Raw genomic sequence first — 141,218 nt, 5'->3', positions numbered from 1 at the left:
ATGTACTTTCTTGGATGCGAACACGATTCATGAGAGGGCGGGATTTCCATCGCCTTCCTGATTTGTGTTCAGCACTTGATGATTGTTCCTTATTGAAAAGGTCTGAACTCTTGCTACCAGATTTAACAGGAGTATTCAGTAAATATTTTATAGGTGAAACATTTTCTTTAGAACTGAGAGGTGTTGCACCAGGGGGAAATGGGTTGACAGGCTGAGGGTTCTGTGGGGAATCCACAGGAGCTAATGTAGGTGTGCTCTCGGAGACCTTTCGCTTTGGTGAAGGTGTCTTGACATCTGCCTTTAATTCAACACCATGTAGCTTTTCAAACAAGTGATTTTTTAAGAGCTTTGTTTTCTCAGAAAGTTTATTACCATTTGTTGATCCAGCAGAAAATCCAAACAAGATGCACACAAAGGCCATATAAATGACAAGATATTTCTTCAATCCATTATTGATGAATGCTTTTTCTACATCTAAAAAAACAAGGGTTATTATTATCAGTACTATAGAACTATTCATACATCAACTCCCATCTAAAAATTATTACCCTAGTAACCTATTTTATTCATACCAGATGCAACAATTATATAATATTATTAGAATAATATTATATACAATTATATAATAATTATATAAACAATTATATAAGCCAGACCCAACAAGCTTGTTAACATATACATTTTATTATGCTTGGTCGTCTAGCTGTCGAAATACATTGCCTGAACAACTTTCCTTTCCTTACTCACTCAACATTTGCCATTGGCCGGGCATAGATTTTCACTTGTGGTTCACTAGCAAAACATGTCATTGTAAAAACTGTATTTTTATTAAAAAAATTAAAATATTTAAATACTTATTTATTAGCTAATTTGTTTGCTGGGTTTAAAATATTTGTTCTGATAAATATTGCTCATCTTGAGGAAGCTCTGGGCAGCAAGTCATGTCAGTTCATACAATTTGACACCATGGCATGATACTGAGTTACAACTGTAGAGTCTGTAGCCAGTCTGTAGCCAGTAGCAATATTTCAAACTACAGTAACTGCTAATTCTCCATCAGTCCATAACAATGTCTCGAGTGTCAGTGTTACATACATACCTTGTCCTTGATCAGAGAGAAAGCTTTCAATTTTTTTCCAACCACGATTTTTGACATGCTCGCGTATCCCTAATGGGTCTAAAGAGCTCTCTATGTCAATATATATGATATTGTTGTTGACAACATATGGTAGATCGCTTGGCCAGCCAAGACTTTTAGCAGTTGAAAAGCACTCGCCAAATCCAACTATGGTATTCATACCTCCTCTGCAAACCCTGCAAATAATATATAACAAACACGTTTAATAAACGTCATAGTGATGGTATTTTAATATCATTATTATTATAGATTTCAAAATGCCTAATGGACGAGTAATGACTAATTGTAATTGGCAATAGTATTACATACAGTGGCCATTAAACACTTACCGATCAATACTCCTGTGCTACTTTTCCTCTTCGTACAAATCCACCATACTTTATTCACTTCGAATAAACGTCAAGGCCAAATACCCACAAATGAACTTCAAATCGCTGACTGCTGAGCGTTTATAAAGTGTTCAGTGTGCGTGTGAAATTTGCGTGGGGAAGAAGCAGACAACGGATTGCATCACGGGATATCAACCGCAAATTATGCGGTTGATGCAACAGGCGCAACATTACACACTTAGTCGGGGCTAATCTTGTCATGTGATGCTAAAACCTGTCAATGAGTCAAATGTTATTACACTTTTTAAAGTGGCCTCTTAACTATATACCCAAAATTGTCCAGCCTTCTTCGTCATCCCTCCCAGAAGATTTTCAGCAAGTGTCAAGTATAACAAAGTAATAATGTAAATTTCAACTCTGCAAAACTTATTCAATATACGCCATGATTAGGAATATAAGATTCAAGTATTATTCAAAATTTTCAAAGTAACCATATAGTAAAATCTTTGATATGTTGCTTCATATCACCTTTGTGATGTTGTGATCTTTTCACTTCATCTATATCTTCGCTAAGAAGTATAAGAAATATTACACCAAGAGAAAACTGAGTTATCAGTCACGATGCTGAAACCTGTCTAGAAGTCAAATATTATTACAGCTTTTAAAGCTGCCGTTGAACTGTCTACATAAAAACTGTGCAGCCTCTATCGTCATCCCTTTCAGAACATTTTTAAAAGCAAGTGTCAAGTATAACAAAGAAATGTTTTAAATTTTAACTCCGCAAGACTTTTAAATATACGCTATGATTTGCAATATAAGATTCAAACATTATTCAAAATTTTAAAAGTAGCATTATAGTAACTTCTTTGATATGTTGTTGATTGATATCACTTTTGTGATTTAATGTTGTGATCTTTTCACTTCGTCTCAGTCTTCGCTAATAAGGACTACAAATATTAGACTAATAGAACTTAGTTATCAATTTTGATGCTAAAACCTGTCAATGAGTCAAATGTTATTACACTTTTTAAAGCGGCCTTTTAACTATTCACCCAAAATTGTCCAGCCTTCTTTGTCATCCCTCCCAGAAGATTTTCAGTAAGTGTCCAGTATCACAAAGTAATGATGTAAATTTCAACTCTGCAAAACTTATTCAATATAATGTTGTGATCTTTTCACTTCGTCTTAGTCTTCGCTAATAAGTACTACAAATATTAGACTAATGGAAATGAGTTATCAATTTTGATGCTAAAACCTGTCAATCAGTCAAATGTTATTACACTTTTTAAAACGGCCTTTTAACTATATACCCAAAATTGTGAAGCCTCCTTCGTCATCCTTCACAGAAGATTTCTGCAAGTGTCAAGTATAACAAAGTAATGATGTAAATTTCAACTCTGCAAAACTTATTGAATATATGCCATGATTAGGAGTATAAGATTCAAGTATTATTCAAAATTTTCAAAGTAACCATATAGTAAAATCTTTGATATGTTGATTCATATCACCTTTGTGATGTATGTTGATCTGATCTTCACTTCGGCTATATCTTCGCAAATAATAAAAGAAATATTACACCAAGAGAAAACTGAGTTATCAATCATGATGCTAAAACCTGTCCCGAAGTGAAATATTATTACAGCTTTTAAAGCTGCCGTTGAACTGTCTACATAAAACTGTGTAGCTCCATCGTCATCCCTCTCAAACATTTTAAAAGCAAGTGTCAAGTATAACAAAGAAATGTTTTAAATTTTAAGTCCGCAAGACTTTAAATACTATGATTCGCAAATATAAGATTACAAACATTATAAAATTTTAAAAGTAGCATTAGTAACACTTTGATATGTTGTTGATTCATATCACTTTGTGATTTAATGTTGTGATCTTTTCACTGTCTCAGTCTTCGCTAATAAGTTACTACAATATTAGACTAATAGAACTGAGTTATCAATTTTTGATGCTAAAACCTGTCAATGAGTCAAATGTAATTACCCTTTTTAAAGTGGCCTTTTAACTAATTACCCAAAATTGTCCATCCTCCTTTGTCATCCCTCCCAGAAGATTTTCAGCATGTGTCAAGTATAACAAAATAATGATGTAAATTCCAACTCTGCAAAACTTATTCAATATACGCCATGATTAGGAATATAAGATGCAAGTATTATTCAAAATTTTCAAAGTAACCATATAGTAAAATCTTTGATATGTTGATTCATATCACCTTTGTGATGTATGTTGTGATCTTTTCACTTCATCTATATCTTCGCTAAGAAGTATAAGAAATATACACCAAAGAAGAAAATGAGTAAATCACGATGCTGAAACCTGTCTAGAAGTCAAATATTATTACAGCTTTTAAAGCTGCCGTTGAACTGTCTACATAAAAACTGTGCAGCCTCTATCGTCATCCCTTTCAGAACATTTTTAAAAGCAAGTGTCAAGTATAACAAAGAAATGTTTTAAATTTTAACTCTGCAAGACTTTTAAATATAGGGTATGATTTGCAATATAAGATTCAAACAATATTCAAAATTTTAAAAGCAGCATTATAGTAACTTCTTTGATATGTTGTTGATTGACACTTCCATACGAGATGGTGGCCTATCAGGGCAACTACGACTAAAATGACCTTCGTTACCACAGATGAAACACTTCTGAACCTGACCTTTATAATAGACAGCGCACCAATGATCTGCAATGCGTAGTCTGGCCGGGATCTCAGTCGTGATATCCATTAAGACATTTCTAGTACCTGTGTATATTTTAGAATACGTCTCACTTTTAATTAATTTTATGGAACCATAAGAGGATAAAGCAATTTGAATTTTATCATCCGGGATACCATAAGACAGACAGGTAATATTCACCCATTTGTATTGCGACACAGGTTTAAATGTTACGGGAAAAACTCGAACCAAATATAAAGCTGATTCCACAGCACCCAGTTTACGAGAACTTTTGCAAGTTATGCGAAAACGGCCAGGCGCCATATAAACAATCGCCTCAAAAGTTTCAAAAAAATTTTCACATTGTCCACGGAATTCATCTATTACCTCGCCAAACATTAACGTTGCGAGCTTCGATTTCCTCGGACAAAACAATGTCAACAGTACGGTTTATGAACGGAATCATATCCAAAATACCCACTGTTTGTGGCAGACTACCAATATATAACAATAATACAAAACTTGTTCACACAGTAATAATATATTTGAGCAGAATAAAGCTCAGAAATACAATCAAATAATATACACTTAATTCACCTCAGCTCAAAGAAAAGAAGTAAACTACAGCCAAAAGACAGTAAAAGCAATGGCGAGACCCTTGCCCAAAAGAAAGACAGAGAGTCCAGCAAAGAAAAAACTTCACACTCTGAAAATACAGAAAAGATGGAGTCCAGCAAAGAGGCTAACCCTTTGCCGTCCAAAAGACAAAGAAAGGGAGTTAAGCAAAGACTGAGCTTTGCCTCCCAAAAACACACAGAAAAGGGAAAGCAAAAAGCTTTGCCGCCCGAAAAAGAGAAAGGGGAGTCCAGCAAAGGCTGAGCTTTGCCCCCCCTAAAAACACACAGAGAATAGGGAGTCCAGCAAAGACTAAGCTTTGCCCCCCCTAAAAACACACAGAGAATAGGGAGTCCAGCAAAGGCTAAGCCTTGCCCCCCCAAAAAAAGAAAAGAAGAAGAAGGGAGTCCAGCAAAGTCCCAGCTTTGCCCTCCCAAGAATAAAGAAAGAGTATAGTAAATAACACGGAGAACCAGAAAAGGCAGACTATTCCTTTTCCCTCCACTAAAAAAATAAAGAAGGACCAGCAATTAAATTGCCCCTTCACCAAAATTCTCGACCAATTGATCTTATTTCAATTTATTATACGTTTGAAATTATATACATGAGAGTGCTATATGTAATATTCCAAGAACTGGATACAATAAGATCTACAGGTATAATTACATAGTCACGATCAAATTTAAAAAGCTACACTTGACCAGCAAATGATTTGTCCTTTAAATTATCAAGAGACCAAGATAACGTTCAGCAATAAAAATGAATGATCAACATTCATAAGAGAATTCGACGTTTTTAGCAACTAGATCATAAAGTTCGCATTTGAGATCAAAGTCAATAGCATCTATATCATCGATATATTCCGGGTGCCTAAAGGCGAAAAAGTTCAGGTAACCCCTCAGGGTCTCAGAATCCAGGTCTTTTAATACTGATAAATCATTCTCCGATGGAGGGTTCAGAAGATCAGGCAGAAGCAAAGCGGCGTAGAACCAGGACATAAACAGTTCGTATTGGGCATAGGTAACGGGATGGTCAGCTTTAGCCGTAGAAGGTAATGGGGGTTCAACAAAGAAGGGATGGTGAAGGAAATCTAGATCAGGAGGCAATACAGGGGTACATATAGCAGCGAGTGCAGCTGGACGAAGGTCACTTTCTTCCGGGGATAACAGCGTTGGATGACGGAAAGCGAAAGCTTTCTTGAAACGGGGCAAGTCAACCAGAGGAATCGATTCGGTCATATCTTCAATGACTTTCTTGTAATCGGCGGTCACCTCAGAAAAAGCGACAAGTCTGACACGGGCTTGTTCATAATCGATGTACTCTACTGGAGCATCATCATCCATAGACGGAGGTGGAGACAAGTCTTTAGCTTGCTCCTCAGGAGAAGTTTGTTGCTGCGTTGTCGACTGGTCGTCTACTGGAGCATCACGATCAGGCAAAATTGGAGGCAAATCAATGACTTGCTCCTCAGGAGAAATTCGCTGCTGCTTTGTCAACTGGTCGTTTAATTCTGGACCCAAACGTTTCCCAGAATCCACATGACGCGGGGTTTCTTCAGAAACGTTTGAAAAGGTGGTATCGTCGGATGACTTTATCACTGTTACGTGTGTCGAGGGCAAATCTGGCGTAGGCAGAACCACTTCCATCGGTCCCGTAATTGGGTTTGGGAGAGTGGGACCTTTTTTGCGAGGGCAGTTTTTAGAAACATGCCCCGTCTGTTCACACCTGAAACACTGTTGAATCTGGCCGCGATAGAAAACATTCACAGGATGATGATCGATGGTTATACGAGAGGGTATTGGCCTCTTCAAATCCATCTTAACGGTGAACACCGAGATACCGATACCGTTCACCAATTCACGACGTATCTTCAGCACATTACCATAATCTGATAACCGAGATTTTATCGTATTCTCAGTCGTGCCAAACATGACACGTGTCAGCTTTACCCATTGAAGACTAGGAGCTGGAGAAAGCTTGATCGGGTGACCTCGAAAAGTCAACCCCTGAGCTCGAAGCTCGACAGCAGCCTCGGCTGTACGGCAGTGGATGAGCACTGATGCTGCGCCCGACTGCATTACATTTTCATTCCAAGATGGAATATTCTCTGATTGATGACAAAAGTCATCAACCAACTCTTGTAGCGTGATGGACTTGCCAGCGACCAGCAACAGTTCAGCCAGAACACCAACAAGCGCCTGTTCAGCATGGGGAATAAAGACCATCCTGAGACGAAGATCCAAATCGCCACAACACCAAAGGGAGCCACCAAAAGAGACCACCAGAGGAGGAGAGCCTACTGGATCCAAACACCGGTAGACCACCAGAAAGACACCAATGGACCACCAGCACACAACACCAACTTGATTTTGGACAGATTATCGAGAATTCTTTTCAATACACTTCTTTCACGAGTACGAAAACTAAATCACTTGATCTTATTTTGATTTATTATACGTTTGAAATTATGTACATGAGAGTGCTATATGTAACATTCCAAGAACTGGATACAATAAGACCTGCAGGTATAATTACATAGTCGCAATCAAATTTAAAAGCTACACTTGACCAGCAAATGATTTGTCCTCTAAATTATCAAGAGCCCGAGATAACATTCAGCAATAAAAATGAATGATCAACATTCATAATTAAAATCGAGATTTTTAGCAACTAAATCATAAAGTTCGCATTTTAGATCCAAGTCAATAGCATCTATATCATCAATGTATTCCGGGTGCCTTAAGGCGAAAAAGTTCAGGTAACCCCTCAGGGTCTCAGTGTCCAGGTCTTTTAATACTGATAAATCATTCTCCGTTGGAGGGTCCAGACGTTCCGGCAGAACCAAAGCGGCGTACAACCAGGACATAAACAGCTCGTATTGAGCATAGGTAACAGGATGGTCGGCTTTAGCCTTAGAAGGTAATGGAGGTTCAACAAAGAAGGGATCGTTAAGGAAATCTAGATCAGGAGGCAATACAGGGGTTTGTATAGCAGCGAGTGCAGCTGGACGAAGGTCACTTTCTTCCGGGGATAATAAGGTTGGATGACGGAAAGCAAAAGCTTTCTTAAAACGAGGCAGGTTTATCAAAGGAATCGATTCGGTCATATCTTCAATAGCTTTCTTGTCATCGGCAGTCACTTCTTCAAAACCGACAAGTCTGACGCGAGCTTGTTCATAATCGATATACTCCACTGGAGCATCATCAGTCATGCTGGAATCATCACGGTCAGGTGAAGGCAAGTCTTTGACTTGCTCCTCAGGAGATGACTTGTCGTCCACAGGAGCATCATCAACATCAGGCAAAATTGGAGGCAAGTCAATGCCTTGCTCCTCAGGAGAAGTTCACTGCTGTTTTGTCAACTGGTCATTTAATTCTGGACCCAAACGTTTCCCAGAATCCACATGACGTGGGGTTTCTTCAGAAACGTTCGAAAGGGTGGAATCGTCAGATGGCTTTGTCACTGTCACCTCTGTCGAGGGCAAATCTGGCGTAGGCAGAACCACTTCCATCGGTCCCGTAATTGGGTTTGGGAGAGTGGGACCTCTTTTGCGAGGGCAGTTTTTAGAAACATGCCCCGTCTGTTCACACCTAAAACACTGTTGAATCTGGCCGCGATAGAAAACATTCACAGGATGATGATCGATGGTTATACGAGAGGGTATTGGCCTCTTCAAATCCATCTTAACGGTAAACACTGAGATACCGATACCGTTCACGAGTTCACGTCGTATCTTCAGCACATTACCATAATCTGATAACCGAGATTTTATCGTATTCTCAGTCGTGCCAAACATGACACGAGTCAGCTTTACCCATTGGAGACTAGGAGCTGGAGAAAGCTTGATCGGGTGACCTCGAAACGTCAACCCCTGAGCTCGAAGCTCGACAGCAGCCTGAGCCGTACGACAGTGGATGAGCACTGATGCAGCACCTGACTGCATGACATTTTCAATCCAAGATGGAATACTCTCTGATTGATGACAAAAGTCATCAACCAACTCTTGTAACGTGATGGACCTGCCAGCGACCAGCGACAGATCAGCCAGAACACCAACAAGAGCCCGTTCAGCATGGGGAATAGAAACCATCCTGAAACACCGGTAGACCACCAGAAAGACACCAATGGACCACCAGAACACAACACCAACTTGATTTTGGACAGATTATCGAGAATTCTTTTCAATACACTTCTTTCACGAGTACGAAAACTAAATCACTTGATCTTAGCCAAAAGGCCGAGAAGCGATAACCCGTCTTCGGCTCGCCACCAAGACTTTATTGCGCGTCGGCGAGCCCGCTCGACCCGGTGGCCGCTGCTGGTGTGCGATCGAGCGAGCTGAATCAGTCGCCGGCACGAAGAAGAAGCGAAGCAATGTCGCCGCAGCTCTCGTTATTTCGTGAACGGGTTCGATGCGAGGCCGGCGGGCCGCCTACGCTTGCCGAGACGTCCTCGCGGTCACGCTTTGCTGCTGCTGCCGCCGCCGAGCCATTCTATATTGTCGAGAGTTGGTTAACAACGATGATCGTGAAGCTGTTTTTTGCGGTTTTTTTATCAGTTCCGATAGATAGTTGGTTATTCATTTATCTACGTCGATGTGTTGCCTCGCAAGAGTTGTGGTGCTGTGGTATGTGCTGATATCCGAGACGTTGTTATATATAGTGTGACGAACCTCTCGACGCTGCGGTAGCGGTGGTAGTATGTATATGTATGTAGTACCGGCACGCCATCCGTCGATCGGTAGCGAGAGCTAATCAATAGGTGTCGAATTTCAAACGATTTTCCGAGATTCGGTTACACTTAATAACTTGTGACAACCCGGCGGCGGCACCGTTGTTAAAAAATCAAGTTGTTATTAGCTTTCACACGACGCACGCTTCTGAGTTTTAGACCTGTTGTTTTTCGATTTTTTTGTTTGAATCATGAATAAGATGTGGTTGACGAAGGGGGAGAAGGGGACGAGCGCGAACGCAGGTCCCCACTACCAGAAATTATACGCTCGAGTTACCCACATTAGGGGTAATCGCAGGAGTCAACCCAGTCGAAGTGCAATGAAAGGGCCTCATCCTGAGAGGACCTCCTAGTTGATCAAGGTGCCTCTCGCGTCAGGTAAATATGCTTTTGTGGCAGCGCCGTTGACTTATAACTGTGGCGACGAAGCGTTTCGATCGCGGTCGTTAACCGCCGCCGCGTTGCAGTAGTGAATAATATTCATACAGGTACGTACGTTCGCCGTTTCGGTTATCAATGCGGCTGTTCGTAACTGGTTTTCCGATCGATCGAGGAGTCCAGCGACTGCGGCGGTTCGTCTGAAATGATGGAAAGCGGCATGAGTTGATATGTGAGGTTTAACTCTACCGAAACAGAATTCTAGAAAGAACAATGCCAATTAAGTTATTGCATTGAATAATAATATAGGGATGCATGGCTGAATATAAAAGATAGCTACTAGATCGGGGATACCATAGATGATAGAATCATATACTAAGCAAGTTTTCAGTGTTACTGAATTCGGCATCAGTATTTTTGTTTCGATTAAAATGATTTGATTCTTCCCCCGTTGAGGGGAAGAGGGCCGTACTCGGATGTAGTGCAATACCGAGACAACCCGTGGCCAGGGCGAAGCAAGCTTCAATCCCAGGGCCGAAGGCCAAAAATCAGTTTAATATATGAGTTAGGCATTGCCTAACATATCAGATATTAAGCTGATAAGAACAGATACTTTTTTTTTTTGTTTTTCAAAGACTTTATTTGCCATAATTATACTATTTACAAAAATGTTGATTCTTGGTTTCTTGATTCATGTTCTAGGTTCTAATTAAACGTTTTCATCGTGTGTTTGTCTCTTTCAGATTTTTCTATATATATTTGTTCATAATTAGACTATTTACAATATTTCTTAATTCCCTGCTCTGCCGTTAAGTTCTTAGGTTGATGGTGTCTCTTTCAGATGTAGAATATCAGCTCGTTTTCCTGGGCGCGGACAAGAACGCTTTTGTAGCTCCAGAGTTGGTCGAATCTCTGTGGGTTATTTCTGTGATCTCTTTTGATGAGTTCTTTGATGTCGTGCAAGACTTGCTTCCGTAGATTTCCGTGGGAGAATTTTGCATTCTGGACCTTTTTGTTCCGCGTTTTCCAAATATGGTATGCACTCAGTACAGCTATGGTATGACATAATTCCTTTACTTGGTCATTTGGTGGTAGGTGGCTTTGAATACCAAAAGTTCGATGGTAATTTTGATGTCGTGGCCGGCAATTTGCGTAAGTAAGGTCTGCATGTCTTTCCATAACTCTTGCGCTCGCGTGCAGCTAATTATGGCAAGGTACATGTCTTCTCCGGCATTGCAGAAGGGACAGGTTTTACTGATGTCCATTCCCCATTTTCGCAGATAGCTCTTCGTAGTCAGAACTCTGTGGGTTAGTCGCCATAGGAAGTCTTTTGCACGGTTGTGGCAAGATATGCGCCACAGGGATGTCCAAACGTCAGGGAAGGATGGGATGTTTTGTGTGTACCTTCGCCATTCTCGTTCAGCTCGGGGTTGGTGTTCACTGGAGATGAGGGTTCTCAAGTTTCTGGTTGTTAGTTCTGCTGGCTTGAGTGCTCTACGATTGTTCTGGATAAAGGAGTTTATCTCTGCATACCACGGGGGCGTTTTTCCGGGGTTTTCGTGTGGTTTTGTGTTGGATCTCAACCATTGCCATTCTGGGACGTTTCCAAGTATTTGTCCGGTCCAATAGCGTCCGTAGTTCACCCATGGGGCATTGAAGGGTCGCGTGGTGATCTCTCGTACCCACTTTATCAGGGAGGTGGTCCGGGTGTGGTGTAGATCGGGTATGCCAAGGCCGCCTTTGCTGAAGGGTAGATGGCATGTTTCTCGTGATATTAACTCGTTCTTTCCGCTCCAGAGAAAGTGGAACGTTGCTCGCTGCATCCGTGTGATGATGTTATCAGGTATGACGAAGATAGAAGCCAGGTAAACCAAGGTGGCTATGGCATATGTCTGGAGAAGGACCGATTTTCCTTTCAGAGTAAGGTGGCGTTTGGACCAACGTTCCAATGTTGTTTCGGCTGTAGACGCCGGCTTAGACCAGTCTTGTTGCATATTGTTGCCGATATTTGTTCCAAGAGCTCGGATGGAATCAATTCTCCACTGAATTGGAATGGGGCTATGGTCTCGCCCAGCTTGTGCGCCAACATAGGTGCCTTCGGTTTTCCGTAGGTTCAATCTGCTGCCGCTAACCCTTTCGTATTCCGCCAGTGTGTCAAAAGCCGCGATGACCGAACCGTCGTCTGGTAGTGTTAGGGTACCATCATCTGCGTATGCCACTATCTTGCTCTTCTCCGGTGTGCCCGGGATCTGGATTCCCCGAATGGATGGGTTGGCTCGTATGGCTGCGCACACGCTTTCGATGGTGAGTACATATAGCAGTGGCGAGAGTGGGCATCCCTGGCGTACCCCACGGTGTATTTGGATTCTGTCTGACAGATGTCCGTTGTTCGTGACGCGGCAGTTTGCCCCGGCGTAGATTGTGCGAATCCACCGGCGAAAGGATGGACCATAATTGAGTTTTGTCAGGGTTTTCTCCAGGAAAGTTCTATTTACCCGGTCGAAGGCTTTCTCTTGATCAAGGTTGATTAAAATAAGGTTAGAGGTGTTAGCGGTTGCATCGTGGGCCATGTCGCGAAGTCGGAACACGTTGTCAAAGATTGTTCGGCCTGGTATGCCGCACGTCTGGTCTTTGTGAATCACGTCCGTCAGTGTTGGTCTGAGACGGTTGGCCAGGAGGGTGGTCAGCAGCTTATAGTCCGTGTTCAGAAGGGAAATTGGTCTCCAGTTCTCGAGGCGCAGCCTGTTCCCTTTCTTGTATAAAAGTCGTAGCAGCGATTCTCTTTGTGATGGTGAGAGTTCTTCGTACTGGAAAGCCAGGTTGAATATGTTTAGCAGTTCGGGTGCAAACTCTTTCCAAAACATTCTGTAGAATTCGGTGGTGAGTCCGTCCGGGCCTGGGGATTTGTTGTTGTGCATGTGGCCCAGCGCTTGGTTGAGTTCGTTGCTGGTTACGGGGCCTTCGCAGGTTTTCTTGCTTCCGTTACTCAGCGTGTTGGGTAATTGATCTAGGAAACTATCTTGTCCTGTCTGGTCTACTGGCTCTTCGGCGTATAGGTCTTGATAGAACGACCGTGTTGCTTCTAGGATATCCCATTGGGACGTCACTTCGCCTTGATCCGTTTCTAGACTGGAGATTGTTGCATTTTGTTGTTTTGCTCGTTCTAGCTGGAAAAAGTACCGAGTTGGACGTTCTCCATCTTCGAGCCATCTCGCTCGGCTGCGTATCTTTACCCCGTCGAGTCTTTCCTGTACTAGCACGTCCAGTTTCTGTTCGAGGTCCTGGATGCTTGTTTTGTCGGGGTGGATTGCGTTCTTTTGGGCCGTTAATTCCTGCAGCAGATTGTTTTCAGCTGCTCTTCTCCCTCTGCTCTTTCTTACTCCGTGGGTAATGGCGATCTCTTTGAAATGTTCTTTGGCTGCATCCCACCACTCTAGCATATTTGGGAATTGGTCTTTTCTTGTCTGCCAATATGTAAAAAAGGCTCATATGTCTCTTTGGAACCCAGTGTCCTTTAGCAAGTTGGCATTCAATTTCCACGTTCCTCTACCCCTGTTGTTGTCATTCAAGGTGAGTGCAATTTCCGCTACGGAGTGGTCCGAGTGTGGGCAGGCTCTGATGCTTGAGTGCACTTTCAGTCCGTCCGTTGTATACCAGCGGTCGAGCCGGGATCGTATCGAGAAATCTTTGTTGCTCCAGGAGTATATCCTGTCTTGTGGATGTGTATCTCTCCACGTGTCTGTCAAATTGTTGCTGTCCACGAAGTCTCGAAGTTCCTCTACGCCGATGGTGCCGCTTAGTGGGTTTCCTCCGTATTTATCTTTCTCCAGGTCTTCTACGCAGTTGAAGTCGCCTGCCAGCATGAGGTTGTTGTCTCCTGGCTTGTATTCCCATAGTTTTGTCATGAATTCTTTCCGTTCTCGGGGTATGTTTGGTGCGTATATGTTCATTATGTTTATGTCTGTCCCCATGACAGTTGCGGTGGCCGTGATAACACGACCGTCGTTGTCTCGATTGATGTTGGTCAATACCAGATCTGAGCCAGGTTTTATTAAAATCCCTACTCCTCTGCTTCTAGTTGCTCCAGTGCTCCAGACGCATGTGCCTCCCCATTCGGTGGCCCACAGTTTTTCCTGTTCGGCGTTGTCGTTGTGTGTCTCTTGCAGGCATACAATGTCTGTATTGAAATGTTTCAAAAAATCAAAAACAATGTCTCTCTTCCTTTTTTCCGCTATACCGTTCGTATTTAAACTTATACACTTGAATGTTTACTTGGAAAAGGGGTGTCGACTCTTTCCGTTCGCCACGTTAATCGCATGTTTTTTCTTGGTTTTCCTTCCGGGGAGTTTTGTTGTTCGCGCTGAGGAGGTCGTTTGTTTGTTGCTTTCCTCCGTCGTGGTGGTCATTGGTTGCTGTGTCTCTGCCGTGTCGGTACTGGTGGTTTTCTGGGTCTTCAACGGTGGTTCCGCTTCGGAGTCCGATCCGGATTGCTCACTCGAGTCTGGGGTGATAGTGTAATCCGATTGGTCTTCTGTGGTCGTGGTGCTCTTTGGGGGGTCTAGGGTTGTGCGAGTGGGGGGGGAGATCAGGTTTTTTGAAGGACTGGCCTTCCTCATTCCCTTGTGTTTTCTCTCCTGGTCCCAGTGGGGGTTTCTCGGTTTCGGTCGTACTGGTGACACTTTCAGTTGCGGTGGAGGTGGTCGTACCACCCTCTGTCAAGGCAGGGTTTTCTGGTGCCTTGTGGACTGGCGTCGTGGAGGGTGTGTCTTTCTCGCCGTGTTTGGGCGTTTCTGTGTCCATCTCATCGGAGGTGGCGGTTTCGTTGTTTGCTTCGGTTTGGGCGGGGTGATCTGATGCTTTGTTGGTGTGGGTTTTGGGGGTTGGGTTTCCCCAGCCTGTTTCTGTCTCTTCTCCATCTGGTTCCTGGGTTTCAGTGTCCATTCGGTTGTGGGACGTTTCATCTTCATTGTTTGGGCGTCGGGAATTCGGCTTGGTATTTTGGGCAATCGATCGACTCGTGGCCTTTCTCGTGGCAGTGGAAGCACCGCCTTTCCGGGCATGACCCTTTTGTGTGGCCGGGTTTTCCGCATTCTTTACATACTTTTCCCCCTTTGCAGTCCTTCGCTTCGTGCCCTTCCTGCTGGCAGTTCCGACAGGTGCGCCTTTGCCCTGGGTATGACACTCTTACTCGGTGTTTGCCGGCGTAGATGAATGAGGGTATGTTTTCCTTGATGCTCTTGAACTGGGCAAGTTTGATGCCCGTCTTTATCTGTATTCTGCCGTCCACGTCATCGACGAGGGACACAAGATCTCCGTACAGCTCCATGGTCTGCTGCAGGAAAGAACTGTCACAGTCCAGAGGGTAGCCGAAGATCCTCACCCAGATGTGTCGAACTCTTTCCGTCTCAGTGCTCGTGAGCTGAAATTGCTGGCCACGCAGTGTGATTTTCCGGTTTTTTGCCATGTCTTTCTGTTGCCTTGTTTTAAAAACCACATACCAAGCCACTTTGCTAAAGCATTCAATGCCGTAGATACTGTTCGTATCAATTTCTGCTGTTCTAAGGCTATTAAAAATTTCCTTCCGGAGGACAGCTGGTCCATCTGCGGTGGCCTCAGCTGGCAAGCCCTCCAGATTTAAATATAGAGATCGCGGTCTTTGCATAATTGCGTAGCCGTGACCTTTGACTCGTATAATGTCCAAGCTGGAGAATTTCCGTCTCAAGTGGTAGACGCAGGTATATTATCGTTCGTAACTAGTAAAATATCCGACCTACCGTCGTCCAACATACACCAAAATAACGAGGAAGCTGCGCCGATTCCGCCGATACTAAACACGACGTCCGCGACTCAGTATTAGCGCTGTAATAGCGACGAACGCCGCCGTGCTTGCGCGTAAACAAACACGCCGGTCACGCGACGAATTACAGACGCTTGTATTTCGTTCGGATCCCAATCTTTTACGCTCCAAATACTACCAATCGATGCAGAACATCCTTGCGAGTATTTTGATATGTTTTTTACCTACAAATTGTCGAATTTTGACTACATTTGAATCGAGTTTTAACTGAGCCAAAAGGCCGAGAAGCGATAACCCGTTTTCGGCTCGCCACCAAGACTTTATTGCGCGTCGGCGAGCCCGCTCGACCCGGTGGCCGCTGCTGGTGTGCGATCGAGCGAGCTGAATCAGTCGCCGGCACGAAGAAGAAGCGAAGCAATGTCGCCGCAGCTCTCGTTATTTCGTGAACGGGTTCGATGCGAGGCCGGCGGGCCGCCTACGCTTGCCGAGACGTCCTCGCGGTCACGCTTTGCTGCTGCTGCTGCCGCCGCCGAGCCATTCTATATTGTCGAGAGTTGGTTAACAACGATGATCGTGAAGCTGTTTTTTGCGGTTTTTTTATCAGTTCCGATAGATAGTTGCTTATTCATTTATCTACGTCGATGTGTTGCCTCGCAAGAGTTGTTGTGCTGTGGTATGTGCTGATATCCGAGACGTTGTTATATATAGTCTGACGAACCTCTCGACGCTGCTGTAGCGGTGGTAGTATATGTATATGTATGTAGTACCGGCACGCCATCCGTCGATCGGTAGCGAGAGCTAATCAATAGGTGTCGAATTTCAAACGATTTTCCGAGATTCGGTTACACTTAATAACTTGTGACAACCCGGCGGCGGCACCGTTGTTAAAAAATCAAGTTGTTATTAGCTTTCACACGACGCACGCTTCTGAGTTTTAGATTTGTTTTCGATTTTTTTGTTTGAATCATGAATAAGATGTGGTTGACGAAGGGGGAGAAGGGGACGAGCGCGAACGCAGGTCCCCACTACCAGAAATTATACGCTCGAGTTACCCACATTAGGGGTAATCGCAGGAGTCAACCCAGTCGAAGTGCAATGAAAGGGCCTCATCCTGAGAGGACCTCCTAGTTGATCAAGGTGCCTCTCGCGTCAGGTAAGTATGCTTTTGTGGCAGCGCCGTTGACTTATAACTGTGGCGACGAAGCGTTTCGATCGCGGTCGTTAACCGCCGCCGCGTTGCAGTAGTGAATAATATTCATACGTACGTACGTTTCGGTTATCAATGCGGCTGTTCGTAACTGGTTTCCCGATCGATCGAGGAGTCCGGCGACTGCGGCGGTTCGTCTGAAATGATGGAAAGCGGCATGAGTTGATATGTGAGGTTTAACTCTACCGAAACAGAATTCTAGAAAGAACAATGCCAATTAAGTTATTGCATTGAATAATAATATAGGGATGCATGGCTGAATATAATAGATAGCTACTAGATCGGGGATACCATAGATGATAGAATCATATACTAAGCAAGTTTTCAGTGTTACTGAATTCGGCATCAGTATTTTTGTTTCGATTAAAATGATTTGATTCTTCCCCCGTTGAGGGGAAGAGGGCCGTACTCGGATGTAGTGCAATACCGAGACAACCCGTGGCCAGGGCGAAGCAAGCTTCAATCCCAGGACCGAAGGCCAAAAATCAGTTTAATATATGAGTTAGGCATTGCCTAACATATCAGATATTAAGCTGATAAGAACAGATACTACACTTGATCTTATTTTGAGTTGAACGACGAAGGGCTTATCGACTCCGACGGTGCAATGGAGCCTGGACCCGTGATATCGCCGCACCCAAGGGGGCCACTACTTAGTGACGCAGATCGTCAGAGGGTATGATCCTCTCCCCTGTGCCATGATGCAACCTGCGAATGGTAAGCTAATGATAACGAATAGCAAAATTCATCCAAAAGGATGGTTACCTGTGCAACCCAGCTGAACCGAAGCCCAACCAAATCACAGGCCAAAATTCATCGGACAACCACGTACAAAGTACAGGACAATCCGAAATACATGACAACACCACAACAATTTACAAGTCTCCACTGGCTGAGACCAGAAGAGACACACGGTTACATGACGATACAATTTCGAGAACAACAGCAGTACTTTCCCATTAGGCGACCCCCGTGTCCTCGAAAACAAAAATAATTACAAACAGAAATCTCTGGAGAAACGGATCCAGTTGGCGGAGGTGATGGATCCAATACGACCTTTAACCAACCACTGTTGCAAAAAAATGTCAGCTGGAGATCGACGTTTCATAATCCGCAGAAGGAATCGGAAAGTTGACTTCGCCTGCTTGAGTGTGACACGATCGTTAGGCGGAAAGTTCTCGAACCGATATTTGTTCCGATTTAACCAGATGTGATGCCGTAGAATACCCAATAATGCGGTATAGGCGTATGGGACATGAGAACACTGAGGGAAACCAAAGATAATAATGTCCGTGGTAAGTTGGATGTTGGACCGATACTGACGGATCACCTGGAGGAACCAATCCATAAGTGCAACAGCAAAGGGACATGTAGTGAAGAGATGTATCATTGTCTCCTCTTGACCACAGAAGCATTCAGCAGGCACATTCATGCCAAAGCGGATTAGACGATCAGCCGTTGGAAGAACACCATGAAATGTGAGCCAAGCTGTGTCACGTACCGAGCGAGTGAAGCGCCATAAATGGAGACTGCGCCAAACAGAAGACCTGTCTGGCAACAGACTAAACCGACGACAGCGGGAAACTACACGATGTTCGGATTGTTGTTGCTTGGACAAAATTAGGTATGCCTGACGGGACGAGAGATCATGAACAGGGAGAGGCTCTGTACCAATTTGAGGGATAATCCAAGATGAATCAACCCTTGAGCCACCAAGATCTAACCAAGACTGCAGCAAGGATCTGTAGAAAGGTGGAAATTTCTTCAGCAGATAAGCCGGAAGGGAGTCGCGGGCAAGGACATCAATGACATCATGATCAGGGAATATTTCAGAAACATAATGCATCCAGAAGCTGTACCAAGGATGGCGAGTGTTTGTGTCCAAATAACGACGAAACCAAATGACACGTAATGCGATCAATTTACGGGCAACATCAATAACACCGAGTCCTCCCAGTGACGGATGTTGAGTGAGAGATGATCTGGCGATACCTTCACGTTTCCCATTCCACACAAAGGAAAATAAAAGCTTGTTCATTGAAAAAATGACAGGTTTGGGGACATCGAAGATGGTAGCCTGATACCAAAACGTGCTTAGACCCAGGACATTGGCAACCATTGCACGACCGTGAAAGGAAAGTTGACGATGTTTTTAAGATGAAAGCTGGTTAGAAAAACGTTCCAAAAGGGAGTCCCAATCAGGACCGATGTTGTTGCCCACCCGGCACCCAAGGATATTTATACTTTCGCTCGACCAATCAAGGGATACGGGTAAATCAGAACGACCAGTCCACGAACCAAACAAGAGTCCATGCGATTTCTTGGCATTTAACTTTGCACCGGTGGCTTTCTCATATCTTGCAAAAAGGGAAAATAAGGCACGAATAGAATCATCTGACATCACTAACACACTGGTATCGTCAGCATACTGAAAAATCTTATGGGTTTCAACACTCGGGAGAGAAAAACCATCGATATCGGGATCACGACGGATGGCACAAGCTATAGTCTCTGCTACCAAGATGTACAGCAAAGGAGATAATGGACAGCCTTGACGAACACCACGAGATATTGAGAAAAGGTCACTAGTATAGTCATTGACCAAAACATGGGAAAATATATTTGTATATAGCAAACGGACCCAGCTGACAAAGGACGGACCAAAGTTCATCTTCTCTAGTACTTGAAATGTGAATGCCCAGTCCACCCGGTCAAAAGCTTTCTCTTGATCTAGGGATATAATGGCACCACCAATGTTAGATGCATTAGCATAATTGACAGCATCATGCAGGAACCGTACATTTTCGCTTGAGAAGCGACCAGGAACACCACATGACTGGGCAACATTAATAACTGAAGAAAGCACAGGCTTCAACCTGTTAGTTAAAATCTTGGATAAGATTTTATAATCGCAGCATAAAAGTGTAATGGGTCGCCGGTTTTTAGTATCCAGCTTATCATTTTTCTTGTAAAGGAGCGAGATTAAACCTGTCCGCTGGGAAAAGGATAAGCGACCAGCATGAAAACTTGAGTTAAAAACATCGACAAGGTCATTACCAATAATGTCCCAAAAGGTATTGTAGAACTCATAAGGCAATCCATCAATCCCAGGAGACTTGTTTATTTTCATACTGTTGAGAGCACGTTTACATTCATGAAGAGTAATGAGGCCTTCACAGGAATCTGCATCCTCTTGTGATAAAGTAAGTTCCAGTGAGTTGAGGAAGAAGGATTGATCAGAGACAGCTAAAGCAGAGGCAGTGAACAGTTGAACATAAAACATACACCACACCCGCAGCATAGCACTGATGGAGTGAACGACGATACCATGAGCGTTACGAATGCCGGAGAACATACGCTTTACACCTTTTGCTTTTTCTTGTCGAAGGAAATAACGAGAGGAAGTTTCACCTTCCTCAGCCCATTGTTCTTTAGCCCGAATGCGAGCTCCGGTAGCTTTATGAATATGTTCTAGTTCCAAGTCAGATTTAGTCTCATTTACCAAAGCCGCGACATCCTCACCATTGCGTTGACGCCTATCAAGATGTATTAAAGTATTCTCCAGAGATCGAAGACGAGATCGACGTTCCCGAGCTTGCTTTCGTGAAAATTGACGGGATAAACGTTTAATCAGCTTTTTGCCGACATCCCACCAAGCGGTAGCAGAGTAAAAAGAGTCACGCTCCAATTTCCAGTCTTTCCAGAAATCACGAATCATTGCTACGTACTCATCTTGTTTCAACAAAGAGGTGTTGAGTTTCCAAATACCAGGACCACGAACAGGAATGGAGGGTATTGAGACACGTAAAAAAACATAGGAATGATCAGAGCGGAAATAGGGTAAGATCTCAACTTGTTTAACTGAATCAACAAGGCGGGAGGGCACAAAGAACATATCCAAACGAGAAGCCTGTTCTCCATTCGGACGACACCAAGTAAAGGCAACTTCATTAGGGTGATGTACGCGCCAAATGTCAACGAGAGAAAGTTCTGTTGTTAAAAATTCCAAGGACTGAGGCCAATTATTAGCCCAATGGGATGAAGGGTTACAACCCCGTCTATCAATCGATGGATCTACAACCGTATTGAAATCTCCACATACGATGATGGGAATAGATGGATCAAGTTGAGGAAGGAGAGATTCAAAAAATTCTCCACTCTCTCGCTTAGAATTCGGGGCATAGATGTTCATAATCTGTATCGGAGAGGATTCGCTAGCAGACTCGGAAAGGCAAGCAGTCACCATCCGACCATTCTTATCATGAACAAGGTGATCTAGATGAAATGAAGGTTTATACAGTATCGCAACGCCAGCGCTACGATTCGAACCAGGAGATGACACAACAGAATAATTATGTATATTATTTCCAACTTCTGTTTCCTCTCGAACCCACTCAACAAACTCTTCTTGGGAAATAGAATGTGTCTCCTGAAGACAAATAACGTCTGCTTTAACACAATTAAGCCATGAAAACAAAGTAGTTCGGTTAACAGACGTTCGAAGACCTTGAATATTTAATGTTAGCATTGACAAGGCCATATAAAGGGTAAAAAAATATAGTTCCATTCTTATAATCGTTTTTTTGTAGACCCAACTACTGGACGGGGATGAGTTTTCTTAGATACGAAAGCCAGAGATACCAAATCCAACTCTTGAGAGGATTTCACAGATTTTGTTTGGGAACGAGGGAGATTCGGGGGAAATTGTGATAAAGGAGAGTCAATCGTAGTTGAAACTTTTCGTGGCGGGTCAACAGGGTCCAAAGAGGGGTCTGATTCATCATCGTTTTCATCATTATCACTATCCACTTGTTCATCTTCACCATCATAGGCTTCTATAGTATCTTTCGGCTTAGAAGACTTCCGATTTACATCCTGCAAACGTGAAGAATCATCACCCTCCGACATTGCAGATTCCACATCACTATCCGACGGAAGAGGTGGTAAGGTGGCAGTAGAAGGGACTTTAGGGATCACTTCCTCGAGGGATTTGCCTTTCTTGGGCTCACGATCAGGTAAGCTCGTTGAAGAGTCACCATCAGAGTGAACACGTTTTTCAGCTATATTCTCAGGAACAGCTGCGTTTTCTTCTGAAGAGGCTAGACCTCTTGAAGCAACAGTTGAAAAGGAGACTCCAGGTACTACAATGGGTGATTTGGCAGACGTAGACTCTTCCTCGTGGGGGAGAGATTCTTTTACGGTTTCATTGACAACTGGAGGAGGAAGATCTTCCACAACCGGAACATCTTCCGCAGGAGGAAGGACATCATCCATAACAGCAGGCTGCTTCCGTGGACAATCCTTCACGGTATGCCCAGATTTATTACAATGAAAACAGGTTTGAACTTGCCCATGATAGAAGATACCACACCAATGACCAGCTATATTGATTCGAGATGGTATTGGGGCATCAATTTCCATTAGAACCCTTCGCACCCCGGTATAGACCCCGTGAAAGGAATCCATCTTAATGTTCAAAATAGTTCCAAATGGTCTTAAAGCAGCATTGACAATCTCTTCTGATATTCCATAGCTCAGACGAGTTACTTGTACATATTTTGCAGTACGACAAGGGGAACACGTTATAGGTAATCCCCTAAATGTTATGCCCAAATTGCAAAATTCCTCCATATTAATGGCGGAACGACATGTTATACGAACTTTTTGCTGGGATAACAACACAAAAGCTTCTAGACAGGTATTGAAATTTTCAGGCATTTGCCGATGAAAGTCCTCGATTATCTCTAACAGTTACACGAGCACCATCCACATGCGGTAAGTCAACGTTGACAGTACGATTGACAAACGGAATCTTCATGTTGATTCCAAACACAAAAAGGAAGAAGAAAAAAGTTACCTCGCTTGTTAACCACTTGTTAACAAGCGTTGTTGTCCACACAAAGACACACCAAGAAAACCACACGCCAAGGTCCGGGACCGCCAAGGAACCAACCGAAGACCAAAAGGACCAGCAGCGGAACACCAGGAGACCAACGGAGAAAACCAGCGAAGACACCAGAAGACCAACGAACAGGAACGGAACTTGAACAGGAACGGAACTTGAACAGGAACGGAACTTGAAACAGGAACACTTGCTTGAAATACACTCGAACTTGCTTGAACTTGCTTGAACAACCAAGGAATAAGAATCACTTTTGTAAATCTTAGCCAAAAGGCCGAGAAGCGATAACCCGTCTTCGGCTCGCCACCAAGACTTTATTGCGCGTCGGCGAGCCCGCTCGACCCGGTGGCCGCTGCTGGTGTGCGATCGAGCGAGCTGAATCAGTCGCCGGCACGAAGAAGAAGCGAAGCAATGTCGCCGCAGCTCTCGTTATTTCGTGAACGGGTTCGATGCGAGGCCGGCGGGCCGCCTACGCTTGCCGAGACGTCCTCGCGGTCACGCTTTGCTGCTGCTGCCGCCGCCGAGCCATTCTATATTGTCGAGAGTTGGTTAACAACGATGATCGTGAAGCTGTTTTTTGCGGTTTTTTTATCAGTTCCGATAGATAGTTGCTTATTCATTTATCTACGTCGATGTGTTGCCTCGCAAGAGTTGTGGTGCTGTGGTATGTGCTGATATCCGAGACGTTGTTATATATAGTGTGACGAACCTCTCGACGCTGCGGTAGCGGTGGTAGTATATGTATATGTATGTAGTACCAGCACGCCATCCGTCGATCGGTAGCGAGAGCTAATCAATAGGTGTCGAATTTCAAACGATATCCCGAGATTCGGTTACACTTAATAACTTGTGACAACCCGGCGGCGGCACCGTTGTTAAAAAATCAAGTTGTTATTAGCTTTCACACGACGCACGCTTCTGAGTTTTAGATTTGTTTTTCGATTTTTTTGTTTGAATCATGAATAAGATGTGGTTGACGAAGGGGAGAGGGGACGAGCGCGAACGCAGGTCCCCACTACCAGAAATTATACGCTCGAGTTACCCACATTAGGGGTAATCGCAGGAGTCAACCCAGTCGAAGTGCAATGAAAGGGCCTCATCCTGAGAGGACCTCCTAGTTGATCAAGGTGCCTCTCGCGTCAGTTAAGTATGCTTTTGTGGCAGCGCCGTTGAGTTATAACTGTGGCGACGAAGCGTTTCGATCGCGGTCGTTAACCGCCGCCGCGTTGCAGTAGTGAATAATATTCATACAGGTACGTACGTTCGCCGTTTCGGTTATCAATGCGGCTGTTCGTAACTGGTTTCCCGATCGATCGAGGAGTCCGGCGACTGCGGCGGTTCGTCTGAAATGATGGAAAGCGGCATGAGTTGATATGTGAGGTTTAACTCTACCGAAACAGAATTCTAGAAAGAACAATGCCAATTACGTTATTGCATTGAATAATAATATAGGGATGCATGGCTGAATATAATAGATAGCTACTAGATCGGGGATACCATAGATGATAGAATCATATACTAAGCAAGTTTTCAGTGTTACTGAATTCGGCATCAGTATTTTTGTTTCGATTAAAATGATTTGATTCTTCCCCCGTTGAGGGGAAGAGGGCCGTACTCGGATGTAGTGCAATACCGAGACAACCCGTGGCCAGGGCGAAGCAAGCTTCAATCCCAGGGCCGAAGGCCAAAAATCAGTTTAATATATGAGTTAGGCATTGCCTAACATATCAGATATTAAGCTGATAAGAACAGAGTTGTTTCTTATCAGTGAAAAACTTTAATGTCCAATTGGTCCGTGTGGTCTTAGGTTTTGGAAAAAAGGCATAATAAAAATAAAATAAAAAATAAAAAGTGGAAAAGGGTCCTATTATCCGAGAGCTGGATGTATGTTGACAAACTGAATTTGGTTGCCGAAAAAAGTTTGATAACACCGTGTATCTATGCTCACAGTCATAAACATGTGGCCATACATACAAGGGAAATTTTAAAGGTGGTGGGTTGTTTTAGCGGACAAAACATACGAAGATGGAACTAACATGTGGCAAGACATTACAGAGACTTAACAACATGGGACGACTTAGGGGAGAGCATCATCGCAGCCGAGATGCTGGCGATAGATGTCCGTGGAGCCCTGAATAACATCGGTGCAGCAGAGTTTCCGGAATAGGTTTTTGTACCGGCGAGACATGCCAAGGGCTGAGAGAACGCGCTCGTTGCGTGGGTTCCAGGAGCCGAGGGCACCAATGGCAAAACCGAAGATGTCGCAGGTAAGTCCTTGGGAGACGAAGAATTCACGCAAGTGTTCATACTTTAGCTCCTTGTGGTCGATGGCGTTGTCGAGGGCCTCTGCTCCATTGTCGAAAGGACAACATACATTGATGATCGTGGCTTTGGAGTTAGTGGGATCTGTGATGACGATGTCAGGACGAAGGTTGGAGCCAGAGTCAGCAACGGTACGGTCGGTGGTGATTGTGCCAGAGCGAACAGCATTGGTTAGACGAGAGACAATCTGATCATGTCGGCGGGTAATGGCTGGCATATTCACGTGGCAGTGACAGAGGATGTGCGGGAGGGTTTCATCTTCCTGGCAGTGACGACAGGCTGGGTTTGTGTTTGACCATCTGCTTTTAACCGAGCTCGTTGGGCAGCAGTTTAGTCGGGCACGGTGGATGAAACGCCAGTCCTTAAAACGGAGGTTCAGGCCAGTAAAGTGCCAGGAGGAGCCATTGCCGAATTTGTCGGTGTTAAGGGAGCGGGCTAGTTTACCTTGGTCGGGCAGTTCGCGGAGATCGGATGCTGACTTGTCTCGGGTGATATTGTGGAGGAAACGACAGGCATCGCTGGCTGAAACTGGATCCACGTACTCAGGGGTAGAGATGGTTGGTGCACCGGCGGTAGGGATGTTGATTTGGACTTTCAATCGCTTGGTGGCATTGCGGGTTCGGGTCCATAATGAACCAGTTCTGTGGCGGAGGGAATCGAGCCGTCGATCTGGGGTGTTAGATAGGAATTTAGAGAGTAATTCCGGTGTGGGCTGGGTAATTGGGTGGCGAAACGTGTGGTTTGCGCAAGTTCATTTCGGGCGCTTCCAGAGACGGTAGGGTCAGATGAGGCAAGGATTTTAACAGCTTGGACGATGGTTTGGATGTCTGCTTCTTTAAATGTGTCTTGGAATCCAAGGCCTCTCGATTGGCGACTGGCGAAGAAATAACAAGGAGATGCACGGTCAGGTAGTTGGCAAATTTTCCTTAGAGTCGAGATGAGAGTGGCTCGGTAATCTTGCAACGATTTGTGTGAGGGGGAGCTTGCACGGAGGGCATACGTCAAACATGGTTGTATGAATGTTCTTATAGCATCCAGTTTCTGCCACGGACACAATAAGGATTTCTCGATTTTGCCAAGTTTGTTTGTGAGGTCGTCCACAAGGGATTGAAGGTGAGCGACGTTAACGACAAGACCAATGGGTATGCCAAGATACATGTACTGATCTTCGGCAGTCATTGATGGAATTGACTTGTTCTGGACTCGGAAGTCATTTTGGGTAACGCGTTGTTCGTGTCTGGGGGTGATGCTGAGGGACGCACATTTCTCGGGGCGGAAGGTAAGTGAGAGGGTGTCAGCCGCGGATGAGACAGCATCAAGGAGACGTTGGAGGTCTTGTTTTGTTTTGGCAATAACGAGGAGGTCGTCGGCGTAAGCCAGGATGGACAGAGGGAAGCCATGGTGTTTGATGGGGCCTCTGGGGCTCCTGCTGGCGGAAATGGACACTTTTCTCAGGATTAGCTCCATGGTCAGATTGAAAAGAATGGCACTGAGGGGGCAACCTTGTTTAACACCCGAGGCGATGGGAATGGATTGAGTTGGGCCAGCTGATGTCAACACTTCGGTGGATGCGCCGGTGTATGCGTGTTTGATGAACTGGATTAGGTGGTCAGGGAAGCCCATGTGTGTGAGGGTAGTGAGGATTGCTGCGTGTGGTACGCTTCCAAAGGCATTCCGAATATCGAGCCAAGTCATGCAGATGTTTTTCTGTTGCCTTTTTGCATCGTTGACGATGGATCGCAGGAGGTACGTGTGTTCGTAGCAACCCTCGTTCGGTCAAGCACTCTTCTGTTGGTCGGAGAGGAGGTTTCGGTTTATCGAGAACAGGGTGACACGTTTGGCAAGGATGGCCATCAAGATCTTATAGAGGCATGACATCAACGCGATTGGACGAAAATTGCCGGCATCATCGGTGGGTCCTTTCTTGTGGATAAGAATGGTCGTTGCGGTTTTCCACACAGCAGGAACATCACGAGATTCAAAGCAGAAGCGGTAGATACGGGCAAGGATTTCGCATTTTGGGTCAAGGATTCGAATGTGGCGGTACTCAAGTCTATCTTTCCCCGGCGCTGAGTTGGTGAGAGAGCGGAGTTTTTGCTGGAGCTCTTCCGGCGATGGAGGGTTGAAGAGAGACTCATCTATTTCGGTTGTGGGGACAAAGGATTGCAACTCCTCTTTGAGTTTCTCGATGTCGCAATCACGGTGCCCGAAGGTGGTTGAAAAGAAATTGAAGGCCTCATCGGTAGAGCCGGTAAAGGTAGGGGAGTCATCACCCAGGATTTTGCGGGCGGCACGTTTTTTGGAAAGCCGGTATAGTTGCTGAATTCGGCGAGACGCAACTGGATCAGCAGTGGTTGGGCGGCGGTTATCAATGGGGGGCCTTGCAGTGGCCCGATTTGGTCGACGGGGAGCAGGTCGGGGGCGACGATTGGAGGCAATAGATTGAGCTAGTGACTTGCCTTCCTGGGCAAAGGTTTCGCAATGGGAGGAGAAGGTCTGCCAGTCCTGATCTTCGTCGAAGATTTGGCACCACTTGGAACGGAAGGATTGGAGGTCCATGGTAGTTTCGGCAGTTGGGATGGTTTCTTCAGCGGGGCCGATTTCAATTGGGCTGCCAATGGTCTCAGAATGTTGGATGGTGGGGTTTAGGTGTAGGTTCTCTGGCCGTGGAGGAACTGGAGGAAGCTCGGTCTCAAGCGGGAGATATTCCATGGAAGGTAGGGGAGCATCAGGGGAATGTATTGGCTGTGTTGGTGGTGTAGGTTGGAAAAAATCTACTGCTCTCGGTCGACTCGGCGGATGGTGGGATTGTAGATCTACCGGGGAAGGAAGGGGAGCAGGGGGTGTGATGGGGTCGTGGAGGGAAACATCACCCACGAGTGGGATGTTGAGGTTTGGAAGAGGTTGTTTTGCTGGGGTTTCGCAGGCTTCTAAGAACCTTTTCATTATGCCTTGTGGTTCCTGGCTATATAGGGTTGGAGGATTCACTCGCGTTGGCGATAGTATAGGATCATCATCAGAGGGGGATTCCGAATTCGGTGCTGACTCATCGATTACTAGTGATGGAGAGGATAGGGGTTCTTGGTCTGACGGTGTACTCGCAATGTCACTAAGGGAGGCATTAGAAGGAGTCGACAGTGGGGATTGTGGTGATATTGGGGGTGGCACAGGCGAAGGGAGTTCGTCCACTGGTTGCTCACGGTGGGCGCTGCTCTGGGTGAGAATTGGTGTCAGGGGGAGGCGTTGTTGGCGATGAGCTTCAAGGTGGTCTTGCTTCTCGTGGTCTCGCATGGAGATGTTGCAGACCGAGCAGTGGAAAACTAGAGCCAGTTCGTACTGCGGGTGGTTGCGTTCGAAGTGTTTGATGAAACCACGTTCTGTTTTCACGTTCTTTGATTTGTGGGAACATAGTGGACATTTGATGGATTGCTGTCGCATATGGAGTAAAAACTTCACCGTGACTGGGCCTTGAGTGTTGGGGACCGAATGGTTTTTTAGTTCCAGGTGGGCTCGTTGCCGAGGAAGGTTCATAAAAGTTCCGTTGCATGATCCGCAAGCATAACGTCTGCTCAGGGGCTCCACGGTAGAGGATAGCGATGGCTTTGGGGACGCCATCATAAGGAAACTTATTTTCAAAAGACTTAACAAACACTTCTGGTGATACCGATGGGCATGAAATGTTGTGTTTTAGTGGCAGAGAAACCGAAAAGCCAAATCCAAGCTAGGAGCGACCCCTATTCACAACAAATAGTGTCGCTCTAGAATTTCCTCAAACTCTGCAAGCGCAGAGGAGACCTAGCTTGGCAACTATTTTGCCCGATATTCGTGAACACCGTAGTCGAGGCACGGATGTACTAGTCCGGGTCACAAATATCGCGAATATAGCTTTGTGGGTCGAGGTCACACGTATAGTTGACTGCCACTCGGAGATATTCGAAAAGGCACGGCAAAATAGTTGGTTCCGAACTCTCAAACGCGGCGTGAGCCGGGGAGAAACATACTGCTAAAGAGCCGAAAATCAAAACAAACAAACCAAATTTTAAATAAATTAAAACCTTGAACTCGGAGCGAACCTACCGCAGTAGAAGTAGGTTAACTATATTTAACTCAAACCTTCGGATAAGGGAGACCAAGAACAAGAAATTGTATAGTTAGTAAGGTTAGAATAGCCTCGTGGGAAAAAACCTTGCGGATCAAGGGAAAAACACGGCGCTAAACAAACCGAACACGCTATACAATTCGCTGGCAACGCTCAAACTCGGCGAATCCGAGGAGCCCAACACAACTTAGGCAAGAGAACGTTCTTAAAAGAACGACCAAAAGTTGTGTGGCAACCAGCCAGAGAACCTAATCGAGAGTTCGTCTTCTAGAGCTTCCTCTTCTTGGCTTCCTCTTCTTAGCTTCCTCTTGCTTGCCTCGTCTTCGTCTTCGAACTTCGTCTTCTACACTTGATCTTAGCCAAAAGGCCGAGAAGCGATAACCCGTCTTCGCCTCGCCACCAAGACTTTATTGCGCGTCGGCGAGCCCGCTCGACCCGGTGGCCGCTGCTGGTGTGCGATCGAGCGAGCTGAATCAGTCGCCGGCACGAAGAAGAAGCGAAGCAATGTCGCTGCAGCTCTCGTTATTTCGTGAACGGGTACGATGCGAGGCCGGCGGGCCGCCTACGCTTGCCGAGACGTCCTCGCGGTCACGCTTTGCTGCTGCCGCCGAGCCATTCATTACTGTCGACAGTTAGGGTTAGGGTTAGGGGAGCTGTTTTTTGCGGTTTTTTTCGGTCATTTGCTTTCACAACAGTTCCGAAAGGTAGTTGGTTAAATAAATCTACGTCGATGTGTTGCCTCGCAAGAGTTGTTTGTGGTGCTGTGGTATGTGCTGATATCCGAGACGTTGTTATATAGTGTGACGAACCTCTCGACGCTGCGGTAGCGGTGGTAGTATATGTATATGTATGTAGTACCGGCACGCCATCCGTCGATCGGTAGCGAGAGCTAATCAATAGGTGTCGAATTTCAAACGATTTTCCGAGATTCGGTTACACTTAATAACTTGTGACAACCCGGCGGCGGCACCGTTGTTAAAAAATCAAGTTGTTATTAGCTTTCACACGACGCACGCTTCTGAGTTTTAGATTTGTTTTTCGATTTTTTTGTTTGAATCATGAATAAGATGTGGTTGACGAAGGGGGAGAAGGGGACGAGCGCGAACGCAGGTCCCCACTACCAGAAATTATACGCTCGAGTTACCCACATTAGGGGTAATCGCAGGAGTCAACCCAGTCGAAGTGCAATGAAAGGGCCTCATCCTGAGAGGACCTCCTAGTTGATCAAGGTGCCTCTCGCGTCAGGTAAGTATGCTTTTTGGCAGCGCCGTTGACTTATAATTGTGGCGACGAAGCGTTTCGATCGCGGTCGTTAACCGCCGCCGCGTTGCAGTAGTGAATAATATTCATACAGGTACGTACGTTCGCCGTTTCGGTTATCAATGCGGCTGTTCGTAACTGGTTTCCCGATCGATCGAGGAGTCCGGCGACTGCGGCGGTTCGTCTGAAATGATGGAAAGCGGCGTGAGTTGATATGTGAGGTTTAACTGTAGCGAAACGAATTTTAGAAAAGAACAATGCCAATTAAGTTATTGCATTGAATAATAATAATATAGAACCGGTTGAATGACTGAATATGAGATAGATAGCTACTAGATCGGATGCTATAGATGATAAAATTACTTATACCGAGCGAGTTTTCAGTGTTTCGATTCAAATGATTTGATTCTTCCCCCGTTGAGGGGAAGAGGGCCGTACTCGGATGTAGTGCAATACCGAGACAACCCGTGGCCAGGGCGAAGCAAGCTTCAATCCCAGGGCCGAAGGCCAAAAATCAGTTTAATATATGAGTTAGGCATTGCCTAACATATCAGATATTAAGCTGATAAGAACAGATACTACACTTGATCTTATTTTGAGTTGAACGACGATGGGCTTATCGACTCCGACGGTGCAATGGAGCCTGGACCCGTGCAATCGCCGCACCCAAGGGGGCCACTACTTAGTGACGCAGATCGTCAGAGGGTGTGAACCTCTCCCCTATGCCATGATACAACGCGTGAATGGTACGATGAATGACAGTGATGATGGTGAATCACACGATCAACGCGAGCAACCCTGAAAGATCAGTGCAGCTTGTCCGCAAACAAGCTACACTCTAAAAATTCACCGTAAAGGTGGTCACCTGTGCAGTCCAGTCGAACCGAAGTCCAACCGAACCACAGGCCAAAATTAATTGGACAGGACTGTCCACGAGACAGATTACAAGACAATACATCTTCGAGGCCGACGGCAGTACTTTCCCATAAGGCGACCCCCGTGACCACGAAGAACAAAAATAAAAATAAAAAATTATTTGATCAAGCTATGAAATTCGATGGAATCAACTGGAGTAATGAAGCCAAATACTTCACCAGCGAGCCATTGTTCAGAAAAATGTTGTGCTAAACAATGACGACGTTGAATTTTCAAAGTGAAGCGAAGGGTGGATTTAACCTTGTCCCGTGAAGCGATAAAGTCAGGATTTATGCGATTGAAACGAAAGGAGTTTCTAGCAAGCCATATTTGATGTCGTATGACTCCTAGGAGACAAGAAAAGACCAATGGGATATGTCTGGAGTCAACATATCCAAGTAGGATCTCACTAGAAGATGGCAATGCAGATAATGGATTATATCGCTTGATGATAGAGTGGTACCAACGTATTAACTTTAGAGCAAAGGGACAGGCTGTAAAGAGGTGAACTAATGTCTCTTCTTTGCCACAATGACAACGAGCGTTGACGTTTATACCGAAACGGATCAAACGGTCAGCAGTTGGAAGGATGCCGTGAGCAATAAGCCATGATGTGTTTCGGACGTTTCTAATAAAACGCCATAGAAGTAAGTTACGCCAAACTGTAGGCCAATCACATGACAGACCCCAGTTGCGATATTTCTCAACACAACGATGTTGTGTGCGTTCGCTCATTGATAGAATGTCATAAACGTATTTGGCAGATAATGATGATAACTTACAAGAATTGTTTTTGCGTCCTTCTATAATAAATTCTCCGTCGACATATTTTCTTGGCAATCTAAACCATGATTCTAATACGGAGCGATAAAAAGTTGGTAAAGCATCCATAGCATACTTAGGTGGAGATGGTAGAGATAAAACCTGAACAACAGTGCGACCCGGAAAGGCTCGACGTAAATACATACGGAAAAAGGTAGCCCATGGCAGGTTCTGGTGTAAGAAATATCTTTTAATCCATAATACGTGTAAAGATGATATTTTCCGTTTGATGTCAACTACGCCGAGTCCCCCTAGGGTAGAACGTTGGGTGACTGAAGCCCGGGCAAGCCATTCTCGTTTTTTCTGCCATATAAAGTTAAAGACTTTTGAATTAATCGCTTTGATAGTATTTGCGGGAACGGTGGAAAAGGATGCTAAATACCAAAAGATGCTTAAGCCTAACATGTTGGAGATCAACGCTCGACCATGGTATGAAAGCTTCCTGGTTTGCCATGTGGAGAAGATGGAATCAAGGCTCTGAATTTTGGAAGTCCAATCTTGTGACTCCAAATTACTCAGTTTGGAACCTAGTACTGTAATGGAGGTACTTGACCAATCTAATGGTATTGGTAAGTCATTTCGGTGTTTCCAGGAACCAAATAGTAAACCATGCGATTTTTTGGTATTAAGCTTGGCTCCAGAGGCCAGTTCGTAGCGATTAAAAAGGGAAAACAAAGCTTGTAAGGCACGGAAAGAACAAACGATAACGGAAGTATCGTCGGCATATTGGCATAATTTAACCTTTTGACTATTTGGCAAAGAATAGCCATCAATAGCAGGATCCTTCCGAATTGCGCATGCAATCGTTTCAGCCACAATGACATATAGCAGTGGAGATAGAGGGCATCCTTGACGAACACCTCTGGAAACGGGAAAGAGAGCGGATTGTTCGCCATTAATGAGGACACTAGAGAATATATTGGTATACAGTAATGCGACCCAACTACGAAAAGAAGGGCCGAAATTCATATTTTCCAAGACACGGGCGAGGTACGACCACTCAACCCGGTCAAAGGCTTTCTCTTGATCTAAGGATATGACTGCTCCTCCAGCATTCCTCACATTTGCATGCGCTACAACATCGTGCAGCAGGCGAACATTCTCGGCACAATTTCTACCAGGAACTCCACAAGATTGGTCGAAATGAATGACCGAGTCAAGAACTCCAAGAAGACGATTTGCGAGGGATTTTGCGACAATCTTATAGTCTACGCATAATAAAGTTATCGGCCTCCAATTTTTCATATCCTCTCGATCTCCTCGTTTGTGCAGAAGAGTGATTACACCAGACCGTTGGCTTATAGAGAGACTTTTTTGTTGAAAACAAAAATTGATGACTTCAACAAAGTCGTCACCAAGAATTGGCCAAAAATGCTTATAAAATTCAGCCGGAAAGCCATCAAGGCCAGGAGACTTGCCAGAGGCCATGCCATCTAAAGCTCGTTTACATTCGGCATTTGTAAGCGGCCCTTCGCACTGTGATTTCTCATCATCAGACAGACGCATATTAATGTTCTTTAGAAAAAAGTCTTGATGTTCGCGATCTAGAGGCTGTGCAGTGAAAAGGAGGGCATAGAATTGAATCCATGCTAGAGCGATGGATTTTGCAGTGGAGACTACAACTCCTGCTAAGTTGCGCACAGAAGAAATAATTCGTCTTCGTGCTCGTTTTTTTTCCAAACGAAAAAAATATGCGGTAGAGGCTTCTCCCTCTTCAGCCCATTGAATGTTGGATCGGATACGGGCACCTCTGGCTCTCTTTAAGTGGGCTTCTTCTAACTCAGATTTTGTGTCAGCAATGTCTGACTTTACATCTTCACCGGCTGCAGCACGGCGATCGAGATGGAATAGAGTTTTCTCTAATGAGGAAATTGCATGTCGATCATTGATAGCTTTTGAACGGGAAAATTTGGCTATGAGGTGACGAAGACGGGATTTACCAGCATCCCACCAAGCACTCATAGAATGGAAGGAAGCCTTATATGTTTGCCAAGATGTCCAGAAATCTTGTACTAGCTCATTAAGAGCCAGGTCACTTAAATGAGACGTGTTGAATTTCCAGAGACCTCTACCTCGATTGACGCTGGAAGGTATGCCTAGTTCTAGATACACATAAGAATGGTCAGAACGAAAAAAGGGTAAAATATTAACTTCCAAAACCATAGGGAGAAAAAAGGAAGAGAGCCAATACATGTCAAGTCTGGATGCTTGTTGTCCGTTAGGACGACGCCAAGTATACTCATTCTTATTAGGGTGATGAAGTCGCCACACATCATGCAGATCATAAGAGGTCATCAGATCTGTAAGAGTGTCCGACCAATTATATGCCCAAATGGAGGTTGGATTACAACCCAATCGATCTTTGGAAGCATCAACAACCGTATTAAAATCCCCACAAAGAACAATGGGTGTATCTCGATCGAGAATAGTATATAGCGATTCAAAGAAATCAATACCCGGAGCTTTTTTATTTGGACCATACACGTTACAAAGCTGTATTGAAAAATTCTCCTGTTCGAACTCTGCACATATTAACCTGCCAGATTGATCTTTAAAAGAATGGACTATAGAGTAATCAGGTTTGTAAAGAATAGCGACACCTGAGCTACGATTAGCGCCAGGAGAGGATATTGCTTTGTAACCTATTTTGTTAAGACCACTTGAGGTGGCATCAGAAAGCCATTTTGAAAATTCGGCTTCCGAGATTGAATGGGTCTCTTGCAGACAAATAAAGCTGGCCTTACAACAATTGATCCAAGAAAAAAGTGTGTCTCGATGGTCAGAGGTCCGTAGACCCTGGCAGTTCAATGTAATAAAAGATACTTTTTAGCTGCCATTATAAAAAGCAAAAAAAAGAAGCCATTGTTCATTTCTTCTTTGTGGAACCAACAACTGGAGCAGGTGCCGTTTTTCGTGAACATAGGAAGGAGGCGAGAACGTCAGAACTCTCTTGAGAACTTTTACTTTTTGATCGATTTGTTCGTGGAAGATTAGGGGTAAAGGGGGTAAGCTGAGTCTCTACTTCTGAAGGTAATATTTGGGAAGTAGAGGAAGACAGATTTCCTTCATCACCAGCCTCATAAGAGGAATCAAGAGAGCTTGAAGCGTGTTTAGCTGCTTTCAGCTGTGCACGGACGCTTAGTGGAATGCTATCACCATCGCTCTCCTCAACATCATCTACAACCTCTTCAATTTCGTTATTATCAACTTCCTCAGTAGCATCAACGTATTCTTGATCAACCTCATCATCGTAATCATCATCATCCTCATCATCATCATCGTTATCATCATCATCATTATCATCATCATCAGCATCCTCATCATCCTTATCAACATCACTATCATCGTCATCATTATCCTTATCATCATCAACTCGCTCATTATTTCGATCATCCTTAGTGTTGTTATCATTGGTTTCAAGCTGAGTGTTGATAGGTAAATCATTTTCGACACCAACTTCCATATTATTGTTTTCCATCTCAGCAGCCTCATCTTCTAATGTCGAGAAGAGATTCGGCGAGGTCAAGTCAGAAAGGGGTTTTCCACGTTTGCCATCGTGTGAAGCAGAACCTGCTGATGACTCGTCATCAGATCGAGTGCGTTTTTTTGAACGGTTAAGCTTCACGGGTTGGAAAGGAACATCATCATGCTCCATAACACTGTCATTTACAACAGCTGCAAAGGTCTTACTAGCAGTTGCTGTTGTGGTAGTGTTATCCGTTACAACGGCTGCAGAGGTCTTAGGAGCAGCTGCTTTCGTTGTAGTATTTTGTGTTATAACAGCTGCAGAGGTCTTAGGAGCAACTGTTGTCGAGGTAGTTTCAGTTGGGAGGGAAGCGTTTGAATTATCAACCTCAGGAGGATCAATTATTTCAATTGCCGGTTCGTCCTGAATAACGGGATGTCTTGCTGGACAATCCTTAACAGCATGACCAGGTTTATGACAATAAAAACATGTTTGAACCTGACCAACATGAAAAACATTACACCAGTGCCCTGCTATGTGCACTCGTGATGGTATTGACTGACGTATTTCCATCAAAACGTTTCGTACGCCAGTATAAACGTTATAAAGGGTATCCATCTTCACATGAAGAATGGTACCATAGGGGCGTAAGGCCTCCCGAATGGCATCATCCGGGATACCATAGCTCAATCGAGTAACATTTACCCATTTGGCTGTTTTACACCGCTTGAATGTTAAAGGCTTTCCCCGAAAGGTCAAGCCAGAGTGAGAGAATTCCTCACATGCAACCTCCGAGCGACAAGTCACTCGAACAAGACGCGACGATAGGAGAACACATGCTTCACAAAGACGCGAGAAATTGTCTTTCAGTTGCTCTCGGAATTCCGTCATTACACTCTTGACGGTAATTCTCACTTCACCCGCATCAGCAGGCAAGCCAACATCAACTGTTCGATTCGCAAAAGGAATCTTCATGGTTTGAAACAAAACAAAAACAAAGAGAAGAAAAGGGGTCCAGCAGAGCCTAAACCTCTGCCCCCCGAGAAAATATAGAAAAGGGGTCCAGCAGAGACCAATGCTCTGCCCCCTGAGAAAATATATAAAAGGGGAACAGCAGAGACTAAACCTCTGCCCCCTGTGAAAATGTAGAAAATATAGAAAATATATAAAAGGGACCAGCAGAGACTAAACCTCTGCTCCCTCAGAAAATGTAGAAAATATAGAAAATATATAAAAGGGACCAGCAGAGACTAAACCTCTGCCCCCTGAGAAAATATATAAAGGGGACCAGCAGAGACGAAACCTCTGCCCCCGAGAAGGTATAGAAAAGGGGTCCTGCAGAGACCAAAGCTCTGCACCCCAAAGAAAGAAGGAGTACAAATAAGGAGTCCAGCAAAGGAAGTCCTTTGCCCTCCAAATACTCAGAAAGAAGAGTAAAAAAAAAAAAAAAAAAAAAAAATTTAACCTACAGGAAGTCCAGCAAGGCTAGCCCTTGCCCTTCCTGATAAATCTCAAAAAACAATTTAGGGCACCAGCCCGAACACCAGCCAACAACACGAGCCACGAGACGCGAACCACGAGACACGAGCCACGAGACGCGAACCACGAGACACGAGCCACGACACGCGAACCACGAGACACAAGCCACGAGACGCGAGCAACCAACGAGACACCAGGGCTCCCAAGAGCCGACTGGCCCCAAGGCCACGACACCACCAAGCCAACCAGGAGGGAGACCAGCAGCGGAGGCAGGAGACCAGCCAGAGACCAGAGACACCAGAGCCAAGACCTCCTCTTCTTTGCTTCCTCTTCTGTGCTTCCTCTTCTTAGCTTCCTCTTCTTTGCGTCTACTTGCAATCGAGATTTCGGAATTCTTCTCTTAGCCAAAAGGCCGAGAAGCGATAACCCGTCTTCGCCTCGCCACCAAGACTTTATTGCGCGTCGGCGAGCCCGCTCGACCCGGTGGCCGCTGCTGGTGTGCGATCGAGCGAGCTGAATCAGTCGCCGGCACGAAGAAGAAGCGAAGCAATGTCGCTGCAGCTCTCGTTATTTCGTGAACGGGTACGATGCGAGGCCGGCGGGCCGCCTACGCTTGCCGAGACGTCCTCGCGGTCACGCTTTGCTGCTGCCGCCGAGCCATTCATTACTGTCGACAGTTAGGGTTAGGGTTAGGGGAGCTGTTTTTTGCGGTTTTTTTCGGTCATTTGCTTTCACAACAGTTCCGAAAGGTAGTTGGTTAAATAAATCTACGTCGATGTGTTGCCTCGCAAGAGTTGTTTGTGGTGCTGTGGTATGTGCTGATATCCGAGACGTTGTTATATATAGTGTGACGAACCTCTCGACGCTGCGGTAGCGGTGGTAGTATATGTATATGTATGTAGTACCGGCACGCCATCCGTCGATCGGTAGCGAGAGCTAATCAATAGGTGTCGAATTTCAAACGATTTTCCGAGATTCGGTTACACTTAATAACTTGTGACAACCCGGCGGCGGCACCGTTGTTAAAAAATCAAGTTGTTATTAGCTTTCACACGACGCACGCTTCTGAGTTTTAGATTTGTTTTTCGATTTTTTTGTTTGAATCATGAATAAGATGTGGTTGACGAAGGGGGAGAAGGGGACGAGCGCGAACGCAGGTCCCCACTACCAGAAATTATACGCTCGAGTTACCCACATTAGGGGTAATCGCAGGAGTCAACCCAGTCAAAGTGCAATGAAAGGGCCTCATCCTGAGAGGACCTCCTAGTTGATCAAGGTGCCTCTCGCGTCAGGTAAGTTTTATTTTGAACTTGGTAAATCCTTTCCTACTGAGGAAAGTGCAATGGATTTAACCAAAATCGAGGAGGGTGCGACCGGCACGCAAACGAGCTAGGGGGACGATCCCTACCACCTCTTTAAATACACCCGCTATTATTTATTGACGCAGTGGGTATATTTAAACCTATTAATAAAAATAGAAATAATAAAAATAGAAACCCATAAGTGATGTTTGACCACCTGAAGCATCCACTTGATGACGATAGGGACGTCGGGACGACGCTGCTTGCAGAGGCCAAACAACAACTCTTCAACGGTGAAGGGTTCCGCATTCTTGTCAACCTGCACGAGATGGTAATGCACCCATCCCAACAGAATTTGAGCGTACGAGCACTCGAAGAAGAGATGCTCCGGAGTTTCATCAGCTGCACGGCAATGGCATTGGAGATCTATATTGATCATCCCAAAAGAAGTAACGAGACGGGAGGCGGTGTAGAGAACTCCATGCGCGATCTTCCAGTTCACATCAACTATGGGTCGGTCCAGGGATGTTGAATGGATCTGATTCCATGTTTCGGACCAGTACAGCCGACCATATGTTTGTAAGAACTTGCCAATGCAGTGAGGCTCATGCTTAATTCTGTTTCGACCGATGACGTAGGCCGAACGGGAGGTGACATCGAAAAGAGTGCGTGGTCGTGGAGTGGATACCTGAAGAGATGGAACGCCTGATATAGTTCCACCGTCAAAAGTGAACCAGGCGCGTGCGATTTGTTGGTAGTACGGAGGGAGGAGAGACAGTAACTGACGAGTATGGTTACTCGTAGCAAAGAATTGTGCTGGATAGAGAGAAGTACAAGAAATAATATAAAAGCTAAAAAAGGCCTTCCAATTGCCAGCGGTGAGCATGAAGTAGCGGCGGACCCATTGAACGGAGAACGCCAGCGCTTTCAGTTCAAAGTCTATAACTCCAAACCCACCCTGACTCTTGGGAAGACAAACGGTTTTCCTGGCCACAAGCTCTTTGCGGCCAGACCAAAAGAAACCCCAGACTGCCTTCTTCAGACGACGACAAGCCCAATCTGGGATTACAAAGTTGTGACAAAGATGCCAAATTTGGCTGAGAGCAAGGGTATTTATAACAGTTGCCTTGCCCTGCAAGGTCAACTGGCGACCCTTCCATGAGGCCAGGCGAGACTCAACCTTCGCGACGGGAGCTTCCCAGGTGACAACGGAATAGTCTCCAGCGCTAAAGGTGGCTCCAAGAAGTGGGAGTTCTTTCACCCACTGGATACCCCATGGCGAGTCTTGGCGATCTTTCCAAGCTCCCAACCAAAGGCCCTTCGATTTTGTACGGTTGAGCTTTGCACCAGAGGCAAGCTCGTACTGTCCATAGACCTTGAAAGCAGCCGTGAAAGAGCCGTCCGTTGTGATAGCAATCGACGTATCATCGGCATAGCCGGAACATTTGAAGAAAGTGTCACGGCCCGGCAAGGCTACTCCTGGAATATCTGGACAGGCACGGATGGCAACAGCTAAGACCTCGATGCAAAGCACGTAGAGAAGGGGTGATAACGGACACCCTTGTCGAACTCCCCTAGAGGGAGAGAAAAAGGAAGAAGTCCAACCATTGATGACAACGGCAGACTCAATGTTTGTATAAAAAAGGTCGATCCATCGCCGGAAGGAATCGCCAAAACCGAAACGCTCCAGAACCCGCTGGAGGAAAGCCCAGTTTAACGCGATCAAAGGCCTTCTCTTGATCTAATGAGAGAATGGCCAAGGGCATGTCTAATCGGTCGGCGTACTCGATGAGATCTCTCACCAGCGAGAGATTTTCCGAGATCGTGCGGCCAGGAATGCCACACGTTTGATCCGAACCGACGATGGATCCCAAAACACGCAACAGCCTACCGCTCAAAGCTCTTGTGGCGATCTTATAGTCCACATTGAGCAGGCTGATGGGACGATAATTTTTGGTTTCCAGATGGTCACCTTTTTTATATAAAACTATGATGAGGCCACGTCTCTGAGACACGGATAAGCAGCCCTCATCATATGCAATGTTCAAAACACGGACAAGATCAGCTCCGAGGTCATCCCAAAAGTGGAGGGAAAACTCCATGGGGAAGCCATCCGAACCCGGCGTCTTGCCACGTGCCATTCCAGAGAGAGCCCGAAAGCACTCCTGGCTGGATAATTTTCCCTCGCAAGATTCCTTGTCCGCCTCGCTGAGGGAGCGTTTAAGGTTACCCAACATTTGCTCCTGTGCGGTGGTGTCACACACCTCGGTGGTAAAGAGCCGCTCGTAGTATCGCTGCCACGTACCCAAGATGTCAAAAGGATCGTGATGGATAATGCCAGAGTCGGGGTCACGAATCTTTGTTATAGACTGTTTAGCCCTGTGCTTCTTCTCCAAACTGAGAAAGAAGCTGGACGACGTCTCCCCCTCCTCGGCCCAGCGGACACGAGACGAACTTGAGAGGCCTTTGCCTCCCTGAGGTGAATGCCACGCAGCTGCTCCTGCAGCGAGCAAAGTTGGGCAAAAGCAGAAGAATCACCCGCATCAAAGAGAGACTGTAGATCTTTAATTTTTCTCTCTAAATTCTTCCTCTCCTTCGACTGACCCGCAGCCTTGGAGCGAGCAAAAGAACGAGTGATCTCCCGCAGATAAAACTTTCCCTGATCCCACCAATCACGGGAAGAACTATATATAGAGAGATCTTCCTGGCCTTGCCAGAAAGACCAAAAGGACCGCACTAGCTTGCCATACTCTGGATCCTCTAAAAGAGAAGTGTTAAACTTCCAAACCCCTGGACCACGAACAAAAAAGTCACCAATGTTAAAGTTAACTAGGAGGTAACGGTGGTCAGAAAAGAAAGAGGGGTGATATTCGCAGCTAACAATAGACTGCTCAAAAATAGTGGGAGCCCACACCATATCAATACGGGAGGAGAACTCTCCCGAAGCATGGTCCCAAGAAAAGGTGATGTCTGAAGGTGAAGGGTCCGCCAAACAGGGTATGTTTGCGTGGCAGAAAGCAGAGACTGTAAAGCTGTAACACTCTCCTGCCTCAGCGAGTTCCTTGATGTTCCAGTGTAGAAGGGGACGAGCGCAAACGCAGGTCCCCACTACCAGAAATTATACGCTCGAGTTACCCACATTAGGGGTAATCGCAGGAGTCAACCCAGTCGAAGTGCAATGAAAGGGCCTCATCCTGAGAGGACCTCCTAGTTGATCAAGGTGCCTCTCGCGTCAGGTAAGTTTTATTTTGAACTTGGTAAATCCTTTCCTACTGAGGAAAGTGCAATGGATTTAACCAAAATCGAGGAGGGTGCGACCGGCACGCAAACGAGCTAGGGGGACGATCCCTACCACCTCTTTAAATACACCCGCTATTATTTATTGACGCAGTGGGTATATTTAAACCTATTAATAAAAAGAAGAAATAATAAAAATAGAAACCCATAAGTGATGTTTGACCACCTGAAGCATCCACTTGATGACGATAGGGACGTCGGGACGACGCTGCTTGCAGAGGCCAAACAACAACTCTTCAACGGTGAAGGGTTCCGCATTCTTGTCAACCTGCACGAGATGGTAATGCACCCATCCCAACAGAATTTGAGCGTACGAGCACTCGAAGAAGAGATGCTCCGGAGTTTCATCAGCTGCACGGCAATGGCATTGGAGATCTATATTGATCATCCCAAAAGAAGTAACGAGACGGGAGGCGGTGTAGAGAACTCCATGCGCGATCTTCCAGTTCACATCAACTATGGGTCGGTCCAGGGATGTTGAATGGATCTGATTCCATGTTTCGGACCAGTACAGCCGACCATATGTTTGTAAGAACTTGCCAATGCAGTGAGGCTCATGCTTAATTCTGTTTCGACCGATGACGTAGGCCGAACGGGAGGTGACATCGAAAAGAGTGCGTGGTCGTGGAGTGGATACCTGAAGAGATGGAACGCCTGATATAGTTCCACCGTCAAAAGTGAACCAGGCGCGTGCGATTTGTTGGTAGTACGGAGGGAGGAGAGACAGTAACTGACGAGTATGGTTACTCGTAGCAAAGAATTGTGCTGGATAGAGAGAAGTACAAGAAATAATATAAAAGCTAAAAAAGGCCTTCCAATTGCCAGCGGTGAGCATGAAGTAGCGGCGGACCCATTGAACGGAGAACGCCAGCGCTTTCAGTTCAAAGTCTATAACTCCAAACCCACCCTGACTCTTGGGAAGACAAACGGTTTTCCTGGCCACAAGCTCTTTGCGGCCAGACCAAAAGAAACCCCAGACTGCCTTCTTCAGACGACGACAAGCCCAATCTGGGATTACAAAGTTGTGACAAAGATGCCAAATTTGGCTGAGAGCAAGGGTATTTATAACAGTTGCCTTGCCCTGCAAGGTCAACTGGCGACCCTTCCATGAGGCCAGGCGAGACTCAACCTTCGCGACGGGAGCTTCCCAGGTGACAACGGAATAGTCTCCAGCGCTAAAGGTGGCTCCAAGAAGTGGGAGTTCTTTCACCCACTGGATACCCCATGGCGAGTCTTGGCGATCTTTCCAAGCTCCCAACCAAAGGCCCTTCGATTTTGTACGGTTGAGCTTTGCACCAGAGGCAAGCTCGTACTGTCCATAGACCTTGAAAGCAGCCGTGAAAGAGCCGTCCGTTGTGATAGCAATCGACGTATCATCGGCATAGCCGGAACATTTGAAGAAAGTGTCACGGCCCGGCAAGGCTACTCCTGGAATATCTGGACAGGCACGGATGGCAACAGCTAAGACCTCGATGCAAAGCACGTAGAGAAGGGGTGATAACGGACACCCTTGTCGAACTCCCCTAGAGGGAGAGAAAAAGGAAGAAGTCCAACCATTGATGACAACGGCAGACTCAATGTTTGTATAAAAAAGGTCGATCCATCGCCGGAAGGAATCGCCAAAACCGAAACGCTCCAGAACCCGCTGGAGGAAAGCCCAGTTAACGCGATCAAAGGCCTTCTCTTGATCTAATGAGAGAATGGCCAAGGGCATGTCTAATCGGTCGGCGTACTCGATGAGATCTCTCACCAGCGAGAGATTTTCCGAGATCGTGCGGCCAGGAATGCCACACGTTTGATCCGAACCGACGATGGATCCCAAAACACGCAACAGCCTACCGCTCAAAGCTCTTGTGGCGATCTTATAGTCCACATTGAGCAGGCTGATGGGACGATAATTTTTGGTTTCCAGATGGTCACCTTTTTTATATAAAACTATGATGAGGCCACGTCTCTGAGACACGGATAAGCAGCCCTCATCATATGCAATGTTCAAAACACGGACAAGATCAGCTCCGAGGTCATCCCAAAAGTGGAGGGAAAACTCCATGGGGAAGCCATCCGAACCCGGCGTCTTGCCACGTGCCATTCCAGAGAGAGCCCGAAAGCACTCCTGGCTGGATAATTTTCCCTCGCAAGATTCCTTGTCCGCCTCGCTGAGGGAGCGTTTAAGGTTACCCAACATTTGCTCCTGTGCGGTGGTGTCACACACCTCGGTGGTAAAGAGCCGCTCGTAGTATCGCTGCCACGTACCCAAGATGTCAAAAGGATCGTGATGGATAATGCCAGAGTCGGGGTCACGAATCTTTGTTATAGACTGTTTAGCCCTGTGCTTCTTCTCCAAACTGAGAAAGAAGCTGGACGACGTCTCCCCCTCCTCGGCCCAGCGGACACGAGAGCGAACTTGAGAGGCCTTTGCCTCCCTGAGGTGAATGCCACGCAGCTGCTCCTGCAGCGAGCAAAGTTGGGCAAAAGCAGAAGAATCACCCGCATCAAAGAGAGACTGTAGATCTTTAATTTTTCTCTCTAAATTCTTCCTCTCCTTCGACTGACCCGCAGCCTTGGAGCGAGCAAAAGAACGAGTGATCTCCCGCAGATAAAACTTTCCCTGATCCCACCAATCACGGGAAGAACTATATATAGAGAGATCTTCCTGGCCTTGCCAGAAAGACCAAAAGGACCGCACTAGCTTGCCATACTCTGGATCCTCTAAAAGAGAAGTGTTAAACTTCCAAACCCCTGGACCACGAACAAAAAAGTCACCAATGTTAAAGTTAACTAGGAGGTAACGGTGGTCAGAAAAGAAAGAGGGGTGATATTCGCAGCTAACAATAGACTGCTCAAAAATAGTGGGAGCCCACACCATATCAATACGGGAGGAGAACTCTCCCGAAGCATGGTCCCAAGAAAAGGTGATGTCTGAAGGGTGAAGGGTCCGCCAAACAGGGTATGTTTGCGTGGCAGAAAGCAGAGACTGTAAAGCTGTAACACTCTCCTGCCTCAGCGAGTTCCTTGATGTTCCAGTGTAGAAGGGGACGAGCGCAAACGCAGGTCCCCACTACCAGAAATTATACGCTCGAGTTACCCACATTAGGGGTAATCGCAGGAGTCAACCCAGTCGAAGTGCAATGAAAGGGCCTCATCCTGAGAGGACCTCCTAGTTGATCAAGGTGCCTCTCGCGTCAGGTAAGTTTTATTTTGAACTTGGTAAATCCTTTCCTACTGAGGAAAGTGCAATGGATTTAACCAAAATCGAGGAGGGTGCGACCGGCACGCAAACGAGCTAGGGGGACGATCCCTACCACCTCTTTAAATACACCCGCTATTATTTATTGACGCAGTGGGTATATTTAAACCTATTAATAAAAATAGAAATAATAAAAATAGAAACCCATAAGTGATGTTTGACCACCTGAAGCATCCACTTGATGACGATAGGGACGTCGGGACGACGCTGCTTGCAGAGGCCAAACAACAACTCTTCAACGGTGAAGGGTTCCGCATTCTTGTCAACCTGCACGAGATGGTAATGCACCCATCCCAACAGAATTTGAGCGTACGAGCACTCGAAGAAGAGATGCTCCGGAGTTTCATCAGCTGCACGGCAATGGCATTGGAGATCTATATTGATCATCCCAAAAGAAGTAACGAGACGGGAGGCGGTGTAGAGAACTCCATGCGCGATCTTCCAGTTCACATCAACTATGGGTCGGTCCAGGGATGTTGAATGGATCTGATTCCATGTTTCGGACCAGTACAGCCGACCATATGTTTGTAAGAACTTGCCAATGCAGTGAGGCTCATGCTTAATTCTGTTTCGACCGATGACGTAGGCCGAACGGGAGGTGACATCGAAAAGAGTGCGTGGTCGTGGAGTGGATACCTGAAGAGATGGAACGCCTGATATAGTTCCACCGTCAAAAGTGAACCAGGCGCGTGCGATTTGTTGGTAGTACGGAGGGAGGAGAGACAGTAACTGACGAGTATGGTTACTCGTAGCAAAGAATTGTGCTGGATAGAGAGAAGTACAAGAAATAATAAAAAAGGCCTTCCAATTGCCAGCGGTGAGCATGAAGTAGCGGCGGACCCATTGAACGGAGAACGCCAGCGCTTTCAGTTCAAAGTCTATAACTCCAAACCCACCCTGACTCTTGGGAAGACAAACGGTTTTCCTGGCCACAAGCTCTTTGCGGCCAGACCAAAAGAAACCCCAGACTGCCTTCTTCAGACGACGACAAGCCCAATCTGGGATTACAAAGTTGTGACAAAGATGCCAAATTTGGCTGAGAGCAAGGGTATTTATAACAGTTGCCTTGCCCTGCAAGGTCAACTGGCGACCCTTCCATGAGGCCAGGCGAGACTCAACCTTCGCGACGGGAGCTTCCCAGGTGACAACGGAATAGTCTCCAGCGCTAAAGGTGGCTCCAAGAAGTGGGAGTTCTTTCACCCACTGGATACCCCATGGCGAGTCTTGGCGATCTTTCCAAGCTCCCAACCAAAGGCCCTTCGATTTTGTACGGTTGAGCTTTGCACCAGAGGCAAGCTCGTACTGTCCATAGACCTTGAAAGCAGCCGTGAAAGAGCCGTCCGTTGTGATAGCAATCGACGTATCATCGGCATAGCCGGAACATTTGAAGAAAGTGTCACGGCCCGGCAAGGCTACTCCTGGAATATCTGGACAGGCACGGATGGCAACAGCTAAGACCTCGATGCAAAGCACGTAGAGAAGGGGTGATAACGGACACCCTTGTCGAACTCCCCTAGAGGGAGAGAAAAGGAAGAAGTCCAACCATTGATGACAACGGCAGACTCAATGTTTGTATAAAAAAGGTCGATCCATCGCCGGAAGGAATCGCCAAAACCGAAACGCTCCAGAACCCGCTGGAGGAAAGCCCAGTTAACGCGATCAAAGGCCTTCTCTTGATCTAATGAGAGAATGGCCAAGGGCATGTCTAATCGGTCGGCGTACTCGATGAGATCTCTCACCAGCGAGAGATTTTCCGAGATCGTGCGGCCAGGAATGCCACACGTTTGATCCGAACCGACGATGGATCCCAAAACACGCAACAGCCTACCGCTCAAAGCTCTTGTGGCGATCTTATAGTCCACATTGAGCAGGCTGATGGGACGATAATTTTTGGTTTCCAGATGGTCACCTTTTTTATATAAAACTATGATGAGGCCACGTCTCTGAGACACGGATAAGCAGCCCTCATCATATGCAATGTTCAAAACACGGACAAGATCAGCTCCGAGGTCATCCCAAAAGTGGAGGAAAACTCCATGGGGAAGCCATCCGAACCCGGCGTCTTGCCACGTGCCATTCCAGAGAGAGCCCGAAAGCACTCCTGGCTGGATAATTTTCCCTCGCAAGATTCCTTGTCCGCCTCGCTGAGGGAGCGTTTAAGGTTACCCAACATTTGCTCCTGTGCGGTGGTGTCACACACCTCGGTGGTAAAGAGCCGCTCGTAGTATCGCTGCCACGTACCCAAGATGTCAAAAGGATCGTGATGGATAATGCCAGAGTCGGGGTCACGAATCTTTGTTATAGACTGTTTAGCCCTGTGCTTCTTCTCCAAACTGAGAAAGAAGCTGGACGACGTCTCCCCCTCCTCGGCCCAGCGGACACGAGAGCGAACTTGAGAGGCCTTTGCCTCCCTGAGGTGAATGCCACGCAGCTGCTCCTGCAGCGAGCAAAGTTGGGCAAAAGCAGAAGAATCACCCGCATCAAAGAGACTGTAGATCTTTAATTTTTCTCTCTAAATTCTTCCTCTCCTTCGACTGACCCGCAGCCTTGGAGCGAGCAAAAGAACGAGTGATCTCCCGCAGATAAAACTTTCCCTGATCCCACCAATCACGGGAAGAACTATATATAGAGAGATCTTCCTGGCCTTGCCAGAAAGACCAAAAGGACCGCACTAGCTTGCCATACTCTGGATCCTCTAAAAGAGAAGTGTTAAACTTCCAAACCCCTGGACCACGAACAAAAAAGTCACCAATGTTAAAGTTAACTAGGAGGTAACGGTGGTCAGAAAAGAAAGAGGGGTGATATTCGCAGCTAACAATAGACTGCTCAAAAATAGTGGGAGCCCACACCATATCAATACGGGAGGAGAACTCTCCCGAAGCATGGTCCCAAGAAAAGGTGATGTCTGAAGGGTGAAGGGTCCGCCAAACAGGGTATGTTTGCGTGGCAGAAAGCAGAGACTGTAAAGCTGTAACACTCTCCTGCCTCAGCGAGTTCCTTGATGTTCCAGTGTAGGACCTGCGACGCCGGCGATCTAAATTAGGATCAAGCACGGCGTTAAAATCGCCACCAATGTATGTTGGTGAGGAGAGGTCCATCAGGTCGGCAACTGACGCGAAGAAAGTGTTACGCGCCGGGTTTGTGTTTGGCGCATATAGTGAGACAAAACGGATCTTATTTTCGTCTAGCATAATCTCTGCCTGAACAAAACGACCCTGGTCATCCCTACAGACTTCACAAATAGTAAATTTTTTATTCAATATCACAGCAACCCCACAACGTTTGGTTGAAATAGAAGATGAGGCTACTGCAAAATCCGTATTGCGGAACCAACTCTTAATGACGGCATGAGACGCGGCATGAGTTTCTTGCAAACATACCACATCAACTCTCATGCATTTCAACCAGTCAATAAAAGCGGTCCGCTTCAAACGGTCATTAAGACCGTTAATGTTCAGGCTCAACAGCCTGTACATTAGGGATTTCAGTTAGAACACCAGACTCCTGCGAAGCAGCAGGAAGTGCTGGGAAAGCAGAGGGAGGAGAAACGAACTCCGCCTCAGAAAAATAATGGTCGCTGGCCTCCTGATGGAAAAGGAGGTTCAACGATGACTCCTCTGCAGAGGAGAGGGAACGAATTGAGCCTTGATGGAAGGAAGGCGTCGATAAAGGCCCATCGGAAGGAGCTCTCCGAGGACCGGAAACTATAAAAGGTGACTCGACCTGCGAGTCTAGGCCACGCAAAGATGGCACGGAAGAAGATGCCGCTGAGGATGTCCCAGCAGCAGGAGCAGAAGAGCAGAGTAGCATTCCCCCCATTGATTTAGGAGTACCATCCTCATCAGGGAATCGATAATCAATGGAGACAATTGCTGTTTCAGCGGCAGTCACCCGAGGTGTAGCAGGAGGCGATGAGAACTCTCCCTCTGAATCCTGCGAAGAAGATGCTGAGAGAGCCGGTCGAGGTGTAGAGGCAACCGGTGTTCGCTCCGGAGAAGGCAAAGCCTCCGCCTCCGCAGAATGAACAGTGGGGGAAACAACCAACTCGGTGTCTACCACCGACTGTCCAAGGACGTCCAAATCGTTAAGGTCCTCCAGATGGTCTTTGAGGGCCTGAAAACGATTAGCTACTGGAATAGAAGGGACATCCAAAGTAGCAGGAGGAGAAAGAGGAACGGATAGAGCAACGGGTGAAACACGCTTCGTCTCTATAAGGGTAGAGCGGTTGATCTTACGCCTCTTATTGATCCCCTTCCGAATAAAGTTATCCTTCTTTGGGGGACGAGGCTTAACCACTCTATGCTCCATGACAGTAACTTCTCTCGAGCAAGAGAAAGTGCCATTGAAGGAGACAGACTCCGAAATTTTGGAAAACTGGCTGATGCATATGGACAGCCCAACCCTACTATCCCTAGATACCTCTGAAGATACCGTAGAAGATATCTCCATTGGCACACCGGAGGTCTGAGGTGGAAAAATAGACTTTGGTAGAGATAGCTTTGCGTTTTGGGCTGGTACATCAACCACAGCAACCCGCTCATTACTTTCAGAGCCAACTGTCTTGCCAGCAGTCTCAGAAGGCTTGACCGAAGATGAACGGTTTGGGACCTTACGCCCTTTATCCTTATGATTTGGGGCACTGACGAGGCACATGCCCAAAGGACTTGCAGCCAAAGCAGTAATTTGGCTGGCCCCGGTACTTCACTGCACAAGAAAAGTTTGCAAGTTGAAGCACTGGCGGGATAGGCTTGTTAATGGACATTATCACCATGCAGGTCCCGGTTTTAATATGGGGGTATTTTCGAACAGACAAGTGCTGAACGCTAACCACACGACCATATGGTGACAATGCCGCAGAGAAATACTTATCCGGCATCTGGACAGGGGCGCGGTCAACAATCACCCTAGTTAATGTCTCATATGCCGGAGATGGGGTGATGGTGATTCCCCTAAAAGATAAACCATTAGTTTGGTAGCCAACATTGTAAGACTCTGCCGTAAATTCGACACGAAAACATTTATCTGGCAGGGCCTGCACACACGAAACCCGGTCGGCACCAATGGCATCGATCAATGCTATCCTAACATCCTTGATAGCTTCCTTTGCAATCAAACGTGCTGGAATTTTGAAAATGGATGATGTTTTATTCCATTTGGCAAAATCAGCAGCAGTGAAGTCAGGACAAGACATCGTGAAAAATTAAGAGGTTTATAAACACAGAAATATATACAAATCAACCTCTGATGAAAAGGATACTAATAAAAAGTATCACCAGAAAGGTCTGTGCCAAATATAGACAAAGAAATATAGGCACAAAGTCCAGCAAAGGCTAGTCCTTTGCCCCCCAAGAAAAAACACACAGAAATAAGGGAGTCCAGCAAAGGCTAGTCCTTTGCCCCCCAAGAAACAGAAATAAGGGAGTCCAGCAAAGGCTAGTCCTTTGCCCCCCCTGGAAAACACAGAAAGGGAGTCCAGCAAAGGCAGTCCTTTGCCCCCCCAAAAAGAAACAACAAAGAAAGGGGTCCAGCAAAGGCTAGTCCTTTGCCCCCCAAATAAAATAAAATAAAATAAAATAAAAGACCTACAGGGAGTCCAGCAAAGGCCGTCCTTTGCCCCCCCTGAATAAATAATCAAAGAAGAGAAAACAAGGGCCAGTAAACCTAGTGTTCACCCCCTTGGGAAAAGATACTCACTAGACTAGACACCCTAAAATTACAAGGTGCCTCTCGCGTCAGGTAAGTATGCTTTTGTGGCAGCGCCGTTGACTTATAATTGTGGCGACGAAGCGTTTCGATCGCGGTCGTTAACCGCCGCCGCGTTACAGTAGTGAATAATGTTCATACAGGTACGTACGTTCGCCGTTTCGGTTATCAATGCGGCGGCTGTTCGTAACTGGTTTCCCGATCGATCGAGGAGTCCGGCGGCGGCGGCGGTTCGTCTGAAATGGAAAGCGGCCGTGAGTTGATATGTGAGGTTTAACTGTAGCGAAACAGAATTTTAGAAAGAACAATGCCAATTAAGTTATTGCATTGAATAATAATAATATAGAACCGGTTGCATGACTGAATATGAGATAGATAGCTACTAGATCGGATACTATAGATGATAAAATTACTTATACCGAGCGAGTTTTTTTGTTTCGATTCAAATGATTTGATTCTTCCCCTCGCGTTGAGGGGAAGAGGGCCGTACTCGGATGTAGTGCAATACCGAGACAACCCGTGGCCAGGGCGAAGCAAGCTTCAATCCCAGGGCCGAAGGCCAAAAATCAGTTTAATATATGAGTTAGGCATTGCCTAACATATCAGATATTAAGCTGATAAGAACAGATACTACACTTGATCTTATTTTGAGTTGGACGACAACAGGCTTATCGACCCCGACGGTGCAATGGAGCCTGAACCTTGTCGTGTTGTCGCACCCAAGGGGGTCACTACTTAGTGACGCAGATCGTCAGAGGGTATGAACCTCTCCCCTGTGCCATGAAACAACCATGAATGGTAAATTAATGGTGATGAATGACAGTAAGATGGTAATTACACGGATCTACGCGAGAAACCCCGAACACCAAGCCAAAAATTCATCCAAAAGGATGGTTATCTATGCAACCAAGACAAACAAAAAAGTTCGACTCAGCCATAGACCAAAATTAAGGAGAAACAAGACAATAAAACTACAATAGTACACGAACATTAACAAACAATAATAGACAACACACAACGCACAACAATTAACACAACTTCAAGGACAACCGGCAGTACAACCACTAAAGGCGACCCCCGAGTCCAAGAAGTATGGAAAAATTACACCCGAAAATCAGGTGAAAAAAGGATCCAGTCTTGAGTGGTAATTGTACCAACAATTCCATGGGCTAGCCACTCACTTTGAAAACGAACAGGAGGATTATTTTGCTTCTGCATCCGAACCAAAAATCAAAATGTGGATTTAGTCAAACGAAGAGTCGATTGAACATCAGGCTGAACATTCTCAAATCGATGCTTGTTTCGAGCCAGCCAAATATGATGTCTAATGACACCTAAAAGCGCAGTAAACACGACAGGAACACGGGAGCCAGTGAAGCCAAATAGGATTTCAGTGTCTGATAATGAGGGAGGTGGCGATACTTTACATAATTGAGAACGAAACCAGTCGAGTATTTTCACAGCAAACGGACAGGTGGTGAATAAGTGAAGTAACGTCTCATCATGACCACAAAAGCAGGCAGCGTTCACGTTCATCTTAAATCGAATGAGGCGATCAGCGGTTGGAAGGATTCCATGGAAAGACAGCCACGCAGTATCTTGGACAGGACGAATGAATTGCCAGAGGCGAAGAGAAGACCAGACGTGTTTCCAGTCAACCAGAAACCCCCAATCTCGAAACTTAGCCAATGAGCGATGATCAACGTGTTGGTATTTGGATAACAGTTTGTATGAGGTTCGAGCATCAAGGTCACGGATAGGGATGTTTGCTGAATTTAGGCAAGGAATAGACCATTCATTCTGTACTACGACTCCCTTGAGCGAAGACCACAAGTTGATCACAGAGGAATAGAATGGTGGTAACTTCTTGACAAGATATGCAGGGATTGTGTCACGGCCAAGCAAAGCACGAACATCTTGGTTACCAAAAACCAGAGACACATGATGGTCAAAGAAACTAAACCAAAGGTGAGACGAGAGACCAGAGAGGAACCGACGTAGCCATATGGCACGAAGCGATAATACCTTTCGTGAAACATTTACAACTGCGAGACCACCATCATCTAATGATTGAGTAACTGAGGACCTCGCCATCCATTCTTTCTTCTTGTTCCAAACGAAAGGAAATAGCAGCTTGTTGATGCGAGCAATAATGGTGTTTGGGACATCAAAAATTGTAGCCTGATACCAGAAGAGGCTTAAACCAAGAGTGTTTGCAATCATGGCACGACCTCGGAACGATAACTTTCGGTGTTTCCACAGGACGAGTTGATCATTAAATTTAGTTAGTAGGGAATCCCAATCGACAGATACATCGTTGCCTATACGACATCCAAGGATCATAATGGATTGGGAGGACCATTGCAAAGGAACAGGAAGAACGGTACGATTTTGCCAAGAACCGATTAGGAGACCATGAGACTTTTTAACGTTCAACTTCGCACCAGAGGCTTGTTCGTAACGCTGAAACAATGAAAATAAAGCTCGAATGGAATCGTCCGATTGAACCAAAATTGAAGTATCATCCGCGTATTGTAGCAATTTGGCATGATTTCCATCTGGCAGCAAAAAACCATCAATACGACTATCTTTTCGTATAGCACAGGCAATCGTCTCTGCAACCAATATATACAGGAGAGGAGATAAAGGACAGCCTTGTCTTACACCACGGGAAACTGGAAATAAATCGCTAACAAAGTTATTCACAAGGACACAGGAAAAAATGTCAGTGTATAAAAGGTTAACCCATGAACAGAATGACGACCCAAAGTTCATCTTTTTAAGGACACGCAACATAAAGTGCCAATCTACACGGTCAAAAGCCTTTTCTTGATCCAAAGAAATCAAGGCAGCAGCTGAATTATTCGAATTGGCGTAATCAACTATATCTTTCAGTAAGCGAACATTTTCACTGGAGAAGCGACCAGGTACACCACAGGACTGTTCAGGATGAACAACAGAAGCCAAAACACTCCGGAGACGGTTCGTGAGAACTTTGGACAAAATCTTGTAATCTGTGCATAACAGAGAAATTGGACGCCAGTTTTTCGTATCCATCTTATCACCTTTCTTGTATAACAAAGTGATCATAGCGGAGCGTTGGGAAAACGATAATCGACCAGAAGAAAAACAATCATTGAACATGGTTACTAAATCAGATCCAAGGGAGGACCAAAAACAAGTATAAAATTCGTAAGGTAACCCATCTACTCCCGGAGACTTGTTGATCTTCATTTGGGATAAAGCAAACCGACATTCATGTTCTGTAAGAAGACCATCGCACGAGTGGGCTTCTTCTTCTGATAGGGATAAGTCCAAGGAATCGATAAAGAAATCTTGTTCATGTTGGACCAAAGGAATTGCGGAAAATAGGTTGACATAGAACAAAATCCATACGTGTATAATAGCTGTAATGGAACGAACGATCAATCCTTGCGTATTGCGAATACCAGAGAACACTTTCTTTACTGCACGACTTTTCTCTAGGCGAAAAAAATACTTCGACGAAGACTCGCCTTCAACAGCCCATTTCTCGCGTGCTCGAATCCTCGCTCCTTCAGCCAACTGAACATGTTCTGATTCAAGGCGTGTTTTCGCTTCTGAAATTTGAACTTCTACATCTTCGCCGTTATGTTTACGTTTCTCCAGATCGCAAAGTTCGTTTTCTAATTGCTTCACCTCGGATCTATGACGACGAGCTTCCTTAGAGGAAAATTCACGGGACAATTGCTTTATGCGTTTCTTTCCAGCATCCCACCAAACAGCCAAAGACGGAAAGGAAGATTTCTCATGTTGCCATTCAGACCAGAAAGTTTTAATTCGGTTGACGTATTTATCATTCTTTAAAAGAGAAGCATTTAATTTCCAAGGACCTTTGCCACGAGTAGGTATAGATGGAAAGCTAATGCGAAGAAAAACGTATGCATGATCCGACCGAAAAAAGGGCAAAATAGTAACTTCTTTAACCGATTCCAACAGACATGATGAAATCCAGAACATATCAAGACGAGATGCTTGTGAACCATTTGGGCGGTGCCAAGTATACTCTCTACGAGGACCATGAATTTTCCGCCAAGCATCTACCAAATCCAGGTTTTGAGTTAAGACAGCAAGGGAATGTGGCCAGTTATAACACCAGTAAGAGTTAGAATTACAACCCCTTCGATCAAGGATGGCATCAGGAACAGTATTAAAGTCTCCGCAAAAAACGGTTTGTAATGACGGATCAATTGTTGGTAAGATATCTGCAAAAAATTCCTCACCCAACTGTTTTCGATTTGGACCATAGATATTGATTACTTGAAACGGCAAGGAATCACTCGAGGTATGTGTAAACTGAGCAAGAATGAAACGACCAGCATCATCAATGCGAGAAGACACCAGCTTAAAGGATGGACGGAATAAGATTGCGACACCAGAACTGCGTACGGAACCAGGCGAGGACACAACAGAATAGGCTTGAATATTGTTACCACGATCGGATTCTTGTTTAACCCACGAATGAAATTCTTCTACTGACGTAGAGTGAGTCTCTTGAATACACACAATATCGGCTTTAACACAATTTAGCCACGAAAAAAAGGTAGTACGATGAATATTAGATCTCAAACCTTGAACGTTCAAGGTTAATATTGATGTAGTGTTCGCCATTAGTCAGATAAGGATTCCTTGGACAAAGAGGAACCACCATCAGCAAAAAATTGCGCAATTAGTCGAGATTCATCAGAGACTTGCGAAGCCCCTGGTTCAGAGGGAAAATTAATCCTATCCGCAGTAGGACAGGGCAGGTTAGCAGGAAAATTTAAAGAATCGTCCGAGTTTTCATTTCCAGGATACGAGGCAAAAAATTCTTGTGTAGAATCTCCACTCTGCATAGCCGGAGACATGATAGACACCGTAGATGCAGGAGAAACGCTGCCAGAAGATTCATCATTTTCTGAAGACTCAGATAAAACATCACCATCCGTCCGTAAAGGAGATCGAGATTTACTTCGCGATGACGAGTTATCAGATTCAAGAGAACGCGAAGGACGAGGAGGTTTAATCTTCAGTAGTTTAACTTTTTTGGAGGGAGGAGACTTCGAACCGTCAACAATGGCTGGGGGCTTCTCCCTCGGATCATCATTTGGAGGAGGATCTTCACTTGGAGGAGGATCATCACTTGGAGGAGGATCATCACTTGGAGGAGGATCAACCCTTGAAGGAGGATCAACAATCTCAGACGACGGAACGTCTTCAATTATGGCTTGTTCAGATGTGTCCATGACAGAAGTCTGAGTGACAACATCGGAACCGACTACCCGAGAGTCATCTATGGTGGGATCAACCACTGTAGACTGACCAGAATTTTTTGTGGCGGATTCATCCACCGCAAGTTGTTGAGAAGCATCTATGGTATGATCATTTACTGTTGATTGAGATACAGAGTCATCAACAATAGGACCTGTATCATCCATCTGAGAATTATCGACATTCTCCACGACTTCTTCAACTTTGCGAGATGGGCAATTACGAGTAAAATGCCCCTCTTTTCGGCAAGTAAAACACACTTTCTTCTGGCCTTTGTAATATATGCCACACGAATGACCAGCAATCTGGAGACGGGCTGGAATTTCTTTACTAACATCCATTAGGACATGACGAACACCCGTATAAACATCAGAATATTGTTCCGATTTAATCATTTTAATTGTTCCAAAAAAACCCAACGCAAATGAAACTGCTTCGTCTGGAACGCCATAAGATAATCGGGTCACATTGACCCATTTGTAGATGGATACCGATTTGAATGTTATTGGTAGACCTCTAACAGCATAACCAAAGTTTTCAGACGCCTCGAGTTTACGGGCACTTTTACATGTGACTCGAAAGCGTCCGGGCGCCATATAAACGAAAGCTTCGAAAATTTCATTGAAATTATCAGATTGGCTACGAAATTCATCGATAACCTCACGCACATTAACCGTATGCACATCAATTTGGTTGGATAAAATTATATCCGATGTGCGATTTAAATACGGAACCATTGTAAAAAATTATGACACACTAAGGACACACTCACAGCTCCTTGGCAAGGGCACCAACAAGGAACCACCAAGGACCAAGGAGCAACAACCAGGAACAACACCAACGGCTCCTAGGCAGGAGGACCAACGAGGGACCACCAAGGACCAAGGAGCACCAACCGGGACCACCAAGGACCAAGGAGCACCAACCGGGAACAACAAACACCAACAGGAACAGCAAACAGGAACAGCAAACAGGAACAGCAAACAGGAACAGCAAAACAGGAACAAGATATCGAGATAAACACCAGGACACCAACTTTCTTGACTTCAACCAATATTCTTTTCAAGTTCTACACTTGATCTTAGCCAAAAGGCCGAGAAGCGATAACCCGTTTTCGGCTCGCCACCACGACTTTATTGCGCGTCGGCGAGCCCGCTCGACCCGGTGGCGGGTGTGCGATCGAGTGAGCAGAATTGGCCGGCACGAGGAAGCCAACAAGCAATGTCGCTGCTGCTCGTTATTTCGTGAACGGGTTCGATGCGAGGCCGGCGGGCCGCCTACGCTTGCCGAGACGTCCTCGCGGTCACGCTTTGCTGCTGCCGCCGAGCCATTCATTACTGTCGACAGTTAGGGTTAGGGTTAGGGGAGCTGTTTTTTCGGTTGCGGTTTTCGGTCATTTGCTTTCACAACAGTTCGGATAGATAGTTGGTTATTTATTTATCTACGTCGATGTGTTGCCTCGCAAGAGTTGTGGTGCATGGTGCCATATGCACAGTACTGCCGGCATATGTGCTGATATCGGAGACGTTGTTATATATATATAGCCTGACGAACCTCTCGACGCTGCGATAGCGGTGGTAGTATGTATAAATAGTACCGGCACGCGATCCGTCGATCGGTAGCGAGAAGTGATGAATAGGTGTCAAATTTCAAACGATTTTCCGAAATTCGGTTACACTTGATAACTTGTGACACAACCCGGCGGCGGCGGCACCGTTGTTAAAAAATCAAGTTCTTATTTATTAGCTTTCACACGCAGCACGCACGCTTCTGAGTTTTAGACCTGTTGTTTTTCGATTTTTCAGTTTTGAATTATGAATATGAGATGGCCGAACGGAAGGGAGAAGGGGACGAGCGCGAACGCAGGTCCCCACTACCAGAAATTATACGCTCGAGTTACCCACATTAGGGGTAATCGCAGGAGTCAACCCAGTCGAAGTGCAATGAAAGGGCCTCATCCTGAGAGGACCTCCTAGTTGATCAAGGTGCCTCTCGCGTCAGGTAAGTATGCTTTTGTGGCAGCGCCGTTGACTTATAATTGTGGCGACGAAGCGTTTCGATCGCGGTCGTTAACCGCCGCCGCGTTACAGTAGTGAATAATGTTCATACAGGTACGTACGTTCGCCGTTTCGGTTATCAATGCGGCGGCTGTTCGTAACTGGTTTCCCGATCGATCGAGGAGTCCGGCGGCGGCGGCGGTTCGTCTGAAATGGAAAGCGGCCGTGAGTTGATATGTGAGGTTTAACTGTAGCGAAACAGAATTTTAGAAAGAACAATGCCAATTAAGTTATTGCATTGAATAATAATAATATAGAACCGGTTGCATGACTGAATATGAGATAGATAGCTACTAGATCGGATACTATAGATGATAAAATTACTTATACCGAGCGAGTTTTTTTGTTTCGATTCAAATGATTTGATTCTTCCCCTCGCGTTGAGGGGAAGAGGGCCGTACTCGGATGTAGTGCAATACCGAGACAACCCGTGGCCAGGGCGAAGCAAGCTTCAATCCCAGGGCCGAAGGCCAAAAATCAGTTTAATATATGAGTTAGGCATTGCCTAACATATCAGATATTAAGCTGATAAGAACAGATACTACACTTGATCTTATTTTGAGTTGAACGACGATGGGCTTATCGACTCCGACGGTGCAATGGAGCCTGAACCCGTGATATCGCCGCACCCAAGGGGGTCACTACTTAGTGACGCAGATCGTCAGAGGATGTGAACCTCTCCCCTGTGCCATGATGCAACACACGAATGGTATTCTAATGATGATGAATGGCAGTAATGATGGTAAATTACACGATCAACGCGAGTAACCCCGAACACCGGGCCAAAAATTCATCCAAAAGGATGGTTACCTGTGCAACTCATCCTAACCAAAGTTAGAACAAACCACAGGCCAAAATTCAAAAGGACATTTAGACACAACATAAGTACAAGACATAACAAAAATAAAGGATTAGAGACAACAGCAGTACTTTCCCATAAGGCGACCGCTGCGTCTCAATCCAACACAAAAAAGGATACGGTTTCACGTGATGAAGTCACGAGTAAAGTGGACCCAATTCTTATCGGTGACGGAACCAATGTGTCCATCTGCCAACCATTCATGTTGAAAACGAGACGGAAGACAACGACGTTTCTGCATACGGACCAGAAAACGAAAGGTGGAACGAGTTTTCCGTAGGGTAGCAGGAACATCAGGAATAGTATGATCAAAGCGATGGGCATTTCGGGTAAGCCAGATCTGATGGCGAAGAATTCCCAACAAGGCTGAATAGGCAACGGGAAGATCAGCTCCGGAAGGAAACCCAAACAGGATTATGCTTGAAGTTAAGGGACTGATGGATGGTCGAAACTGCTGGAGGCGATGGAAAAACCATTCCATAACTTCCACAGCAAAAGGACACAAAGTAAAAAGGTGGATCAAATCCTCTACTTGACCACAAAAACAATTCGGATCAACGCGCATACCAAAACGGACAAGACGATCTGCGGTAGGAAGAATGCCGTGAAAGGATAACCAGGAAGTATCTTGTACTGACCGAACAAAACGCCACATAAAAAGGCTGGACCAAGCTTCTTTCCATTGTACAGGAATACCCCAATTCTGGAATTTGGCAAGACAACGGTGAGCCACCAGCTGCGCACGAGAGATGGAACGGTAGGAAAATGAAGACGTCAATTCATATATAGGCAGAGGGACACCAGAGGGACGAGGAATAACCCAAATTCCTTGTTCGCGAGTACCATGAAGTGAGATCCAGGCACGAACAATGGAGGCGTAGAAAGGTGGTAATCTTTTAACAAGGTATTCCGGTATGTGTTGACGTATAAACAATTCGGATGGTGATGAGTCGAATACAGACTCACTAATATTCGAAAAACACGGACCAAAGGATGGCTGAGGGACAAAATAACGGCGATCCAAACAGACACGAAGGGAAGAAAGTTTACGGGCTACATCGACAACGCCAAGCCCACCAGAGGTGAGAGGATGGGTGAGGGAAGAACGAGCCAGCCATTCTCGCTTTTTCTGCCATATGAACGGGAAAAGAATCTTGTTGATTTGAAAGATAACAGTTTTTGGAATATCAAAAATGGTAGCCTGGTACCAGAACAGTGATAAGCCAAGAACATTGACGATCATAGCACGGCCGCGAAATGACAACTGGCGATGTTTCCACAAGTTCAGCTGGCTTTCAAATCGATCGAGAAGAGAACGCCAATCGACGGTATTGTCATTTGCCAAGCGACAACCAAGGACGATAATTTCTTCCTGAGACCATTTTAAAGGGACAGGAGGCTGGCGATCTTTCCAAGGGCCAAAAAGCAACCCATTACTTTGGTGACATTGAGTTTAGCACCAGAAGCTTTTTCGTAACGTGCGAACAAGAAAAACAAGGCTTGAAGAGCTGCGTCAGATCGAACCAGTACGGTAGTGTCGTCAGCATATTGGAATAACTTGACCCGGTGACCATTTGGAAGGATAAAACCATCTATGTCTGTAGATTTCTGGATGGCACTTGAAATAGTCTCGCAACAAGGATATACAAAAGCGGAGACAGGGGACATCCTTGGCGGACACCACGAGTTACACGGAAAGCCTCACTAGTAAAGCCATTGACGAGAACACGTGAAAAAATATCGGTATAAAGTAAACGCACCCACGACCGAAAAACAGGGCCAAGTTCATACGTTCTAAAACTTTTTGTAAAAAAGACCAATCCACACGGTCGAAAGCCTTTTCTTGATCCAAGGATAAAAGAGCACCACCAGTATTCGTAGCGTTTGCATAATTGATAATGTCTTGAAGGAGGCGGACATTCTCACCAGAAAAACGGCCTGGAACACCGCAACTTTGAACCGGAGAGATAACTGATGCAAGGACACCTTTGAGACGATTGGTCAGAACTTTAGACAGGATCTTGTAATCTGTACATAGTAAGGATATGGGGCGCCAATTCTTGGTATCCATACGATCATTCTTTTTATATAGCAAAGTAATTAGGCCAGTCCGCTGGGAGTATGAGAGAGAGCCAGATGACAAAGAATAATTATATACATTGACTAGATCAGTTCCGAGTATGTCCCAAAAATGTTTATAAAATTCATAAGGTAAACCATCAATACCAGGTGACTTGTTGGAATGAAAACTGTCAAGGGCAGCTCGACATTCAGCAAGAGTGATCTCTCTTTCACACAAGGCAGAATCACTATCGGAAAGACGGCGGTCCAAGGCATTGATAAAGTATTCTTGATCAAGCGGACACAGGACTGCGGCGGTAAATAACTGAACATAAAAAACGCACCACACGCGAATTATGGCAGATATGGAATGGACGATCACACCATGGGCATTTCGGATACCAGTAAACAAACGGCGTGAAGCGCGAGATTTTTCCAATCGAAAAAAGTACGAAGACGACGTCTCACCTTCCTCAGCCCACTGCTCCCGAGCACGAATCTTAGCACCTTGAGCTGAGTGTTCATGTTCCAGGTCAAGAAAAACTTTCGTTTCTGTGATGAACTGACTAACATCATCCCCATTGTTCTCACGGCGAGTCAGATGATATAAGGTATTTTCCAACGACAAAATACGGGCTCGACGAGCGGCAGCTGAACGGCGAGAGTAACGTTGCATTAATTTCTTTAGTCTATGCTTGCCTTCATCCCACCATAGATCAGTATCCTGAAAAGAATCTTTTTTGGATTGCCATGAAGACCAGAATTCACGAACTTGAGCGGAAAAAGTTTCATCTGACAGCATAGAAGTGTTCAGTTTCCAAACACCAGGACCGCGGTCAGGAAGGCCTGGTAACTTCAGGCGGAGGAATACATATGAATGATCCGAACGAAAGAAAGGGAAGATGCCAATATCTAGCACGCTGTCAATAAGACAGGAGGAGATCCAAATCATATCCAAACGTGATGCTTGAGCACCATTAGCACGACGCCAAGTGTACTCTCGAGCAACTGGATGTTTAGTTCGCCAAACATCTTGTACGTCCAATTGGGTTGTAAGTGTTTCTAAGGAACGTGGCCAATTGTAAGCCCAAAGGGATGAGATATTGCAGCCACGACGATCCATGGACGCATCGACTACGGTATTGAAATCACCAGCAAGGAAAAGGGGAATAGAGTTGTCTATACTGGGGAGTATATCAGCAAAAAATTGTTCACCCTCCACTTTTTTGTTTGGGCCATATAAGCATACCACTTGAAACTTAGTATCATCTTTGGAGAATGTAGCAATGCAAAAACGACCATTGTTATCAACAGAGTGATTGACCAAGCTGAGGCTGGGTTTGAAGAGGACAGCAACTCCACGACTACGAACAGAACCAGGCGAAGAAAGAACAGAATAACACTGTGAATTATTGGCCTGATTATCTTCAGTTTTGAGCCAGTCTTCAAATTCAGCCGACGACGTAGAATGGGTTTCTTGAAGACACACAATTTCAGCTTTAACACAGTTCAACCAAGAGAAAAGGACTGCACGATTGGTAGAATCACGAAGACCTTGTACATTTAATGTGATTAAGGATATAGAATTATTAGACATAGTATAAAGTAAAATTAATACGACATTATAGTTAACAATTAATTTATAAGATTATAATCTACTTCAAGACCTCTCCTTTCGCAAAGGAGGGGATTCCTCAAAGAGGCGACGAACGAACAAAGATTCTTCAGATACCTGAGAAGGCACTGGTGCAGGAGAACGGGGAACATATGATTTACCAGGGAGGTTTGGAGGGAAATCCGATTCATATCCAGGATGCGAAGCAAAGAATTCAGTTACAGGGTCTTCATCAATTCCAGAAGTTGCAGTACGAGAAGTGTCCGACGCTACAACATCAGAATCACCATTTATGGTGACTACTGAGGATTCCGAATCCGACCCCGAAGCGGTACTGCCAGGAGTAGATCGTAAGGGCGACCTCGAACGACGACGAGAACGTGTTGGTGATAGCGATTTTGAACGCCTAGGTACCTTATCAGCAGGTATCTTATCTCGAGAAGGTCTTTTTGGAGGAACTTGCCGTTTTTCACGAGGTTTTATTGCGGGTTTCTTAGGAGGAAGTTTATCTTTTTCTGCAGACTCACCATCCACAGCTACTTCAGACGAAAGGGATTCCACCTCAGAGGAAAGGGTGGCAACCCCAGGAGTATTTTCACTGCTCGCATCTCCAGGAGGATCTGGCAAATTTTCCTTATTCTGGTCTGGCAAATTTTCCTTATTTGGGTCTTCAGCTTCAAGAGGAACTTCGTTATCGACAGTTGGGTCAACAACTTCCATATTGACCTTATCAGGACATCGACGACTAAAATGACCCTCCTGACCACAATTAAAACACTTCCGTGGTTGTCCTTTATAATAAATTGCGCACCAATGGTTAGAAATTCGTAAACGAGCTGGAATTTCATGATTAATTTCCATTAATACATGGCGAACTCCTGTGTAAACCCTTGAGTATGTTTCACTTTTTATTTGCTTTATGATACCAAATGGGGACAAAACTGTATGAATTTCGGCATCAGCGACACCATACGATAATCGCGTGATATTTACCCACTGATACTGGGAAACAGGTTTAAAGATCACAGGGTGACCGCGAACACAATATGGAGTTTCTTCAACTGTACTTAGTTTTCGAGCACTTTTGCATGTAACACGGAAACGCCCAGGCGCCATGTAAACAATAGCTTCAAAAATGTCAAAAAAATTGTCACACTGACTGCGGAACTCGTCAATAACTTCCCGAACAGATACATCTCGAGCTTCCACAGCATCAGCTAATATAATATCTACCGTACGATTTATAAACGGAATCATTGTATATGTAGCAATGGAGCTGCCAGCTCCCACCAACTACCAAAAGAGACCGGCAAACGTCGAACCAAGGATTCGGGACCACCCGACTAACCGGACGTACAAATAAGAAAAGAAAAAAGTCCCCTCCTTTGAGGTACCTATAAGGCCCCTCGACAGGAACAACACGACACGTCAGGAATATGTATAAGAGTAGATATAACACAATTATTGTGGTGCACACCAATAAGCGCGAACAAATTAAATCGATAAACAAAATCCGTCTAAAACGGTATAATATGATGTTCAATATAATGCACAATTTAGTATGAGACAAGGCTCTTCAATTGGCACTTAAACACTCCCAAATGTGAATATACACACAATTAATACCAAAAGCAGGTAAGAAAACTCACGCAGTCCTTAAGCAACTGTTGATGAATCAGGAATGCAGCTGTTCGTAGAATCCGGCGATGGCGGTTCGTCAGTGAGCGACACTGAAATAGCACACCAAGGAACCACCGGACCAGGAGACTAGTACCAGGAACAACAGGAACACCAGGAACAACAGGAACAACAGGAACAACAGGAACAACAGGAACACCAGGAACAACAGGAACAACAGGAACAACAGGAACACCAGGAACAACAGGAACACCAGGAACAACAGGAACACTTGCAAAATTCCACCAAAATCACTTCGGAAAATACTTGCTTCAAATAATCGAGAAATAAAATATTCTTTTCTTAGCCAAAAGGCCGAGAAGCGATAACCCGTCTTCGGCTCGCCACCAAGACTTTATTGCACGTCGGCGAGCCCGCTCGACCCGGTGGCCGCTGCTGGTGTGCGATCGAGCGAGCTGAATCAGTCGCCGGCACGAAGAAGAAGCGAAGCAATGTCGCCGCAGCTCTCGTTATTTCGTGAACGGGTTCGATGCGAGGCCGGCGGGCCGCCTACGCTTGCCGAGACGTCCTCGCGGTCACGCTTTGCTGCTGCTGCCGCCGCCGAGCCATTCTATATTGTCGAGAGTTGGTTAACAACGATGATCGTGAAGCTGTTTTTTGCGGTTTTTTTATCAGTTCCGATAGATAGTTGCTTATTCATTTATCTACGTCGATGTGTTGCCTCGCAAGAGTTGTGGTGCTGTGGTATGTGCTGATATCCGAGACGTTGTTATATATAGTCTGACGAACCTCTCGACGCTGCGGTAGCGGTGGTAGTATATGTATATGTATGTAGTACCGGCACGCGATCCGTCGATCGGTAGCGAGAAGTGATGAATAGGTGTCAAATTTCAAACGATTTTCCGAAATTCGGTTACACTTAATAACTTGTGACAACCCGGCGGCGGCACCGTTGTTAAAAAATCAAGTTGTTATTAGCTTTCACACGACGCACGCTTCTGAGTTTTAGATTTGTTTTTCGATTTTTTTGTTTGAATCATGAATAAGATGTGGTTGACGAAGGGAGAAGGGGACGAGCGCGAACGCAGGTCCCCACTACCAGAAATTATACGCTCGAGTTACCCACATTAGGGGTAATCGCAGGAGTCAACCCAGTCGAAGTGCAATGAAAGGGCCTCATCCTGAGAGGACCTCCTAGTTGATCAAGGTGCCTCTCGCGTCAGGTAAGTATGCTTTTGTGGCAGCGCCGTTGACTTATAATTGTGGCGACGAAGCGTTTCGATCGCGGTCGTTAACCGCCGCCGCGTTGCAGTAGTGAATAATATTCATACAAGTACGTACGTTCGCCGTTTCGGTTATCAATGCGGTGGCTGTTCGTAACTGGTTTCCCGATCGATCGAGGAGTCCGGCTTCGGCGGCGGCGGTTCGTCTGAAATGGAAAGCGGCGTGAGTTGATATGTGAGGTTTAACTGTAGCGAAACAGAATTTTAGAAAGAACAATGCCAATTAAGTTATTGCATTGAATAATAATAATATAGAACCGGTTGCATGACTGAATATGAGATAGATAGTTACTAGATCGGATACTATAGATGATAAAATCACTTATACCGAGCGAGTTTTTTGTTTCGATTCAAATTGTGGTTATTATTCTTCCCCCGTTGAGGGGAAGAGGGCCGTACTCGGATGTAGTGCAATACCGAGACAACCCGTGGCCAGGGCGAAGCAAGCTTCAATCCCAGGGCCGAAGGCCAAAAATCAGTTTAATATATGAGTTAGGCATTGCCTAACATATCAGATATTAAGCTGATAAGAACAGATACTACACTTGATCTCATTTTGTGAGATCGAATCGGCTACTAGGATCTGCCATGGGCATATGGCGATGCAATGACCCCATACCGATCAGTGCTGATTCACTTGACCTCGTAAGTGCACTGAGGACCAAGATTTGATACGCCACGTGCAAACTCGTTTACGCCACAAAGCCCGTGGTTGCCCTCTGTCATCCATTGCTATCAGATTAGGCGCATCAGTTGAGTCATCTGCAAATTGTCAGATTCCACTTCCTTTGCTACCTTAACCATCAGCAACTTCCGAGTCCTAAGATCAACACTAGTAACTTGTGGTACCACAAGCACTACACTTGATCTTATTTTGAGTTGAACGACAACAGGCTTGTCGACTCCGACGGTGCAATGGAGCCTGAACCTTTTCTTGTTGCCGCACCCAAGGGGGCCACTACTTAGTGACGCAGATCGTCAGAGGATATGAACCTCTCCCCTGTGCCATGATACAACATGTGAATGGTATTCTAATGATGGTGAATGGCAGTAAAGATGATAAATTACACGATCAACGCGAGCAACCCCGAACACCGGACCAAAAATTCATCCAAAAAAGGATATTTTGTGTTTCGTCTATTCTAACCAAGGTAAGAACAAAACACAATTCCAAAAATTGATTACGAAAAAAACATACAAAACATGTGACAAGACAAAACAATGAATAAATCCATTCAGGTGAAAAAACACCCGAAGAGGTATTTACTCATTAGACAAAACAAAAAGCACCTCCGACAAGAGGCGTCAAACAAACATGAAAAGGACGTTACTACTTACGTAAAATGATTAAGGACAACAGCAGTGCTTTCCCATAAGGCGACCACTGCCTCCATAATCGATAACAAGGAAAAAAGACTCAGGTGATAAAGTCCCGAGAAAAATGAATCCAACCAACTTGGGAGATGGAGCCAATTAGACCATCTACTAACCAATCTCGTTGAAATTGGTCCTGAGAACAACGACGCTTTTGCATCCGTACCATGAAGCGGAAGGTGGATTTCGCTTTTAAGATCATTGTATGATAGTTTGGTGGGATACCATCAAATCTTTGCTTATTACGCGAGAGCCAAATATGATGGCGTAGGACTCCTACTAAAGCAGTGTAGACTGGCGGCATGCGATAACGTGGTGGGAAGCCAAATAGGATGATCGTATTTGACAATGTCAAGTCGGATTTAAATTTCTTTGCCAAAGGTAGAAACCAGGACCAAATGGACATGGCAAAGGGACAAGAAGTGAAGAGATGAACCAAAGACTCATCGCGGCTGCAGAAGCAAGAAGGGTTGACATTCATTCCAAAACGGACTAGACGATCAGCGGTGGGTAATATACCATGAAAAGAAAGCCAGGAGGTGTCTTGAACAGACCGGACATATTTCCATAAGAGAAGGCTGTTCCAAACATATGACCAGTCAACTGCAAGCCCTAAATTGTTAAACTTTGTCACTGTCTTATGTTCGGTTTGGTCTTTTGAATACAAGATGGAATATGCTTTTCGCGAGGACAGCTCATTGATGTCGAGTGGATCTAAGTTACCACGAGAAATACACCAGCGACCGTATACTAATTGTCCTTTCAGGGCTATCCACGACCTGACAATGGAGCCATAAAATTTTGGTAGACGGTTGACCAAATAAGCGGGAATAGTATCCATGGAAAAAAGGGACGCCACAGTTTGGTTCGGAAAAACTTGTGCCACATGGTGTTCAAAGAAAATCATCCACGCATGTTGAGCGGGATTCAGTAAGCACCGACGTATCCATGAAGCTCGTAGAGAGAGCACTTTTCTAGACAAGTCGACTACGTTCAGACCACCATCTGGTAAAGGCTGGGTGACTGAGGTTCTGGCCAACCATTCTCTTTTTTTGTTCCAAACAAAAGGAAAAAGGATTTTGTTGATACGGGCCAAAATAACTTTCGGGACATCAAAAACTGACGCTTGATACCAAAATAAACTTAAACCAAGAACGTTAGCTACCAAAGCTCGACCTCTGAAAGAGAGCGAGCGAGATTTCCACGTTGCAAGAAGATTGTCAAAACTTTGTAGTAAACCATCCCAGTCGGGTAATATATCATTTCCAATACGGCAACCAAGAATAGTGATCTCTTCTTTAGACCAACGTAGTTTCACAGGTAAGTCATCACGCATTTGCCAAGGACCAAATAATAGACCATGTGACTTTTCCACATTAAGACGAGCTCCAGACGCTTGGTAATAACGATCAAACAAAGCGAACACAGCACGGAGGGAGTTGTCAGATCGCACCAAAACACTTGTGTCATCAGCATGCTGGAAGAGCTTGACGATCTGGTGGTTTGGGAGTTGAAAACCATCAATGAGTGGATCTTTACGTATGGCACATGCCAAAGTTTCTGCCACCAAGATATAAAGGAGAGGAGATAATGGGCATCCCTGACGAACACCCCTGGCGATGGAAAATCGTTCACTGACAAAACCATTAGCACCAACTCTCGAAAAAATGTTGGTGTATAAAAGCTTCACCCAGGAACGAAAGGAAGGACCAAAATTCATCTTTTCTAAGACACTGAATAAAAATGGCCACTCCACCCGATCAAATGCTTTCTCTTGATCTAGAGATAACAGAGCACCACCAATGTTACTTGAATTGGCATAGTCAACAATATCTTTCAATGCACGAATATGTTCTGTACTTTTACGGCCTGGAATGCCACAGGCTTGTGCAGCATCAACAACATTAGCGATAACTGATACCATTCTGTTGGTTAGGACTTTCGCTAGTATCTTGTAATCTGTACAGAGGAGGGAAATAGGACGCCAATTCTTTGGTTCCAAACGGTCACCTTTTTTATATAAAAGCGTTATGAGTCCAGTTCTCTGCGATAACGGGAGAAAGCCAGTTTGAAAACAATCATTAAGCATTTGCACAAAATCTGATTTCAGGACTGACCAAAAGGTAATGTAGAACTCATAAGGAATACCATCTAGTCCTGGGGATTTATTTCGCTTCGTCTGTTTGAGTGCAGTTAGACACTCTGCTTCTGTAACTGGACCTTCGCATAGTTCTTTGTCAGCCTCGGATAAAGATTGAGTTAGTCCATTGATGAAATAATCTTTCTCCGAAGAAACCAGGGAAATGGACGTAAATAATTGGACATAAAAAAGCACCCAGACTCGTAATATTGATGATGCAGACCGAACAACCACTCCACGAAAATCTTTAATACCATTGAAAATACGTTTAGACGCTTTCACTTTTTCTTGTCGAAGAAAGAACTTAGATGATGATTCACCTTCTTCAGCCCAACGTTCTTTCGCGCGAATCTTTGCTCCCTCTGCTCGATGCAGATAGATACTTTCAATTTTGTCTTTTGCCTGTTGAATACTGATGGAAACATCTTCTCCATCGTTCAATTTTTGTTCAAGATCACGTAAATGTTGTTCCAAGTAGAAGAGATCTGCCTTTTTGCTTGTAGCTATAAATTTTGAATATGTACGAGTAATGTCGATAATACGATTTTTTCCAGCATCCCACCACAGAGAAAGCGAGGGAAAGGAATCTTTTTCAGAACGCCATTCGGTCCAAAATTCTTTAATCATAGATACGTAGGTGTCATCTTTCAAGAGAGAGGAATTCATTTTCCAGGTACCTCTGCCACGTTTAGGTTTAAAGGGAGGTGTAAAACGAATGTATACGTACGAGTGGTCGGAACGGAAAAAGGGTAATATATCGATTTGGTTGACCATCTCTACCAGATTGGAGGAAAGGAAGAACATGTCTAAACGAGATGCTTGAGTACCACATGGGCGGTGCCAAGTATAGGCTCGTTCGTCAGGGTGTTTCAATCGCCAAACATCTAATAAACTGAACTGAGATGTCAAATGTTCCAGCGATGATGGCCAGTTGTATGCCCAAGGTGATGATGGGTTGCATCCTATACGATCTAAGTCAGCATTCACCACGGTGTTGAAGTCACCAGAAAGAATAACAGGTATTGTAGGAGCAAAATACTCTGTCAAATCTTGAAAGAATTGTTCACCCAAAGCTTTACGATTGGGACCATAAATATTTACTAGTTGGAAAGGTGAGGATCCGCTAGAGACTTCGGAAAAAATTGCTGTTACAACACGACCTTCATTGTCTTGAGTCATTTTTTGACATTCATATGAAGGCTTGTACAAGATGGCTACTCCTCTACTGCGTGCTATCCCTGGTGAAGATATAACTCGATATTTGGCAGAAATATTACCATTCAAATTTTCCGCCTTTATCCAGGCCTCAAATTCTTCCGTGGACGTCGCATGAGTTTCTTGAAGACAAACAAAGTCACTTTTCACACAATTCAGCCAAGAAAAAAACGTAGAACGATGTACTGCAGAACGCAAACCTTGTACGTTCAAAGTGATGATAGAAATGTCATTGTGATCAGCCATCTCTTGAAGTTTAGGTTTTTAAGTCCATAAAACAAAAAAAAGGATATTAAAAAGAATCCTCAATGCGAAGATTCTCCTATTACGGAGACATCATCAATGTTTTGCTCAAAAATAGCAACAAACGAGCGTGATTCCTCAGATAAGATATCATCTGGACCATTGTTAAAGGTTTTTCTTTCTTGAGTCGGACAAGGAAGATTCGGGGTGAATATAGATAAGGGAGAGTCCTGGGTACGTGAGTCCTTTGGGGTGTCTAGATTTGAATCCGAATCAGCAGAACCAAAATCAACTGATTCAATAGTGGAATCCACCGTAGCAGATTCAGTATCCATATCTTTGGCGCAATCAGTACTAAAAGAGAGGTTATCCAAACTAGAATCGGATTCTCCCAACTCTTCCGTATCATGCAAAGGAGAACGACTTCTGGAACGACTCCTTCTGCTAGAAACTTTACGACGCCGCTTCGTTTGTGGCTCGGTTTCAATGACTTGAAGCTGGGAAGTTTGCTCTTCCAAAGCTGATTGTGTCGCTTCATTATTTTGCGAAGACTCTGTTAAAGGATATTGTGAAGAGGCGGAATGTTCTGTACTAACATCCTTTTGTAGAGGCACCTGATCATTAGAATGAGCTACGTTATCAATCACGTTTTGTTCTTCTTGAACTTCTTCAACAACTGATTGTGTTATCTCCGTAGTAGCTGTAGACTGAGCTACGTTATCAGTAACAGTAACTGTACTAACCATTTCATCAACCATTTGCGATACATCTGTAGATATAGATTGGTCGGTATTGCCAGTTGATGTTACAGTTTCCAGAATTTGGGAATTTTGTCCTTCGGAATCAATAAGGTGAGGATCCACTACCTCACTATCACTTTGCACACGTTTTGTAGGACAGTCTCTGCTAATATGACTTTCTTCGCCACATTCGAAACACACTTTTTTCTGTCCCTTATAGTAAATAGCACACCAATGGCCAGCAATTCGAACACGAGCTGGGATATTATGCTTTATCTCCATTAATACATTTCGAACACCGGTATATACACCCAAATATTGTTGAGATCGAATTAGGCGAATCTTACCAAAAGAGCCTAAGACTTCTGAAATAGCAGCATCAGGGATGCCATAAGAAAGACGTGATACTTGTACCCATTTGAATGTTGAAATTGGCGCGAATTCAGCAGGAAAGCCACGAACAGTCGGACAAGTATTCAAAGCAATTTCCAACTTGCGAGCACTGCAACAGGTAACTCTGAACTTTCCGGGAGCGATTAAAACAACGGCTTCAAAAAGTTCAGAAAAGTTATCATAAACACTACGGAGATCATCAATAATCTCCCGAACAGACACTCTAGACACTTCAATTTGATCAGATAAAATCAAATCCGATGATCTATTGATGTACGGAATCATAATAAAGTTGTGGAGTAGCCACTCCAACCAAACTATCACACGAAAACACTACTACGAACCTGGATTCGGGACCACCCGACTTACCGGACAGCAACAAAGAAAAGAAAAAGACCACCTCCCTTGAGTTACCCGTTAGGGCCCCTCGACAGGAACAAAACCGACACAAAAACCTCTTCTTATAAGGAACAACCACTACCGTAGATTCCGTAGGAATGATTTCCAGCGACCACAGCCCAGCCAGGCACCAGAGGAGACCAGCGGGGACCACCACTAGAAGACCACCAGAAGGAATGGATCACCAATGAACAGCACCAAATCTTGATCTTGCACCAAATCTTGATCTTGCACCAAATCTTGATCTTGCACCAAAGTTGAAAGATTATTCTTTTCGAGATTTATCGAGATTTATCGAGAAATACTTGATCTTAGCCAAAAGGCCGAGAAGCGATAACCCGTCTTCGGCTCGCCACCAAGACTTTATTGCACGTCGGCGAGCCCGCTCGACCCGGTGGCCGCTGCTGGTGTGCGATCGAGCGAGCTGAATCAGTCGCCGGCACGAAGAAGAAGCGAAGCAATGTCGCCGCAGCTCTCGTTATTTTGTGAACGGGTTCGATGCGAGGCCGGCGGGCCGCCTACGCTTGCCGAGACGTCCTCGCGGTCACGCTTTGCTGCTGCCGCCGAGCCATTACCGTCGAGAGTTGGGGTTAGGGTTAGGGGAGCTGTTTTTTGCGGGTTTTTTCGGTCATTTGCTTTCACAACAGTTCCGAAAGGTAGTTGGTTATTTATTCATCTACGTCGATGTGTTGCCTCGCAAGAGTTGTGGTGCTGTGGTATGTGCTGATATCCGGACGTTGTTATATATAGTGTGACGAACCTCTCGACGCTGCGGTAGCGGTGGTAGTATATGTATATACAGTAATGGCACGCCATCCGTCGATCGGTAGCGAGAGTTGATCAATGGGTGTCGAATTTCAAACGATTTTCCGAGATTCCGATTTTCCGAGTTATAAAATCAAGTCAAGTTGTTATTATCTTTCACACGCACGCACGCGGCGGCGGCGGCGGCACATTAATAATTGTCGCTGCTTCGCCGTTTTAGACTTGTTGTTTTTCGATTTTTCACTTTTGAATTACGAAGAAGGGAGAAGGGGACGAGCGCGAACGCAGGTCCCCACTACCAGAAATTATACGCTCGAGTTACCCACATTAGGGGTAATCGCAGGAGTCAACCCAGTCGAAGTGCAATGAAAGGGCCTCATCCTGAGAGGACCTCCTAGTTGATCAAGGTGCCTCTCGCGTCAGGTAAGTATGCTTTTGTGGCAGCGCCGTTGACTTATAATTGTGGCGACGAAGCGTTTCGATCGCGGTCGTTAACCGCCGCCGCGTTGCAGTAGTGAATAATATTCATACAGGTACGTACGTTCGCCGTTTCGGTTATCAATGCGGCGGCTGTTCGTAACTGGTTTCCCGATCGATCGAGGAGTCCGGCGACTGCGGCGGTTCGTCTGAAATGATGGAAAGCGGCATGAGTTGATATGTGAGGTTTAACTGTAGCGAAACAGAATTTTAGAAAGAACAATGCCAATTAAGTTATTGCATTGAATAATAATAATATAGAACCGGTTGCATGACTGAATATGAGATAGATAGCTACTAGATCGGATACTATAGATGATAAAATTACTTATACCGAGCGAGTTTTTTGTTTCGATTCAAATTGTGGTTATTATTCTTCCCCCGTTGAGGGGAAGAGGGCCGTACTCGGATGTAGTGCAATACCGAGACAACCCGTGGCCAGGGCGAAGCAAGCTTCAATCCCAGGGCCGAAGGCCAAAAATCAGTTTAATATATGAGTTAGGCATTGCCTAACATATCAGATATTAAGCTGATAAGAACAGATACTACACTTGATCTTATTTCAATTTATTATACGTTTAAAGATTTACATTAAAGTGCAATATGTAAATTTTAAGCACTGGTAATAATAAGACCTGCGAGTATATATGTACATAGTATTCGAAAGAAAAAATTAGCTAGACTTGACCAGCAAGTCAATTGTCCATCAATTCTTAAGAAACCTTAAAAAGTTCGAGAAATAAAAACAATGATCAACATGTGTAACAGAGATCAGAGGAACTGGCTACTAGCTCCTATAACCGGAGTTTCATATCGTCATCCAGAGCATCAATGTCCATTATGTACTCTGGGTGCATATAAGCAAAAAAAGTCAAATAGCCTGATAAGGTTTCAGGATCTAAGTCTCGAAGGCATGACAGGTCCTCTTCGGTGGGCGGATTCAGTCGCTCTGGCAACATCAACGCAGCATAAAACCACGACATATAGAACTCGTATTGAGTATACGTAACACGATGGTTAGGATTCGAGCAGGGCGGCAAGATAGGGTTCGTAAAATGTGGAGACTCTAGGAAATCAAGGTTCGGGGGTAACGCCGGGGTACGGAGTGCATCAAGGGCAGCAGGGTAGAAGTTTTCTTCATCAGGTGTCAAGAGGGTAGGATGGCGGTAAGCGAAAGCTTTTTTAAAGCGAAGCAAATCGGCCACAGGAATAAGTTCGGTGAGATCTTCAAGAGCTTTTAGGTCATCACTAGTGACATCATCAAGGGCTTCGAGCTTTAACCGGGTTTGTTCATAAGCAATATAATCAACGGGAGGATCTTCATCCATATCTGTCGAAGATTCCAAGGGTAAAGGCAATTTTTCAGGAGCATCTTTGGGAACCGTGTCAGGGGAGTCTATAGGTAATTCAACCGGGAGAGATTTTTGTTGTTTTTTCAGCTGAGTCGTGGATTCGGGATGCAAACGTTTCCCAGTATCGACGTGACGGAGGGTTTCCTCTGAAACCGTGGATTCCGCTGGAGCGTCAATCGGAGGGATAACAAATGAGGGGTCATCAACGGGTACTGGTTCATGAACAATTACTTTGCTTGGGCCTGAAATCGGACCGACGGGAGAGGGAGTCTTCTTACGCGGGCAGTGTTTTGAAACATGCCCAGTCTGCTCGCAGCGAAAGCACTGTTGAGTCTGGCCACGATAAAAAACGTTTACCGGATGGTGGTCTAGGGTAATTCTGGAAGGAATTGGTTTCTTAAGATCCATTTTTACTGTATAGACCGAGATTCCAATACCATTCACCAGCTCACGGCGAATTTTCAACACGTTACCGTAATCGGACAAACGAGACTTGATCGTGTTCTCAGTTGTCCCGTACATTACACGAGTCAGCTTCACCCATTGTACACTTGGGGCTGGCGAGAGTTTTAGCGGATGACCCCGAAAGGTCAAACCTGCTGCACGAAGCTCAGTGGCAGCCTGAGCCGAACGACAATGTATGAGGACGGACATAGCACCAGTCTGCATGACATTCTCTATAAATGCCGGAGCATTTTCGCACTGCTGACAGAAATCATCGACTAATTCCTGCAGCGTGATCGATTTGCCAGGTAACAGCGACAGATCCGCTAGATAACCGACAAGAGCACGTTCCGCATGTGGTATTGAGGCCATCTCAATAACCAATATGCACCACCACGGCCGAGCCAACCACCAAAGGAGACCAGCACGGACCAGAGGACACCAGCAGACCACCAGAAGAATGGACCACCAGCTGACAACCAAGACCAAGACAAAAAAGAACTTGATCTTGAACAAATTTCTTTTACCAAATATTCTTTTCGAGATTAACCGGAACTAACAATCACTTCTACACTGATCTAGCCAAAAGGCCGAGAAGCGATAACCCGTCTTCGCCTCGCCACCAAGACTTTATTGCGCGTCGGCGAGCCCGCTCGACCCGGTGGCCGCTGCTGGTGTGCGATCGAGCGAGCTGAATCAGTCGCCGGCACGAAGAAGAAGCGAAGCAATGTCGCTGCAGCTCTCGTTATTTCGTGAACGGGTACGATGCGAGGCCGGCGGGCCGCCTACGCTTGCCGAGACGTCCTCGCGGTCACGCTTTGCTGCTGCCGCCGAGCCATTACCGTCGAGAGTTGGGGTTAGGGTTAGGGGAGCTGTTTTTTGCGGTTTTTTTCGGTCATTTGCTTTCACAACAGTTCCGAAAGGTAGTTGGTTATTTATTCATCTACGTCGATGTGTTGCCTCGCAAGAGTTGTGGTGCTGTGGTATGTGCTGATATCCGAGACGTTGTTATATATAGTGTGACGAACCTCTCGACGCTGCGGTAGCGGTGGTAGTATATGTATATACAGTAATGGCACGCCATCCGTCGATCGGTAGCGAGAGTTGATCAATGGGTGTCGAATTTCAAACGATTTTCCGAGATTCCGATTTCCGAGTTATAAAATCAAGTCAAGTTGTTATTATCTTTCACACGCACGCACGCGGCGGCGGCGGCGGCACATTAATAATTGTCGCTGCTTCGCCGTTTTAGACTTGTTGTTTTTCGATTTTTCACTTTTGAATTACGAAGAAGGGAGAAGGGGACGAGCGCGAACGCAGGTCCCCACTACCAGAAATTATACGCTCGAGTTACCCACATTAGGGGTAATCGCAGGAGTCAACCCAGTCGAAGTGCAATGAAAGGGCCTCATCCTGAGAGGACCTCCTAGTTGATCAAGGTGCCTCTCGCGTCAGGTAAGTATGCTTTTGTGGCAGCGCCGTTGACTTATAATTGTGGCGACGAAGCGTTTCGATCGGGTCGTTAACGCCGCCCGCGTCGTTGCAGTAGTGAATAATATTCATACAGGTACGTACGTTCGCCGTTTCGGTTATCAATGCGGCTGTTCGTAACTGGTTTCCCGATCGATCGAGGAGTCCGGCGACTGCGGCGGTTCGTCTGAAATGATGGAAAGCGGCGTGAGTTGATATGTGAGGTTTAACTGTAGCGAAACAGAATTTTAGAAAGAACAATGCCAATTAAGTTATTGCATTGAATAATAATAATATAGAACCGGTTGAATGACTGAATATGAGATAGATAGCTACTAGATCGGATGCTATAGATGATAAAATTACTTATACCGAGCGAGTTTTCAGTGTTTCGATTCAAATGATTTGATTCTTCCCCCGTTGAGGGGAAGAGGGCCGTACTCGGATGTAGTGCAATACCGAGACAACCCGTGGCCAGGGCGAAGCAAGCTTCAATCCCAGGGCCGAAGGCCAAAAATCAGTTTAATATATGAGTTAGGCATTGCCTAACATATCAGATATTAAGCTGATAAGAACAGATACTACACTTGATCTTATTTTGATTTATTGACGTTTAAAACTATATACATGAAAGTGCAATATGCATGTTTTAAGAACTGGAATAATAAGATCTACCGGGATATATTTACATAGTATTCACAAAAGAACTATTAGCTAGACTTGACCAGCAAGCCGATTGTCCACTAGTCTTTGAGAAACCGTTATAATGATCTGGCAATAAAAACATGTTCAACATGTATAGCTAAGTTCAACGGAACCGGCTACTAATTCATATAATAGGCATTTTGAATCATCATCCAAAGCATCAATGTCAGCGATATACTCCGGATGCCTATAAGCAAAGAATCGCAAATAGCCAATCAGAGTTTCAGGATCCAAATCTTTTAAGCATGACAAGTCTTTTTCAGAGGGTGGTTGCAGTTTGTCAGGCATAAGTAGCGCAGCATAAAACCAAGACATATATTGTTCATACAGTACATAGGTAACAGGATGATCGGGATTTGAAGTGGACGGTAAGGGAGGCTTCGTAAAATAAGGAGCTTCAAGAAAATCCAGGTTCTGAGGTAATGCAGCGGTACAAATTGCTTCAAGAGCAGCAGGAATGAAATCTTGTTCTTCAGGTGTCAACAGAGTGGGGTGTCTAAAAGCAAAAGCTTTTTTAAAACGAGGCAGGTCAGCCAAAGGGATGAGTTCAGTCAGATCTTCAATAGCTTTAAGATCAGCCTCAGTGATTTCATCAAAGGCTTCGAGCTTTATACGGGACTGTTCGTATGAAACATAATCCACTGGAACATCTTCAACCATATCAGTCGCCGACTCTTCGGGCAGAGGCACGGTATCAGGGGCATTCTGTTCAGCAGGGTGGGATTTCGCTTGCTTTTCAGACTGCTCTTTGGGTTCCTGAACAGGAACCTCTTCATCTAAAACAGGGGCATCTTTGTGTTCCGCAGGAGGTAGGGATTTCTGATGTTTTTTCAACTGCGTTGTAGGTTCCGGATGCAAACGTTTACCAGTGTCAACCTGGCGAAGGGTTTCAGCAGATGTCGTCGATTCTGCGGCAGATGCATTGGCCGGAGGGATATCCGTTGGGAGGACATCAACAGGGAGAACGATCTTGTTTGGGCCGGAAATTGGGCCAAGGGGAGGAGGAACTCTCTTTCGTGGGCAATATTTCGAAACATGCCCCGTTTGCTCGCAGCGAAAACACTGTTGGGATTGGCCGCGGTAAAAGACGTTGACCGGATGATGATCAAGCGTAATTCGGGATGGAATAGGCTTCTTTAAATCCATCTTGATGGAATAGACGGAAATACCGATGCCTTTTACGAGTTCACGACGGATTTTCAATACTGTGCCATAATCTGAAAGACGGGATTTGATCGTATTCTCCGTGGTCCCGTACATAACACGGGTCAACTTTACCCATTGCGTACATGGGGCAGGTGATAGCTTCAGCGGATGACCCCGAAAGGACAAACCTTCAGCACGAAGCTCTGTTGCAGCTTGAGCCGAACGACAGTGAATCAACACAGACATTGCACCAGTTTGCATAATATTTTCGATGAATGCCTGGGCATTCTCGCATTGCAGGCAGAAATCGTCAACTAGTTCCTGCAGTGTAATCGACTTGCCAGGTATCAGCGACAATTCAGCTAAAAGCCCGACAAGAGCACGGTCCGCATGCGGTATTGACATCCTCCCAATAACACGCACGCGCCAAAATGAACCACGGCCGAGCCAACCACCAAAAGGAGACCAGCACGGACCAAAGAGACCCAAAGACACTGGCAGACCACCAAAAGGAACAGACCACCAGCTGACACCAAGACCAAATCAAACACCAACCGAATCTTGATCTTGAACTAACTTCTTCGAGAAAAAAATATTCTTTTCGAGATTACCGGAATCACTTCTCCTACACTTGATCTTATTTTGAGTTGAACGACGATGGGCTTATCGACTCCGACGGTGCAATGGAGCCTGGACCCGTGCAATCGCCGCACCCAAGGGGGCCACTACTTAGTGACGCAGATCGTCAGAGGGTATGATCCTCTCCCCTGTGCCATGATGCAACACGTGAATGGTACGATGAATGACAGTGATGATGGTGAATTACACGATCAACGCGAGCGACCCAACCTAAAGACACCGGTGCAGCTCGTCCTCAAACGAACTACACTCTAAAAATTCACCTAAAAGGTGGTCACCTGTGCAGCCCAATCAAACCAAAGTCCGATCGAACCACAGGCCAAAATTCATAGTAGAAATCTCAGCTGACAAAAGTCAGAAGAGATGCGCAATTACAACATATTACAACACATCTCCGAAGATGACGGCAGTACTTTCCCATAAGGCGACCGCCGCATCCACGAAGAACAAAAAAGGACAAAGGACACAATACATCTGGAGGACAACGGCAGTACTTTCCCATAAGGCGACCGCCGCGCTTGCAGAGAACGACAAAAAAGGATAAAAGGACGGAGTAATTATTTTAAAAAGTCGCTGAATTCAATGGAATCTGCAGGCGTAATGATGCCGAAGACATTACCAGCAAGCCATTGATCGGAAAAAAGCTGTTGTAAACAGTGCCGCCTTTGGATCTTTAAATTAAAACGGAGTGTGGATTTGATCTTATCTCGTGAGTTCACAAAGTCTGGTTTTATTCGATCAAATCGAAACGAGTTCCTAGCTACCCATATTTGGTGGCGAATAATTCCCAAAAGACAAGAAAAGACTAGTGGGATATGGGTGGAGGTAGTATAGCCAAGGAGGATTTCACTTGGAGATGGTAGTGGACAGAGTGGATTATATTTCCTGATGATAGAGTGATACCATCTTAATAACTGGAGAGCAAACGGGCAGGCAGTAAAGAGATGAATCAACGACTCTTCTTTACCACAATGACATCGGGAATTGACATTCATGCCAAAACGGATTAAGCGGTCAGCAGTTGGTAAAATACCGTGAGCTATAAGCCAGGAAGTAGTTCTGACATTCCTGACAAAGCGCCAAAGAAGAAGGTTACGCCATACTGTGGGCCAGTCACAGGACAGACTCCAGCCCCGATATTTCTCGACACAACGATGTTGCGTACGTTCTCTTGTCGCCAAGGTGTCGTAAACGTATTTGGCGGATAATGATGATAGCTGGCATGAATTGTTTTTTCGCCCTTCGATGATAAACTCCCCATCTACGTATTTCCTTGGCAAAACAAACCAAGATTCTAATACGGAGCGGTAAAAAGCAGGTAAAGCGTCCATGGCATATTTAGGAGGAAACTGGAGAGATAAAATTTGAACGATAGTACGTCCCGGAAAGGCGCGCCGTAAATTCATTGAAAAGAAGATAGCCCACGGAAGATTCGGATGTTGGAAATATCGCTTAACCCATAACACGTGTAAGGAGGATATTTTTCGTTTGAAGTCGATGACTCCAAGACCTCCAAGAGTAGATCGCTGTGTAACCGATGTTCGGGCAAGCCATTCCCGTTTTTTCTGCCAGACAAAGGTAAAAACTTTCGAGTTTATCTCTTTTACCGTATTGGTTGGAACACAACAAAAGGACACCAAATACCAAAATATGCTTAGACCCAACATGTTTGAAATAAGAGCCCGACCATGGTAGGACAACTTCCTAGTTTGCCAGGTTGAAAAGATTGAGGAGAGACTCTCAATCTTGGATGCCCAATTTTGGGACTCTGAGTTGCCAAGGGAAGAACCCAACACAGTGATCGATGTGCTAGACCAATTCAAAGGAATGGGTAAATCATTCCTATTTCTCCATGATCCAAACAGTAGACCGTGCGATTTTTTTGCGTTAAGCTTCGCACCGGAGGCCAGCTCGTAACGGTGGAAGAGAGAAAACAGGGCTTCTAAGGCACCAAAGGAACTAACGACAACAGAAGTATCGTCAGCATATTGGCACAACTTAACTTTTTTACTGTTTGGCAAGGAATAGCCATCAATCGAAGGAGTTTGCCTGATTGCACAAGCGATCGTTTCGGCCACAATCACATAAAGAAGTGGGGACAAAGGACAACCTTGACGCACTCCACGTGATATTTGAAAAAGAGCGGATAGTTCGCCGTTAATTAAAATGCTAGAGAAGATATTCGTGTAAAGCAATGCAACCCAACTGCAAAAAGAAGGGCCGAAGTTCATACGTTCCAGAACACGGGCGAGGTAGGACCACTCAACCCGGTCGAATGCTTTCTCTTGGTCAAGCGAGATGACCGCACCTCCGGCAGTCCTACCATTTGCATGGGCAACAATATCATGTAGTAAACGAACGTTCTCAATGCAATTTCGACCAGGAACCCCACAAGATTGGTCAAGATGGATGACCGAATCGAGGACTCCAAGGAGGCGATTTGCAAGAGCCTTTGCGGCAATCTTGTAATCCACACAAAGCAAGGTAATGGGTCTCCAATTCTTCATGTCTTCACGATCTCCACGTTTATGCAAGAGGGTGATAACACCAGAACGTTGACTGATGGAGAGGCATTTTTGTTCGAAACAAAAATTAATAACATCAACATAGTCGTCACCGAGGATTGGCCAAAAACGTTTATAAAATTCGGCCGGAAAACCATCAAGGCCAGGAGATTTGCCAGAAGACATTCCATCAAGGGCTCTCTTGCATTCTGCATTCGAGAGTGCACCTTCACATTGTGCTTTCTCATCTGAGGATAGACGCATAGTGATGGCATTGAGAAAGAAATCTTGATGATTGCGATCAAGAGGTTGAGCCGAAAAAAGGAGTACATAAAATTGGATCCACGCTAGAGCAATTGATTTCGCGGTGGAAACAACTACGCCAGCTAGATTACGGACAGAGGATATGACACGGTGTCTGGCTCGTTTTTTTTCCAAACGGAAAAAATATGCCGATGAAGCTTCACCTTCCTCTGCCCATTGGACATTGGCTCGGATTCGGGCACCTCTGGCTCTCTTGAGATGAGCTTCCTCTAAAGCGGATTTCGTTTCGTCTATAAGTGGTTGTACATCTTCACCGGCCGCAGCACGGCGACGGAGGTGAAACAAAGAGTTCTCCAGAGAGGAGATAACTTGTTTGTCATTTTTTGCTTTAGAACGGCAAAAATCACGAATAAGGCGACGGAGTCGAGATTTCCCGGCATCCCACCAGGCACTCATTGAAAGAAAAGTAGTCTTATACTGACGCCAGGAAGTCCAAAAATCAGTAACAAGCTCGACTAGAGCCGGATCGTTCAAGTGGGATGAGTTAAATTTCCAAAGGCCAGGACCACGGTTAACGTTGGAAGGAATATTTAGTTCCAAGTATACGTAAGAGTGGTCAGAACGAAAGAAAGGTAAGATAGTGACTTGCAACACCATTGGTATAAAAAAGGAAGAAAGCCAAAACATGTCTAACCTTGACGCCTGTTGTCCATTAGGACGACGCCAAGTATATTCGTTGGTATTAGGATGGTGGAGTCGCCATATATCCTGCAAATCAAAGGAAGCCATCAAGTCTGTGAGAGTTGATGACCAGTTATATGCCCAGATGGAGTGAGGGTTGCAACCAAGACGATCTTTGGAAGCATCAACCACCGTATTAAAATCCCCACAAAGAACTATGGGGGTATCTCTATCTAATATGGCGTATAGCGACTCAAAGAAGTCACTTCCTGGCATTTTCTTATTGGGACCATATATGTTGCAGAGTTGGACTGAAAAATTCTCTTTCTCAAATTCTGCACAGACAAGACGACCAGATTGATCTTTAAAGGAATGGACCAAAGAGAAATTTGGCTTATACAAAATCGCAACCCCCGAACTGCGATTAGCACCAGGGGAAGAGATAGCTTTGTATCCCGCTTTATTGAGACCACTTGAGGTGGCATCAGAAAGCCACTGCGAGAACTCAATTTCAGAAACTGCATGAGTTTCTTGTAGGCAAATAAAATTAGACTGGCAACAGTTAAGCCAAGAAAAAAGGGTATCTCGATTGTTAGACGTTCTTAAACCCTGACAATTCAGAGTTATAAAGGATACTTTGTTAGAAGCCATCTATGATGTTTTTTTGGATGAACCAAAGACTGGCGCTGGAGCCGTCTTTCTTGAACGTAAAAATGATGCGAGAACATCGGTACTTTCTTGAGAACTTTTTGCTTTGGGTTTGATTTTCCTGGGGAGGTTGGGAGTAAAAGGAGTAAGCTGAGATTCAGCTTGTTCAGGCAAGGTTTGAGAGGCTGAAGAAGGCTCTCGTTCATCGCCAGCCTCGGAAGAGGAACCAAGGGAGGAAGTATGTTTTTTGTTTTGTGTTCTACGATGTGTGCGGATGCTTAAAGAGACATGTGTACTTTCAGTATTGTCTTTGTTATCATTACCGTTCTTATTGTTATCATTATTATCCTTATTATTTTGTTCTGTACTATCGCCATCCACATCACCATCGCCATCCGTATCACCATCTTCATTACCATCACTATCATCGTCATCATCGTCCTTATCTTCACCATCAACATTCTCATGATCATCATCATCATCATGATCATCATCATCATCATCATCATCATCATCATCATCATCATCATCATCATCATCATCATCATCATCCCATCATTATCCTTAACTTCATCAACTGTAATATCATCATCCTTAACATCATCATCCTTAACATCATCATCCTCAACATCATCATTATCGAGTCTATCATCACTTACATCAACCTTACTATTATCGTTGTTGTTAGTGATATTAGTGTCATTGGTTTGAGTATTTTGAACCTCCATGTTATCGATTTCTGCCGTGGCAGCCTCATCCTCTAGAGATGAGAAAAGATTTGGAGATTCTAAAGATTTTCCTCGTTTGCCACCATGCGTGGCAGAGCCGGCGGAAGCCTCATCGTCAGAACGATTCCGCTTCTTTCTATGGACGACTTGCTTAAAGGGGACTTCATCAGACTCTATGGAGTTTTTCGCATCATCGTCAGCTTCGTGTTGGATATTTTTTTGCACGGCAGCAGAAAAACTCTTTGGCGGTACCTCTTTGGTAACCTTCGCTGAGTTATTAGCAAGAGTAGGCGGAGGTGGGATAATGACTGTTGGGGGAGAGTTATTAACAGCCAAGGGGGGATTAATGTCTGCGGGAGGAGGGTCATTAGACAAATCATTTATGGCCTCATCTGTCACGTCTTGAATGACATTATGTCTCTCTGGACAATTCTTCACAGTGTGGCCAGGTTTATGGCATTGGAAACAGGTCTGGGTTTGTCCAACATAAAAAATATTACACCAGTGTCCAGCAATTTGGACACGAGATGGTATTGGTGTGCGAATTTCCATTAGTACATTCCTGGTCCCAACATAAACATTGTATAAACTTTCCATCTTTGTGTGAAGAATCGTACCGTAGGGACGTAGGGCATCCCGAACAGCCTCATCCGGGATACCATAACTCAATCTGGTAACATTCACCCATTTTGATGTCTTACAATGTTTGAATGTTACAGGCTTTCCTCGAAAGGTCAAGCCAGAATGACAAAACTCCTCAGATGCGACTTCCGAGCGACAAGTCACTCGAACATGACGTGGTGAGAAGAGCACAAACGCTTCTAAAAGACGCGAAAAATTGTCTTTTAATTGTTCGTGAAAATCCGTCATTATACCTTTGACGGTAACTCTGGCTTCGCCTGCATCACCAGGTAAACCAACCTCAACCGTTCGATTCGCAAAAGGAATCTTCATGGTTTAAGAATAAGGAGAAAAACACACAGAAAGGTGTCCAGCAAAGACTAACCTTTGCCCACCAAATATATAAATAAATAAATATATAAAGGGGACCAGCAGAGACTAAACCTCTGCCCCCCGAGAAAATATAAAAATAAGTAAATAAATAAATATATAAAGGGGACCAGCAGAGACTAAACCTCTGCCCCCCGAGAAGATATAGAAAAGGGGTCCAGCAGAGACCAATGCTCTGCACCCCGAGAAAATATATAAAGGGGACCAGCAGAGACTAAACCTCTGCCCCCTGAGAAAATATAGAAAAGGGTTCTGCAGAGACCAATGCTCTGCACCCCAAAAAAGAAGGAAGACAAATAAGGAGACCAGCAAAGGGAGTCCTTTGCCCTCCAAATAATCAGAAAAGAATAGTAATAAAAAAATTTTAGCCTACAGGAAGTCCAGCAAGGCTAGCCCTTGCCCTTCCTGATAAATCTCAAAATGCTGAGAAACACTTTAGGGCACCAGCCCGAACACCAGAAAACAACACGAGCCACGAGACACCAGCCACGAGCCACGAGACACCAGCCACGAGCCACGAGACTTGAGCCACGAGACACGAGCCACCAACGAGACACCAGGGCTCCCAAGAGCCGAACGGCCCCAAGGCCACGACACCACCAAATCAACCACGAGAGAGACCAGCAGCGGAGGCAGGAGACCAGCCAGAGACCAGAGACACCAGAGCCAAGACCTCCTCTTCTTTGCTTCCTCTTCTGTGCTTCCTCTTCTTTGCTTCCTCTTCTTTGCGTCTTCTTCAGAGCGAGATTTCGGAAATATTCTCTTAGCCAAAAGGCCGAGAAGCGATAACCCGTCTTCGCCTCGCCACCAAGACTTTATTGCGCGTCGGCGAGCCCGCTCGACCCGGTGGCCGCTGCTGGTGTGCGATCGAGCGAGCTGAATCAGTCGCCGGCACGAAGAAGAAGCGAAGCAATGTCGCTGCAGCTCTCGTTATTTCGTGAACGGGTACGATGCGAGGCCGGCGGGCCGCCTACGCTTGCCGAGACGTCCTCGCGGTCACGCTTTGCTGCTGCCGCCGAGCCATTACCGTCGAGAGTTGGGGTTAGGGTTAGGGGAGCTGTTTTTTGCGGTTTTTTTCGGTCATTTGCTTTCACAACAGTTCCGAAAGGTAGTTGGTTATTTATTCATCTACGTCGATGTGTTGCCTCGCAAGAGTTGTGGTGCTGTGGTATGTGCTGATATCCGAGACGTTGTTATATATAGTGTGACGAACCTCTCGACGCTGCGGTAGCGGTGGTAGTATATGTATATACAGTAATGGCACGCCATCCGTCGATCGGTAGCGAGAGTTGATCAATGGGTGTCGAATTTCAAACGATTTTCCGAGATTCCGATTTTCCGAGTTATAAAATCAAGTCAAGTTGTTATTATCTTTCACACGCACGCACGCACGCGGCGGCGGCGGCACATTAATAATTGTCGCTGCTTCGCCGTTTTAGACTTGTTGTTTTTCGATTTTTCACTTTTGAATACGAAGAAGGGAGAAGGGGACGAGCGCGAACGCAGGTCCCCACTACCAGAAATTATACGCTCGAGTTACCCACATTAGGGGTAATCGCAGGAGTCAACCCAGTCGAAGTGCAATGAAAGGGCCTCATCCTGAGAGGACCTCCTAGTTGATCAAGGTGCCTCTCGCGTCAGGTAAGTATGCTTTTGCGGCAGCGCCGTTGACTTATAATTGTGGCGACGAAGCGTTTCGATCGCGGTCGTTAACGTTACAGTAGTGAATAATATTCATACAAGTACGTACGTTCGCCGTTTCGGTTATCAATGCGGTGGCTGTTCGTAACTGGTTTCCCGATCGATCGAGGAGTCCGGCTTCGGCGGCGGCGGTTCGTCTGAAATGGAAAGCGGCCATGAGTTGATATGTGAGGTTTAACTGTAGCGAAACAGAATTTTAGAAAGAACAATGCGAATTAAGTTATTGCATTGAATAATAATAATATAGAACCGGTTGCATGACTGAATATGAGATAGATAGTTACTAGATCGGATACTATAGATGATAAAATCACTTATACCGAGCGAGTTTTTTGTTTCGATTCAAATTGTGGTTATTATTCTTCCCCCGTTGAGGGGAAGAGGGCCGTACTCGGATGTAGTGCAATACCGAGACAACCCGTGGCCAGGGCGAAGCAAGCTTCAATTCCCAGGGCCGAAGGCCAAAAATCAGTTTAATATATGAGTTAGGCATTGCCTAACATATCAGATATTAAGCTGATAAGAACAGATACTACACTTGATCTTAGCCAAAGGCCGAGAAGCGATAACCCGTCTTCGCCTCGCCACCAAGACTTTATTGCGCGTCGGCGAGCCCGCTCGACCCGGTGGCCGCTGCTGGTGTGCGATCGAGCGAGCTGAATCAGTCGCCGGCACGAAGAAGAAGCGAAGCAATGTCGCTGCAGCTCTCGTTATTTCGTGAACGGGTACGATGCGAGGCCGGCGGGCCGCCTACGCTTGCCGAGACGTCCTCGCGGTCACGCTTTGCTGCTGCCGCCGAGCCATTACCGTCGAGAGTTGGGGTTAGGGTTAGGGGAGCTGTTTTTTGCGGTTTTTTTCGGTCATTTGCTTTCACAACAGTTCCGAAAGGTAGTTGGTTATTTATTCATCTACGTCGATGTGTTGCCTCGCAAGAGTTGTGGTGCTGTGGTATGTGCTGATATCCGAGACGTTGTTATATATAGTGTGACGAACCTCTCGACGCTGCGGTAGCGGTGGTAGTATATGTATGTAGTACCGGCACGCCATCCGTCGATCGGTAGCGAGAGCTAATCAATAGGTGTCGAATTTCAAACGATTTTCCGAGATTCGGTTACACTTAATAACTTGTGACAACCCGGCGGCGGCACCGTTGTTAAAAAATCAAGTTGTTATTAGCTTTCACACGACGCACGCTTCTGAGTTTTAGATTTGTTTTTCGATTTTTTTGTTTGAATCATGAATAAGATGTGGTTGACGAAGGGGGAGAAGGGGACGAGTGCGAACGCAGGTCCCCACTACCAGAAATTATACGCTCGAGTTACCCACATTAGGGGTAATCGCAGGAGTCAACCCAGTCGAAGTGCAATGAAAGGGCCTCATCCTGAGAGGACCTCCTAGTTGATCAAGGTGCCTCTCGCGTCAGGTAAGTATGCTTTTGTGGCAGCGCCGTTGACTTATAATTGTGGCGACGAAGCGTTTCGATCGCGGTCGTTCGCGTTAGTAGTGAATAATATTCATACAGTACGTACGTTCGCCGTTTCGGTTATCAATGCGGCTGTTCGTAACTGGTTTCCCGATCGATCGAGGAGTCCGGCGACTGCGGCGGTTCGTCTGAAATGATGGAAAGCGGCGTGAGTTGATATGTGAGGTTTAACTGTAGCGAAACAGAATTTTAGAAAGAACAATGCCAATTAAGTTATTGCATTGAATAATAATAATATAGAACCGGTTGAATGACTGAATATGAGATAGATAGCTACTAGATCGGATGCTATAGATGATAAAATTACTTATACCGAGCGAGTTTTTGTTTCGATTCAAATGTTTTATTCTTCCCCCGTTGAGGGGAAGAGGGCCGTACTCGGATGTAGTGCAATACCGAGACAACCCGTGGCCAGGGCGAAGCAAGCTTCAATCCCAGGGCCGAAGGCCAAAAATCAGTTTAATATATGAGTTAGGCATTGCCTAACATATCAGATATTAAGCTGATAAGAACAGAGTTCTTATCTTGGGCCGAAACATTCATATCTACGAAAATTTGTTGTTTTGAAATTTGAAAATTAATCGAAAATAAGAGATACAGGCTCATAGTGCGTCCTATATTCCAAGTGCCAAATGGTTTGCCTTAATGGCATCTCAGTGTTCATGTGACCTAATTTAGTGCAGTCAAACGGATAAGATTGAGGGGACTCAGTTAACCATGAGATATGCAAAAGAAAAATTAGATAAAAAAGTGCCTGGGGATGGCAAAATAAAAGTATAAATGAAACTTGTCCGATAATCGGAAAAACCATAAGCGTGAGGTGAGTAAAGGGGGTCAATCAAAGGTATAAAAGTGAAAATAACAGATATTTAAGGAAGGACATCATCGCAGCCGAGGTGCTGGCGATAGATGTCGGTTGACCCTTGGATGACGTCGGAGCAGCATAATTTGCGAAAGAGGTTTTTGTAGCGTGGGGTCATCTTGAGGGCAGACAGGACACGTTCATTGCCAGGATGCCATGCACCGAGTGCGCCAACTGCGAAACCAAAGACATCGCAGGTTTTGCCTTGAGATTCGAAGAAGGTTTTAAGATGGTCATATTTGAGTTCTTTGCGTGAAACAGCTTCTTCGAGGGCTTCTTGACCGTTTTCGAAAGGGCAGCAGACATCGATTATGGTGACGTGGTTGTTGGAATCAATGACGATGTCAGGGCGAACTGAAGAGCCACTGTCTTGGACGGTTTTATCAGTGGAGATGGAGCCCGATCGGACAGCGTTGGTGAGGCGGTCAACGATTCTATTGTGCCGGGTGGTTATGGCGACCATGTTGGTTGGGCAGTGGCAGAGAACGTGAGGCAGGGTTTCGTCAGCATCACAGTGGCGGCAGGTTTTCGAACAGTCAGACCATCGACTTTTGATGCTGTTGGTAGGGAGGCAGTTAAGGCGCGCACGGTGGATAAATCTCCAATCTTTAAAGCGGATGTTTAATCCGGTGTATAGCCAGTTGGAGCCATTGGCAAATTTATCAGTGGTGAGGGTGCGAGAGACTTTGCCTTGGTCGCGGAGATCCTGGAGGTTATGGGCGGCATGATCACGATCTAGGTTGTGTAGGAACCGACAAACATCTTTTGCTTGGATATGGTCAGGATAATCTGGCGCAGTGATGGTTGGGGGACCCACATCGGGCACGTGGATTGTGATGGGGATGGATTTCGTAGCCTGACGTGTTCGGGTCCAAAGGGAACCAGTTCGGGATCGAATTGTTTCAAGGCGACGATCGGGGGTGTTTGATAGGAAACAGGAGATTAGTGCTGGGGTAGGATCTGACTGAGATGCAAACCTAACAGTTTGGCGGAGTTCTCTCTTGGCAACAGCAGCTACCGTGGGATCATCAGAGGCGAGCATTCGAGTTGCTTGAACAATCGTTTGGATGTGGTTCTCACGAATAGGGTCGACAAGGGCAAGGCCACCCGCTTGCTTCGAGGCAAAGATGTAATGGGGTGATGCACGGTTTGGCAGGGAGCATATGGCTTTGACAGTTTTCGTGAGTTGGGATCGGTAGGCTTGAAGAGCTTTGGTGGGGGGATCGGTGGAACGTAGGACATAGGTGAGGCAGGGTTGAATAAAAGTTCTTATGGCATCCAGCTTCTGCCAAGGGGATAGCAAAGAGAGTTCGATTTTCTCCAGTTTGGATGTGAGTTTATCGACGAGGGTATGGAGGTCGGCGATGTTGGGGATAAGTCCAATGGGAACACCCAGGTAACGGTAGTGGTCTTCACGTTGCAAGGCAGGGATTTGTGTTCCATGAACTCGGAAGGTATTGCTCTGAACGCGAGGGGTAGTTTTGGCGAGCGAGAGGCTGGCACATTTGTCTGGTCGGAACTCCAGAGAGAGGCTATCAGCAGCTGATGTGACAGTATCTAGGAGGATTTGTAGGGTTTCCTTGTTTCGGGCGAGGATTACAATGTCATCCGCATAGGCTAGGATTGAGATAGGGCAGCCATTGTGTTTGAGAGGGCCGCGAGGAAGGGAGGAAGCTTTGGCAACACATTTCCGGAGGATTAGCTCGACGGCGAGGTTAAAGAGTATTGCGCTGAGGGGACAGCCTTGCTTTACGCCAGAGTGGATGTGGATTGGAGCTGTTTTGCCAAGAGGGGTGACGACTTCGGTTGTGGCGCCGGTGTACGCATTTTGTATCATTGATACAAGGTCAGAGGGGAAGCCCATGTGTGTGAGAGTGGTGAGTAAAGCTGAGTGGGGGATACTGCCGAAGGCATTGCGGATATCCAACCAGGCGAGACAGAGGGGTCGAGGTTGTCTGCGAGCATCGTTCACAATGGACTCAAGAAGAAAGGCATGTTCATAGCATCCTTCGCTTGGGCGGGCACTCTTCTGTTGTGGCGATAGGAGGTTGTTGGAAATGGCGAATGAGGTCATGCGTTTGGCAAGGATGGCCATTAATAATTTGTACAGGCATGACATGAGGGCAATTGGTCGGAAATTGCTGGGGTCTGAGGTGCTCTCCTTTTTGTGTATGAGTATGGTGGTGGCAGTTTTCCATGCCTGAGGGACGTCCTTGGCGAGGAAGCAATGTCGAAACATTTTGGCCAAGATTTCACATTTTGGGTCTAGGAGGCGTAGATGGCGATATTCAAGGCGGTCTTTGCCAGGTGCAGAGTTTGCCATCGATCGAAGTTTGGTGGCGAGTTCCTCAGGTGATGGTGGTGTGAAGAGGGATTCATCCGTGTCTGCAGTGGGTACGAAGGCAGCGAGTTCTTCTCGGAGTTTGGCAATGTTGCAATTTCGGGGGCCAAAAGTTTGGGTGAAAAAGGCTGTGGCTTCATCAAGGGTGCCATCAAAGCCTGGACTTTCATCTCCGAACACTTGTCGGGCAGCTCGTTTTTTAGAGATGCGGTAGAGGTGTTGCAGGCGTTTTGCCGCCGTGGGATCGCCTGGCAACGGACGCCGGCGGTCGATGGGAGGTCTGGCACTTGGTCGGTCAGGTCGTCTCTGGGTCGGACGTCGTCGCTGTTGGGAAGAGATGTTCCGAGCAAGGTCAACAGCTTCCGAGGTGAATTGCCGCGTAAGTTGTTCGAAATCATCGAAGGCTAGTTCCTGATCGAATTCTAGGGAGAATCGGTTTCGGAAATCGTGGAGGGATGTGGTAGTATTGGTGGATGGGAAGGAGGCGGTTGTGGGATCTTCGATGAGTGGACTGGGGTCAGGTGGAGGGTTGACTGGTGGAGGGATTACTGGTGGTTGGGTTGTTGGAAGAGAGCTGGGTCGGGGTGGGGGAGTTTGAGGTTCATCAGTGATCGGGAGGTCTTCAATGGTGGGTTGGGTGGGTTCAAAGTAATCCATTCCTCGTGGACGGTGGTTGAGGGGGGAAGGTTGGCGTGTGCTAGGGTAGTGAGGTGATTGCGATGTGCTGATGTTTGCCATCTGCGGTGGGGTAGCAGGGGAAGGGGTTGATGGATTGGCTTGTGGAAGAGGGGTGGGTTCAGGGATATCTTCACAAGCATCGAGAAACCGTTGGAGCAAGGCAGCATTGGTTTCAGGGGAAGGGGAAAGGAAAATAGGGGAAGGGAATGACGGGGAGAACGGTTGTTGCGTGTTCGGTAGCTCTTGGGTGGATTGGGATTCTGAGGGCTCGGAGGGTTGGGGATAATGGGGAGGGAGGATGGTGGTGATGCGGGGGAGGAAACCGACGAGGAACCAGACGATGAGGAGCTCGACGGCGAGTTGCCAGCTGGTGCAGAAGGTAAGGCAGCAGAAGGTGTCAGTGGAAGCTTGTTGGTTCGGTGAGCTTCAAAATGTTTGGGGACTTCACTTTCGTCCATCACTTCCATGCATACAGAGCACGTGTAGGCAATCGTAAGTTTATATGTAGGCAGATGCCGGGTGAAGTGGGTTATGAGACTTCGCGGTGACTTGGTTCTTTTCGCTTTGAAGGGACACAATGGACATCTGAGAGACTGCTGTCGGAGATGTAGCAGAAACGGGACTGTGATTTCAGCGGTTTCAGTCAGTTCGTGCTTATATCTCATCAGGTGGATATGTCGGGTCCGTTGGTTCGCGTAGGTTTTTTCGCAAGTGCCGCAACTAAGTCGATCCAATAGGGGTCGATTGCCGGGAAGAGTTGGCAAAGTATCATGTGGGGTTGCCATCATGATAGGACTTTACTTTCTTACGTAACCGAACAAAGAATTGTAGCCGAGGGGGGTATATAAAAAGTAAGCCAGGGATTCAAAAACGTCTGGTGAAACCAATGGGCATGAAATGTTGTGTTTTAGTGGCAGAAAATCGAAAAGCCAAAACCAAGCTAGGAGCGACCCCTATTCACAACAAATAGTGTCCCTCTAGAATTTCCTCAAACTCTGCAAGCGCAGAGGAGACCTAGCTTGGCAACTATTTTGCCCGATATTCGTGAACACCGTAGTCGAGGCACGGATGTACTAGTCCGGGTCACAAATATCGCGAATATAGCTTTGTGGGTCGAGGTCACACGTATAGTTGACTGCCACTCGGAGATATTCGAAAAGGCACGGCAAAATAGTTGGTTCCGAACTCTCAAACGCGGCGTGAGCCGGGGAGAAACATACTGCTAAAGAGCCGAAAATCAAAACAAACAAACCAAATTTTGAATAAATTAAGACCTTGAACTCGGAGCGAACCTACCGCAGTAGAAGTAGGTTGACTATATTTAACTCAAACCTTCGGATAAGGGAAACCGAGAACAAGAAATTGTATAGAAAGTATCGCTTGAATAGCCTCGCGGGAAAAAACCTTGCGGATCAAGGGAAAAACACGGCACTAAACGAACCTCACAAACTATACAATTTAGCCGGAAAATGCTCAAACAATTTAGATAAACACAACACAAGGCGGGAAAGCGTTCCTAAAGAAACGACCAAGTGTTATGAGGAGACCAAAAGGCGAACTGAGTGTCTCTAAAAGACCTCTCAGTATACTTGCACAATAATGTTAAGTATCTCTAAAAGACCACTTAACTGTGGCTGCGCCGATGGCTGAGTAGCGTTTTTTAGGCGTTCAAATAAATTGAACCGGACAGTAAACAAACTGTGCCCTAAATTTGCCAGCGATCACTAAAGAACAAATGCGGCTACACTTGATCTTAGCCAAAAGGCCGAGAAGCGATAACCCGTCTTCGCCTCGCCACCAAGACTTTATTGCGCGTCGGCGAGCCCGCTCGACCCGGTGGCCGCTGCTGGTGTGCGATCGAGCGAGCTGAATCAGTCGCCGGCACGAAGAAGAAGCGAAGCAATGTCGCTGCAGCTCTCGTTATTTCGTGAACGGGTACGATGCGAGGCCGGCGGGCCGCCTACGCTTGCCGAGACGTCCTCGCGGTCACGCTTTGCTGCTGCCGCCGAGCCATTCATTACTGTCGAGAGTTAGGGTTAGGGTTAGGGGAGCTGTTTTTTGCGGTTTTTTTCGGTCATTTGCTTTCACAACAGTTCCGAAAGGTAGTTGGTTATAATCTACGTCGATGTGTTGCCTCGCAAGAGTTGTGGTGCTGTGGTATGTGCTGATATCCGAGACGTTGTTATATATAGTGTGACGAACCTCTCGACGCTGCGGTAGCGGTGGTAGTATATGTGTATGTATGTAGTACCGGCACGCCATCCGTCGATCGGTAGCGAGAGCTGATCAATAGGTGTCGAATTTCGAACGATTTTCCGAGATTCGGTTACACTTAATAACTTGTGACAACCCGGCGGCGGCACCGTTGTTAAAAATCAAGTTGTTATTAGCTTTCACACGACGCACGCTTCTGAGTTTTAGATTGTTTTTCGATTTTTTGTTTGAATCATGAATAAGATGTGGTTGACGAAGGGGGAGAAGGGGACGAGCGCGAACGCAGGTCCCCACTACCAGAAATTATACGCTCGAGTTACCCACATTAGGGGTAATCGCAGGAGTCAACCCAGTCGAAGTGCAATGAAAGGGCCTCATCCTGAGAGGACCTCCTAGTTGATCAAGGTGCCTCTCGCGTCAGGTAAGTTTTATTTTGAACTTGGTAAATCCTTTCCTACTGAGGAAAGTGCAATGGATTTAACCAAAATCGAGGAGGGTGCGACCGGCACGCAAACGAGCTAGGGGGACGATCCCTACCACCTCTTTAAATACACCCGCTATTATTTATTGACGCGGTGGGTATATTTAAACCTATTAATAAATAATAAAAATAGAAATAAATTTAATTAATTAATTAAAAGAGAAGACCAGCTTCTCGCCTTCAAAGTGTCCTAAGGTTTTCTTTGCTAGCCATTCTTTCTCGAAAGTTTGAGAATCCGTAACAGAACGGCAACGGCGAGCAAGGACACCAAGAAGAAATTTGATTCTCTCAATCACAGCCTGTAAGATCTCTGCCTCCGTCCGCAAAACATCCCGGAATCGATAGTCGCACCTAGAAACCCATAAGTGATGTTTGACCACCTGAAGCATCCACTTGATGACGATAGGGACGTCGGGACGACGCTGCTTGCAGAGGCCAAACAACAACTCTTCAACGGTGAAGGGTTCCGCATTCTTGTCAACCTGCACGAGATGGTAATGCACCCATCCCAACAGAATTTGAGCGTACGAGCACTCGAAGAAGAGATGCTCCGGAGTTTCATCAGCTGCACGGCAATGGCATTGGAGATCTATATTAGCCATCCCAAAAGAAGTAACGAGACGGGAGGCGGTGTAGAGAACTCCATGCGCGATCTTCCAGTTCACATCAACTATGGGTCGGTCCAGGGATGTTGAATGGATCTGATTCCATGTTTCGGACCAGTACAGCCGACCATATGTTGGTAAGAACTTGCCAATGCAGTGAGGCTCATGCTTAATTCTGTTTCGACCGATGACGTAGGCCGAACGGGAGGTGACATCGAAAAGAGTGCGTGGTTGTGGAGTGGATACCTGAAGAGATGGAACGCCTGATATAGTTCCACCGTCAAAAGTGAACCAGGCGCGTGCGATTTGTTGTAGTACGGAGGAGGAGAGACAGTAACTGACGAGTATGGTTACTCGTAGCAAAGAATTGTGCTGGATAGAGAGAAGTACAAGAATAATATAAAACTAAAAAAGGCCTTCCAATTGCCAGCGGTGAGCATGAAGTAGCGGCGGACCCATTGAACGGAGAACGCCATCGCTTTCAGTTCAAAGTCTATAACTCCAAACCCACCCTGACTCTTGGGAAGACAAACGGTTTTCCTGGCCACAAGCTCTTTGCGGCCAGACCAAAAGAAACCCCAGACTGCCTTCTTCAAGCGACGACAAGCCCAATCTGGGATTACAAAGTTGTGACAAAGATGCCAAATTTGGCTGAGAGCAAGGGTATTTATAACAGTTGCCTTGCCCTGCAAGGTCAACTGACGACCTTTCCATGAGGCCAGGCGAGACTCAACCTTTGCGACCGGAGCTTCCCAGGTGGCAACAGAATAGTCTCCAGCGCTAAAGGTGGCTCCAAGAAGTGGGAGTTCTTTGACCCACTGGATACCCCATGGAGAGTCTTGGCGACCTTTCCAAGCTCCCAACCAAAGACCCTTCGACTTTGTTCGATTAAGCTTTGCACCAGAGGCGAGCTCGTACTGTCCATAGACTTTGAAAGCAGCCTCGAAAGAGCCGTCCGTCGTGATGGCAATCGACGTGTCATCGGCATAGCCGGAACACTTGAAGAAAGTGTCACGGCCCGGCAAGGCTACTCCTGGAATATCTGGACAAGCACGGATGGCAACGGCTAAAACCTCAATGCAAAGCACGTAGAGAAGGGGTGATAATGGACATCCTTGTCGAACTCCCCTGGAGGGAGAGAAAAAGGAAGAAGTCCAACCATTTATGACAACGGCAGACTCAATGTTTGTATAAAAAAGGTTGATCCATCGCCGGAAGGAATCGCCAAAACCGAAACGCTCCAGAACCCGCTGGAGGAAAGCCCAGTTAACGCGATCAAAGGCCTTCTCTTGATCTAATGAGAGAATGGCCAAGGGCATGTCGGATCGGTCGGCGTACTCGATGAGATCTCTCACCAGCGAGAGATTTTCCGAGATCGTGCGGCCAGGAATGCCACACGTTTGATCCGAGCCGACGATGGATCCCATAACACGCAACAGCCTACCACTCAAAGCTCTCGTGGCGATCTTATAGTCCACATTGAGGAGGCTGATGGGACGATAGTTTTTGGTTTCCAGATGGTCACCTTTTTTATATAACACTATGATGAGGCCACGTTTCTGAGAGGCAGATAGGCAGCCCTCATCATAGGCAATGTTCAAAACACGGACAAGATCAGCTCCGAGGTCATCCCAAAAGTGGAGGAAAAACTCCATGGGGAAGCCATCCGAACCCGGCGTCTTGCCACGTGCCATTCCAGAGAGAGCCCGAAAGCACTCCTGGCTGGATAATTTTCCCTCGCAAGATTCCATGTCCGCCTTGCTGAGGGAGCGTTTAAGGTTACCCAACATTTGCTCCTGGGCGGTGGTGTCACACACCTCGGTGGTAAAGAGCCGCTCGTAGTACCGCTGCCACGTACCCAAAATGTCAAAAGGGTCGTGATGGATAATGCCAGAGTCGGGGTCACGTATCTTGGTGATAGATTGTTTAGCCCTATGCTTCTTCTCCAAACTGAGAAAGAAGCTGGACGACGTCTCCCCCTCCTCGGCCCAGCGGACACGAGAGCGAACTTGAGAGGCCTTTGCCTCCCTAAGGTGAATGCACGCAGGCTTCTTGCAGCGAGCAAAGTTGGGCAAAAGCGGAAGAATCACCCGCATCAAAGAGAGACTGTAGATCTTTAATTTGTCTCTCTAAATTCTTCTTCTCCTTCGACTGACCCGCAGCCTTGGAGCGAGCAAAAGAACGAGTGATCTCCCGAAGATAAAACTTTCCCTGATCCCACCAATCACGGGACGAACTATATATAGAGAGATCTTCCTGGCCTTGCCAGAAAGACCAAAAGGATCGCACTAGCTTGTCATACTCTGGATCCTCTAACAGGGAAGTATTAAATTTCCAAACCCCTGGACCACGAACAAAAAAGTCACTGATGTTAAAATTGACTAGTAGATAACGGTGGTCAGAAAAGAAAGAGGGGTGATATTCGCAGCTAACAATAGACTGCTCGAAAATAGTGGGAGCCCACACCATGTCGATACGAGAGGAAAACTCTCCCGAGGCATGGTCCCAAGAAAAGGTGATGTCCGAGGGATGAAGAGTCCGCCAAACAGGGTATGTTTGTGTGGCAGACAGCAGAGATTGTAAGGCTGTAACACTCTCCTGCCTCAGCGAGTTCTTGGATGTTCCAGTGTAGGACCTACGTCGCCTGCGATCTAAATTAGGATCAAGCACGGCGTTAAAATCGCCACCAATGTACGTTGGTGACGAGAGGTCCATCAGGTCGGCAACCGAAGCAAAGAAAGTGTTACGCGCCGGGTTTCTGTTTGGCGCATATAGTGAGACAAAACGGATCTTATTTTCGTCTAGCATAATCTCTGCCTGAACAAAACGACCCTGGTCATCCCTACAGACTTCACAAATAGTAAACTTTTTGTTTACTAAAACAGCAACCCCACAACGTTTTGTTGAAAAACAAGATGAGGCTACTGAAAAATTTGTATTGCGGAACCAGCTCTTAATGACAGCATGAGATGCGGCATGAGTTTCCTGCAAACATACCACATCAACTCTCATGCATTTCAACCAGTCAATAAAAGCGGTCCGCTTCAAATGGTCATTAAGACCATTAATGTTCAGGCTCAGCAGCCTGTACATTAGATATTAAAGATAAAACACCAGACTCCTGCATAGAGCAGGAAGTGCTGGGAAATCAGAGGGAGGAGAAACGAACTCCGCCTCAGAAAAATAATGGTCGCTGGCCTCCTGATGGAAAAGGAGGTTCAGCGACAACTCCTCTGCAGAAGAGAGGGAACGAATTGAGCCTTGATGGAAGGTAGGCGTCGATAAAGGCCCATCGGAAGGAGCACTCCGAGGACCGGAAACTATAAAAGGTGACTCGACCTGCGAGTCTAGGCCACGCAAAGATGGCACGGAAGAAGATGCTGCTGATGATGTCCCAGCAACAAGAGTAGAAGAACAAGCTAAAGCTTCCTCCATTGATTTTGGAGTACCCTCCTCATCCATGAAACGGTAATCAATGGGGACAATAGCTGTTTCAGCATTAGTCACTCGAGGTGCAGCTGGAGGAGATGAAAATTCTCCCTCTGACTCCTGTGAAGATGACTCCGAGAGAACTGGCCGAGGTGTTGAAACGACCGGTGTTTTTTCCGGAGATGGCAAAACTTCCGACTCCGCAGATTTAACAGTCGGAGAATCAACCAATACGGTGTCAACTCGTCAGCTGAGGGTTAACATGGTCTATCTGAGAAATTTGTCAAAATTGAGGTTTATGTCTCAAACAGCTTTAAAGTTAACTAGGTCTATGTCCATTGCTAATTTATGTGGATATTGTGAATATTTTAATGTCAGTGGCAAAGCTACAAAGGTCCATCTGCATAATTTAGCATAATTTCAAAGTCACAAAGGTCTATCACATTTCCAAGATGGCTGCCAGAAAGCATGGGCGATTAAAAACTTTAAAGGAGAATGAAATCAGCGATTTATTGGAAAGGTAAGCCGTATTTTTCACTTTTATTGAGAAGACATTGATTACGAGAGGTCATATACGCTAAAATTGGACTGAAAATTGATATATTACATGGCCGAAAAAATGAAAATTAGTATCTACACTAACTTTAGCATTTTCATATTTTTGTATTTCAAATTGGACTTTATTTCTCACATCAGTTAAGAAGAAAATAGGAATTTGAACTTAGATATGTTACCTGAAAGATACTAAGGAATTGGTCCCAGTATAATGATGAGTTTTATATGAACTTTAGGTCGGATATTGTTGCAGATTATGCAGAGGATACCAGTTTAAATGTAGTTCTAATGTTACTGTGGAAGATAGGTCTGCAATCTTCAATGAGTTTTGGAAAATGAGTGACAACGAGAAATTGCACTTTTATGGAAAAACAACCGAGCAAGAATCAACAAAAAGTTCGAAAGCTGGAACACCAAGCCAAAAGAAAAACAGTCTAAGTTATAGCCTTCCTGTTAATGCCCATAATGTTCGAGTCTGTAAAGTATTTTACTTAACGACGTTGGATATTAACCACAAACGCATACAATATTATCATGCAAACAAACAGAAAATGTGTGGGACACCTACAAATTTGCAATGGGGAAAGAGTGCAAACAATGTAGTTTCACCAGAAATCAAGGACAGAATCCGCAAACATATAAATTCTTTGCCTCGTGTGGAATCCCACTACAATAGGGAGAACACAAAAAAAGAATATTTGCCTGAAGGTCTTAATGTCACAATTCTTTATGAAGAGTATGTGAAACAGTGCTCCAGTAATGGAGTCGCACCTGGTAAAATCCATCTGTACCGACAAATATTCAATGACGAATTTAACATTGCCTTCCATGTACCCAAAAAAGATAGATGTGATACATGTGAGGCAATGAAAATTCAGAATAATCCAGCTGAGGAAGACCAACAAAATTTTGAAGCTCACCTAAGAGGGAAGGAGGAAACTAAGACTGAACGAGACATTGATCGAAAGGATAATAACAAATTTACAGTGTGTTTTGATTTGCAAAATGTGTTTGCCTTGCCAACAGCTGAAGTATCGAACTTTTTCTACAAGAGAAAGCTTAATGTATACTTCATGACCGCCCACTGTTCAGCAGATAAGAGAGGATATGGAGCACTGTGGCACGAAGGGCAAAGTGGTCGAGCTGGAAACGACATAGCCAGTTCAGTTCTAAAGATCCTAGAAGCTGTTGTTGAAGAAAATTCAGAGGATCCAAGAGTAAAGAACATCATTTTATGGAGTGATTCTTGCGTTCCTCAAAATCGAAACAGTTTTTTTTCTACTGCTATGAAAGTGTTCCTCAAAAATCATCCTAACATTGTGTCGATAGAGCACAAGTATTGTGAGCCTGGCCATTCTTCTGTTCAAGAAGTAGACAATCTTCACAGCCAGATCGAGGCTGTGTGTCGCCATAGTGAAATATACAGCCCTGTTGGATTGATGCGGATGCTAAAGAAAGTCCACAGAAGCAAGCCAATGAAAATTATCCAGATGAAGGCACAAGATTTCAAGGATTTTGGTTCCATTGCTCGGCAAGGAAAGTATGACAGGGTGCCATTCACCAAAGTCAAGAGTCTCCTCTACAAGCAAATGGAACCCAAGATCCTTGGCTACAAGACCAAGTTTTCAGAAGAATTGGTTACAACGAATGTGCTCGAGCACAAGTCGACAAGAAGCAAAGTCAAAAACAATGTTTTCTATCAAGTAACCGACCCCACCATTGCTGGAGCTGTTGATGGTCTTAGCCAGGCTAAGAAAGCGGACATAAGATCAATGCTGAAATTTATGCCGGCCTCTGACAGAGAGTTTATGTCACTTCTTGTGTAACTAAAACTTCTTTAGGATACAAGAAAGCCGTGACAGTAATGTTATTTAAACTTTGTGCCAGCGTATATTATAAGTGAGGATATTGCAAGCACAACTACAGTACATTATGAACCTTTTAACTTGTGATTTTTATAAATATATTAACTTATGTATAAATTATAGCTAAAAAGAAAGTAATTAACCTTTTTATATTATTAATATACTTACAATCCTCATAGTTTTAAATGTACTAAGATTTGTACCGAAATTACCCAGAAAAATCAATAGAAAAGTAGATTATCAAAATTTAAACTGATGTTTACAATGTTGACAAGTTGAATTGAGTGCAGACTTGTTAAAATAATTTTGCAGGTAAAATTTTAAACATTCAGAATTAACTAATTTTAGATAGACCTTTGTAACTCTAATTTTTCAAAAAATTCAGAGTCACAAAGGTCTATCTCCAAAAGTAGTACCGCTATTTCCCATAATTCATGCTGGGTGGCCAGGCACAAATAACTGTAATTAAACAACCTAGTGTATAGTATGTAGAAGATCAAAACATTTTGGTATTAAATTGTGTTCTATTCCTTTTATGAGCATGCCAACTTTCATTTGCCTATTTCTCAAAACTAGTCATAGAGCAGATAGACCTTGTTAACCCTCAGCTGACGAACTACCGACTGTCCAAGGACATCCAAATCGTTAAGGTCCTCAAGATGGTCTTGGAGGGCCTGAAAACGATTAGCTGTTGGAATAGCTGGGATGTCCAAAGTAACTGGGAGAGGGAGGGGAGCATCTTCTGTTAGGGTCGTTGGTGGAGCAGCAGGTGAACCACGCCTTTTCTCTAGAAGAGAGGAGCGGTTGATCTTACGCCTCTTGATAATCCCTTTCCGGATAAAATTATCCTTCTTAGGGGGGCGAGGCTTAACCACCCTATGCTCCACGATAGATACCTCTCGGACACAAGTGAAAGAGCCGTCCAAGGTGACCGACTCAGAGCTCGAAAAATGGCTGATGCAGATGGACAGCCCCGACCTATTGTCCGTTGGAATCTCTGAAGAAAATTCCATTGGCACAGCAGAAGTCTGAGATGGGGTTGCAGACCCTGCCCTGTGTAAAGGTGCAGTGGTGTGAGCTGGCGCATCAACCAATATAACTTTCTCGCATCCATGAGCATCTGTTACCCGACCAGCAGGCAAGGAAGTTTTCGCATGCTTGGAGCGAGGAAGAAGAGACGATCCCTTGGAGGAAAACCCATCAGCTTTGTCTTTGCTAGCTGGACACTGGCGGGGTAGGTGCCCAAAAGACTTGCAGCCAAAACAGTATTTTGGCTGGCCACGATACTTCACCGCACAAGGAAAGTTGGCGATTTGAAGCATGGGCGGGATAGGCTTTAGAATTGACATTGTCACCATACGGGTCCCTGTTTTGATGTTAGGATATTTGCGAACAGTCAGATGCTGAACGCGAGAGACACGACCGAATGGTGACAACGCAGTTGAAAAATAACTGTCCGGCATATGAATTGGTGCACGGTCAACAATAACACGTGTTAGCGTTTCATATGCCGGCGTGGGTGTGATGGTAACCCCACGAAAAGATAGACCATTTATTTGGTAGTGATATTTACAGACTCTGCCTTAAAATCAACACGGAAACAATGTTCTGGCAGAGCCTGCACACACGAAACCTTGTTTGCGCCAATGGCATCAATCAAGGCCACTCTAATGTCTTTGATGCCCTCTTTGGCTATTAAGCGTGCTGGGATTTTAAAAAGGGATGATGTTTTATTCCACTTTGCAAAATCCTCAGCAGTGAAATTAGGGCAAGACATATTGAAAAACGATATAGTAAACGAGCTAAGACCTCAGAAGAATGGTAACAAAAAGAGGCCTAAAAAAGACACTAACAAAGAAGAGGCTAAATATACACAAAATGGCCTCAAAACACACAAGGGAGTTTAGCAAAGGCAAATCCCTTTACCACCCAATAAATTCAAATAAAGAAAGGAGGTCCAGCAAAGGCTAGTCCTTTGCCCCCCCAAGAAAAACCACACAGAAGTAAGGGAGTCCAGCAAAGGCTAGTCCTTTGCCCCCCCTGGAAGACAGAAAAAGGGAGTCCAGCAAAGGCAGTCCTTTGCCCCCCCAAAAAGAAGAAACAACAAAGAAAGGGGTCCAGCAAAGGCTAGTCCTTTGCCCCCCAAATAAAATAAAATAGAATAAAATAAAATAAAGACCTACAGGGAGTCCAGCAAAGGCCGTCCTTTGCCCCCCCTGAATAAATAAAAGAAGAGAAACAAGGGCCAGTAAACCTAGTGTTCACCCCCTTGGGAATAGATACTCACTAGACTAGACACCCTAAAATTACAAGGTGCCTCTCGCGTCAGGTAAGTATGCTTTTGTGGCAGCGCCGTTGACTTATAATTGTGGCGACGAAGCGTTTCGATCGCGGTCGTTAACCGCCGCCGCGTTGCAGTAGTGAATAATATTCATACAGGTACGTACGTTCGCCGTTTCGGTTATCAATGCGGCTGTTCGTAACTGGTTTCCCGATCGATCGAGGAGTCCGGCGACTGCGGCGGTTCGTCTGAAATGATGGAAAGCGGCGTGAGTTGATATGTGAGGTTTAACTGTAGCGAAACAGAATTTTAGAAAGAACAATGCCAATTAAGTTATTGCATTGAATAATAATAATATAGAACCGGTTGAATGACTGAATATGAGATAGATAGCTACTAGATCGGATGCTATAGATGATAAAATTACTTATACCGAGCGAGTTTTCAGTGTTTCGATTCAAATGATTTGATTCTTCCCCCGTTGAGGGGAAGAGGGCCGTACTCGGATGTAGTGCAATACCGAGACAACCCGTGGCCAGGGCGAAGCAAGCTTCAATCCCAGGGCCGAAGGCCAAAAATCAGTTTAATATATGAGTTAGGCATTGCCTAACATATCAGATATTAAGCTGATAAGAACAGATTCTTATTCAAAAATGACTAAAATGATGGGACAGTTTACTTAACCTAATGCTATGGGGGTGAGGTGATCAGTCTCACTTATAATGTTTACTAAATATAATACTAAGGGCTGGAAGACAACAATATAACCTAACATGTTTACTGAAAATTTGGATCCATGCAATTTGAAATGTCAAACAGGAGTGGGGCTCTCTCAAGTTCGAGTTCCTAGTGAATCAAGTGCCCGAGTGGCTTACGTGTGTGTGTATATAAAGGGGGGACTTAGAAACAAAAACAACTATAAGAGCAGTGTCTGAATGAAAATAATAAAAGTCGTGTGTGCCTAGTGCACTGCATAAAAGACCTAGTTAGCGCATCACTCGGATGCATTTTGGTCCCAACCAAAGTGAACGCGAAAAATGTCACATGAACCTTGGATGACGTCCGAACAGCAGAGTTTTCTGAATAGCGATCGGTAGCTTCGGGTCATACCAAGGCGTTGAAGGACTTGTTCATTTGGTGGATGCCAGGAGCCCAAGGCACCAATGACGAATGGCAGGACGTGGCAGTCTTTCCCTTGCTGGGTAAAATGATCTTTCAGGATGTCATATTTGTTGATCTTTGCAGCCGCGGCTTCGTCCAGCGCAGTGGCACCATTATCGAAGGGACAAGTGACGTCAATTATAAGTACTTGGTTGTCTTCTTCGATGACTATATCTGGTCGTAGGCGAGAGTTACTGTTGGCAATGGCTCGATCGGTGGTGACTTCCCCGAAACGGATGGCATTGGATAAGCGTTCAACGATTTTGTCATGGCGGGAACGGATGGAAACCATTTCAGGTCGGCAGTGACAGAGGATGTGAGGAAGGGTTTCAACATCTGCGCAATGGCGACAAGTGGGTGACGATCCGGACCATCGAGCTTTCACAGCATTGGTGGGTAGCAGGTTGAGGCGGGCTTTGTGTATAAAGCGCCAGTCTTAAATCTCATGTTGAGGCCAGTGTGAGACCATGTCGATCCGTTGGCATACTGGTCGGTGGCGAGCGATTGGGCGACTTTCCCTTGATCACGGAGATTCATAAGCGTATTGGCAGCCCTCTGTTGGATCAGCCGGTGAAGGAATTGGGATATCGACTTGGAACGAATTTTGGCTGAGTCATCTGCGGTGATCGATGCTGGTTCTGTGTCGGAGAAGTGGAAGGCGATCTTCATACGACGACAGGCATTTCGACAGCGGGTCCATAGGGAGCTGGCAGTGTAATTTATGTTGGCACATCTGTTGGTGGTGGAACCAGAAAGATACTCGGATATTAACGCTGGTGTGGCATTTGAGGAGGTGGCTCTGCTGGTGATGCTGCGGAGCTCGTTCTGGGCGATGGACGAGACCGTGGGATCATCCGAGGAAAGGATTCTGAGTGCCTGAACAATGGCTTGTACGTCATCTTCCTTCGTGGGATCTTGAAACGCTAGTCCACCAGCGTGCTTTGATGCGAAGAAGTAGGACTGTGATGAGCGCTTTGGGAGGTCACATATATTTCGTAAGGACGAGATGAGGACAACTCGGAGAGGTTCAAGCGACTGTTTTGCAGGGTTTCCAGCACGGAGAGCGTAGGTCAGGCAGGGCTCGACAAAGGAGCGGATGGCGTCCAGTTTCTGCCACGGAGCAAGCAGGGATTTGGTGATGGCAGTGATATCGTCAATTAATCGTGGTATAATGGATGGGAGATCATCAATCCGGTGGATTATACCGATGGGGACACCGAGGTAGCGATAGCTTTCTTCACGTGATAGGGCTGGAATGGGGCCATCTTGTACGATGAAGGTGTTGGTTGCAATACGTTGGGCTTGACGGCGCTCGTTGATGAATGAAAGGGACGCACATTTGTTAGGACGGAACTCTAGGCCCAGGGTTGTGGCGCTGGAGGAAGCAACATCGAGAAGCTTTTGCAGCGTAGGTTTGTTTCGGGCAACGATAACCAGGTCGTCGGCATATGCGAGGACGGATATATGGGTGCTGAAGTGGGACACTGTACCGTTCGGTAGAGAGGCGGCCTTGTTCTTAATGGCACGGAGGACTAGTTCAAGGCACAGGTTGAACAGGATCGCGGACATTGGACAACCTTGTTTTACACCAGCATTGAGTGGAATAGGGTCAGTATCACCTTGATGTGTGCGGACGGTGGTGGTGGCATTTGTGTAAGAGTTCATCACAAGGTCGACGAATGATTGTGGGATGCCGAGGTGTAGAAGGGTGGTCTGGATGGTTGTGTGGGGGACACTGCCGAAGGCATTTCTGAGGTCAAGCCAGGCGGTAAACAGGGATCTTTTTACGGCGAGCATCGCCCATCAGGGACTGCAGGATGTAAGTGTGTTCATAGCACCCTTCGGAGGGACGGGCACTCTTTTGTTCTTGGGAGAGGATGCCTTTCTGTATGGCCCAGGTGGATAGTCGACGACCAAGGACGGAGGTGAATAGTTTGTAGATGCATGACATCAGAGCTATGGGTCGGAAGTTGGCGACATCGTTGGGGTCATCTTTCTTATGAATCAGAACCGTTACTGCTTCTTTCCATGGTTGTGGGACATCCTTTTGCTCGAGACAGCGATTAAAGATCAGGGTAAGGATCTTCGCCTGAGGGTCTATTCTTTTCAAATGTCGATATTCGACTCGATCAGAGCCCGGGGAGGTGTTGGCGGCGGATCGAAGTTTCTGCGAGATTTCTTGTTGGGTCATCTCGTCGTATAGAGCTTCGTTGTCGGAGTCAGGGATTGGGAAAGTCTCTTTCAGGGCGGCGGTGAGGGCATCTTGGTTGCAATCTTTGGCAGCGAACACATCTGTGAAGAAGGACTGGGCTTCATCCCGTGAGCCGGTGTAGGTCACATTGTTGGTGGATAGGATCTTTCGGGCTGCGCGTTTCTTCGAGTGGCGGTAGAGGCCTTGGATCTTACGGGCTGCGGTAGGGTTGAAGTTTGCGATTCGTCTGCCGTGAGGGGGGCGACGTGGGTCTTGTGCTTGTGGAGGATTAGTTGCTCGTGCTGGCCGGTTGCGGGAGTTAATTTCGGAAGCAAGTGTGCGACATGAGTCAGCAAACAGTTCACATTGTTCAGAGAAGTCATCCCATGAAAGTGCTGCAGCGAAGGTGGTGGACCAATGGTCATGAAAGTTTTGGATATCCTCGGTGTTCTGAACGTGGTTTTCCATATTGATTTCATCCGGTGAGGTCGGGGGTATTACATCATTAGTTGAGGGTTGTTGGTACGAGGGACGTGGGGGAAGGTTGTTGCGGAGGTGAGGGTTGTGATGGGGTGAAAAGGGTTGGTGATGGATTATTAGGGGACATGGGGTTGTCGGTTGATGGTATCGGGGAGTCGCTGAGGGGTTCAGGGATAGGGAGGCTGTTGGGTCTGGGAGGGGTTTGGGAAGAAAGGTCATCTGAGTCAACATCCTGTAGGGTAGCTCGTAAGCGATCGAGGTTGGTGTTGATATTCTGGAGGGTGTCGGATGGAAGGTGGTTCGTGGTGGGGGTAGGAGGCGGTGAGGGCGAAGTGGGAGATGGCATTGAACTTTTCGAGGGCTTTCGCCGATAGTGTCGAATCAGTTGTCTCACTTCTCTCTCGGGATGGGGACATATTGTGGAGCGACTGTTAACTGGGATGGGGAGAGGGAATTCTGGTGAGGGAGGTCTTGGGGATGAGGTCGAGGATGTAGGGGTGGGTTCAGCACTTGTTGAGGGAGTGTATTTCGAGGAGATTGTGGGGGAGCGTTGTTTTCCAATATCTGCCGGATGAGTTTCCTTGTTGATGCTGGGGTAGCCTTGGCCGGTTGATTTGGGTGGTCATGCGTGTTGATGATACTGGCTACGACTTTGGCTACTTCGGGAGTTTTAGCTGGCGGCGGTGTTTTGAGGGTTCGTTGGGGGGAACCGTCAGGCGTTGAGGAAGCATCGAAGTGTTTTCGCGAGTAATGCGCCGATCCAGCACGGAAAGTGTTGAATGTTTGTTGACACACTGAACATGTGGTAGGTGTCTCGGGGTTTTGTACCTGGTGTACGCGTCGGGCATGTGTCTTGAAGGTCGAAGAATCGCGTTGGGTTTTGTGGCAAATAGGACAGGGAAGGCCGGTGATCGGAAACGGCACAACACACTCTAGTTTCGCCGTTCGCGGGCAAGCCATCTTGTCGGGAAGCTGGCGGCCAAGAGGAGAGCCCAACAACTCCTCAGGACCTTCAGTGGTCCTGGTTCAACTCGCAGAGTCTATGAACTGAGCAAGAGGTTCCCCAGAGTTGAAGATCCTCAAGCCCAGAACATATCCTCTTTGAGAGGAAGGCCAGGAAGCCACTTACCAGCACGCGGGTCTTCTTCTTGCTGCCAAAAACTTGCTTGAAACTTGCTTGGAATTGTTCTTCGGTCGACGATTAAGCTGATAAGAACAGATACTACACTTGATCTCTTTTTGTGAGATCGAATCGGCTACTAGGATCTGCCACGGGCATATGGCGATGCAATGATCCCATACCGATCAGTGCTGATTCACTTGACCTCGTAAGTGCACTGAGGACCAAGATTTGATACGCCACGTGCAAACTCGTTTACATCACAAAGCCCGTGATTGCCCTCTGTCATCCATTGCTATCAGATTAGGCGCATCAGTTGAGTCATCTGCAAATTGTCAGATTCCACTTCCTTTGCTACCTTAACCATCAGCAACTTCCGAGTCCTAAGATCAACACTAGTAACTTGTGGTACCACAAGCACTACACTTGATCTTAGCCAAAAGGCCGAGAAGCGATAACCCGTCTTCGCCTCGCCACCAAGACTTTATTGCGCGTCGGCGAGCCCGCTCGACCCGGTGGCCGCTGCTGGTGTGCGATCGAGCGAGCTGAATCAGTCGCCGGCACGAAGAAGAAGCGAAGCAATGTCGCTGCAGCTCTCGTTATTTCGTGAACGGGTACGATGCGAGGCCGGCGGGCCGCCTCGCGGTCACGCTTTGCTGCTGCCGCCGAGCCATTCATTACTGTCGACAGTTAGGGTTAGGGTTAGGGGAGCTGTTTTTTGCGGTTTTTTTCGGTCATTTGCTTTCACAACAGTTCCGAAAGGTAGTTGGTTAAATAAATCTACGTCGATGTGTTGCCTCGCAAGAGTTGTTTGTGGTGCTGTGGTATGTGCTGATATCCGAGACGTTGTTATATATAGTGTGACGAACCTCTCGACGCTGCGGTAGCGGTGGTAGTATATGTATATGTATGTAGTACCGGCACGCCATCCGTCGATCGGTAGCGAGAGCTAATCAATAGGTGTCGAATTTCAAACGATTTTCCGAGATTCGGTTACACTTAATAACTTGTGACAACCCGGCAGCGGCACCGTTGTTAAAAAATCAAGTTGTTATTAGCTTTCACACGACGCACGCTTCTGAGTTTTAGATTTGTTTTCGATTTTTTTGTTTGAATCATGAATAAGATGTGGTTGACGAAGGGGGAGAAGGGGACGAGCGCGAACGCAGGTCCCCACTACCAGAAATTATACGCTCGAGTTACCCACATTAGGGGTAATCGCAGGAGTCAACCCAGTCGAAGTGCAATGAAAGGGCCTCATCCTGAGAGGACCTCCTAGTTGATCAAGGTGCCTCTCGCGTCAGGTAAGTATGCTTTTGTGGCAGCGCCGTTGACTTATAATTGTGGCGACGAAGCGTTTCGATCGCGGTCGTTAACCGCCGCCGCGTTGCAGTAGTGAATAATATTCATACAGGTACGTACGTTCGCCGTTTCGGTTATCAATGCGGCTGTTCGTAACTGGTTTCCCGATCGATCGAGGAGTCCGGCGACTGCGGCGGTTCGTCTGAAATGATGGAAAGCGGCGTGAGTTGATATGTGAGGTTTAACTGTAGCGAAACAGAATTTTAGAAAGAACAATGCCAATTAAGTTATTGCATTGAATAATAATAATATAGAACCGGTTGAATGACTGAATATGAGATAGATAGCTACTAGATCGGATGCTATAGATGATAAAATTACTTATACCGAGCGAGTTTTCAGTGTTTCGATTCAAATGATTTGATTCTTCCCCCGTTGAGGGGAAGAGGGCCGTACTCGGATGTAGTGCAATACCGAGACAACCCGTGGCCAGGGCGAAGCAAGCTTCAATCCCAGGGCCGAAGGCCAAAAATCAGTTTAATATATGAGTTAGGCATTGCCTAACATATCAGATATTAAGCTGATAAGAACAGATACTACACTTGATCTTATTTTGAGTTGAACGACGATGGGCTTATCGACTCCGACGGTGCAATGGAGCCTGGACCCGTGCAATCGCCGCACCCAAGGGGGCCACTACTTAGTGACGCAGATCGTCAGAGGGTGTGAACCTCTCCCCTATGCCATGATACAACGCGTGAATGGTACGATGAATGACAGTGATGATGGTGAATCACACGATCAACGCGAGCAACCCTGAAAGATCAGTGCAGCTTGTCCGCAAACAAGCTACACTCTAAAAATTCACCGTAAAGGTGGTCACCTGTGCAGTCCAGTCGAACCGAAGTCCAACCGAACCACAGGCCAAAATTAATTGGACAGGACTGTCCACGAGACAGATTACAAGACAATACATCTTCGAGGCCGACGGCAGTACTTTCCCATAAGGCGACCCCCGTGACCACGAAGAACAAAAAATAAAAAATAAAAAATTATTTGATCAAGCTATGAAATTCGATGGAATCAACTGGAGTAATGAAGCCAAATACTTCACCAGCGAGCCATTGTTCAGAAAAATGTTGTGCTAAACAATGACGACGTTGAATTTTCAAAGTGAAGCGAAGGGTGGATTTAACCTTGTCCCGTGAAGCGATAAAGTCAGGATTTATGCGATTGAAACGAAAGGAGTTTCTAGCAAGCCATATTTGATGTCGTATGACTCCTAGGAGACAAGAAAAGACCAATGGGATATGTCTGGAGTCAACATATCCAAGTAGGATCTCACTAGAAGATGGCAATGCAGATAATGGATTATATCGCTTGATGATAGAGTGGTACCAACGTATTAACTTTAGAGCAAAGGGACAGGCTGTAAAGAGGTGAACTAATGTCTCTTCTTTGCCACAATGACAACGAGCGTTGACGTTTATACCGAAACGGATCAAACGGTCAGCAGTTGGAAGGATGCCGTGAGCAATAAGCCATGATGTGTTTCGGACGTTTCTAATAAAACGCCATAGAAGTAAGTTACGCCAAACTGTAGGCCAATCACATGACAGACCCCAGTTGCGATATTTCTCAACACAACGATGTTGTGTGCGTTCGCTCATTGATAGAATGTCATAAACGTATTTGGCAGATAATGATGATAACTTACAAGAATTGTTTTTGCGTCCTTCTATAATAAATTCTCCGTCGACATATTTTCTTGGCAATCTAAACCATGATTCTAATACGGAGCGATAAAAAGTTGGTAAAGCATCCATAGCATACTTAGGTGGAGATGGTAGAGATAAAACCTGAACAACAGTGCGACCCGGAAAGGCTCGACGTAAATACATACGGAAAAAGGTAGCCCATGGCAGGTTCTGGTGTAAGAAATATCTTTTAATCCATAATACGTGTAAAGATGATATTTTCCGTTTGATGTCAACTACGCCGAGTCCCCCTAGGGTAGAACGTTGGGTGACTGAAGCCCGGGCAAGCCATTCTCGTTTTTTCTGCCATATAAAGTTAAAGACTTTTGAATTAATCGCTTTGATAGTATTTGCGGGAACGGTGGAAAAGGATGCTAAATACCAAAAGATGCTTAAGCCTAACATGTTGGAGATCAACGCTCGACCATGGTATGAAAGCTTCCTGGTTTGCCATGTGGAGAAGATGGAATCAAGGCTCTGAATTTTGGAAGTCCAATCTTGTGACTCCAAATTACTCAGTTTGGAACCTAGTACTGTAATGGAGGTACTTGACCAATCTAATGGTATTGGTAAGTCATTTCGGTGTTTCCAGGAACCAAATAGTAAACCATGCGATTTTTTGGTATTAAGCTTGGCTCCAGAGGCCAGTTCGTAGCGATTAAAAAGGGAAAACAAAGCTTGTAAGGCACGGAAAGAACAAACGATAACGGAAGTATCGTCGGCATATTGGCATAATTTAACCTTTTGACTATTTGGCAAAGAATAGCCATCAATAGCAGGATCCTTCCGAATTGCGCATGCAATCGTTTCAGCCACAATGACATATAGCAGTGGAGATAGAGGGCATCCTTGACGAACACCTCTGGAAACGGGAAAGAGAGCGGATTGTTCGCCATTAATGAGGACACTAGAGAATATATTGGTATACAGTAATGCGACCCAACTACGAAAAGAAGGGCCGAAATTCATATTTTCCAAGACACGGGCGAGGTACGACCACTCAACCCGGTCAAAGGCTTTCTCTTGATCTAAGGATATGACTGCTCCTCCAGCATTCCTCACATTTGCATGCGCTACAACATCGTGCAGCAGGCGAACATTCTCGGCACAATTTCTACCAGGAACTCCACAAGATTGGTCGAAATGAATGACCGAGTCAAGAACTCCAAGAAGACGATTTGCGAGGGATTTTGCGACAATCTTATAGTCTACGCATAATAAAGTTATCGGCCTCCAATTTTTCATATCCTCTCGATCTCCTCGTTTGTGCAGAAGAGTGATTACACCAGACCGTTGGCTTATAGAGAGACTTTTTTGTTGAAAACAAAAATTGATGACTTCAACAAAGTCGTCACCAAGAATTGGCCAAAAATGCTTATAAAATTCAGCCGGAAAGCCATCAAGGCCAGGAGACTTGCCAGAGGCCATGCCATCTAAAGCTCGTTTACATTCGGCATTTGTAAGCGGCCCTTCGCACTGTGATTTCTCATCATCAGACAGACGCATATTAATGTTCTTTAGAAAAAAGTCTTGATGTTCGCGATCTAGAGGCTGTGCAGTGAAAAGGAGGGCATAGAATTGAATCCATGCTAGAGCGATGGATTTTGCAGTGGAGACTACAACTCCTGCTAAGTTGCGCACAGAAGAAATAATTCGTCTTCGTGCTCGTTTTTTTTCCAAACGAAAAAAATATGCGGTAGAGGCTTCTCCCTCTTCAGCCCATTGAATGTTGGATCGGATACGGGCACCTCTGGCTCTCTTTAAGTGGGCTTCTTCTAACTCAGATTTTGTGTCAGCAATGTCTGACTTTACATCTTCACCGGCTGCAGCACGGCGATCGAGATGGAATAGAGTTTTCTCTAATGAGGAAATTGCATGTCGATCATTGATAGCTTTTGAACGGGAAAATTTGGCTATGAGGTGACGAAGACGGGATTTACCGGCATCCCACCAAGCACTCATAGAATGGAAGGAAGCCTTATATGTTGCCAAGATGTCCAGAAATCTTGTACTAGCTCATTAAGAGCCGGTCACTTAAATGAGACGTGTTGAATTTCCAGAGACCTCTACCTCGATTGACGCTGGAAGGTATGCCTAGTTCTAGATACACATAAGAATGGTCAGAACGAACGAAAAAAGGGTAAAATATTCTCAAAACCATAGGGAGAAAAAAGGAAGAGAGCCAATACATGTCAAGTCTGGATGCTTGTTGTCCGTTAGGACGACGCCAAGTATACTCATTCTTATTAGGGTGATGAAGTCGCCACACATCATGCAGATCATAAGAGGTCATCAGATCTGTAAGAGTGTCCGACCAATTATATGCCCAAATGGAGGTTGGATTACAACCCAATCGATCTTTGGAAGCATCAACAACCGTATTAAAATCCCCACAAAGAACAATGGGTGTATCTCGATCGAGAATAGTATATAGCGATTCAAAGAAATCAATACCCGGAGCTTTTTTATTTGGACCATACACGTTACAAAGCTGTATTGAAAAATTCTCCTGTTCGAACTCTGCACATATTAACCTGCCAGATTGATCTTTAAAAGAATGGACTATAGAGTAATCAGGTTTGTAAAGAATAGCGACACCTGAGCTACGATTAGCGCCAGGAGAGGATATTGCTTTGTAACCTATTTTGTTAAGACCACTTGAGGTGGCATCAGAAAGCCATTTTGAAAATTCGGCTTCCGAGATTGAATGGGTCTCTTGCAGACAAATAAAGCTGGCCTTACAACAATTGATCCAAGAAAAAAGTGTGTCTCGATGGTCAGAGGTCCGTAGACCCTGGCAGTTCAATGTAATAAAAGATATTTTAGCTGCCATTATAAAAAGCAAAAAAAAGAAGCCATTGTTCATTTCTTCTTTGTGGAACCAACAACTGGAGCAGGTGCCGTTTTTCGTGAACATAGGAAGGAGGCGAGAACGTCAGAACTCTCTTGAGAACTTTTACTTTTTGATCGATTTGTTCGTGGAAGATTAGGGTAAAGGGGGTAAGCTGAGTCTCTACTTCTGAAGGTAATATTTGGGAAGTAGAGGAAGACAGATTTCCTTCATCACCAGCCTCATAAGAGGAATCAAGAGAGCTTGAAGCGTGTTTAGCTGCTTTCAGCTGTGCACGGACGCTTAGTGGAATGCTATCACCATCGCTCTCCTCAACATCATCTACAACCTCTTCAATTTCGTTATTATCAACTTCCTCAGTAGCATCAACGTATTCTTGATCAACCTCATCATCGTAATCATCATCATCCTCATCATCATCATCGTTATCATCATCATCATTATCATCATCATCAGCATCCTCATCATCCTTATCAACATCACTATCATCGTCATCATTATCCTTATCATCATCAACTCGCTCATTATTTCGATCATCCTTAGTGTTGTTATCATTGGTTTCAAGCTGAGTGTTGATAGGTAAATCATTTTCGACACCAACTTCCATATTATTGTTTTCCATCTGAGCAGCCTCATCTTCTAATGTCGAGAAGAGATTCGGCGAGGTCAAGTCAGAAAGGGGTTTTCCACGTTTGCCATCGTGTGTGAAGCAGAACCTGCTGATGACTCGTCATCAGATCGAGTGCGTTTTTTTGAACGGTTAAGCTTCACGGGTTGGAAAGGAACATCATCATGCTCCATAACACTGTCATTACAACAGCTGCAAAGGTCTTACTAGCAGTTGCTGTTGTGGTAGTGTTATCCGTTACAACGGCTGCAGAGGTCTTAGGAGCAGCTGCTTTCGTTGTAGTATTTTGTGTTATAACAGCTGCAGAGGTCTTAGGAGCAACTGTTGTCGAGGTAGTTTCAGTTGGGAGGGAAGCGTTTGAATTATCAACCTCAGGAGGATCAATTATTTCAATTGCCGGTTCGTCCTGAATAACGGGATGTCTTGCTGGACAATCCTTAACAGCATGACCAGTTTATGACAATAAAAACATGTTTGAACCTGACCAACATGAAAAACATTACACCAGTGCCCTGCTATGTGCACTCGTGATGGTATTGACTGACGTATTTCCATCAAAACGTTTCGTACGCCAGTATAAACGTTATAAAGGGTATCCATCTTCACATGAAGAATGGTACCATAGGGGCGTAAGGCCTCCCGAATGGCATCATCCGGGATACCATAGCTCAATCGAGTAACATTTACCCATTTGGCTGTTTACACCGCTTGAATGTTAAAGGCTTTCCCCGAAAGGTCAAGCCAGAGTGAGAGAATTCCTCACATGCAACCTCCGAGCGACAAGTCACTCGAACAAGACGCGACGATAGGAGAACACATGCTTCACAAAGACGCGAGAAATTGTCTTTCAGTTGCTCTCGGAATTCCGTCATTACACTCTTGACGGTAATTCTCACTTCACCCGCATCAGCAGGCAAGCCAACATCAACTGTTCGATTCGCAAAAGGAATCTTCATGGTTTGAAACAAAACAAAAACAAAGAGAAGAAAAGGGGTCCAGCAGAGCCTAAACCTCTGCCCCCCGAGAAAATATAGAAAAGGGGTCCAGCAGAGACCAATGCTCTGCCCCCTGAGAAAATATATAAAAGGGGAACAGCAGAGACTAAACCTCTGCCCCCTGTGAAAATGTAGAAAATATAGAAAATATATAAAAGGGACCAGCAGAGACTAAACCTCTGCTCCCTCAGAAAATGTAGAAAATATAGAAAATATAGAAAATATATAAAAGGGACCAGCAGAGACTAAACCTCTGCCCCCTGAGAAATATATAAAGGGGACCAGCAGAGACGAAACCTCTGCCCCCCGAGAAGGTATAGAAAAGGGGTCCTGCAGAGACCAAAGCTCTGCACCCCAAAGAAAGAAGGAGTACAAATAAGGAGTCCAGCAAAGGAAGTCCTTTGCCCTCCAAATACTCAGAAAGAAGAGTAAAAAAAAAAAAAAAAAAAAAAAAATTTAACCTACAGGAAGTCCAGCAAGGCTAGCCCTTGCCCTTCCTGATAAATCTCAAAAAACAATTTAGGGCACCAGCCCGAACACCAGCCAACAACACGAGCCACGAGACGCGAACCACGAGACACGAGACGCGAACCACGAGACACGAGCCACGACACGCGAACCACGAGACACAAGCCACGAGACGCGAGCAACCAACGAGACACCAGGGCTCCCAAGAGCCGACTGGCCCCAAGGCCACGACACCACCAAGCCAACCAGGAGGGAGACCAGCAGCGGAGGCAGGAGACCAGCCAGAGACCAGAGACACCAGAGCCAAGACCTCCTCTTCTTTGCTTCCTCTTCTGTGCTTCCTCTTCTTAGCTTCCTCTTCTTTGCGTCTACTTGCAATCGAGATTTCGGAATTCTTCTCTTAGCCAAAAGGCCGAGAAGCGATAACCCGTCTTCGCCTCGCCACCAAGACTTTATTGCGCGTCGGCGAGCCCGCTCGACCCGGTGGCCGCTGCTGGTGTGCGATCGAGCGAGCTGAATCAGTCGCCGGCACGAAGAAGAAGCGAAGCAATGTCGCTGCAGCTCTCGTTATTTCGTGAACGGGTACGATGCGAGGCCGGCGGGCCGCCTACGCTTGCCGAGACGTCCTCGCGGTCACGCTTTGCTGCTGCCGCCGAGCCATTCATTACTGTCGACAGTTAGGGTTAGGGTTAGGGAGCTGTTTTTTGCGGTTTTTTTCGGTCATTTGCTTTCACAACAGTTCCGAAGGTAGTTGGTTAAATAATCTACGTCGATGTGTTGCCTCGCAAGAGTTGTTTGTGGTGCTGTGGTATGTGCTGATATCCGAGACGTTGTTATATATAGTGTGACGAACCTCTCGACGCTGCGGTAGCGGTGGTAGTATATGTATATGTATGTAGTACCGGCACGCCATCCGTCGATCGGTAGCGAGAGCTAATCAATAGGTGTCGAATTTCAAACGATTTTCCGAGATTCGGTTACACTTAATAACTTGTGACAACCCGGCGGCGGCACCGTTGTTAAAAAATCAAGTTGTTATTAGCTTTCACACGACGCACGCTTCTGAGTTTTGATTTGTTTTTCGATTTTTTTGTTTGAATCATGAATAAGATGTGGTTGACGAAGGGGGAGAAGGGGACGAGCGCGAACGCAGGTCCCCACTACCAGAAATTATACGCTCGAGTTACCCACATTAGGGGTAATCGCAGGAGTCAACCCAGTCGAAGTGCAATGAAAGGGCCTCATCCTGAGAGGACCTCCTAGTTGATCAAGGTGCCTCTCGCGTCAGGTAAGTATGCTTTTGTGGCAGCGCCGTTGACTTATAATGTGGCGACGAAGCGTTTCGATCGCGGTCGTTAACCGCCGCCGCGTTGCAGTAGTGAATAATATTCATACAGGTACGTACGTTCGCCGTTTCGGTTATCAATGCGGCTGTTCGTAACTGGTTTTCCCGATCGATCGAGGAGTCCGGCGACTGCGGCGGTTCGTCTGAAATGATGGAAAGCGGCGTGAGTTGATATGTGAGGTTTAACTGTAGCGAAACAGAATTTTAGAAAGAACAATGCCAATTAAGTTATTGCATTGAATAATAATAATATAGAACCGGTTGAATGACTGAATATGAGATAGATAGCTACTAGATCGGATGCTATAGATGATAAAATTACTTATACCGAGCGAGTTTTCAGTGTTTCGATTCAAATGATTTGATTCTTCCCCCGTTGAGGGGAAGAGGGCCGTACTCGGATGTAGTGCAATACCGAGACAACCCGTGGCCAGGGCGAAGCAAGCTTCAATCCCAGGGCCGAAGGCCAAAAATCAGTTTAATATATGAGTTAGGCATTGCCTAACATATCAGATATTAAGCTGATAAGAACAGAGTTCTATTCAACAATGACTAAAGTGATGGGACAGTTTACTTAACCTAAATGCTGAGGGGGTGAGGTGATCAGTCTCACTTATAATATATACTAAATATAAACTAAGGGCTGGAAGACAACAATATAACCTAACATGTTAACTGAGAATTTGGATCCATGCAATTTGAAATGTCGAAACAAGAGTGGGGCTCTCTCAAGTTCGAGTACCTAGTGAATCATGTGCCCGAGTGGCTTACGTGTGTGTATATAAAGGGGGACTTAGAAACAAAAAAGTATAAGAGCAGTGTCTGAATGAAAATAATAAAAGTCATGTGTGCCTAGTGCACTGCATAAAGACCTAGTTAGTGCATCACTCGGATGCATTTTGGTCCCAACCAAAGTGTAGGCGGAAGATGTCGCACGAGCCTTGGATTACATCAGAGCAACAGAGCTTCCTGAAGAGGGATCGGTATCGACGGGTCATGCCAAGTCGTTGGAGGACCTCTTCATTCGGTGGGTACCATGTGCCGAGTGCACCAATGACAAAGGGTAGAATATGGCAGTCTTTCCCGAGTTGCATAAAGTGTTCTTTTAGTGGTTGGTATTTGTTCACTTTTGCGGTGGCGGCTTCATCGAGGCTGTGGGGCCATTGTCAAAGGGACAGGTGACATCTATGATGAGGGCTTGATTGTCTTCTTCGATAATGATGTCAGGACGAAGGCGTGAGTTTGCATTGGCGACGGTCCGGTCGGTTGTTACTTCACCAAAACGGATGGCGTGGGAGAGACGATCGACAATCTTGTTATGGCGAGATCTGATTGAGACCATTTCGGGCCGGCAGTGGCAGAGTATATGTGGCAGTGTTTCTGTTTCCGTGCAGTGGCGGCAGGTTGGAGAGGCGCCAGACCAGCGAGCTTTGACTGCGTTCGTTGGGAGGAGGTTCAGTCGAGCTTTGTGCACAAATCGCCAGTCTTTAAATCGCATGTTCAGGCCGGTGTGTGTCCAGGTGGAACCGTTCGCATATTGGTCGATGGCAAGTGATTGTGCTACTTTGCCTTGGTCTCGGAGATTCATTAGTGTAGTGGCCGCGCGTTGTTGGACTAGGCGGTGAAGGAATTGGGACACTGACTTGGACTGGATTTTGGCAGAGTCGTCCGCTGATTATTGATGATGGGGTCGGTGTCGGAGTAATGAAAGCTGACTTTGAGGCGACGACAGGCGTTGCGACATCGGGTCCAAAGAAACTTGCGGCGTAGTTGATGTGGGCGCATCGGTTGCTTGTGGAGCCGGACAGAAACTCAGTAATAAGAGCAGGAGTCGGGTTCGATGAGGTGGCACGGCTAACGATGCTACGCAGTTCATTACGGGCGATGGATGCGACAGTCGGATCATCAGAGGAGAGGATTCGCAAGGCTTGTACGATGGCTTGGACATCATCTTCCTTCGTGGGGTCTTGGAAGGCAAGGCCACCAACATGTTTCGAGGCAAAGAAGTAGGCTTGTGATGATCGTTTGGGAAGGTCGCAGATGGAGCGGAGCGATGATACGAGGACACCTCGCAGTGGTTCCAGGGATTGTTTGGTGGGGTTTCCAGCTCGTAGTGCGTACGTCAAACAAGGTTCAACGAAGGATCGAATTGCATCAAGTTTCTGCCAGGGGGCTAATAGTGAGTTGGTGATGGCGTTGATGTCTTCGATCATTTGCGGGGTGATAGATGGGATATCGTTGATGTTGTGTAGCATCCCAATGGGTACGCCGAGGTATCTGTAACTCTCTTCACGAGACAAGGCGGGGATTGGATTATTCTGTACGATGAATGAGTTGTTTTCCAGACGTTGGACCTGGCGGCGTTCATTAACGAAGGACAACGAGGCGCACTTGTTGGGACGGAATTCAAGGCCCAAGGTGGTGGCACTGGAGGAGGCAGCATCGAGGAGCTTCTGAAGGGTGGATTTATTACGAGCGACAAGGACCAAATCATCAGCGTATGCCAATACTGAGATGGGTGTGTTGAAATGGGAAACGGTGCCGGTCTGTAGGGAGGCAGCTTTGGACTTTGTGGCTCGAAGGACCAACTCAAGACACAGATTGAACAAGATGGCAGACATCGGACATCCTTGTTTGACTCCAGCGTTGATGGGGATAGGATCGGTGTTGCCTTGTTCTGTTCGGATGGTAGTGGTGGCATTGGTGTACGAGTTCATCACCAGGTCTACGAATGCTTGGGGAACACCAAGGTGGAGAAGGACCGTTTGGATGGTGGAATGGGGAACGCTACCGAAGGCATTACGTAGGTCGAGCCATGCTACGAAGAGCGAGCGTTTGTTGCGGCGGGCATCACCCATGAGCGACTGTAAGAGAAAGGTGTGTTCGTAGCAGCCTTCTGAGGGTCGGGCGCTTTTCTGTTCTTGAGAGAGGATACCGCTGCTGATAGCCCAAGAGGATAAACGTTTGCCAAGGACCGAGGTAAAGAGTTTGTATATGCACGACATCAACGCGATGGGGCGGAAATTGGCAACATCATCAGGGTCGTCTTTCTTGTAAATTAGGATGGTCACTGCATCTTTCCAAGGTAGAGGGATGTCTTGTTGTTCAAGACAGCGGTTGAATATCAAGGACAGGATCTTCGCTTGGGGGTCGACGCTCTTTAAATGACGGTATTCAACGCGGTCTGCTCCGGGAGATGTGTTGGCTGCTGAGCGAAGTTTCCGAGAGATTTCTTGTGGGGTCATTTCTTGATAAAGGGCATCATTTTCGGATTCAGTAAGAGGTATGGTTTCGCGAAGGGCAGCGTTGAGGGTGTCAACGTCGCAGGCCTTGGTGGAGAACACTTCTCGGAAGAAGGATTGGGCATTTTCTCGTGAGCCAGAGTAGGAGGTGGTGTTGGAGGCAAGGATCTTCCGGGCGGCACGTTTCTTGGAATGGCGGTAGAGGCCTTGAATTTTCCGGGCTTCGGTTGGGTTAAAGTTGGCAATGCGTCGGCCTTGTGGTGGGCGTCGGGGGGTCTGGTTTGGAGCAGGAGGATTATTTCGCTGGGGACGATTTTGTGCATTCATCGTTGAGGCCAGTGCCCGACAGGAGTCCGCGAATAGTTCGCATTGTTCGGAGAATTCTTCCCAAGGGAGATGAGCGGAGAATGTGATAGACCAATGGTCGTGGAAGTTCTGTAATTCCTCGCAGTTTGGTCTTTCCAGGTCGCTCTGTGAGGTTACCAGGTGATCTGGTGTGTGTGAAGGGTGGATGTTTGTGTTGGTTGCTGGTGCAGCTCGGGGGGAAGGTTCGTGTGGAGGTGAGGGTTGTGAGGGGGTGAATAGGGTCGGTGAGGGATTATTCGGGGACATGGGGTGGTTGGTTGAAGGTATGGGAGAGTCACTCAGAGAGTCAGGTATTGGTAGGTTATTGGGTCGAGGTGGGGTTGATTGGGAGTCATCGTCATTTGGGTCGATATCTTCAAGTGTGGCACGGAGCCTATCAAGGTTGTTGTTGAGTTCTTGAAGGGTATCTGACGGGTGGTGGACAATGTTAGGGGGAGGTGAGGTCGGTGGAGGAGGAGGCTGCCGATGGGGTCGACTGGTAGGTTGCCGGCGATAGTGGCGGACAAGTTGTCTGATCTCTCTCTCCGGATGAGGACATATTGTAGATCGACTGTTGATAGGGATAGGTGGGGGGAACTCTGGTGACAGTGGTCTATGCGACGTGGTAGATGCAGGGGGTGTACACTCAGCGCTTGTCGTTGGAGATGGTTGGCGAGGTGGCTTGGGTGGTACAGCATTCTGCAGGACGTGTTGTATGAGCTTCCTGGTGGAGCTAGGGGTTTGCTCTGTTTGTGGCAGGCGAGAGCTGTTAAGGCTCTTAGGAGCACATAGCACACTTTCGATTACATCAACAACCTCAGGTGTTTTTGCCGGTGGAGGGGTTTGCATGAGTGGGCCAGAGGGTGCATCAGGAGTTGAAGGGCCGACAAGATGTTTCCGGGAGTAGTGTGCTGACCCAGCACGGAATGTATTGAATACTTGGCTGCAAATGGAGCATGTAGTTGGTGTTTCGGGGTTGTTTACATGATGGACACGCCGAGCATGGGTTTTGAACGTGGAGGAATCACGCTGGGTTTTCTTACAGATGGGGCACGGAATACCACATGCCGGGAAAGGAACCACGCACTCCATGCGGGCAGACGTTGGGCAAGCCATCTTGCTAGGAAGCTGGCGGCCAAGAGGAGAGCCCAACTCCTCAGGACCTTCAGTGGTCCTGGTTCAACTCGCAGAGTCTATGAACTGAGCAAAAGGTTCCCCAGAGTTGAAGATCCTTAAGCCCAGAACATATCCTCTTTGAGAGGAAGGCCAGGAAGCCACTTACCAGCACGCGGGTCTTCTTCTTGCTGCCAAAAACTTGCTTGAAACTTGCTTGGAATTGTTCTTCTAGACTTCTATTAAGCTGATAAGAACAGATACTACACTTGATCTTAGCCAAAAGGCCGAGAAGCGATAACCCGTTTTCGGCTCGCCACCAAGACTTTATTGCGCATCGGCGAGCCCGCTCGACCCGGTGGCGGGTGTGCGATCGAGTGAGCAGAATTGGCCGGCACGAAGAAGAGCGAAGCAATGTCGCTGCAGCTCTCGTTATTTCGTGAACGGGTACGATGCGAGGCCGGCGGGCCGCCTACGCTTGCCGAGACGTCCTCGCGGTCACGCTTTGCTGCTGCCGCCGAGCCATTCTATATTGTCGAGAGTTGGTTAGGGGAGCTGTTTTTGTGCGGTTTTTTTCGGTCATTTGCTTTCACAACAGTTCCGAAAGGTAGTTGGTTAAATAAATCTACGTCGATGTGTTGCCTCGCAAGAGTTGTGGTGCTGTGGTATGTGCTGATATCCGAGACGTTGTTATATATAGTGTGACGAACCTCTCGACGCTGCGGTAGCGGTGGTAGTATATGTATATGTATGTAGTACCGGCACGCCATCCGTCGATCGGTAGCGAGAGCTAATCAATAGGTGTCGAATTTCAAACGATTTTCCGAGATTCGGTTACACTTAATAACTTGTGACAACCCGGCGGCGGCACCGTTGTTAAAAAATCAAGTTGTTATTAGCTTTCACACGACGCACGCTTCTGAGTTTTAGATTTGTTTTTCGATTTTTTTGTTTGAATCATGAATAAGATGTGGTTGACGAAGGGGGAGAAGGGGACGAGCGCGAACGCAGGTCCCCACTACCAGAAATTATACGCTCGAGTTACCCACATTAGGGGTAATCGCAGGAGTCAACCCAGTCGAAGTGCAATGAAAGGGCCTCATCCTGAGAGGACCTCCTAGTTGATCAAGGTGCCTCTCGCGTCAGGTAAGTATGCTTTCGTGGCAGCGCCGTTGACTTATAATTGTGGCGACGAAGCGTTTCGATCGCGGTCGTTAACCGCCGCCGCGTTGCAGTAGTGAATAATATTCATACAAGTACGTACGTTCGCCGTTTCGGTTATCAATGCGGTGGCTGTTCGTAACTGGTTTCCCGATCGATCGAGGAGTCCGGCGGCGGCGGCGGCGGCGGTTCGTCTGAAATGGAAAGCAATGAGTCGATGTGAGGTTTAACTGTAGCGAAACAGAATTTTAGAAAGAACAATGCCAATTAAGTTATTGCATTGAATAATAATATAGAACCGGTTGCATGACTGAATATGAGATAGATAGTTACTAGATCGGATACTATAGATGATAAAATCACTTATACCGAGCGAGTTTTTTGTTTCGATTCAAATTGTGGTTATTATTCTTCCCCCGTTGAGGGGAAGAGGGCCGTACTCGGATGTAGTGCAATACCGAGACAACCCGTGGCCAGGGCGAAGCAAGCTTCAATCCCAGGGCCGAAGGCCAAAAATCAGTTTAATATATGAGTTAGGCATTGCCTAACATATCAGATATTAAGCTGATAAGAACAGATACTACACTTGATCTTAGCCAAAAGGCCGAGAAGCGATAACCCGTTTTCGGCTCGCCACCACGACTTTATTGCGCATCGGCGAGCCCGCTCGACCCGGTGGCGGGTGTGCGATCGAGTGAGCAGAATTGGCCGGCACGAAGAAGAGGCGAAGCAATGTCGCCGCAGCTCTCGTTATTTCGTGAACGGGTTCGATGCGAGGCCGGCGGGCCGCCTACGCTTGCCGAGACGTCCTCGCGGTCACGCTTTGCTGCTGCTGCCGCCGCCGAGCCATTCTATATTGTCGAGAGTTGGTTAACAACGATGATCGTGAAGCTGTTTTTTGCGGTTTTTTTATCAGTTCCGATAGATAGTTGCTTATTCATTTATCTACGTCGATGTGTTGCCTCGCAAGAGTTGTGGTGCTGTGGTATGTGCTGATATCCGAGACGTTGTTATATATAGTCTGACGAACCTCTCGACGCTGCGGTAGCGGTGGTAGTATATGTATATGTGTAGTACCGGCACGCCATCCGTCGATCGGTAGCGAGAGCTAATCAATAGGTGTCGAATTTCAAACGATTTTCCGAGATTCGGTTACACTTAATAACTTGTGACAACCCGGCGGCGGCACCGTTGTTAAAAAATCAAGTTGTTATTAGCTTTCACACGACGCACGCTTCTGAGTTTTAGATTTGTTTTTCGATTTTTTTGTTTGAATCATGAATAAGATGTGGTTGACGAAGGGGGAGAAGGGGACGAGCGCGAACGCAGGTCCCCACTACCAGAAATTATACGCTCGAGTTACCCACATTAGGGGTAATCGCAGGAGTCAACCCAGTCGAAGTGCAATGAAAGGGCCTCATCCTGAGAGGACCTCCTAGTTGATCAAGGTGCCTCTCGCGTCAGGTAAGTATGCTTTCGTGGCAGCGCCGTTGACTTATAATTGTGGCGACGAAGCGTTTCGATCGCGGTCGTTAACCGCCGCCGCGTTGCAGTAGTGAATAATATTCATACAAGTACGTACGTTCGCCGTTTCGGTTATCAATGCGGTGGCTGTTCGTAACTGGTTTCCCGATCGATCGAGGAGTCCGGCGGCGGCGGCGGCGGCGGTTCGTCTGAAATGGAAAGCAATGAGTCGATGTGAGGTTTAACTGTAGCGAAACAGAATTTTAGAAAGAACAATGCCAATTAAGTTATTGCATTGAATAATAATAATATAGAACCGGTTGCATGACTGAATATGAGATAGATAGTTACTAGATCGGATACTATAGATGATAAAATCACTTATACCGAGCGAGTTTTTTGTTTCGATTCAAATTGTGGTTATTATTCTTCCCCCGTTGAGGGGAAGAGGGCCGTACTCGGATGTAGTGCAATACCGAGACAACCCGTGGCCAGGGCGAAGCAAGCTTCAATCCCAGGGCCGAAGGCCAAAAATCAGTTTAATATATGAGTTAGGCATTGCCTAACATATCAGATATTAAGCTGATAAGAACAGATACTACACTTGATCTTAGCCAAAAGGCCGAGAAGCGATAACCCGTTTTCGGCTCGCCACCACGACTTTATTGCGCATCGGCGAGCCCGCTCGACCCGGTGGCGGGTGTGCGATCGAGTGAGCAGAATTGGCCGGCACGAAGAAGAGGCGAAGCAATGTCGCCGCAGCTCTCGTTATTTCGTGAACGGGTTCGATGCGAGGCCGGCGGGCCGCCTACGCTTGCCGAGACGTCCTCGCGGTCACGCTTTGCTGCTGCTGCCGCCGCCGAGCCATTCTATATTGTCGAGAGTTGGTTAACAACGATGATCGTGAAGCTGTTTTTTGCGGTTTTTTATCAGTTCCGATAGATAGTTGCTTATTCATTTATCTACGTCGATGTGTTGCCTCGCAAGAGTTGTGGTGCTGTGGTATGTGCTGATATCCGAGACGTTGTTATATATAGTCTGACGAACCTCTCGACGCTGCGGTAGCGGTGGTAGTATATGTATATGTATGTAGTACCGGCACGCCATCCGTCGATCGGTAGCGAGAGCTAATCAATAGGTGTCGAATTTCAAACGATTTTCCGAGATTCGGTTACACTTAATAACTTGTGACAACCCGGCGGCGGCACCGTTGTTAAAAAATCAAGTTGTTATTAGCTTTCACACGACGCACGCTTCTGAGTTTTAGATTTGTTTTTCGATTTTTTTGTTTGAATCATGAATAAGATGTGGTTGACGAAGGGGGAGAAGGGGACGAGCGCGAACGCAGGTCCCCACTACCAGAAATTATACGCTCGAGTTACCCACATTAGGGGTAATCGCAGGAGTCAACCCAGTCGAAGTGCAATGAAAGGGCCTCATCCTGAGAGGACCTCCTAGTTGATCAAGGTGCCTCTCGCGTCAGGTAAGTATGCTTTCGTGGCAGCGCCGTTGACTTATAATTGTGGCGACGAAGCGTTTCGATCGCGGTCGTTAACCGCCGCCGCGTTGCAGTAGTGAGTAGTGAATAATATTCATACAAGTACGTACGTTCGCCGTTTCGGTTATCAATGCGGTGGCTGTTCGTAACTGGTTTCCCGATCGATCGAGGAGTCCGGCGGCGGCGGCGGCGGCGGTTCGTCTGAAATGGAAAGCAATGAGTCGATGTGAGGTTTAACTGTAGCGAAACAGAATTTTAGAAAGAACAATGCCAATTAAGTTATTGCATTGAATAATAATAATATAGAACCGGTTGCATGACTGAATATGAGATAGATAGTTACTAGATCGGATACTATAGATGATAAAATCACTTATACCGAGCGAGTTTTTTGTTTCGATTCAAATTGTGGTTATTATTCTTCCCCCGTTGAGGGGAAGAGGGCCGTACTCGGATGTAGTGCAATACCGAGACAACCCGTGGCCAGGGCGAAGCAAGCTTCAATCCCAGGGCCGAAGGCCAAAAATCAGTTTAATATATGAGTTAGGCATTGCCTAACATATCAGATATTAAGCTGATAAGAACAGATACTACACTTGATCTTATTTTGGATCGAACGACAACAGGCTTATCGACTCCGACGGTGCAATGGAGCCTGAACCCTTCGTGTTGCCACACCCAGGGAGGCCGCTACAAGCGACGCAGATCGACAGAGGTTGTGAGCCTCTCCCCCATGCCATGAAACAACCGTGAATGGTAGATGGATGATGTAAGCACGTGGTAAGCGTGAAACGACATGAGCGGCCCATGGGCCCAAAACCAGATCGAAAATTCTGCTTCCCGAAAAGGAAGCCCAAGGTTAAGCAGAGACACCCAATAGGGCACCCGTCTCAACCCCGGTTACAAATTGCAAACTACCTGAAAGCAAGCCAAGAATAGCTACTCCCAAGTAGGATCCCTGACAAAACAAAAACAAACATTAAACAAACAATAAACAAAAACTGGGATCACAAACAGGCAACAGCAGTACAACTAATTAAAGCGACCGCTGTGTCTGCAAGAAAACCGGACTTGACAAAACACAGGACATGCTGGAAACGCACGCAGGGGCATGCAGAGAGAAAGGGAGGCCGGGTAGACCACCCCCCTTCCTGGGGCAGGAGACGCTACCTCCATTTACGGGGCAAGGGCATGACCCTATAACCTAAAAAGAAGGTATACGGCTTAAAGAGGACGTGCCAAATAAAAATTCAACACGCCGTTGCTCGGCCAATCTCCTTACGGAGAAAACACCGAGCCGTTAACCAGAATTTAACCGACCACAGGAGGGGTGGGAGTCGACTCTCTTGGACGAGAAGCATCAAAGACCGTCAACAAAGACTTCAGCACTCCCCCAGCGAGCCACTCGTTGGTGTAAAACACTTCACTTGTTTGACGCTGTTGGACCTTTGAGACAAATCGGAATGAAGACACGATTTTCTCAACCATGCCCTGGGGATCTGGACGGATATCCTCAAATTGCCAGGCATTTCTAGCGACCCAGACATAATGTCTGAGGGTTGCTAAGAGAAATTTATATCCGGCAGGAATTTTGACCGAAGCCGTAAAACCAAACCGGATTTCTGCGTTCGAAAGCTGGCGCCCGAAACGAGGCCAGCGACTTAACAACCCCTCGAACCAGTCAATCATTTCTTTGGCCACTGGACAGGACTCAAAAAGATGTTGCTGCGATTCCAAAGCACCGCAATGACAGTAAATGTTGTTGAAAACTACTCCCCACCTCGACATGCGGTCAGCAGTCGGTAGGACACCATGACATAGCAGCCAGTTCGTTTTCCATATGGGACGGTCTACAAACAGGAACACTAAGTCCTTCCATATGTTTGGCCAATCAAGTTCGTACTGTTGAAATTTTCCCACACAACGATGAGCCATAGTTGGTTGCAATATTGAATAAGCAGTTCTAGCTGTGAGATCTGATAACGGAATTGATAAATTGTTCCGTGGGACCACCCACTCTTTATGATCGTTAAGGCCACCTCCTAATCGAAGCCAGGCTAGGATGACTTGATGGTAAAAGTCTGGGAGGCGACGCAGAGTTGAAGATCCCACATGTTTCAAGTTGAATACACGATTGACTGGTTCGGCAAGAAATGCCCGGCGGAGGAAGTGTCGGAAAAAACACTTCCACGGATGCTCTGTACCAACAAGGAAGCGTTTCACCCACATCACCAGGAGTGATGCTAGCTTCAGAGACACGTTGACAACACCTAATCCACCATTGGAAAAGGGCTGACAAACCGAGACCCTCTTGAGCCACTCCCCTTTATTGTCCCACACGAAGTCAAACATAAGTTTATCTATCCTATGTACCAGATGTGAACTTACCGATACCGTGGAACCCAAGTACCAGAAACGGCTCACACCCAGTACGCATGCAATTATCGCGCGACCTCGGTATGATAACTGACGGCGTTGCCAGGAATGAAAGATTGCTTCCAGCGTTCGTAACGCAGGCTCCCAGTCCTGATCACCCCCTGCGGAGATTCTCGTTCCTAGGACCTTGATGTGGCTGGAAGACCACCGAATAGCCACCGGGAGCGAAGTACGATTACGCCAGGAACCAAGAAGTAAACCGGAGCATTTGCCCTGATTCAGCCTAGCGCCGCTTGCACGCTCATACTTCGCGAACAAACCAAAAAGTGCGACGAGAGAACCATCGCGACAAACGAGACAAGACGTATCATCAGCATATTGTGACAATTTCACCACGTTGTTTCCTCCGGGCAGAGGAAAACCGTCGATGTTTGAATCACCGCGAACTGCACATGCCAATGATTCCATCACCAAGACGTACAATAACGGAGAGAGCGGACACCCTTGACGTACTCCCCGAGTCACCGGAAAGAAATCCGTAAGGAATCCATTCACAGAAACTGCGGAAACGACATCGGTGTAAAGAAGTCTTATCCAGCGCCTAAATGACGGGCCAAATCCCATGCGGTCAAGGACTTTCATCATGAAGGAAATCTCAACACGATCAAAGGCCTTTTCTTGATCCAGGGAGACGATTGCTCCCGGAACGTTGTAACGGTCTGCGTAATCGGCGACATCTAACAGAAGTCGCACATTCTCACCACAAAAGCGACCCGGAATTCCACAGGACTGATCGGGCGAAACAACGGACGCAATTACGGCAAGAAGTCGATTAGCTAAAGCTTTTGCTGCGATCTTGTAGTCCACACACAAGAGTGTTATCGGACGCCAATTCACCGCGTCAAGACAATCCCCCTTCTTAAAAAGAAGCGAAATTGCACCGCATCTCAGGGATTTTGGTAGAACACCTTGATGGTAACAGGAGTTAAGCACCTCAACCAAATCTGGGCCCAACAGCTTCCAGAACCGAATAAAAAATTCAGCCGGGAAACCATCTACCCCGGGCGTTTTGGCCTTGGACATCTTGGAGACGGCTCTCCAACATTCCTCGATCGTGAGGTCACCTTCGCATAACTCCGAGTTTTCTGGCGACAAAGTACGTTCGATACTGTTCAAAAACAGCACTTGATCTTCTTCAACTAATTCCTGAGATGAGAATAGGTCGAAGTAGAAATCTCGCCAGACATCTAAGACATCTTTCGTGCTCGTTGCCGTAGAGCCATCTTTCCGCCGAATGGCATCAATCAGTCTCCGTTGGCCACGAACCTTTTCCTGCCTCAGGAAATAAGATGTCGATCTCTCCCCTTCTTCAGCATCCTGGATTCTCGCCCGTAACCGAGCACCCTGACCCCGACGAAGCAAAAGTTCATCAAGTTCAGCCCTCGTCTCCTCTAGAAGCGCGGAGAGATTGTTACCATCGTCGACCCGTTTCTGAAGATCTTTTAGCTGGTCATTCAACTGCAAGACACGTTCGTTTCTTTCCAAAGCAAATTGCTTTGAGAAGTCCCGAATCAAAACACGAAGTTTTGTCTTGCCTGCTTCGTACCAATTCGAAAGCCGGGCAAACCGACTGCGCTCCCGGCGCCAGCTGCACCAAAATCTTTCGACTTCAGCACAAAAGGCTTCGTTCTGGAGAAGCGAAACGTTAAACTTCCATATGCCTGGTCCGCGCTCCACCCCAATGGGGAGGTCCAGCTCCAGATACACACAACGGTGATCTGAACGCAGGAAAGGTGCAATATCCACAGCCCGGACTCGACCCTTCCATCTCTTTGACAGCCAAAACATATCGATTCTAGACCCCTGGGAACCATTTGTCCTCCTCCAGGTGAACTCTCTGACATTAGGGTGCAAAGCACGCCAAGTATCATAAAGCTCGAATGTACTCATCAGTTCGCGATGAGTGGAGGCCCAATTGTTCGCCCATGGGGAGTCGGGATTACAACCGAAACGATCGATACGAGGATCTACTGTCGCGTTGAAGTCTCCACACATCAACAAAGGGATGTCAGGATCAATGGCTTGATAAAGGGACTCAAAAAACTGTTTCCCTTCGTTTTTATCATTAGGCGCATAGAGGCACATAACTTGGAAATCCCCACTGTTGCCAGAGAACTCAGCAACGACAAGTCTTCCCTCGTCATCCCTCTTCGTACACTCCACCTGAAACTTAGGATGGTAAAGAATAGCAACACCCGAGGACCGCGCGCTACCCGGGGAACTAACACATTTATATCGGTTGGATGCAGAAACACAATTGTGTGAGTCTAGCCAACCCTGGAACTCGGCAATAGAGGTTGCGTGCGTTTCTTGCAGACAAACAATGTCCGGACTAAAACATGATAACCATGAAAACAAGATGAGACGAGCATCCAAGGACCTCAGTCCTTGACAGTTTAAGGTTAGTATCTTAGTTGGATTCGGCTTCATCGGTTAGGTGGGAAAAACGGTTGGAGGATGACGTAGATTCGGAAGGTTTACGAGTGGTGGTGGGTAGCGGACTGGGACGAGTAGCTGCTCGACCGACTAAGGGGGACCGAATGGAATCCTTCGACAATCGCCGGGTTTTCCTATTCAGCACAATCCTCTGCTTACGTGAAAATTCATCATCAGATACTGAAGATTGAAGAGTAGGTGGAAGAGGGGGTCGAGGTAGAAGACTGGATGGTGGGGCACCTTTTACCAGATTACGAACCAAGGCCTCATCCTCCGGAAGACTGCTGGCAGGATCAACCACTTCAGAAGACTCTGGGTTAAGAATCGAAGAATTGGACGGGGGCGAAATTTCAACTGTATCCGGATTGGAATCGTTCACCACTGGGGGAGTTTCATCCATAATCTCCGTATCCACATCTGTCGGTGGGTCATCGACCTTGTCAGCCTCAGACGAAGGAACATCATCGATCCTATCAGCCTCAGTCGAAGGAACATCATTGATCTTATCAGCCTCAAACGAAGGAACATCCATTGCCGATGAGTTGTCTTCCTGCTCAACCGAGGCTAAGGTTGTTGTAGTAGACTCCGAAGTAGATTCTGGAACGAGGCTAGGTGGTGGGGGGGGAGGTGGATTTTCTCGACCACTTGCAACATCAGCATACGAGGCTTCTTCATCTGAAAGGGACTCTCTCGCACGCTTGCTACTGCGCTGATTTTCAACAGGCGACGACCCTACAACTTCAGGGACAGTTGTGGTAGGGGCTGACTTCTTCTTTTTAGAAGGACAAGTTTTGGCTTCATGCCCAGGCATGCCGCACACAAAACACGAACGAGGCTGGTTTCTGTAAAAGACGTTAACTGGATTCCCTTGGATAAATACACGACTAGGAATCTCATCTTTTAAAACTATTTCCAAAACCATCTTGGAAATACCGCATCCTTTGTAATGAATAACACGAGAGTTCTTAACTTCACCGTATTTTCGAAATTCAGCTAGCAACACAGAACCCGTTAAGCCATAGGGGATGCGTTCTAGCGTAACGGAAGTTGACAGTTTGACCGGTTCTAATTTGAGCGGATGACCACGAAAACTTATGCCGTTGGCAATAAACTCAGTCACTTGTTCCGGTTTCGCTAAATGGATCAGCACCGACTTGGCTGATTGCTGCATAACATTACAGAGTGTAGTACGTAACGCTGCTTCGCCCAACTGGGCTTCAAAGTCATCGATAAGCTCCGTTAATGTTGGAGCAGGTTTTAAAGCCAAGGCTGGGAAGGTCCCCACCACAGCCCTTCGGCTTTCATAAATTGGCATAGTACCAACAAGAACTTATGGCGAAATGCCACACACAAAAAAAGAAAATAAAGTTACCCCTGCTGGAGTCCAAAACCACCAGACGAGGTCTTCCACACGATAAGATATATATACAAAAGTTCACCAATCCACACGCGGTGCAAAATATACCAAGGCAGAACGCGCACACACCAAACTCAGGTCCACCAACCAAGGCCAAGGCCCCAGAGCGCCACAGGACGAACCAGGACCAAGAGGAGCACCAAGACACCAGGAAGAGGAGGAGGACCAAACAGACAACAATGGACAACACCAAACACCAGTAAACAGGAACACAGCAACACTTGAACCAACTTGAACCAACTTGAATCAGCTTGAGAACAAACTTCACTCTTGAAATCACTCCAGAAGATATCGAGATATTAGCCAAAAGGCCGAGAAGCGATAACCCGTTTTCGGCTCGCCACCACGACTTTATTGCGCATCGGCGAGCCCGCTCGACCCGGTGGCGGGTGTGCGATCGAGTGAGCAGAATTGGCCGGCACGAAGAAGAGGCGAAGCAATGTCGCCGCAGCTCTCGTTATTTCGTGAACGGGTTCGATGCGAGGCCGGCGGGCCGCCTACGCTTGCCGAGACGTCCTCGCGGTCACGCTTTGCTGCTGCTGCCGCCGCCGAGCCATTCTATATTGTCGAGAGTTGGTTAACAACGATGATCGTGAAGCTGTTTTTTGCGGTTTTTTTATCAGTTCCGATAGATAGTTGCTTATTCATTTATCTACGTCGATGTGTTGCCTCGCAAGAGTTGTGGTGCTGTGGTATGTGCTGATATCCGAGACGTTGTTATATATAGTCTGACGAACCTCTCGACGCTGCGGTAGCGGTGGTAGTATATGTATATGTATGTAGTACCGGCACGCCATCCGTCGATCGGTAGCGAGAGCTAATCAATAGGTGTCGAATTTCAAACGATTTTCCGAGATTCGGTTACACTTAATAACTTGTGACAACCCGGCGGCGGCACCGTTGTTAAAAAATCAAGTTGTTATTAGCTTTCACACGACGCACGCTTCTGAGTTTTAGATTTGTTTTTCGATTTTTTTGTTTGAATCATGAATAAGATGTGGTTGACGAAGGGGGAGAAGGGGACGAGCGCGAACGCAGGTCCCCACTACCAGAAATTATACGCTCGAGTTACCCACATTAGGGGTAATCGCAGGAGTCAACCCAGTCGAAGTGCAATGAAAGGGCCTCATCCTGAGAGGACCTCCTAGTTGATCAAGGTGCCTCTCGCGTCAGGTAAGTATGCTTTCGTGGCAGCGCCGTTGACTTATAATTGTGGCGACGAAGCGTTTCGATCGCGGTCGTTAACCGCCGCCGCGTTGCAGTAGTGAATAATATTCATACAAGTACGTACGTTCGCCGTTTCGGTTATCAATGCGGTGGCTGTTCGTAACTGGTTTCCCGATCGATCGAGGAGTCCGGCGGCGGCGGCGGCGGCGGTTCGTCTGAAATGGAAAGCAATGAGTCGATGTGAGGTTTAACTGTAGCGAAACAGAATTTTAGAAAGAACAATGCCAATTAAGTTATTGCATTGAATAATAATAATATAGAACCGGTTGCATGACTGAATATGAGATAGATAGTTACTAGATCGGATACTATAGATGATAAAATCACTTATACCGAGCGAGTTTTTTGTTTCGATTCAAATTGTGGTTATTATTCTTCCCCCGTTGAGGGGAAGAGGGCCGTACTCGGATGTAGTGCAATACCGAGACAACCCGTGGCCAGGGCGAAGCAAGCTTCAATCCCAGGGCCGAAGGCCAAAAATCAGTTTAATATATGAGTTAGGCATTGCCTAACATATCAGATATTAAGCTGATAAGAACAGAGTTCTATTCAACAATGACTAAAGTGATGGGACAGTTTACTTAACCTAAATGCTGAGGGGGTGAGGTGATCAGTCTCACTTATAATATATACTAAATATAAACTAAGGGCTGGAAGACAACAATATAACCTAACATGTTAACTGAGAATTTGGATCCATGCAATTTGAAATGTCGAAACAAGAGTGGGGCTCTCTCAAGTTCGAGTACCTAGTGAATCATGTGCCCGAGTGGCTTACGTGTGTGTATATAAAGGGGGACTTAGAAACAAAAAAGTATAAGAGCAGTGTCTGAATGAAAATAATAAAAGTCATGTGTGCCTAGTGCACTGCATAAAAGACCTAGTTAGTGCATCACTCGGATGCATTTTGGTCCCAACCAAAGTGTAGGCGGAAGATGTCGCACGAGCCTTGGATTACATCAGAGCAACAGAGCTTCCTGAAGAGGGATCGGTATCGACGGGTCATGCCAAGTCGTTGGAGGACCTCTTCATTCGGTGGGTACCATGTGCCGAGTGCACCAATGACAAAGGGTAGAATATGGCAGTCTTTCCCGAGTTGCATAAAGTGTTCTTTTAGTGGTTGGTATTTGTTCACTTTTGCGGTGGCGGCTTCATCGAGGGCTGTGGGGCCATTGTCAAAGGGACAGGTGACATCTATGATGAGGGCTTGATTGTCTTCTTCGATAATGATGTCAGGACGAAGGCGTGAGTTTGCATTGGCGACGGTCCGGTCGGTTGTTACTTCACCAAAACGGATGGCGTGGGAGAGACGATCGACAATCTTGTTATGGCGAGATCTGATTGAGACCATTTCGGGCCGGCAGTGGCAGAGTATATGTGGCAGTGTTTCTGTTTCCGTGCAGTGGCGGCAGGTTGGAGAGGCGCCAGACCAGCGAGCTTTGACTGCGTTCGTTGGGAGGAGGTTCAGTCGAGCTTTGTGCACAAATCGCCAGTCTTTAAATCGCATGTTCAGGCCGGTGTGTGTCCAGGTGGAACCGTTCGCATATTGGTCGATGGCAAGTGATTGTGCTACTTTGCCTTGGTCTCGGAGATTCATTAGTGTAGTGGCCGCGCGTTGTTGGACTAGGCGGTGAAGGAATTGGGACACTGACTTGGACTGGATTTTGGCAGAGTCGTCCGCTGATATTGAGATGGGGTCGGTGTCGGAGTAATGAAAGCTGACTTTGAGGCGACGACAGGCGTTGCGACATCGGGTCCAAAGAGAACTTGCGGCGTAGTTGATGTGGGCGCATCGGTTGCTTGTGGAGCCGGACAGAAACTCAGTAATAAGAGCAGGAGTCGGGTTCGATGAGGTGGCACGGCTAACGATGCTACGCAGTTCATTACGGGCGATGGATGCGACAGTCGGATCATCAGAGGAGAGGATTCGCAAGGCTTGTACGATGGCTTGGACATCATCTTCCTTCGTGGGGTCTTGGAAGGCAAGGCCACCAACATGTTTCGAGGCAAAGAAGTAGGCTTGTGATGATCGTTTGGGAAGGTCGCAGATGGAGCGGAGCGATGATACGAGGACACCTCGCAGTGGTTCCAGGGATTGTTTGGTGGGGTTTCCAGCTCGTAGTGCGTACGTCAAACAAGGTTCAACGAAGGATCGAATTGCATCAAGTTTCTGCCAGGGGGCTAATAGTGAGTTGGTGATGGCGTTGATGTCTTCGATCATTTGCGGGGTGATAGATGGGATATCGTTGATGTTGTGTAGCATCCCAATGGGTACGCCGAGGTATCTGTAACTCTCTTCACGAGACAAGGCGGGGATTGGATTATTCTGTACGATGAATGAGTTGTTTTCCAGACGTTGGACCTGGGCGGCGTTCATTAACGAAGGACAACGAGGCGCACTTGTTGGGACGGAATTCAAGGCCCAAGGTGGTGGCACTGGAGGAGGCAGCATCGAGGAGCTTCTGAAGGGTGGATTTATTACGAGCGACAAGGACCAAATCATCAGCGTATGCCAATACTGAGATGGGTGTGTTGAAATGGGAAACGGTGCCGGTCTGTAGGGAGGCAGCTTTGGACTTTGTGGCTCGAAGGACCAACTCAAGACACAGATTGAACAAGATGGCAGACATCGGACATCCTTGTTTGACTCCAGCGTTGATGGGGATAGGATCGGTGTTGCCTTGTTCTGTTCGGATGGTAGTGGTGGCATTGGTGTACGAGTTCATCACCAGGTCTACGAATGCTTGGGGAACACCAAGGTGGAGAAGGACCGTTTGGATGGTGGAATGGGGAACGCTACCGAAGGCATTACGTAGGTCGAGCCATGCTACGAAGAGCGAGCGTTTGTTGCGGCGGGCATCACCCATGAGCGACTGTAAGAGAAAGGTGTGTTCGTAGCAGCCTTCTGAGGGTCGGGCGCTTTTCTGTTCTTGAGAGAGGATACCGCTGCTGATAGCCCAAGAGGATAAACGTTTGCCAAGGACCGAGGTAAAGAGTTTGTATATGCACGACATCAACGCGATGGGGCGGAAATTGGCAACATCATCAGGGTCGTCTTTCTTGTAAATTAGGATGGTCACTGCATCTTTCCAAGGTAGAGGGATGTCTTGTTGTTCAAGACAGCGGTTGAATATCAAGGACAGGATCTTCGCTTGGGGGTCGACGCTCTTTAAATGACGGTATTCAACGCGGTCTGCTCCGGGAGATGTGTTGGCTGCTGAGCGAAGTTTCCGAGAGATTTCTTGTGGGGTCATTTCTTGATAAAGGGCATCATTTTCGGATTCAGTAAGAGGTATGGTTTCGCGAAGGGCAGCGTTGAGGGTGTCAACGTCGCAGGCCTTGGTGGAGAACACTTCTCGGAAGAAGGATTGGGCATTTTCTCGTGAGCCAGAGTAGGAGGTGGTGTTGGAGGCAAGGATCTTCCGGGCGCACGTTTCTTGGAATGGCGGTAGAGGCCTTGAATTTTCCGGGCTTCGGTTGGGTTAAAGTTGGCAATGCGTCGGCCTTGTGGTGGGCGTCGGGGGTCTGGTTTGGAGCAGGAGGATTATTTCGCTGGGGACGATTTTGTGCATTCATCGTTGAGGCCAGTGCCCGACAGGAGTCCGCGAATAGTTCGCATTGTTCGGAGAATTCTTCCCAAGGGAGATGAGCGGAGAATGTGATAGACCAATGGTCGTGGAAGTTCTGTAATTCCTCGCAGTTTGGTCTTTCCAGGTCGCTCTGTGAGGTTACCAGGTGATCTGGTGTGTGTGAAGGGTGGATGTTTGTGTTGGTTGCTGGTGCAGCTCGGGGGGAAGGTTCGTGTGGAGGTGAGGGTTGTGAGGGGGTGAATAGGGTCGGTGAGGGATTATTCGGGGACATGGGGTGGTTGGTTGAAGGTATGGGAGAGTCACTCAGAGAGTCAGGTATTGGTAGGTTATTGGGTCGAGGTGGGGTTGATTGGGAGTCATCGTCATTTGGGTCGATATCTTCAAGTGTGGCACGGAGCCTATCAAGGTTGTTGTTGAGTTCTTGAAGGGTATCTGACGGGTGGTGGACAATGTTAGGGGGAGGTGAGGTCGGTGGAGGAGGAGGCTGCCGATGGGGTCGACTGGTAGGTTGCCGGCGATAGTGGCGGACAAGTTGTCTGATCTCTCTCTCCGGATGAGGACATATTGTAGATCGACTGTTGATAGGGATAGGTGGGGGGAACTCTGGTGACAGTGGTCTATGCGACGTGGTAGATGCAGGGGGTGTACACTCAGCGCTTGTCGTTGGAGATGGTTGGCGAGGTGGCTTGGGTGGTACAGCATTCTGCAGGACGTGTTGTATGAGCTTCCTGGTGGAGCTAGGGGTTTGCTCTGTTTGTGGCAGGCGAGAGCTGTTAAGGCTCTTAGGAGCACATAGCACACTTTCGATTACATCAACAACCTCAGGTGTTTTTGCCGGTGGAGGGGTTTGCATGAGTGGGCCAGAGGGTGCATCAGGAGTTGAAGGGCCGACAAGATGTTTCCGGGAGTAGTGTGCTGACCCAGCACGGAATGTATTGAATACTTGGCTGCAAATGGAGCATGTAGTTGGTGTTTCGGGGTTGTTTACATGATGGACACGCCGAGCATGGGTTTTGAACGTGGAGGAATCACGCTGGGTTTTCTTACAGATGGGGCACGGAATACCACATGCCGGGAAAGGAACCACGCACTCCATGCGGGCAGACGTTGGGCAAGCCATCTTGCTAGGAAGCTGGCGGCCAAGAGGAGAGCCCAACTCCTCAGGACCTTCAGTGGTCCTGGTTCAACTCGCAGAGTCTATGAACTGAGCAAAAGGTTCCCCAGAGTTGAAGATCCTTAAGCCCAGAACATATCCTCTTTGAGAGGAAGGCCAGGAAGCCACTTACCAGCACGCGGGTCTTCTTCTTGCTGCCAAAAACTTGCTTGAAACTTGCTTGGAATTGTTCTTCTAGACTTCTATTAAGCTGATAAGAACAGATACTACACTTGATCTTAGCCAAAAGGCCGAGAAGCGATAACCCGTTTTCGGCTCGCCACCACGACTTTATTGCGCATCGGCGAGCCCGCTCGACCCGGTGGCGGGTGTGCGATCGAGTGAGCAGAATTGGCCGGCACGAAGAAGAAGCAATGTCGCCGCAGCTCTCGTTATTTCGTGAACGGGTTCGATGCGAGGCCGGCGGGCCGCCTACGCTTGCCGAGACGTCCTCGCGGTCACGCTTTGCTGCTGCTGCCGCCGCCGAGCCATTCTATATTGTCGAGAGTTGGTGAACAACGATGATCGTGAAGCTGTTTTTTGCGGGTTTTTTATCAGTTCCGATAGATAGTTGGTTATTCATTTATCTACGTCGATGTGTTGCCTCGCAAGAGTTGTGGTGCTGTGGTATGTGCTGATATCCGAGACGTTGTTATATATAGTCTGACGAACGTCCTCTCGACGCTGCGGTAGCGGTAGCGGTGGTAGTATATGTATATGTATGTAGTACCGGCACGCCATCCGTCGATCGGTAGCGAGAGCTAATCAATAGGTGTCGAATTTCAAACGATTTTCCGAGATTCGGTTACACTTAATAACTTGTGACAACCCGGCGGCGGCACCGTTGTTAAAAAATCAAGTTGTTATTAGCTTTCACACGACGCACGCTTCTGAGTTTTAGATTTGTTTTTCGATTTTTTTGTTTGAATCATGAATAAGATGTGGTTGACGAAGGGGGAGAAGGGGACGAGCGCGAACGCAGGTCCCCACTACCAGAAATTATACGCTCGAGTTACCCACATTAGGGGTAATCGCAGGAGTCAACCCAGTCGAAGTGCAATGAAAGGGCCTCATCCTGAGAGGACCTCCTAGTTGATCAAGGTGCCTCTCGCGTCAGGTAAGTATGCTTTCGTGGCAGCGCCGTTGACTTATAATTGTGGCGACGAAGCGTTTCGATCGCGGTCGTTAACCGCCGCCGCGTTGCAGTAGTGAATAATATTCATACGTACGTACGTTCGCCGTTTCGGTTATCAATGCGGTGGCTGTTCGTAACTGGTTTCCCGATCGATCGAGGAGTCCGGCGGCGCGGCGGCGGTTCGTCTGAAATGGAAAGCAATGAGTCGATGTGAGGTTTAACTGTAGCGAAACAGAATTTTAGAAAGAACAATGCCAATTAAGTTATTGCATTGAATAATAATAATATAGAACCGGTTGCATGACTGAATATGAGATAGATAGTTACTAGATCGGATACTATAGATGATAAAATCACTTATACCGAGCGAGTTTTTTGTTTCGATTCAAATTGTGGTTATTATTCTTCCCCCGTTGAGGGGAAGAGGGCCGTACTCGGATGTAGTGCAATACCGAGACAACCCGTGGCCAGGGCGAAGCAAGCTTCAATCCCAGGGCCGAAGGCCAAAAATCAGTTTAATATATGAGTTAGGCATTGCCTAACATATCAGATATTAAGCTGATAAGAACAGATTCTTATTCAAAAATGACTAAAATGATGGGACAGTTTACTTAACCTAATGCTATGGGGGTGAGGTGATCAGTCTCACTTATAATGTTTACTAAATATAATACTAAGGGCTGGAAGACAACAATATAACCTAACATGTTTACTGAAAATTTGGATCCATGCAATTTGAAATGTCAAACAAGAGTGGGGCTCTCTCAAGTTCGAGTTCCTAGTGAATCAAGTGCCCGAGTGGCTTACGTGTGTGTGTATATAAAGGGGGGACTTAGAAACAAAAACAACTATAAGAGCAGTGTCTGAATGAAAATAATAAAAGTCGTGTGTGCCTAGTGCACTGCATAAAAGACCTAGTTAGCGCATCACTCGGATGCATTTTGGTCCCAACCAAAGTGAACGCGAAAAATGTCACATGAACCTTGGATGACGTCCGAACAGCAGAGTTTTCTGAATAGCGATCGGTAGCTTCGGGTCATACCAAGGCGTTGAAGGACTTGTTCATTTGGTGGATGCCAGGAGCCCAAGGCACCAATGACGAATGGCAGGACGTGGCAGTCTTTCCCTTGCTGGGTAAAATGATCTTTCAGGATGTCATATTTGTTGATCTTTGCGGCCGCGGCTTCGTCCAGCGCAGTGGCACCATTATCGAAGGGACAAGTGACGTCAATTATAAGTACTTGGTTGTCTTCTTCGATGACTATATCTGGTCGTAGGCGAGAGTTACTGTTGGCAATGGCTCGATCGGTGGTGACTTCCCCGAAACGGATGGCATTGGATAAGCGTTCAACGATTTTGTCATGGCGGGAACGGATGGAAACCATTTCAGGTCG

The 141,218-nt window shown here is 46.3% G+C and overlaps 2 protein-coding genes, 34 non-coding genes and 8 pseudogenes across 36 annotated transcripts; 1 reads left to right on the top strand and 43 right to left on the bottom strand.

Annotated features, from left to right (window-relative positions):
- Window positions 1-9,701: 9,701 nt before the first annotated feature.
- On the bottom strand, window positions 9,702-9,865 carry LOC114541274. The gene has a single exon (XR_003689225.1). It is a non-coding gene; the product is annotated as a U1 spliceosomal RNA (small nuclear RNA).
- Window positions 9,866-10,313: 448 nt separating this feature from the next.
- LOC114541294 lies at window positions 10,314-10,496 on the bottom strand. Its single transcript, XR_003689242.1, has one exon. It is a non-coding gene; the product is annotated as a U2 spliceosomal RNA (small nuclear RNA).
- Window positions 10,497-16,651: 6,155 nt separating this feature from the next.
- On the bottom strand, window positions 16,652-16,815 carry LOC114541267. The gene has a single exon (XR_003689219.1). It is a non-coding gene; the product is annotated as a U1 spliceosomal RNA (small nuclear RNA).
- Window positions 16,816-17,254: 439 nt separating this feature from the next.
- On the bottom strand, window positions 17,255-17,449 carry LOC114541283. Its single transcript, XR_003689234.1, has one exon. It is a non-coding gene; the product is annotated as a U2 spliceosomal RNA (small nuclear RNA).
- Window positions 17,450-23,750: 6,301 nt separating this feature from the next.
- LOC114541275 lies at window positions 23,751-23,914 on the bottom strand. Its single transcript, XR_003689226.1, has one exon. It is a non-coding gene; the product is annotated as a U1 spliceosomal RNA (small nuclear RNA).
- Window positions 23,915-24,362: 448 nt separating this feature from the next.
- Window positions 24,363-24,542, bottom strand: LOC114541297 (annotated as a pseudogene).
- A 5,731-nt stretch (window positions 24,543-30,273) lies between these two features.
- On the bottom strand, window positions 30,274-30,437 carry LOC114541266. The gene has a single exon (XR_003689218.1). It is a non-coding gene; the product is annotated as a U1 spliceosomal RNA (small nuclear RNA).
- A 429-nt stretch (window positions 30,438-30,866) lies between these two features.
- LOC114541287 lies at window positions 30,867-31,049 on the bottom strand. The gene has a single exon (XR_003689237.1). It is a non-coding gene; the product is annotated as a U2 spliceosomal RNA (small nuclear RNA).
- A 7,213-nt stretch (window positions 31,050-38,262) lies between these two features.
- LOC114541271 lies at window positions 38,263-38,426 on the bottom strand. Its single transcript, XR_003689222.1, has one exon. It is a non-coding gene; the product is annotated as a U1 spliceosomal RNA (small nuclear RNA).
- Window positions 38,427-41,507: 3,081 nt separating this feature from the next.
- LOC114541273 lies at window positions 41,508-41,671 on the bottom strand. Its single transcript, XR_003689224.1, has one exon. It is a non-coding gene; the product is annotated as a U1 spliceosomal RNA (small nuclear RNA).
- A 3,083-nt stretch (window positions 41,672-44,754) lies between these two features.
- On the bottom strand, window positions 44,755-44,918 carry LOC114541272. Its single transcript, XR_003689223.1, has one exon. It is a non-coding gene; the product is annotated as a U1 spliceosomal RNA (small nuclear RNA).
- Window positions 44,919-51,148: 6,230 nt separating this feature from the next.
- On the bottom strand, window positions 51,149-51,337 carry LOC114541289. The gene has a single exon (XR_003689239.1). It is a non-coding gene; the product is annotated as a U2 spliceosomal RNA (small nuclear RNA).
- Window positions 51,338-57,808: 6,471 nt separating this feature from the next.
- LOC114541265 lies at window positions 57,809-57,972 on the bottom strand. Its single transcript, XR_003689217.1, has one exon. It is a non-coding gene; the product is annotated as a U1 spliceosomal RNA (small nuclear RNA).
- A 433-nt stretch (window positions 57,973-58,405) lies between these two features.
- Window positions 58,406-58,588, bottom strand: LOC114541285. Its single transcript, XR_003689236.1, has one exon. It is a non-coding gene; the product is annotated as a U2 spliceosomal RNA (small nuclear RNA).
- A 6,672-nt stretch (window positions 58,589-65,260) lies between these two features.
- LOC114541264 lies at window positions 65,261-65,424 on the bottom strand. Its single transcript, XR_003689216.1, has one exon. It is a non-coding gene; the product is annotated as a U1 spliceosomal RNA (small nuclear RNA).
- Window positions 65,425-65,859: 435 nt separating this feature from the next.
- LOC114541280 lies at window positions 65,860-66,046 on the bottom strand. Its single transcript, XR_003689231.1, has one exon. It is a non-coding gene; the product is annotated as a U2 spliceosomal RNA (small nuclear RNA).
- Window positions 66,047-73,012: 6,966 nt separating this feature from the next.
- Window positions 73,013-73,176, bottom strand: LOC114541263. The gene has a single exon (XR_003689215.1). It is a non-coding gene; the product is annotated as a U1 spliceosomal RNA (small nuclear RNA).
- Window positions 73,177-73,611: 435 nt separating this feature from the next.
- LOC114541282 lies at window positions 73,612-73,810 on the bottom strand. The gene has a single exon (XR_003689233.1). It is a non-coding gene; the product is annotated as a U2 spliceosomal RNA (small nuclear RNA).
- Window positions 73,811-76,317: 2,507 nt separating this feature from the next.
- On the bottom strand, window positions 76,318-76,481 carry LOC114541262. Its single transcript, XR_003689214.1, has one exon. It is a non-coding gene; the product is annotated as a U1 spliceosomal RNA (small nuclear RNA).
- Window positions 76,482-76,913: 432 nt separating this feature from the next.
- On the bottom strand, window positions 76,914-77,111 carry LOC114541288. The gene has a single exon (XR_003689238.1). It is a non-coding gene; the product is annotated as a U2 spliceosomal RNA (small nuclear RNA).
- Window positions 77,112-86,299: 9,188 nt separating this feature from the next.
- Window positions 86,300-86,463, bottom strand: LOC114541261. The gene has a single exon (XR_003689213.1). It is a non-coding gene; the product is annotated as a U1 spliceosomal RNA (small nuclear RNA).
- Window positions 86,464-86,890: 427 nt separating this feature from the next.
- On the bottom strand, window positions 86,891-87,082 carry LOC114541279. Its single transcript, XR_003689230.1, has one exon. It is a non-coding gene; the product is annotated as a U2 spliceosomal RNA (small nuclear RNA).
- Window positions 87,083-87,782: 700 nt separating this feature from the next.
- Window positions 87,783-87,946, bottom strand: LOC114541276. The gene has a single exon (XR_003689227.1). It is a non-coding gene; the product is annotated as a U1 spliceosomal RNA (small nuclear RNA).
- A 414-nt stretch (window positions 87,947-88,360) lies between these two features.
- Window positions 88,361-88,541, bottom strand: LOC114541298 (annotated as a pseudogene).
- Window positions 88,542-94,358: 5,817 nt separating this feature from the next.
- LOC114541268 lies at window positions 94,359-94,522 on the bottom strand. The gene has a single exon (XR_003689220.1). It is a non-coding gene; the product is annotated as a U1 spliceosomal RNA (small nuclear RNA).
- A 4,356-nt stretch (window positions 94,523-98,878) lies between these two features.
- Window positions 98,879-101,086, top strand: LOC114541256. Its single transcript, XM_028561231.1, has 2 exons — window positions 98,879-99,128; window positions 99,400-101,086. The coding sequence occupies exon 2, from the start codon at window positions 99,499-99,501 to the stop codon at window positions 100,987-100,989; it is 1,491 nt and encodes a 496-aa protein (XP_028417032.1). The 5' UTR covers window positions 98,879-99,128; window positions 99,400-99,498; the 3' UTR covers window positions 100,990-101,086.
- Window positions 101,087-103,795: 2,709 nt separating this feature from the next.
- Window positions 103,796-103,976, bottom strand: LOC114541292 (annotated as a pseudogene).
- Window positions 103,977-109,409: 5,433 nt separating this feature from the next.
- On the bottom strand, window positions 109,410-109,573 carry LOC114541260. The gene has a single exon (XR_003689212.1). It is a non-coding gene; the product is annotated as a U1 spliceosomal RNA (small nuclear RNA).
- Window positions 109,574-110,003: 430 nt separating this feature from the next.
- Window positions 110,004-110,186, bottom strand: LOC114541284. Its single transcript, XR_003689235.1, has one exon. It is a non-coding gene; the product is annotated as a U2 spliceosomal RNA (small nuclear RNA).
- Window positions 110,187-117,394: 7,208 nt separating this feature from the next.
- Window positions 117,395-117,558, bottom strand: LOC114541259. The gene has a single exon (XR_003689211.1). It is a non-coding gene; the product is annotated as a U1 spliceosomal RNA (small nuclear RNA).
- Window positions 117,559-117,988: 430 nt separating this feature from the next.
- Window positions 117,989-118,169, bottom strand: LOC114541296 (annotated as a pseudogene).
- A 4,231-nt stretch (window positions 118,170-122,400) lies between these two features.
- LOC114541300 lies at window positions 122,401-122,606 on the bottom strand (annotated as a pseudogene).
- A 691-nt stretch (window positions 122,607-123,297) lies between these two features.
- LOC114541301 lies at window positions 123,298-123,461 on the bottom strand. Its single transcript, XR_003689243.1, has one exon. It is a non-coding gene; the product is annotated as a U1 spliceosomal RNA (small nuclear RNA).
- Window positions 123,462-123,892: 431 nt separating this feature from the next.
- LOC114541278 lies at window positions 123,893-124,084 on the bottom strand. Its single transcript, XR_003689229.1, has one exon. It is a non-coding gene; the product is annotated as a U2 spliceosomal RNA (small nuclear RNA).
- A 692-nt stretch (window positions 124,085-124,776) lies between these two features.
- On the bottom strand, window positions 124,777-124,940 carry LOC114541293. Its single transcript, XR_003689241.1, has one exon. It is a non-coding gene; the product is annotated as a U1 spliceosomal RNA (small nuclear RNA).
- A 434-nt stretch (window positions 124,941-125,374) lies between these two features.
- On the bottom strand, window positions 125,375-125,566 carry LOC114541277. The gene has a single exon (XR_003689228.1). It is a non-coding gene; the product is annotated as a U2 spliceosomal RNA (small nuclear RNA).
- A 693-nt stretch (window positions 125,567-126,259) lies between these two features.
- Window positions 126,260-126,423, bottom strand: LOC114541281. The gene has a single exon (XR_003689232.1). It is a non-coding gene; the product is annotated as a U1 spliceosomal RNA (small nuclear RNA).
- Window positions 126,424-126,864: 441 nt separating this feature from the next.
- Window positions 126,865-127,057, bottom strand: LOC114541290. Its single transcript, XR_003689240.1, has one exon. It is a non-coding gene; the product is annotated as a U2 spliceosomal RNA (small nuclear RNA).
- Window positions 127,058-133,736: 6,679 nt separating this feature from the next.
- Window positions 133,737-133,900, bottom strand: LOC114541269. Its single transcript, XR_003689221.1, has one exon. It is a non-coding gene; the product is annotated as a U1 spliceosomal RNA (small nuclear RNA).
- A 434-nt stretch (window positions 133,901-134,334) lies between these two features.
- On the bottom strand, window positions 134,335-134,515 carry LOC114541295 (annotated as a pseudogene).
- Window positions 134,516-137,270: 2,755 nt separating this feature from the next.
- On the bottom strand, window positions 137,271-138,656 carry LOC114541257 (extensin-like). The gene has a single exon (XM_028561232.1). The coding sequence runs from the start codon at window positions 138,654-138,656 to the stop codon at window positions 137,271-137,273; it is 1,386 nt and encodes a 461-aa protein (XP_028417033.1).
- A 90-nt stretch (window positions 138,657-138,746) lies between these two features.
- On the bottom strand, window positions 138,747-138,952 carry LOC114541299 (annotated as a pseudogene).
- A 698-nt stretch (window positions 138,953-139,650) lies between these two features.
- LOC114541258 lies at window positions 139,651-139,814 on the bottom strand. The gene has a single exon (XR_003689210.1). It is a non-coding gene; the product is annotated as a U1 spliceosomal RNA (small nuclear RNA).
- Window positions 139,815-140,242: 428 nt separating this feature from the next.
- On the bottom strand, window positions 140,243-140,423 carry LOC114541291 (annotated as a pseudogene).
- Window positions 140,424-141,218: the final 795 nt, after the last annotated feature.

This window comes from Dendronephthya gigantea, unplaced genomic scaffold, assembly GCF_004324835.1.
Source record: "Dendronephthya gigantea isolate DGI-Jeju-01 unplaced genomic scaffold, DenGig_1.0 000278F, whole genome shotgun sequence".
Taxonomy (NCBI): domain Eukaryota; kingdom Metazoa; phylum Cnidaria; class Anthozoa; order Malacalcyonacea; family Nephtheidae; genus Dendronephthya; species Dendronephthya gigantea.
The sequence above is the reverse complement of the archived record's forward strand: the minus strand, read 5'-3'. Positions and strand labels throughout refer to the sequence as shown.

What these genes read in the sequence shown, in the direction of transcription:
- LOC114541257 (XM_028561232.1), bottom strand. Translation starts at nt 138,656, where the DNA reads ATGGCTTGCCCAACGTCTGCCCGCATGGAGTGCGTGGTTCCTTTCCCG.
- LOC114541256 (XM_028561231.1), top strand. Translation starts at nt 99,499, where the DNA reads ATGAGTGACAACGAGAAATTGCACTTTTATGGAAAAACAACCGAGCAA.